Here is a 144,179-nt window from a genome sequence, read left to right as displayed (position 1 = left end):
GTGCTTTCTCATTGGTTTGGTAATCTTCCTGAAGTTTTATATCTACAATTGGACAACACTTGTTGTGAAAACAAAAATCAAGTTGTTTTTGGATATCTAAACATGCTTGTTGAATTGAGAATTTTCCAGAAGGTAAAGGTTGGTTCCTTTCTTGTTGGGCACACTCATGACCATATTGATCAGATGTTCAGTCGTTTTTCAGTCACATTGAGGAGGAAGGAAGTTGGGAGCTTGCCATCATTAATTGAATGTATTAAGAAATCATACATGCCAGAGCCTACTTTTAATGTGTTGGAAGAAATTGTTGACATGCGAAGGTTTATTATAGGATCATATGGTGAGGGGAAATGCATTGAACAACTTAATGACATTAGCTTCCAACATCAATTTTGTATCAAAAAAATCGATGGGAAAACACTAATATGGGGCCAGAAGTATTCAACTACTGCAAAATGGGCACTGTCATCAGGTTTGAAATTTTTGAAGTTCATTCCAGATCATCCAATATTTGCATCAAAAATATTGTTATTACAATCAGTTGGTGAAGTTCATAATGCATGCAAAAAAATAGAGATATAAATTATTCTGATTGCCTAGAAGAAATTAAAAAATGTAGTAGATATACATATGAGTACTTTGACATTGCGGATTCAGTTTGGTGGGAGTCATTTTTCAATAATCAAAGTGATATCATTTCAACAACAACAAATGAAGATATACCTTTGAAAAATCCATTTATTTGGCCACAAAATGTGTCAAATGCACATGAGGAAATAAACATTGTTGAACAACAACAATCTCAAGGTATTATTAATTCTTCACAAGCAGAGGAAAGAGAGATGTATATTGGTTCTAGAAGATCTCGTGCACAACGTGAAGCCATGGAAGACCTTTATAGGGGTTCAGTACAGGATATTAAGGAGGTATGCATGATCGCAGTGCTAGCAGATGGAGATCCCAATGGCTATCCATTATGGGTTGCTAAAGTTATAAAGGTCTTTACAGAAAATGAGGATGTTACAAGTGGTGAAGTACATTGGTATGCCACAAATACACACCCATTCAATGGTGTGCATAAGCCAGAGATGGTAGTTGACAAAAAAAATGGCAGAAAGAGAAAAAGAAAGGGTACGAATATAAATCGTCACCACACAGACATATTGAAATTGGAGGATGTTGACATACTTGTTTATGACTTCAATTTAACAAAGAGAGGAACTCTTCACTTCAAGACGATAGAGATTCTGAAAAGGTTGTTACCAAAAGGAACAGTGTTGAGATGGGAGTCTGCTGAAGCCAGTCATAGATCTAGAAGAATTTTGAAACCTGAAATGATGGGCATGCATGTGGACTCAGATGGGAACTACTTAATGAAAGAGAAGAATATGGAACATCTTCGTCAGCATCCAGTCACTCATCTGAAGATGTGAATTCTGATGGTGTGCAAGAAAATATGAGTGATTTTGAATAATTGTTTAAGACAATTTATCTAACTGATGTATGCATCGTATCTTGAAATAAATTTTTTGATTTCCATATGGTGTTAAATGAGAAGTTATGGGTCATTTTTATGTTGTTGGATCATTTTACTAGCATTTTTTTAAAATTTTGAAGATTGACCCTAAAAAAAGTCATCATTCCAGTATAATCACTTTTTCGTTTTTAAGCTGTATTTTGCACGAAAATTTTGTTTTCACTGCCATTTTTAAAACATGTTCAAAATTGTCCCTAAAAAAAAAACCATCGTTCCAGTATACACACTTTTCGTTTTTAGCACTGTTTTTTTATGTTTTTTGGGAGTTTTTTTGCCAGAGTTACCGTTTTGAGTTTATAGTTCCCGTTTCAAAGTTTACATTGTTTTGGGCTAAAGTAACTGATACATCATAGAGCAATTTGAAAAATTTAACATTGTTGAGGGGAGTTTGGATTGGAACTTTGTATAAGTTATTTGGAACCATTGTTAGTGATGGGTACAAGAATTCCATTATTCTTGAGAGTGGAGCAAAATAAGGAAAAAATCTTGCATATTTAGGAGAAAATACTATGTTGTGGCATCAAATAAAAGGACATATTAGAGACAAGGGCCTTAGAGTACTGCATGATAATGGTATGGTAGAAGGTATTTTTAATTTCTCTCTATATTTTGAGTTTTGTGAACATTATATATATTGGAAGTAAAATTGGGTGAGTTTGTCCAATACTATAACTATTGTACAATGGTGTTTTTAGAATTGTGTTGGTTCCATCATTGGGTGAATCAATGTAATACATCTCATTTATAGATTACTTCTTGAGGAATATATGGATATATTTCATCAAAAAGAAATTTGAAGTCTTTGACAGAGTTAAATAATTCTTTGGTGGAGAATCAAATAGAGATAAAAAGGGTGTCAAGAATGGATAACGGTGGAGATTTTTACAAGAAGGAATTTGAAGAGATCTGTAAGAAGCTTGGTATAGCACTGAAAATTACAACCCCATACACACTTCAATAGGATGGAGTTGCAAAAAAAATGAATAGGATGTTGATGGAAGAAGTAAGAAATATTCTTAGTTGCATTGGGTTAGGACAAGAATTGTAGGAAGAGAAAGTGCATATTACATGTTACTTGGTAAACATAACACCCTCATCATTGTTGGATGATGTGAATCTACATGAGGTATGGGTTTGTGAGAAACCATATCTTGCACATTTCAAGGTATTTGGTTGTGATGCACATGTACATGTTCAAAAGGAAAAAAAAACTAATTTGGATAATAAATATGAAAGGTGCATCTTTATTGGTTATAAATATGGTTTAAAAGGTTATAAACTTAGAAACCCAAAAACAAAGAAAGGTTTTTTATAGTCAAGATGTGGTATTTAGAGAAATGAAAGATGTTATCAAACATGAAGTCCTACCAAGGGATAAAGAACCATAAAATAGAGAGTTTGAACTAAAGGATGATGACTCGGACTCTATAAAAGAAAATGGTTCAAAAGAAGAAGAACTACATACTCTAGTTTTGAGGAGATTGTTCTGGGAAAGAAGGAAACTAAAGAGGTATGCTCCACTTGATTTCTATTCAAATTTTGATTTGTTTATTACTAATGATGATCTTATAATTGTTAGGAGTATAGTGGATTCAAAGGATGGAAAACTTTGAAAAAATGCCATAGTTGGAGAAATGATCATCTTGGACAAAAATGAGTCTTGGGATCTAGTGGAGCTATTGGCTAGAAGAAAACCTATTAGCAACAAATGGGCTTTTAAGAAGAAGTTGAATGTAGAATGAAAAGTGTAGAAATATGAAGCTTGGTTAGTAGAAAAAGGTTATACCCAAGTGCATAAAATTGACATAAATGATATATTTTCTCCTATTCCAAAGTTAGATTCTATTAGATATATTTTATTTGTTGTTGCTGATTTTGATTTTGAAGTAGAATAGATGGATGTGAAGAAGACATTCTTACATGGGGATCTAGAAGAAGAGATTAGCATGAAGTAGCCTTAAGGCTAAGTAGTGTAGGGTAATAAATAATTGGTATACAACTTGAAAAGGCCCTTTAATGGGTTAAAGTAATCAACATGGAGGAAGTATGAACAATTCGATACACATATACAAGGACTTTTTTTCATAAGGAGAAAAGTGGATCAATATGTGTATTTTAAATTAGTTGGTCATAATGTTGTTTATTTTTTCTTCTATGTGGATGATATGATGATGATTGCAAATGATAGGAAACTCATCGAGGAAGTGGAAACCCAACATTCCTCTAAATTTGACATGAAGGATCTTGGTGCTACAAATTTTATCTTGGGCACAAAAATTAAAAGAGAGGGAGATAATAGGAAACTCTAGTTAAGTAAGAGGAAGTATGTTGAGAAAATATTGCAAATGATGAATGCACAATAAATTAAAATAGTGAAGGAACCTATTCATTTAGATGTTATAGAAAATCATGTAGATTCACAAGCTCATGCAATGTACTAAAGCACAGGTCAAGAATCTAATTCTACTTTCAACGAGAAAAAGGAAATAGATCAATGAAAACAATATGAACAAGAAAAAGATAAATCAATGGCACCTAACACAAGATGTATATGTGGAAAGCCATTGTTCAAAACCATTCTATATGTACTGCATATATCAAAAATATGAGTGAAGACCCAAAGCTTGTTATCACTAGGAAATTATGCACAAGTATGCTCAACTCTCTTAGCTCACAACCTAGCTCTTGGTCAACACTTAGCCAATTCTGTAGCTCTCCAAGCCCCTAATATATTGCGTAATTCCTAGGATGAATAAGGTGTATTTAAAGGGAATTCATGTTTCCAAAACTACGCAATCCGAACATAGGATCATTCTTTGATGCATGCATGATATTTACACTCCAGAAAATAATAAAATGTATAGTACACTATCCCTGCACTCTAGTCTCAACTACGTCCTTCTCAGAATCGACATGTATGAGTTTTTAATGACAGAATCTCTAGTTAACTAGAGTGACACTTGTGGATAAATTAGTGAACCAACTGACTGTTAACTCTCTATGAGTTCCACATACAGTTTGGAACTAATTTAACTAAACTTAACTCAGTAAACTGAGTGGTCTAATTTCCAACTCAATTTAAACTCATACTGGACCCCTAAAAATTAGGGACAACATATACATGATTACTGAAAGACTTCCAACTCGAAATTCCTAAGCTAATTAAGTTAATTAAACTTAATTAACTATTTACACATTGCTATGAGAATAGAATTTGATTTTAATTCTTAGTTTAATTCATGGAAAAATTAAACTGGAATTTCTTATTGCCATTTCTCAACACTCCCTCTCAATAAGAAAGGTATTATTATCTACTTCAATCCTGTCTCTGTGAAACTTGAATTTACATCTTGACAATTCTGTTATAGCTCCAAATCTCACTTAGCAGAACGACCAAAATCCTTTCAAGATCGACGGAGTGGCAAGTCAGTCACTCAGAATACAAAGTCCAAAAGTGACTAGACAAAAATACCTAAAGCCAACTATATACAAGGAGCAAAGAGAACTCAACTATAAAGTCCCTAAAGATACAACGAATCAAGTGACTTTCAAGTATTTCTGCTCCGGTGATGAGGATTAGACACCAAAATACAAGAAAGTGAAGTAGGGGCCTTCCGAAGATAGTCTGGGATAATGACAGCCCAGGCCTACCAGTGAAGGTATCAGAGGAAGTTACGCTGGCCTCCAAACAATAGCCCGTGCTGGTGCAAGCCCCAAGCTTTGCAAGGGTTCCCTCTAGAAGTACTGTTGAGAGTGATACAACGTTGACCTCAAGTGCTACGGGATTCCTCTCTATAGCCACCTGTGTAGATCCCTAGGATAAACAACTAAGGTTACCAACTCGTGTCAGAAGCTAGGCAGAACAGTCTTGAGGTAAGATCTGACAAGTAGGAGAGGGGGTATCTCTCTTCTTTATATTCAAAAACCCTCGTGCTTAACTCCCAGATCTGGAGCTTTCCTGGTCTCCTTAATGCTATTGGATTTGCACTCTTTATTAATTCTTCTATGTTTGACAGTTTAAAGTGGCCTTGGAGAGTTTTCTTTCCTCTCACCTAATCCAAGGCCCTAAATATCCTAAAACTTGTTGGTGTGTCTAAATCAACAATATAAACAAGTTCTAGTATATTTTAATTAACGCTTGATTTTAAAGGCTATTCTTTTAAGTCAAGGGTATGGGAGTGAAAGTGATAATGTGTGTATGATTCAGCCAAAATCAAATAAAAAGTAACTACATGAATGAAATCATTTTTCTTTCGATGAAAAGCAACTTCTGCTCGAGTTCTAAGAAACACCTAGAAAGCAAAAAACTTTTTCCTTTTCCTTTCTTGCAACAAGCTTCACACTCACAAAAATTAACAAAAACTATGGATGCCCTAAAAGATGCACAAACTAACCTAATGCAATGAGTATATGCTGATGCAAAAAACTTAAGACTACTCTAAAGCAAAGAATGAAAGTAACTTGTTTATCGCTCCTAATTATCCACTTGAGATGTTTAGATAGAATATAAGTTGCTAATGCTCATTTTCATCCAAACACTAAAAGCAAATCTCAAGACAAACAAAAATGCACTTTCACTCGCAAAAAGAAACTAAATCAAAACAAGGCCAAAGAAAGCAAAAACCAAGTTTTCAAGAAGTTTTCTTCAAAATCAAAGAAAAAAACAACTTTTCAAAAGTGCTCCAAATACTATTGAAAACTTTGAGACCAAAGAATAGGCAACAAAAACACTTTGCAAGTTATCAACTCAAAATGGGTGAAAACTCAACAAAATAGGTGTTTCAAGATGCTCTTAATGACCAAAAAGCAGCAAAAAGAGCATGGTGACAATGATAAAAAGATCAAGAAAGACAACTCTCAAAATTGTCACTCAACAACTTTCAAAAAGCAAGAAAAGCAAATGACCACAAGATGCAGTTCTGACACCAAGCAAGAAGATCACAAAGATAAAGTTTGTCACAAATATTGAAACCAATGTTTCTGCCCTAGAAGACCAGAACAACCAAGATTCTCAGAGAGAAATCTCGTGTGCTCAAAACAAATGATGACACTTGCAACAAAACAAAACAAGACCAAAACTTTATACAACCAGAGAGAATTCGAAACCGGAAACTTGCTGTAAAAACATAGACTGACAACCAAACTTGAGTGCTCAGGAAACACTCTGACCAGCAAACAAATTTTCTGAACAAGAAAGATTTGCAAAAATCTTGGAAAATTAGGGTATACGTTATTATGTCAATGCACAGTTGCATGTATATGCAATTCAACCCAAAAAAACCTGCGTATACACGGGTTTATATGGGGAAACTTGTGTACATACGCTTCTGTAACCTAATAAAACTGTGTATATGATAGTTCACAAAAAAAAGCAAAAAAGGGGTCTGAAGGAACTATTCAGACTTAAATTCTGAGTTCCTATAGGAACAAACAACTCAGTTACAACATGAAAATCAAAGGCTGAGCCCTGATTGGCTTAAATTAACCCAAACTAGGAACAACATTACTGTTGTCCCCAGCGGAGTCACCAATTCTGTTGAGGGACAAAGTCCCCTAGGGTTTTGGGTCAATACCCTAGTAGAGCGGGGTTTATCCACAACAAAAAACAAGAATTCCACATAGCCATGATACTAAAATAAACAAACTACGCGAAGAGAGGTACACCTGGGGGTCCTTCGTTTGGGTAGATCCAGCGAGGGTCCAAACCCTCTTGGAGTTCCTTTCGATCCTTAAACCTGCAAAACAATCAATTCAAAGAAGCATAGCAGTATATGGACTAAGCATCATATAGAAATCAACTTCATAACATATTGAAAGGTAGTTAGTTACACAATTGAAACAATGATTCGTAGGCAAACCATAACAATAACATCATAAGCATGAAGAAGATTGATTTCGAGAACAAGACAAGTGTTTCTTTATTGCAGATAACTAAAACCAAGTAAGGCATGATATCACCTGAATCTTCCTCTCATTGGCTCCAAGCAGAACCGTCCTCCAGATCCGTCCAATCCAAATCTTCAAAAGGATCCTTCCATGACTCACACAAGGATATCTCAACTAGTGAAAAGACATCATGACTCAAGGAAACAAGGGTTTCCTGTAATGGGGGAAGTGCTGGAAGCACAAGGATCTTCAGACCTGATCAGGAATAATCTCAGCAGAGTGATTTTTCTCTCTATTCTCTCCTCCCTTAGGCCTTCCCATTGAAGCCTTTTTATACTTCTCCCAAAGTAGTTTTTAGTTGGGAATTCGTTGGGAACAGTTGGGCAACAGACCCGTGTACACACGTGTTCAGCTTAGGGTAATGTCACATATAGGGAGTAAAACACTATTTTTTAAGTATTTGGACCAGGTCTGGAAGGAGGGGTTGCCCTAGGCCATGAGTGCAACATCACAAACATCAAGAGTGAGATTTGGAGCTATAACAAATTCCTTTGTCAAAATGTTAGCATCTTGATCCTCTATGGGAATGTACTCTAACAACATAATCTTCCTCAATACACAATCTCTAAGATGATGATATTGAATATCAATATGCTTGTACTGATCATGAAAAACTAGATTTTCAGAGAGTTTGATACAAATCTGATTATCATAGTAATTCACACTTGAATCCATATTTTTACCAAACAAACCAACTAGGATATTCCTCATCTAGATGGCCTCACATGATGCCTGAATCACGACCATGTACTCTGCCTTTGCCGAACTGAGTGCAACCAATCTCTGTTTCCTATTGTACAAATAAACTGTCATTGACCTAATACTGAAGACCCCTCCTTATGTTCCCTTCCTATCGGATGGACTCCCTACCCTATCTGCATCGGTGAAGACTTGAAGCTTCACTCCCTCTATCCGTCTATACCATAATCCATACTGAGAAGTGACCCTGAGGTATCTCAACACATACTTTGTCGCCTTCCAATACAACTTGGTAGGCTTAACCATCAGTTGATTAACTTGGTTAACTACATAGCACATATCCGGTCATGTGTTCACCAAGTACATGAGTGAACCCACAAGATGCCTATAATAGTAGTGTCCACTACTTCCCCTAAAGTAGCATCCTCCTTCCCCTAGTTACCTGTTAGAGGAGTCTCAATGGGTTTGTTTCTCTCCATGCGGAATCTCTTGAGTATCTCGTTGGCATAATTAACCTTGTGACACGAACAAATCCCCATCTCCTTGCCATACCTCCATGCCAAGAAATCAATGCATGAGCCCCATTTCCTTCATCTTAAAATATTTTGTAAGGCCTTCCTTGTAAGACTTGATCAACAGATCATCACATGTCAGTATGAGATCATCAACATAAAGTACAATGATCAACAATTTAACTTCCACCATTATGTGGTATAGGTTTGCATCTGCTCCACTTTTCACGAAGCCCTACCCGGTGAAGTAGCTATCTATCCTAGTGTACCAAGCATGGGGTGCTTGCTTCAGCCCATACAACACTCTCTTGAGCTGTCACACATGCGACTCACGGTCAAAGGTCTCAAAATCTTCAGGCTGCTCTATGTACACCTCTTCCTCAATCATGCCATTAAGGAAGGTTGTCTTCACATCCATCTGATGTATCTTCCAACCCATCTGCACTGCTAGTGCCAATATAGATATCATCGACGAGTACCTTACAACAGGAGCAAAGTTCTCATTATAGTCAATCCCCTCTACTTGTGGAAAGCCACGAGACACAAATCTAGCATTATGCTTCTCTACACTACAATATGTATCTTGCTTTACCTTGTAAAGCCAATGGGATCTCACCATGGACTTATCCTCTAGTCTTGAGAACAGATCCCAAATACTGTTACGAACTATGTACTCATAATCCTCCAACATGGCATCAACCCAAACTAGCTGTTGCACTTCTTCCTTAAATGAAGATGCCTCTGTCAGAATGCATTCCCGCATAAGATCCATGCATCCAGTGTACCTCTCAGGTGACCTCCTCTGCTTGTGTTGAGAAGTTGGCACTCCCACATTCTCCCGTGCATCATCCAACGATCTGTCAGCCTCTCTGGTGTGATTTATTCCCTTTGTGGAAGACTCTACTTGAGTGGATGTCTCCACTACCAGATCCTCTGCATGTGGTTGCTCCACATCAATTTGAAGGTCTTCAAACTTAGGAGCTAAAATCTCCTCATCCGTATGTAGCTCAAGCCCCCTCTCAAGAGAAAATTTCATGGCCTTCTCCTCATTAAATCTGATATCCTTGCGAACCACTGTCATTCTTATGGTCAAAAGGTACACCCAATAGTTGTGAGGTGTATCAATGTACCCCACAAATATCCCCAACTCTTCTTTAGGTTCAAGCTTCTTCTGTTCATATTTGGTCACATGGAAATATACTGATGAACCAAAAATCTTGAAGAAACCAACATCTGGCCTCTTATCAGAATAAGCCTCCTCTAGTGTCTTCATCTCAAGTATCTGATTCAAGCTATAGTTCTGAACATAAACTGCTATGTTGCATGCCTCAGCCCACAAGTTTAGTGGTAGGCCTTGATCATGCAATATCTCCCTTTCATCCCCTACTATGATTCTGTTCTTCCTCTCGGCCACTCCATTCTACTAAGGGTTATGGGGTACCGTCAAATCCCGTTTAATCCCTTCTTCTACACATAAGTTCTTAAAATTATTTGAGACATACTCACCACCATTATCACTCCTTAGAGAATTAACCTTCTTGCTCGACTCTTTCTCCACTAATGCTTTAAACTCACAAAACTTTGTGAAATTTTGAAAATTTTTCTTCATGAAAAATAACGACCATTTTTGAGAAACGTAATCAACAAATGTAACATAATACCTGTGTTTGGTCATTTGTTGAGAATGGTCCACACACATATGAATGGACTCAATCAAGAGTAGCCTCTGCTCAACTGTCTCTGTCGTGAAAGGAAGACTTGATGTATTTTCCCAAAGTACACCCCTTTCATGTATCAACTTTCTCAAGTGTACCTTTGGGAATACAGGTAGAGATCTGTTGCAATATCTTTAAAGCCCCATGATGCAAGTGGCCCATCTCCTGTGCCAAAACTCACTAACGTCTTGGCTCTGCACCCTTTCTTCTTTTGTTCTCAAAGAAACACACTCCTCTACCTCCAGCTTATATAGATTCTTCACCCAAATCCCTATCTTCTTTACTTGACTTGTGGTTATGTGTCGAAGGAACGCCCTTGCTTTCAAGAAGATCACATCATAGCCTCTATCCTCAAGCATGGCAATGGATACCAAGTTCTTCTTCAGCCCGGGCACATACATAACATTATTCAAGGGGAGTGGAGCCCCATTCTCCCTCTGAAAAGTAATCATGCCCAATCAAGTAAAACTATACTTCCCGTCATCACCCATATCAATATGAATCTGGAGATCTTTCTCCTCCAGGTCACTGAATAAATATTTTTCACCAGTCATGTGGAATGAAGCTCCACTATCTAAGTACTATACGCTTCCCATCATTAATGACACGATGCATGCAATCAGGGAAAAGTCCAATTCGAATTGAGAGGCCAAAGCCTCACCCGCCACTCCTCCTGAGGACTTCTTCTTGGACTTCTTGAGTAGACAATTTGTAGAAAAATGGCCCAGCTCATGACAATGAAATCACTTAACCTTTGTCATGTCTTTCTTCTTACCTCAATGATAATAATATGATTTAGAATCAGAAGCTTCCCCTTTCCCTTTTTTTGCCTTAATTGCTAAGGCACAATTCTCTTCATCATGAGTCTTTGATGAAGAGCCATCCCCAGTGTTCCTCCTTATCTCATCCTGCATCAAATCCGACCGAAATCATTCCCAATCCGACAGCTTCTCCCGACCATTGACATAGTCTTGATAACTATGCAAACTCTTTGGGAGTCCTAAAAGAGCAAGACTCACCATATCATCCTTGGAAACCATGATTCCAATGCTTCCAAGTTCATCACGACACTGAGTGAACTTGGTCAAGTATTTTGGAATCGTCTCGCCTTTCTCCATTTTGATTTTTTGAAGTTTGTCTTTCAGTGCCAATTTCTTTGGTCACTATTATTTTGATACAAGTTCGTTAATGTTTTACACATAGCATACAGAGTTTCCTTGCCATGGAGACTCAAGACAATGTGGTCTCGAAATCCCTCAAGGATTATTCACCTTGCCTTTGCCACACACTTCTTCCATTCAACCAAATTTTGTGCATTCAATGCTACTGGATTAGGAATTTATTGATCAACGAATTCCTTCAAACCATTATCCTCTACCATAGCCTCCATGCTATCCCTCAAGGCTACAAAATATGAGTTGCCTTCAAAGGCATACTTGAGCCACAAACCGTAGAATGCCATCTGTTGATCCTAAAATATGTATTGAAAATTCAAATTTCACCTATAACCCAAAACTCAAAACTTCGAAATATCCTCTAGTATATTTTTCTCAGCTCCGATACCATGTATAAAATCTCGTAGATTCATAAGCTCATGCAATGTACTAAAGCACACGACAAGAATCTACTTCTACTTTCAACTAGTGGAAGCCAATAGATTGATGAAAACAATATGAACAAGAAGAAGATAAATCAATGGCACATAACACAATATGTATATGAGGAAATCCACTGCTTAAAACCCCGCTATCTATATTGTATATATCATAAATATGCGTGAATATAAAAATCTTGTTCTCACTAGAACAATTTTGTACAAGTATGCTCAACTCTCTCATCTCACAAGTTAGCTCTTGGCCAACACTTAGCCAATTCTGCAGCTCTCCAAACCCCTAATATGTTGTGTAATTCCTAGGATAAATAGCTGTATTTAAAGGGAATTCATGCTTCCAAAACTGCGCAATCCAAACATAGGATCAATATTTGATGCATGCTTCATATTTACGCTCCAGTAAATAATACAATTGATAGTACACCGTCCCTGCACTTTAGTCTCAACTAGGTCTTTCTTAGAATCGACATGCATGAGTTTATGATGAGGAAGTATTTAGTTAACTAGAGTGACACTTGTGGATGCAATAGTACACCAACTGACTGTTAACTCTCTATTAGTTCCACAAACAGTTTGGAACTAATTTAACTGAATTTAACTCAGTAAAATGAGTGATCTAATTTCCAACTCAATTTAAACTCACACTGGACCCCTAAAATTTAGGGAGAACATATACATGACTAAAAAAATACTTCCAACTCGAAATTCCTAAGCTAATTAAGTTAATTAAACTTAATTAACTATTTACAAGTTGCTATGAAAATAGAATTTGATTCTAATTCTCAATTCAATTCAAGGAAAAATTAAACTGGAATTTCTTGTTTCTATTTCTCAACATATCTAACATTATCTATAGATCGGTGTCCCAAGACATAATAAGAGGAAGAGGACATGTCTTTTTTTCCATACAATAGTTCATTTGGAAGTATCATATATGTTTGTAACACACCAAACAATTCACATGTACTGGGAATGTTGAGCAGGTATATCTCAAAACTAGGGAGGGAGCATTGGACATTATTAAAGATGGTTTTCAAGTATTTCTATGGCACTACTAGATCCAGGCTATGCTACTGAGGAAGACTAGGATTGGATAGAGTATTAGACATTCATGTCTTTGTTGATCTAGACAAGGCTAGAGATCTGAATTGTAGAATATCTACCAGTGATTATGTGTTTAACCTATTTAGAGGAGCAATTAGTTTGATGACTAAAAGACAATTTATAGTGGCACGTTCCATTGCAAAATTGGAATACATGAAATCAACTTACAAAAGAAAGGAAGAAATTTGGTAATAGAGATTTTGATTGGGTATAGGGTTGTTACGAAATGCTATCAGGATATATTGTGACAACCAAAGTTCAATTTTCCTTGTGAAGAACCATGCTTATCATTCAAATGCAAACCATATTGATGTTCACTATCACTTTGTGATGGGTACAATTGAATGCAAGAATGTGTTACTAGTATAGGTGATCGAAATTGGACCATTATATTGTTTTTCATCCATCTCGATGCATTTGGAGTGGAAAAAGTGGAGGAATCAGCTCATGAGACCATTTTTACTTGCGGGACCCAATTTGTCAAATGGGGTTTGAATCCTTCCAAGAGAATTTTGAGGCATCAAACAATGTTTTTAGGGGGAAAAGATTTTTCGCTGATGTGTAACACCTTTTTGTGATATTATCCACACATAGAGTTTTCCAATGGCACAAGAATCACATCAATCAGAGTCTGTATGCAAAAGTTATGCGACTCAGAAGTTGACCTTCCTCTTTTCACACCTATAGTATGAGAGCATGCCGCGTCAACCCCATTATTCATTTAATAGGGGATAGCCATGTGTTTTTGATGTAAAATACTCTATAAGAGTCTATTTTATAACTCTAGGTAAGAGTTGATGTGGTCAAAATTAACCACTAGTAGGCTATCGAGCCGTGTTATAATCAGGCCACTAGGAGGTAGAGGCATTCCATTCTTTCGAGAGAATTTTGTTCCATAGTTAGGCAAAGATAGCTAGGAGAGATAGGAGATAGAGCACACAGAGAGGATATATGAACTATTGTAGTCCACAGGCCACATACATTTTGTATTTGCAGTCATATTTATAGACAGAGAAAGAGAGCGAAGCGACCTTACCTTCCCGCTAGGTTTTCACCCGAAAGGGTTTTCCAGAGATCATATCTTGTGTATTATGTGTGTGTGAGCTTATTTTTCCATTCTCTGCTTTTCTGCTTGATTTAGTTTTACATGGATGTACTAATTATAGTTAATTTTATAGATCTAGAAATTAAATAAAAATGTAATAGTGTAGAATGTTATATTTTTAATATAATATTATCAGATATATTGTGACAAACTATCCAATAGAATATCCATGGAAATTTATGGATCAATAGGTGGGAACATAAAGGAATTTTGTAGATGCATTAATAGAAAATTTGAGCACTAAGAAGTTCTCTTGGTGTAGATCATACAAGAGCATGAATGGTCAACTCAACACATGGATGAAACTTAGAGTGGAAGGCAAGTTACAGTTACAATTAAACAAGGAAAGGCTACAAGGTCCCAATAAGAAAATTGAGACCCTATGATATAGTCATTTAATTATAATTCAAAAGGTATGGAGATAATTCCTACATACTTGGTATATTCCCATAAATGCATATTTAGTTAATGGTGAATGTGGAAAATCTCAAACTTTATTAGTCTTTCATGTTGGAATGGGAAGAGGAGAAGGTCCTAATTTCGATATAGGAGCTAGCTCTAGATGCCAAGGTAGAGTTCATGTAGTTTACAATTTTGTAAGAAAGGTGTGAAAATATAAGATAGACACAACATGAACATTAGTAGGTTCTATTGAAGGAGCAACTTGTAGGAAAGACTAAATGGTACTCTAGGGAGAAGGTAAAAGAAAAATTTGTGCATGTTGTTTAGTAAAAAATTTACAGACCAAAATCATCCTAAAATGTGGAAGTATGATCTAGATTGGATCTTTATATAATTTCTCATTTATCTTGATACTTTCAGATTGAAAAATTTGGAGAAATTAGCTTGTAGGAGAAATTTTATTGATAGGATCCAATTTGGAGAATTAGGGAATAAAATATTTGGAGGCCATTTTGTGGAATAAAATGAACAACTTTTGGGGTAAAAAATATTTTATTCTACTCTCAAAAATATCTCCAATCATGAGAGGATCATGTAAATAAGATTTTGTATGGGAAGGTTATGCCTCCTAGAATATTGCCTACCTTGTTTCACTTAAATGACATGAGAAGATACCACACAAACCTCGATTACTCATGGGAAAAATGTATAGGCACACAATGTGATATGAATAACACTTTAGAAGGGTTACATTTAAACTCTAGTTGAGAGTTTAAGGAGTAAAATAGGACCCTCAATTGGCTATTGTTTTATTTTTTAATCGAGGCATTAAGAGGAAAATGGGTTCCATTTTTTTTATTTTATCTTGTTCCATAATAAAGGGATTTAGTGCTATGTAGTAGCCTATTAAGACATAAGTCTAAGGTTACTTCATAGAGAGTTCCTTCTCCTTTTAACTTACATTATTTCCATTATAAATAAAAGAGAGCATAACAACCTCACCTTCTAGTTGGGTTTTGTTTTGTAAGAGTTTCTAAGAGCATATCATTGTGTTGATCATCTCTGGTATGTTACTGTATGTTTTTCATTCATAGGCTTTAATCCATTGCAGTGATTTGCTACAAACATATTCATATTAAAACAAAAATATATAATGGAAAACATACACATTAATACAAATATTTTACCCTAAAAATCCAAAAAACTACATATATTTTTTAGTATATTCTTCATTAGAGTATTACAAAACAATATAACACACACACACAAATTCTTGTTCTTTTGTAGATTCGGATTCATCATCCCTAAATTCTAACTCTATATTTTCTAGTTCTTTTTCCATTGGTATGACTTCTTCTTTCACAACATATTTGATTTCTATAAATACCACATATCTACTATACACAACCTTCCTATTTTTTGGGTTCCAAAGTTATATTTTTTCATACCACCTTCATATAAAATAAGCATACAATGTTTAGCTCTTTTATCCAACTTACTCTTATTCTACTTTGGAGTGCCTAGATAAGAACTACAACCAAATACCATAATATTTTAAAGAAATGTCTTCTTTCCAATCGATATATCATAGGGAGTCTTACCATATAATGTTGATGAGGGTGATCTGTTTTACGAGGTAACACATACTATCCACTGCCCTTTCCGAAATTTATATCCTAACATGACACCAATAAGCATACTCCTTTCTTTCTCCATCAACATCTTGTTCAACATTTATACAAACCCATTATACTAAGATGTGTATGGACTAGAATTCATCTTTCCTATATTTCCTTTCTTACAAAATTCTTCAAATTCATTCCCACAAAATTTTTCACCATAATTTATCCTTAACATCTTAATTTTATTCTCTATCTATTTTTTTGTAGGAGCCTTAAACTCTTTGAATTTGATAAGGAATTTGAATTATTCTTTAGGAAAAAAACCATGTATTCTTAGAGAAGTCATCTATAATTTAGAAATAGTATATATATTTACCTAGTGATGGAACTTACACACATCACAATACACTGCTTGTAATATTCCCTTTAGCATCATAACACTAGAGGAGAATCTTGCCTAATTTTGCTTCCCATATAAAGAATATTCATATATTTCAAAATCCATAGAGAAATTGGGCATACTTTCTAGCATTTAACTCTTGCAAGCCCTTCTCTCTAGTGTGTCTTAGTCTTTGATTCCACAACATAGCCTTTTATATAGGAGTTTTTCCTTCTTCCGCTCCACTCTATAGAATAGTGGAACTATTGTAGCAACCACTAACAATGCTTCCCAATAGCTTGTACAAAGTTCTAATCTAAAATCCCCTGATCAATATCATTTCTTATTGAAACATCATATTAGTATCCTTTTAAAGAAATATTTTTACACCTGCTTTAATCATCTTGCTTAAAAAATAAAATTTCTAGCCGATCTTAGAATTTGAGAAATTCTAGTGTGTTTTTTCATCCTTTCATCCGCATGCTTCAAATTTTATTATCCTCATCTTATGGTTTATTGGAAAATGTAACTAGGTTCGGTCTTCATTATTGTACTTGAGTCAAATGTAATATATTTGTCAAAAGAAAAGAAAAATAATTTTTATTATTATTGAACTGAATTGTTAAAGCATGGGTTTCATGCTTGGGTCAATTGTTATACGTAAAGCCTCCATTGTAGGATTTATGATTATTTATTTGGGTCAAAGTAAACGTATGTATGGGTTAAATACTCCTCCATCAAAGTCTCCTTGATCCTCATCAGCCTCCTCAAAAGCATGCTTGTTGTCAACCTCAAACAAGTCTTCATCAAGTCGGCCTACCAATTGACCTACATGTCAGCCTAACTTTAAATGGAGACACATCCTTTCATAATGACATGCCAGCTCATTTTTATGGTCAAATACTATATATACCAACCTAAGGTATTTTCATTAACAACCATAGAACAATTCAGATTAGTATTTCAAAGATGTATTTTCGAGAGTTTTCAGAGGCTATATTTCGGTGATATGACAAGAATCTCGATGCAATTACAAGAGTTCAGACTAGAGAGAGGAGGTCTAGATGTATCTACAGGAGCTTAGAAATGGTGTTCCAATTTCAAACAAGCTCGACATTATAGTGAATACCTTTTGTGATCGGTGTTATTAGTGAATGAAGTATTTGGTGCTGCCACAGTGTGAAGCATTCACCACAATCAAGGTCTCGATGTTATCATTGTTTTCAAGGATGACTTGATCGAGGATGTCTTGAGTATAGATTGTAAGTGCCTTGGTCATCTCATCTTTTAAATCTACTGAAGGGAGAATTTGTGACTCGGTTTTCCCCTTGAGGGGGGTTTTTCCTTGGCAGCATGCCTACATCTTGTGTTCTCATCTATTTGTTGCTTGACATTAATCTTGATGATAAGAAAAGATAAATAAAATATCTAATACTAATAAAGAAAACATCATGAGTTAATGTCATTAAGAGGAAAATCATTTAACTACCATCTCTATATGTTTTCCAACATGGTATCAGAGCTATGGTCAAAAGGCAGTTTGAAAATCACTTGGGTGCATTTGTATTAAAGATCAAGTCTAAAGGAATTTTCGGATTGATGATATCTTCAATTCGATAACACCACATAAAGAAGAATTACGGTGATCTTAGTAAGATAACTTCAGAGAATTTAAGAGAATTATGTTTTTTTCGGATATGTGAAAGGGAGTATTGATTCTATTATAGTCAAGAAGTTCGGATCTCATTAAGGTAGTTTCGGTGCAATCTTAGAAAGGAAGTTGTGGTGTCATCATAGTGAGAAGTACGGTCTAAATAGGCATAGTATAAACTCTTTACTGAAGGAAAAGTATTTCAGTAATGGCATATATACAACTTCTCTCTATATAAGGGATGAGGACTTCACATAAGAATTCAGATAAGAATACAGAGATAAGTTTCACTTAAGGAGTTAAGATAAGAAGACTCAATTTAATGCTATGGTAGATATACTTCGATAGTACAGCTAATAAGTTTTAGATGAATTATTGTGATGAATTCAGAAACAAGCTCGGCATACCTCGTTGAAATGATATGGATTACAGTGAAGACTTGCAGTGATATATCACAATGAATGATTCAATACTACCACACAAGAAGGATTTGATGCTACCAAAGTGGCAAGAAAAGGAGTTCAATACTACCACACTGATTCAGTGTCACTACAATGTGAGGGGTTCACTACATCGAGAAGAGATGAAACTTGGTTAACTTGGTTAAATGGCTCATATAATCCTTGTTGATATCTAGTCTAGGCTAAAGAGTGTACTCTCTAGATAACATATTAGAACCTCAATCCTCTCGCTCTAGTATCTACAAGTAATCTAGGATTCCAAGAAAAAGTCCTTGGTTGAAAGAAGAAACAAATTTTCATAGGATTCCATCCTCCATGGTTACGTATGAGATCTAACTTGAGAAATGAAGTCATGTTCTTGGTATCACATGTTTTGCTTGAAAAAATGCATTAAAGGTATAGAATATCATGGCTTACACTTTAATAAATATCTACAAGGTTTTTCAAGAAACATCTCCAGGTATGTCTATATATCTTATAAAATTATCTTTATTTTTTTTTTGAATTTTGCATTACATTACTAACATCTCTATGTCTAGTTACATTGAATCATAGAGATTCTTGTTTAGGGTGATTCATCTCTTGATAACTCTACTCCCCACCTCATATTCTTAGTTGATTTTATAGAACCCTGGACATTTTCTGTAGAAAAACCTAACCTAAGGGTATGCTAATGTCAATGTTTGAAACCATAAAAATACTTAGGCTTATTGGAAAATGCTATTGTTGATGATGTTTTTAGTGTGATCATGAAATCCCTAACTTGTTAGGGTTGAAATGGTGTTGTCTGAAATCCCGAACCTTTGAAATTTTGGTATTATAGGATTTTCTTTGCTATATTATGAAACCCTAGATCTTTAGGGTTTGGTTGGGTCCATAAGCAAAACCCTTAGAGTCCTAGGAATGAAACCCTAGGTATGTGTTCATTTGGTTGAAACCCTAGCTTGTTCTAGGTTGGTGTATGTATATCATATGATGTGCTGATGAATTCCTAGATATATGTGTTGACTTAAGTGTTAATGGTCATGACTCCTAGGGTTTGGAAAGAAGCCCTAGTAAAATTTTGATGGTCTAGGATAATGTTTGGAAAATATAAGGTCTTGAAACTAAACCATAGTAGTAGTTAAACTCTTAAGTATGTGTGGTAAGACAATCTATGAATCTACATAGTGATTGTTGAGATTGTGTAAATGAGAAAATATAGGGTGGATATCAAACCCTAGTAGATGCTAGTCACGTTCTTTAAGCTGTGATTGGTTTTGATTGTTGAGGCTCATGTATGAAATATTAGTGAGAATTCTAACATTTGAATTCTAAAAGTTGTTAGATTCAATGATTTAATTGTTTTCTAGGGAATTTCTCATTCAAAGAATATTGAAACCCTAGATATAATGAGTTTGAATGATGAGCTATGAATATGAGTTAAGTTTTGTAACTGAACCTGAGAAATAAATTGAAATATAGTCTCTTACTGATTATGTTTATAAAGACTAATGCTTCTGCTATTATAAGTTTCTGATATGGCTAACTTCATTCTTCAATAATTCTGGTTGTACTTTCTATATAAGTTGTGAAGGTACATCATCTTCAAATTGGTGAAGATGATTGTAAGTAAATTTGATGTGATAAGTATGATATCTGGATGAATCTAGTAAGATTAATGGAAGCGTTAAAAGATTATATGATGTTGTATGGAAGAAGATGATATCCCTAGGATTATAGGGAGCATGGATGAAAGACATCTCCCTGAGATTAAGAGGAAGCATTGATAGAAGAAATATCCTTGGTTGAAAGGGAGGGAATAACATAACATTTGATTGGAGAATGCATTTTTGAAGGATATGTTGTTGCATGTGAAGTAGGAAAAGAAAATGTATGATTGACGAATCTTCTGTCAAATATTCGGTTGATAGTCCTACTATGAAAAGCTCAGAAGCAACATCAAGTTGTTTGGAAGACCCTGAAGGTTTGTATTTGATTATGTACATGTGAAAGTATTATTGATTGGGGTTGTGTTTGTACAAGTAAATTCTCGAAGGTTTTGGTAGCATGATGGTTACTGATAAATTTGATCAAGAGAGATTTGTTGTCCTTGTTCTAACAGATCAAGGGGTATTGAGGCTTTTTGAGTGAAGCATTACCTGCGAGGACATTTTACCAACACTTTTTTTTGATGTCTAGGTCCCAAAGTAGGAAAGGTGGCGTTGGTCATTGAGCTCTAGCATGCACTTGGATTTTTGGGTTGATGGTTAGCAAGTAAGCTTGATGGTGCCTAGAGAGATTGATAACTTGAGTCCATCTTAGTCCCACCCAGATAGATTACCCTAGTCAAGAATCTAGTCCGTGGTATTGTTGTGCCTAAAGTGCTGAGAGACCAATGGATAGATTTCCCCGGTCAGGAATCTAGTTTGTGGCATTTCTTTGCCTAAATTATTGAGAGACCAATGGATAGGTTTCCCTGGCTAGGAATCTAGTCCATGACATTGTGGTGCCTAAAATTCTTTATAGATGATGTGGTTTGAGATCTTCCATGTACCGCTTTGGTTATGCGTAAATATGAATACCTCCCTAGTTAAGAGGGAGTGTTGGAAAATGTAACTTGGTTCAGTCTTCATTATTGTACTTTAGTTAAATGTAATATATTTGTCAAAAGAAAAGAAAACGATTTTGAATTATTATTGAATTGACTTGTTAGAGCATGGGTTTCATGCTTGTGTCAATTGTTATAGGTCAAGCCTCCATTGTAGGTTTTAGGATTATTTATTTGGGTCAAAGTCAATTTATGTACTGGTTAAAGAATGCTCCATCAAAGTCTCCTTGATAATCATAAACCTCCTCAAAAGCATCCTTGATGTCTACTTCAAACAAGTCTTCATCAAGTCAGCCTACTTATCGGCCAACATGTCGGCCTAACTTTAAATGGAGACACATCCTTTCATAATGACATGTCAACTCATTTGTATGGTCGAGCTAATAAATATACCAAGCTAAGGTATTCATAGTAACAACCACAAAACAGTTCGGATTAGGATTTCAGAGACGTATTTTCCTGATTTTTCAGAGGCTATATTTCGGTGATATGACAAGAAGGTTCTCAGTGTAGTTATAGGAGTTTAGAATACAGAGAGGAGGTCTCAGTGTCTCTACAAGATCTCAGAAATGGTGTTTCAATGTCAGACAAGCTCGACATTATAGTGAAGACCCTTTGTGATCAGTGCTATCACATAATGAACTATTCGTTGCTACCACAGTGTGAAGGATTCACCACAGTCAATGTCTAGGTTCTATCACAGTTTTCATGGATGGCTTGATGGAGGATGTCTTGAGTCTAGATTGTAAGGGTCTTGGTCATCTCATATTTTGTATCTACTGAAGGAATAATTTGTGTCTGGGTTTTCCCCTCGAGGGGGGTTTTGGCCTCGTAATGTTCCTACATGTTGTGTTCTCATCTATTTGTCAATTAGAATTAATATTGATGATAAGAAATGATAAATAAAATATCTAATACTAATAAAGAAAAGATCACAAGTTAATGTCATTAAGAGAAAAATTATTTAACTGCCATCTCTATCGATTTTCCAACATGGTTCTTGCTATTGATCTATCTCCTAGGAAAGAATCACCACCATAATATCTTTAATACTAACAAAACCACTCTCAATGAGGATTCATATGAAAGGATGTTCTTGATTCAACCATGCATGCCTCATGATCTACATGTGTGCTTGAAGAAGCCAAACACACACCCCCTCCTTTAGTTGAGGAGGTTTTTTATTATGTAGAAGGAGAATCATTACATCCATTCTCTTTCCTAATAATTTTCGATTTATAGTCTTTATTCTAATGCCCTTATTTTTTGCATCTCTAACACACCTTAGAAAATTTTCTTATAGATTGAGATCTTCCTATAGAATTATATTTACCACTTAAGGACTTATTTTTATTTTTATTCTAGGAGAATACTCTTATAGAAAAGGCATCTATTTTCTAACTTTCCATATTTTTCCATTTCATTTTCTCTAATAATAGGGATGAGACTTATTCGTAAAAACAGATTATTGCATTACTAACTATTGTAACAAGCAACCTATCCCACGAGTTCGGTAAATAAAAAAATAAATTAAACACTTATCCTCATCGAGAATTTTGTAATATGAACATATATTTGCTGACTTACCAAAGTATTGAAGGTGTTTTGATGTTATATTATCGAGCCTCCCTCCTTCATCCTCAACTTATACAATTTTTTCCATAGGAATAATTTGTTCACCAGGGATCTTAGATTGATACAAAGTCGTTAACTTTCTCCACACATCCTTTGTTTTAGCTTCTCTTGAAATATTCAGTAATATTGAATTTGAGAGACACATTCATATTATGCTCTTTCCCTTTTAATCCAACTTGGTGCAATCTTCTGTTGACATGCATGTTGGTCCATTAACCTAATCCATAGCAATCTACTAATCATTGTTCACCAAAATATATTATATTATGAGCTTCTACAACTCAAAATTCTACCCATGGAATATCTTGATATATATCATTAAATTACTCTCCATTTCTATTCACCACGTGGATTGATTTCAAATATCTCTCATTATAACAAGGTTTACCATAGGACCGAGGAAAACCCACTAGCCACAAAGGCATCCACTTGAATCCAAAACTTCTCTAATAGAAAATGTAGGTTTTAACCCTATACAATTAGTTTGTGAAAATAGGTTCCTCATAAAATGCAAATATGCAATGGAAAACTAACACATTAACACAAAGGTTTTACCACGAAACCCAAAGTAAGGAAACTATATATATATATATATATATATATATATATATATATCTATATATATAGATATATATATGTATATGTATATATATATGTATATATGTATGTATATATATGTATATATATATATATGTATGTATATATATATATATATATATATATATATATATATATATATATATATATACATATATATATATATATATATATATATATATACATACATACATACATACACACACACAGATATATATACATATATACATATACATATACATATACATACACACAGACAGATATATATATATATATATATATATATATATATATATATATATATATATATATATATAAACCACCGATCAATTTACCCTATAGTAGGATAAAATCGTAGTTCTTTAAGAAAAACTAGGAAACCATGGGTTGAACTATCATGCACCACACAAGTTATAAATGAAAGAACGCTTTACCAAAAATAGAGGTAAAAAATTGACCCAAAACGTTTTTCCATATAGGGAGGATTTCCCCCCCTTGCAAACCCTCAAGGAATGGGGATACCAACACCCCTGTGACACTCACACTCTTCATAACATAATGTACAACGTGTATGGACAACCATGTAAAGAATACAACACACACCAACAGTTTTGGATATTTTTCATATTTTATCTATTTCATGCATAAAAAACAAATCAATATTTAACAAATCTACAACCTAAAGTAATTTAATCTTGATAATAAATAATTTGGTTTATTTTTGTTAGTTTTTTTAGATGAGTTACTCAATGGAATATTCAAACAATTTGCAGGTCATTTCATTAAAGCAAATTGGCTGATTATATTTGTGGTAGTATTTAATGATAGTTGATTTGGAAATACCATTGTGCCAAAATTCAACTATACATTCTTTGAGTAGGCCTTGAAGGATCTGTTAGCTTTACTAATGTATGATTTTCCATGTGATCAAGGAATCTCTTAAACTCTTTGGCCAAGATTTTGGGTTTGGAGCATGTGTTAAATTGGCAACTAGGGCCAAACTCCATATGGGTCAGCTTATTTATGGCAGCTGATATTTTTATTGGATCCCTCTCATCGAGAGGTGTAGGATTGATCCAAAGATCATCCGATTCCGATAAGTATTTATGGAGATATGAATTTATTTTGTTTATGTAATTATTATCAAGCCGACCAGCTCTTATGTAGGCTCTAGAAGCCCAACCGACGTGTCTATTCATCACCCTCATTTTAGTATAAATATAAGAGGATTTGATTTCATTTAGACACACTCTTCATGCGATCTCCTCTCCACGTATGGGTTTTTGGAGAAGGAGAAAGCAGGCCTAGTATGAAGCCCTAGCTGCAAATGATGCCCTAATTCATTTGCAAGGAGACACAATCAACGTGTAGAAGTTAACGTTGGGTTCAATATGCAGTCAACATGTGGATGTTAACGCTGGGTTCACGCTGTCAGTGGATGTTAACACTGGGTTCAATACACAGTCAACGTGTGGGTTATACGTTGTCATATTCACGCGCTGGCATATACACATATCAAACACTATCATAAACGCTCCTCATGGATACACGCACCAACGCAGTCATGATACACATCAACACAGTCAAGATACGTTGCTCGTGGAAGTAGATACGCATATACGCAGATTGGAATACGTTGAAATGGAGATAAGAAGCCGCAGTTACCTAGAAGGTTTCGGTGCAGTCACAACCTCGATGCCAGGAGCAATCAATAATGCCATCGCAATAAAGAAGGGCCCTAGCAGTTTTAAACAATATTTTTAGGAATGTAAAGATCTGGGTTTTGATATTATAGATTTAAATGCCGATTCACTCAAAGTTCCTGAAGAAACTCTCTTGCGACTTATTTGGATAATAAAGAACGAGAGGCTAAAAGCAAAACCTCTATTTGGTATAAATTTTGAGAAATATGCTATACCATCGAAGGACGATAGAGCATTTGGGGCTTATATTGCTCCCACTCCAAAGGGATCAGAAATGATTGAAGATGTGGAGTTATTAATTAGAAAGGCAGAGAGATGTTTGGAGGCTGGAGCAGATATGATCATGATTGATGCAGATGGTATAAGTGGCTGTGTTGACATGTTGCGCACTGATGCTATAGCAAAAATAATTGGGCGGTTGGGACTAGAGAAGACTATGTTTGAAGTGGCTAGTCCAGACACATTTGAGTGGTTTGTCAGAAGATATGGATCAAGGGAATATAATACACTGCTCATCAAAGACCGAGCCGCAGTTATAAACACAACCGCTGTTATCTCAGGACCTGTCTACGGTCTTTATAATACCCTTACACGTAGTTAAAAGGAACAGCCTTGAACGCAGTCAAGGGAGACCCTTATTATGCTGTCCAGATGTATTAAACGGAAGCCCTAATACGCAGACCTGTAGCCTAATACGCAGGTCATGAATAGCATAAATGTGAAGCTGCAGTAATACATAGCTGTAGGTGACAGCGTGGTAAATACAAAGAAACAGTTTTTCTAAGCATATTGGACAGTGTAATATAATAGTGATCTGAAGATGTGGACAAAAGGACCATGTTACACACAACAATCCTGAGATATAGAACTCAGTGTCTTATGACAAGGGTAGCATGATAATCATGCACATTAGCAGGGAGCTACATGATGAATGGGCAGCATGATAGATTAGATCATGGGCAGCATAGTGATCATGAGCTGCATGATGATGCATGATGCAGCATGATGGTGCTACATGGTAAGGTGCAGCAAATGGACGAAAGGCAGCACTACGATAGGTGAAGCCGTCACCTTAGAGAATCAGTTGAAGCAAAATGTCTTCAACTAATCTCATTGTTATAGAAGATGATCTATGCTTAGATCTAGACAAGTCAAAGTGTTGACTTCTGTTGTAATTGTACTCTCTCTCTCTCTCTCTTTCTTTGCTGAACTTTGAAGATAAAAGAAGATTTGATCAAAGGGTTTCCCCACACATTGTGGGGTTTGTCCCTGGCTCGCGCCATATCTTGTGTCCTCTTGCCTTGGCTTGTCTTCTGCGATTTTATATTTATGTTCTATCTGCAGTTTATTGTAATGGTGATGTGATTGCTAACTGTGAAAATTTAAATAAATTGCTCTAGCATAGAACATACCTAATCTTAACATGGTATCAGAGCTAAGGTGAAGACAATGCCCAAGCAAGAGTGAAAGAGCAATCACCAAATACAGTTGGGACAAGACAAAAGGATCAATGGGTTCTTCACAATTCACTTAGGGTGAAGTCGAAGCAGAGCATATTATCAGAATGGCACAACAGAACTTCTGATGGCATACCTAAAGATCACTTCATTGGGAAGTTCGGATCTAAGGCTGGAAGGAAAGGTAGATGTCTTGATGATAAGTTCGACCCTTATGCGAAGGAGTGTCAAAATGACAGAGATGCAGGTCATCAAAAACACGGTCGACTCCTCCTGGAAGCAAGGAACCACAGTAATGGAAGTCGAAGGTTCAAAGGTGGCACTTATCGATGGAAAGGTACGTGTTTGAAAATAGATTTTTTAAAGATATTTTTTGAGTTCAGGGTTGTATCAAGTTGCAGGAAGTCCACTGGGGACCATGTCCATTGACTCAGCTCTAGAGGTCTGTGAGTCAAATGGTGACTAGGAGGCCTGAATTCAAAAGGAAGCATGAAGGTACATGTCTGAAATGTACCAAAAGGAAAATATTATAAGGGTACCATTCCCCTCATGCAGCAGGTTCACAGGTTTGGAACAGCCCGAGGAGTTTGAGAATCATGATCAAGGAATCTCATGTATACAGGTGGAAGAAAGCCCTCTATGGCTTGAAGAAAAACACCTCAGGCATAATATGAGAGGATTGATAGCTGTCTAATGCAGCTGAGATTCACTAGGAGTGAAACCGATCCAAACCATTACTCGAAGGTTGTGGATGATAAACCTCTCGTACCGGCACCTATGTCTGACAGGTGCAGACCCTCTCATTTATAGGAGACAGAGGGAGTTGGATCCTGAATGTGGATAGATAAGATGCAAGCTTGTGATTGCCTCGAGGATCTTAACTTTCAAAAGTTATATGGTAATGATGTCAGACCAGATTTGGGAAATGCCTCTGAGTTTCTTAAACTCATTCGCGTTGATGTTCTTGGAGAACCTCCGTCTGGACATCTGTGTTGCAGTTAGCATGGTGAGCTCATATTTGGTTGAGCCTCACTAGATTGGTGCCAAGAATCTTCTAAGATATCCTCAGGGGCACAATCTCTCATGAATTAAGATACACTACCAGAAATATGAAACCACATGATTATTCAAATGATGAGTGGGCAGGAAGTATGGAGGATCACTAGAGCACTTCTCAGTGCTGTTTGGAATTTGCCTTGATATCCTGTATGAGCAAGAAGCAGAAGTCGGTGACTCTGAGCACCACCAAGGCAGAATACATTGCTGATAGTATGGCCTTCTCTGAGGCAGTCTGGTTGCTGAAGCTCTTCAGTGAGCTGTTTGTACACATGATGAATACCATTGTGAATCTCTGTGACAACCAGAGATGGGATTCGATTATTGAGGAATCCCGTATTTGACAATTGCTCCAACAGATAGTACTGCCTTATCTGGGATATGGTAAGTCAATGATCAAGGAGGCTCCATCACACTGAGATGATGTATAGGACAGAGCCCTGAGGAAAGATCAAATTTGTGATTTTCCCGAACGACTTGGAGTCGTCGAGAGACCTTTGTAAAAGGGTCCTGCATGCTACATACATTGAGCTCTAGGAGCTTTGGGGGGCTTGCAGTTCTATTGGAGCAACATACGACCACAGGGTGACTCACCCTCCCCTAGTGGTGCACACTGAAACAAGATGATTCGCTCTCTTGTGGGACAAGATGATTCACTCTCTTGTGTAGCAGGATGATTAGTTCTCCTGTGAGGCCTGGATTGATGTGTTCTCCATGGCAATTGTAGCAGGATTGATGTGTTCTCCTGTGAGGCCTGGATTGATGTGTTCTCCATGGCGATTGTAGCAGGATTGATGTGTTCTCCTGTGAGGCCTGGATTGATGTGTTCTCCATGGTAGCCTGGATTGATGTGTTCTCCATGGTGATTGTAGCAGGATTGATGTGTTCTCCTATGAGGACAGGATTGATTAAGTTCTCATGTCGAGGCATCCTACCCATGCAGTCTGGGACTCATGGGAAGTACCTCTCATCTGATCAATGAGCAGGGAAATGAAGTTAGGGACCATAGTAGTACTGATGGACACATCGTTGTATCTACCGTACTCCCTACGCTAGGATGTCCTCCATTGATCTGGGATCAATGATACTAGTCTTGGACCAGTGGTAGGAGTTGTACATGCTATGACGGTGACTTCGGGTCGGCTGAGACTGATCTGGGACCAATGGTACATACTCCGAGACTGACTTCGTGTCAGTGCAGTACTGGTCTGGGACCAGTGAGAGTGGTACATACTATGATGCTGACTTCGGGTCGGTTGAGACTGGTCTGGGACTAGTGGTACACTCTCTGAGACTGCGATACTAGTCTGGGACCAGTGGTAGGAGTGGTACTTACTATGAAGCTGACTTCGGGTCAGTTGAGACTGGTCTGGGACTAGTGGTATGCACTCTGAGACTGACTTTAGGTCAGTGGAGAATGATATGACTCATTCTCGATGAATTCTTCTTCTTCATAGTTCAACGGAGATGAGCAGAGCAGAGCAGAGCCAACAGAGCAAAGCTAGCAGAGCTGAGCTGAGTAGAGCAGAGCTAGTCGAACCAGCAGAGCTGAGCCGAGCAGAGCAGAGCCAGCAGAGCTGAGCCGAGCAGAGCAGAGCCAATAGAGCTGAGCAAAGCAGAGTAGAGCTAGCAGAGCCAACAGAGCTGAGCAGAGCAAAGCTAGCAGAGCCAGCAAGAGTTGAGTAGAGCAAAGCAAAGCCAGCAGAGCTAAGCAGAGTAGAGCAGAGCCAGCAGAGTTGAGCAAAGATGGGCAGAGCAGTGCAGGGCACTGATGGCAGAGATAGTACAGTCAGACATATGGATCAACAGATGGAGTTCCCCCTAGTTGAGAGGGAGTGTTAAATTGGCAACTAGGGCCAAACTCCATATGGGTCAGCTTATTTATGGCAGCTGATATTTTTATTGGATCCCTCTCGTCGAGAGGTGTAGGATTGATCCAAAGATCATCCGATTCCGATAAGTATTTATGGAGATATGAAATTATTTTGTTTATGTAATTATTATCAAGCCGACCAGCTCTTATGTAGGCTCTAGAAGCCCAATCGACGTGTCTATTCATCACCCTAATTTTAGTATAAATATAAGAGGATTTGATGTCATTTAGACACACTCTTCATGCGATCTCCTCTCCACGTCTGGGTTTTTGGAGAAGGAGAAAGCAGGCCTAGTATGAAGCCCTAGCTGCAAATGATGCCCTAATTCGTTGCCAAGGAGACACAGTCAACATGTAGGAGTTAACGTTGGGTTCAATACGCAGTCAACATGTGGATGTTAACGCTGGGTTCATGCTGTCAGTGGATGTTAACACTGGGTTCAATACACAGTCAACGTGTGGGTTATACGTTGTCATATTCACGCGCTGGCATATACACATATCAAACATTGTCATAAACGCTGCTCATGGATACACGCACTAACGCAGTCATGATACAAATCAACACAGTCAAGATACGCTGCTCGTGGAAGTAGATACGCATATACGTAGATTGGAATACGTTGAAATGGAGATAAGAAGCCGCAGTTACCTAGAAGGTTTTGGTGCAGTCACAACCTCGATGCCAGGAGCAATCAATAATGCCATCGCAATAAAGAAGGGCCCTAGCGGTTTTAAACAGTATGTTCAGGAATGTAAAGATCTGGGTTTTGATATTATAGATTTAAATGCTGATTCACTCAAAGTTCCTGAAGAAACTCTCTTGCGACTTATTCGGATAATAAAGAACGAGAGGCTAAAAGCAAAACCTCTATTTGGTATAAATTTTGAGAAATCTGCTATACCATCGAAGGACGATAGAGCATTTGGGGCTTATATTTCTCCCACTCCAAAGGGATCAGAAATGATTGAAGATGTGGAGTTATTAATTATAAAGGCGAAGAGATGTTTGGAGGCTGAAGCAGATATGATCATGATTGATGCAGATGGTATAAGTGGCCGTGCTGACATGTTGCGCACTGATGCTATAGCAAAAATAATTGAGCATGTGGGACTAGAGAAGACTATGTTTGAAGCGGCTAGTCCAGACACATTTGAGTGGTTTGTCAGAATATATGGATCAAGGGAATATAATACACTGCTCATCAAAGACCTAGCCGCAGTTATAAACACAACCGCTATTATCTCAGGACCTGTCTACGGTCTTTATAATACCCTTACACGTAGTTAAAAGGAACAACCTTGAACGTAGTCAAGGGAGACCCTTATTACATTGTCCAGATGTATTAAACAGAAGCCCTAATACGCAGACCTGTAGCCTAATACGCAGGTCATGAACAACATGAAAGTGAAGCTGCAGTAATACATAGCTGTAGGTGACAGCGTGGTAAATCTAAAGAAACTATTTTTCTAAGCATATTGGACAGTGTAATACAATAGTGATCTGAAGATGTGGACAAAAGGACCATGTTACACACAACAATCCTGAGATATAGAACTCAGTGTCTTATGACAAGGGCAGCATGATAATCATGCACATTAGCAGGGAGCTACATGATGAATGGGCAGCATGATAGATCAGATCATGGGCAGCATAGTGATCATGAGCTGCATGATGATGCATGATGCAGCATGATGGTGCTACATGGTAAGGTGCAGCAAATGGACGAAAGGCAACACTACGATAGGTGAAGCCATCACCTTGGAGAATCAGTTGAAGCAAAATGTCTTCAACTGATCTCATTGTTATAGAAGATGATCTATGCTTAGATCTAGAGAAGTCAAAGTGTTGACTTCTGTTGTAATTGTACTCTCTCTCTCTCTCTCTCTTTCTCTGCTAAACTTTGAAGATAAAAGAAGATTTGATCAAAGGGTTTCCCCACACATTGTGGGGTTTGTCCCTGGCTCACGCCATATCTTGTGTCCTCTTGCCTTGGCTTGTCTTCTGCGATTTTATTTTTATGTTCTATCTGCAGTTTATTATAATGGTGATGTGATTGCTAACTGTGAAAATTTAAATAAATTGCTCTAGCATAGAACATACCTAATCTTAACAGCCTGATTATATTCCTGATTCAGAGGTCTTGTTTCAACTTTGTTTGGATCCTAGGCCATGGAGGGGGTTCGTGGGAAATGCCCTTAAAACAAAATTAGAGAAAAGTTTCCTTGTAAAATATTGTAATTTCATAGTGAATTGGTCCCATTCATTTGGAAGAAGATCTAGCAATAGAAGCTATGGAAATTTAGGGTTTTTTTTCCATATAAGGAAACCCTCAATTTATAAGAGGGAATTTTATTACGGTTGTGTATTATTCTGTGAGAAAAAGAGAGGACACTTTATGAGAGAAAAGAGGAAGTTACAACAGATTTGTTGTAGGTTGTATCTCTTCAGTTTGCTAGATAATATGAAAGGAATGATTGGTTATTTCTCTGTAAATGTAGCCCAAATTAGGTGAACCATGTATATTTGTGTCTCTCTTGTTTTATGGTTTTATGTGTTTGTGTTTCCACAATATTTTATGTTTTTCATTACTCTGTTATGTAATTTCTTACAACAAGTTTTAGAAACAAAGGTCTATTTGGCTAATAAACTCCCAAGAATGAAGGGTTCCTAGTTTGAATGGGAGAAATGGTGGAAGATGGTAGGTTTAGGGTTGATAAATTCAACTATAAAAAATATTAGCTATGGAAGATGCAGATGGAGGATTATTTGTATCGTGAAGATATTTACGTACCATTAAGTGGAAAAAAAGGAATCCAATGATCCTTATGCAGGAATGAAAAAAAATACAAATATACAAATAAGCATAGAGATGCATCAGAAATAAAACTTCATTTCATTAATATCAAAGAACTGAAAGAGGCTTACATACAGAAATGGAAATAAACTAGCTGAGGCGATGATAGCTTATCTATAAGAAGAGATGTGGCGGCTACATGCCTTTGAATTGTGTTACAATGAAGCTCAAAGGCCTATTTATTATTGAAAAACCATGGAAAATCATAAACATCCAAAAACCTAACCCTAGGAGATGAAGCACCAAAATTGTGGGCCACGTTTGGATAAATTGGTACTTCAACTTCCCAAAGTCGTAACTTTGGCATACGATCTCCATTTGGCTATCATAATACCTCGTTTCGAAGATCTTGAAGAGGAGGCTACATAAAAATAGTAAACTAATTTAATACTTTTCCATTCTCTCCATTTTCCGTAAAAAAAAAAACATCTTTTAGTCCCTCAAAATGACTCTGGAAGTTTAGGACTTGAAAAACTACCAAAAATAGTAAGTTGTGCTACAATTAAGGAAACTGAAAAGAAACAATAGTGGGGTCCAAGTGGAATACGCGGGTGGTCACCAATATCTACCTAGATCAGTCCTCCTCCCTTAGGAAGAAATGGTCCCCATTGCATTGAGTGTTTCCATTAAATGGCGAAAATTCTCTTGAACTTGGTCCCTAGTGAGCCATTTGACTTGGTGCAGGAGTTGGCTAACTTTGACAGGCCGATATAGTTGGATCTTCTGCTAGCGAGTGTTCTTGATTTCTGTGTCCATGGTCTGATTAGTTGTGGCCTATTCCATGTAGTATGGGTTTAACTCAATTGGTGTGAGTTTTTCTACAATGTTTGATGTGTCCAGTAATGGTGGAAAGTATGGTCAAAGGCAGTCCACATTAAACATTGGGTGCAAGCCAAGGAATGGTGGAATGTTGAGCTTGAAAGCATTATCCCCTACAACCTTAGTGATGGTGTAAGGCCAATAACATAGTGGGTGAAGATTGCAGTGGGGCCCAACGAGGTGCTTGTTCTATAGACGTAACCAAACTTTGTTGCCCACCTTGAACTTTTATGGAACCTAACGCTAATCATGAAACTACTTGTACTTAGCATTGACTCTATCCAGTATGTCATGGACCTACTAGAGTCTGTGCTAAATGCACTCAATGAAGCTGTTAGCCCTGCAATATTTGGACGTGACATGAGCCGAATATGCCTGAGTAGCGGAAAAGGGTATGACCACATCAATGGGACATAGTGGCTGGAATCCCAAACCCACCTGAGAGGGGCTATGGCCAGTTGAGCTATGGAGAGATTTGTTGTAGTTGTGCTAGACATAGGGGAAGTTATCATCACATGTGCATGGATGCTTCAAGTTGGACATATGCAGAAGGTTTATGATCATCCTATTGATGACCTCTGTTTGGCCATCAGTTTGGGGTTGGAAGCCCAAGGACTTAGTGAGTTTGGTATTGAACATCAACCAGAGACTTGACCAAAATGTACTTAGGAACATGTTTTCTTGATCTGAGATAATGGACTGTGAGATCCCAAAGTGTACCCACACTCATTCAAACAAGAGCTTAGTATTAGCTACTACTATGATACTCTTCTAGAAGGCCGTCATAATGGCCATCTTAGAGAATATGTCAACAACCACGAAAACGCAGTTGTTGCCATGCTTAGTAGAAGGAAGTTCTGACATGTAATGCATAGAGATATATTCTCAAGGTTGACTAAGAGTAGGAAGAGGAATGTATAGGCCTTGCTTCTTTATGGTTGGTTTGGAAATGGCACAGGAAGTGCATGATTTGATGTACTTCCCAACATCCTGTCAAAGTTTCAACCAATAAAAATACTTTGGAAACACTTCCACTATTTTCTCTACCCTAAAATGTCCAGTGACCCAACTATAGTGCGCCTCCCAAATCATCTTGGACTCTCACAGGAAGGAACAAAAAGGTGTTCCAAGTGGCATAACATTGCATCCTAGAGGTGAAAATTTGGAACTTGCTTGCCTTCTAGGAGCATCTGGTATGTGTTGCTTCCACCTATGCCTTCTTTAAGTTAGCAGGTTAACAATGAGAAAAAGGATCACCATAAGGTTGTCAGCAGGTGTCTCAACCTAACTTTCTCCCTCTGGGACCATGACTTGAGGAAGAGACCCTTCAGTAGCCCCAAAAACACAGATTTCTAGTTCTTGCATGAGCTTTGGAGTTTGTTGTCTTGATTTAGCATTTGGTTCATTTCATTGTCATATTTTTCCATTACTCCAATTCTGAAATAAGATCTCACTCATGCTTTCATTCCCTTCAGCACTTTCTTCATGCATAATATAGGTGATTGATTCATGCTTTTCTAGTTTATGAAAATGTATCTTGTTGCATAGTTATTTGAAAACACACATGTTTCAAGAAAAGAAGGTACTTCAAGAGGAGACCTAGAATTCATCACCAGGAACCACCTTCCACTTCATCCGCCCTAGCCATCTCTTGTTCCACCATCACCCTCACTAGTTTTTTTGTCATTTTTCATTAAAATTCCCCAAGATCAAATTTAGCCATCCATGATCTTGGATATTGACTCCTGAGTGTTCCTAGACCTTCTAAACACCCCATCCCACTCATCACACACCTTTTAAAAGCTTCCCAACACCTCCAACACCTCCAACACCTCACAATTAGCTCTCGGTCGTATCTTGTAGGTTTCCTGTAATTCCTACAGGATCATCTTGTAGCTTTCTAGTACATCCTATAGGTTTTCTTGAAACGGCCTGTTTTGAGGCCGAATTGATGGGGAACCTATAGGAAGTCACAAAAAGACTCTTAGGACCCTTCCACACCATCCAACCACTCCATAAGCCTTTTAGCCATCCTCAATCACCTTCCATCCACTAGTCGCATCCACAAGAACAATTGATTTACATACTTGATTTTGCCTAAAAAACCAAAAAAGTGAAAACATATTTAGTTTTGTTTTCTTGCACACACATTAGTATGCTTTGATTCTCTTTACTTCTGTAGCTTAGATAGCAGCATTAGGTTAGTGATGATTTAGAAATTCTACTTAGCATAGTTGTTTAAATGGTTAATCAGGATATGGTGTGATTTAGCATTTCATGTTGTTTTCTTCATTGCCGCAGTAGTGTAGCTCTCTTAGAATAGATTTTCTCTTCTTCCATCAAAGAATCAAGCTTCTTCTGAATCTATAGAAGTCTAGCTTGGAACCCCTGGGGTCTCTCGTCAGATGAACAGTGAAAACATGCAAGACCTTCACTTTTACTTGTGCATATAGCACTGTCACCTCCAAGTTTGTACGAACCCTGGGTTGATAGTAATGTTGGTAGCCTAGGAGTTGCAGCATCCTTGCTACAATACTGGCACTGATCACTTTTTGGCGTTATTGTCGGGGAGGTGTCTGAGTAGAATGTGATTACTACATTCTTTTCTTCTACTTCTTGTCTTCAATTTTCTACCATTAGTTTATTTCTGCAAAAGTAATCTGGTAGCTTCCTTTCTTTCATTTTTCATTATTTGCTTTCCTTTCCGTTCTATAAGTAGAATTTCAATTCATCAAGTAGTTTTTTCATTCTATATGTGATTTTCATTCAATCAGAAATTTCATTTCTGCAAAGTACTTTCCAGTTTAAAAAAATTACAAAACCAACCCAAAAAAATTTCCTTTCATGCCTCGTACGAATAGGGACACATTAGGGAAATTTTTTCCAAATACCCCCACTACATCCAACAACCAACCTTCTCTCTTCTTCGGTGGTTGTGAACTAGAGGAACCTTTAGGTGAGAAACCTGACATATTTTAAGAACCTACAGGGGAAGAAGAAGAAGAGAAACCCATTCCTATTGAACCAATGGCTGAAAACCAAAATGACAGAGGGAATAGAGAGAGAGTTGAGGGTACGTTCCTCATTAGGGAAACCAACGGGGATACTAAGATGAAGAATATAAGCACCTCTTCCCTACGTCATTCCCATGGCCTGAGCACAAAAGACTCCAACACTTTCCTATTTGAGTTTTCTGTTATATGCCGAACCTATGACTATATGGATGATGAGAAAAAGTTAAAACTATTTCCATCTACCCTCAAGGATGCAGCATTATGCTGGTTCATGGGATTACCTGGAGATAGCATCACAACTTGGGCTTAGATGCAGCAGGCTTTTAACAACAAATATTGGGACTACTGTAGGTCAAAGGATACTAAAGAAGAAATTTTTAGGATGACCATAGGCCAGGATGAATCCTTAGAAGACTACGAAGAAAGATTCTAGCTCAGTTACAAAAGGGCCAGGTGCACACTTGACCCTGAGTCACTAAAGCTGGTCCTGCTTAGGGGAGTAAGAGAAGACCTTCTGGATACCTTACACTTGTTAGCAGGAGGAGATATCTACCAATTACCCTATGAGGATATCAAGATTGTCTTTAGAAACCATTCTAGGGTAGCCAGGAAAAAGGGTAGGGGTAGTCAACCTATGGTCAGTACTTCATCTTCCAACTCATCCATCAAGGGTTAAATTGGAAATATGTTGGAAGATTTCAAAAGTGAGATGTTGCAAACACTTTCCTTGCAAATGGACACCATGAACATCAAAAGGAAGCAAGAGGAACCAGAGAGAGCCTTGGCCATATTTTGTCTTAGATGCACCAGGAGGCATCCTAGGAATGAATGTCCATTGAACTGTATTGAAATTTGCTCGGTCTGTGAAGAGAACCACTGCACGGACAAGTGGCCTTCATTACCCAAACTAAAAGTAGTATATCAAGGAGCTGAAGGGGTTACTGAGCAGCTTTGCTACATTAACCAAAGGAGGCCTCCTAGGCCTAGATCATACCAACAGTGCATGCAAGGTTCATCACATGCATATTACAACCCCAACCAAAACACAACTATACCTTCTTGGGGATCCCTTACTCATCCTTCCTGGTCTACACCCCCTCCTTGGTCCCATGCATCTCAGTATCATTCCCATCCAGCTAGCCAGTCATTTCAACCTTACGCTCCACCACAACCTCAGTGGAATACACCACTCCAGGGGTGGAGGCCCCAATACAACAATGCTCCAGCTCTATTGCCTCCACCACCTGCCCAACCACAAATCCTACACTCTGCTCCACCCAAGCAACCCCAGATGCCTGCCCAGCCAAATCCGAACCTGAAAAATAGGCAGGCTCAACAAGTATACAGTGGAGAGACATCATATCCAGCTTATGCTGTGGAAATCCAGGAGATTAACCTAAGATCTGGGAGAGTCCTCTCGGATAACCAACCTCCCCCTCCACATAGGGAGGCTGAGGAAGAAAGAGATGAAAGAAACCATAAAGTAAATCCACCCTTTCTTGAGAGATTAGCCCAACCACTCCAACCTACCCCAGAAGAAACTGAACTTGTGGGAGAATTGAAAAATCTATGTGTAAAGATCCCCCTTCTCTAGGCAACAAAATATGTTCCCATTTACAATAAGTTGATTAAGGAGAAATTATTCAAGCATCTAGGAAGAAGAAAAAGGGATGCCCCTACCATTAATGTCATTGGGCAGTTGTCCGACATAATGCTAGAGTAGGTAATATGTTCGAAATATTTGGACCCTAGAAGCCCTGTTGTAGATGTGCACATCAATGACACCATTGCCCCGCACACTTTGATCGATCTTGGGGCTGCCATTAATGTGATGAACAAGGACACCATGCTCAAACTCAACCTCCAAGGGTCATTGAGGAAGACCACAACAGTTCTACAACTTGCAGAACGTTGCACAATCACCCCTGAGGGAATTGTGGACGATGTGATGGTCTCCATTGACTCCTGGGAGTACCCTGCAGATTTTGTAGTTCTCTAGCCTAAGGCTAAGCTCACTGGTTATCCTCTCATCCTTGGGAGGCCATGGTTGGCCACAGCCAATGCTTACATTAGTTGCAGAGCTGGGAATATGACCATCAAGAACAGGCATATGTCTAAGCAGTTAGGCCTATATCCTCCTACTCAACCTTCTCTAGAGCATGATTTACCTTTATGGTTGGAGGAGGAAGAAGATGAGGTTTATTTGGCCCAACTTTATGCTTTAGAAGCAACCATGGGAGGACAGAAAGATGAGGATGACTTGATTGAACACCTGCTCCAAAGTCCAACTCCTGGTTCATTACCATTAGAAGAAGAAGCGAGGGAAACCTAGAACAATCATCCAATTGACTTGTTCTTGGCCGATTCCAACCCACTCCATGTAAAAAACATAGAATTCGGCCCAGAGAAAACCTTGAAAATTAATCCATCCCTTTCTTCTCTCGAAGAGGAAAAGCTATGCAACATGTTAAAAGAAAACTTAGAAGCCTCTGCTTGGAGTTACAAGGAAATGAAGGGAGTACACCCCTCAGTGTGTACTCACTGCATATACATCAAAGAAGGTTGCAAGCCGGTCCAAAAACCACAAAGGAGGATGAATCCAACTCTTAAATATATAGTCAAAGAAGATCTGCAAAAATTGCTAGATGCAGGATACATTTACCCTATCTTCGATAGTGAGTGGGTCTCCCCTTTAGTGTTAGTTCCCAAGAAAAATGGTAAGTGCAAGATTTGTGTCAATTATAGGGAGTTGAACAAAGCCACAAACAAGGATCATTTTCCCCTACCCTTCATTGACCAAGTGCTAGACGAACTGGCAGGGAAAAAGTTTTTTTCTTTCCTAGTTGGATTAAGTGGGTACAACCAAATCCAAATCTACCCAGAAGACCAGGAAAAGACCACATTCACCTGTCCTTGGGATACTTTTTCCTATAGGTTCCTTCCTTTTACCCTATGCAATGCTCCTGCCACTTTCCAGAGAGTAGTCTTGAGTACTTTCGCCAAATTAGTACATGATGCGATGGAAATTTATATGGATGATTTTACACCTTATGGCATTGATTTTTAAGAATCCCTGACTAACCTAGGCAAAGTACTACACAAATGCATTGAAATGAACCTATCTCTCAATCCTAAAAAATGTGAATTCTTAATGACTGAAGGGACTGTGCTAGGTAATTCAATATCTCAGCAAGGATTGCAGGTGGACCTGAACAAAATACCAATCATCCAAAGGGTCCCACCTTTGCAAAAGTAGAGAGATGTTAGGAGTTTCCTAGGGTTAGTTGGATAGTACCGAAGGTTCATAAAGGACTTCAGCAAGTTGGTCTCTCCATTATTTGGGTTGTTGGCCAAAGATTCTGAGTTTATATGGTCAAAAAGTTGTCAAGAGGCCTTAGACATTCTAAAGGCTAAGTTAACCACTGCACCAATTCTTCAAGGCCCAAACTAGGCCCTCCCATTTCATATTCATGCTAATGCCTCACACAAAGCCATAGGAGCAGCCTTAGGTTAGGTAGAGGAAAAACTACCTTATGCCATCTATTTTATCAGTAAGAACTTGTCAAAGGCTGAGCTAAATTATACAGTGATCGAAAAGGAACTCCTGGCTATTGTGCATTCATTAAAAAAATTTAGGCATTACATTACAGGCTATCAAACATTTGTGCATACTGACCATGATGAAATCAAATATTTAATGAACAAACCAGATGTGAATGCTCGAATTATAAGATGGTTGCTTTTATTACAACAATTTGATCTAACCATTATTGATAAGTCTAGTAAGGAAAATGTTGTTGTAGACTTTTATCTAGGGTGAATCAGCCTGCAGGTGAACAGGGAATGGTGGATGACCAGTTACCAGATGAGAACGTATTTGCTATTTCAGTTCTCTCTCCATGGTTTGCTAATATAGCAAACTATTTGGTATCAACACAGTTCCCACCAAACTTTCCATCCAAAGAAAAGAGCAATATAGTCAGGAAAAGTGCCCCCTTCACTTGGATTGGGGGGAATCTTTTCAAACTTGGCCTAGATCAAATCCTGAGAAGGTGTGTAAGGGAAGAGGAAGTTTTTGACATCCTTCTGACCTGTCATGATGGGCCTTGTGGAGGTCACTTTGCAGCAAAATGGACAATATTAAAAGTGTTACAAGCAGGCTATTATTGGCCCACTCTTCATCAAGATGTGAAAAAGTACACTAGTTAGTGTGATCGGTGCCAGAGGATGGGAAAGCCTACTCTAAGAGATGAAATGCCCCTATAGCCTCAAGTGACTTTCAAGCCATTTAACAAGTGGGGCATGGACTTCATTGGGCCTATCAACTCTCCTTCAAAGCAAAAACAATACATTATTGTGTGCACTTATTATTTGACTAAATGGGCTAAAACCAAGGCAATTAAGGCATCAACAAAAGAGAAGGTGGTTGATTTCCTAAGGGAGAATGTATCCTACAAATTTAGGTACCCTAGAGAGCTAGTAACAGACCAAGGCAACGAGTTTACCTCCAACATGATTGAAGAACTGCTCAGCCATCACAAAATCAAGGATAGGTCCTCCACTCCCTATCATCCACAAGCTAATGGGCAAGTGGAGGTGACCAACAGGGCATCTTAACAAAGGTAGTGAGCAGCAGCAGGAAGGATTGGGAAGAGAGATTAGTTGAGGCCACCTGGGCCTATAATACCTGATCCGAAATGGGGCTTAAAGGCTTCTTGTCATGCTTACAAGAACCTCTCCCACTCCAAAGCTTATATATTCCCAAGATCTAGCTTATGATTGATAATTTGTGGAATAAATAACTTGAAATAGGTGTATGATTTTGTTTTTACTTTAACTATTAAGTGCTTTAAGTTTATTTGCATGAACTGATATAAAACATATAACAGCAATTATAATGCAAACAATAACCAACACACATAACAACAATATAATTAGGAGTTCACCCTAATATCTTAGGCTACGTCTCCATGAGCTCTAATCAACTCAACTAGGCTCTTTGGGATTATGGTAATTCTTATTTTACAAGTTCCACACACAATTCCATTAGTTTACAACTGAACCTATGGGTTTAGAATACCATCTTATCCCGCTGGCTGTCCATACCTCTGGTGGCTCTTTTGCTGTCCTCCCAACCTCTGGGGCACTCTACGAATCCACAGCTCTACGACTCTTTGGCCTTCTGCACTCTGCAACTCTGTTGCACTCAAGCTTCTGAGGAACTACAGCTCTGGCCTCCCAACCTCAAGTGGCTTTGGGCTCTACCAAGCCTCCAACCTCTAGTGGTTTGTTGGATTTACAACTCTATGTCTCTCGGCTCTTTTCTCAGCTGTAAGCTCTCTAGAGAGAGGACTTCCCTGAAGGGAGACTTACTTCTCTGCTGCTACATGTTTGTGAGCCCCCCTTGTGAGATTCATACTCTCTGGCTTTTGAGGAATCCTCTGACTCTGCGGCTCCCCCAACCATTCCTCTGTCTCTCATCATGAGGAATCATTCCTTTGTGGCTCTATGTCTCTTTGGCTAGCCCTCTGGCTCACTGGCTCTATGGCTCCACGCCTTCTATAATGCATTCCTGTTACAAAACACCCGTTTATAGCGTGGCATAGGTGCGAGAGACTGTTTCCAATGGAAATGAACTCGCGGGCACAGGAAACCCTGTCGTTTAGCCTTCCTCCTGCAATCATCCCGTATTCCAACACGTCATGGCAATACAAAGAGAAACACACGAAAAATACATTATTATCCGTTTAGCCGGACTTCAAATAATATAGAATTGAATCTATATCCCTCTCGGGTCTGTGTTCTTCATCGCTCATTGTAAATCGCGCCTATGGCCAAACACCAAATACACAAAAATACACTGAAAATATGAAAATTCGGATTTCAAATTTATGCAATTGCATTCATAAACCTCAGCGGGTCTGTGCCTCGATTGCATATCACAATGGCAACAGGCATATGTCAACGACCCTTTATATGGTTGCGATCCCGATCGCCAATTGCCAATATCAGCGCATCACATATCGAAATCACAACGGCCCGGGGATCTATACAACTTTCCAATGGACTATGCTGACCCGATATATATCGCCGATGCTGATCCGCCGATCCGATCATCACAATCGCAAGTCACCCATCGCAATCACTGATCATCTCATTGCTTTAATCGCAATCGCATTCGCCTCTACCCGAGGTTCCAATATCACATGAAGGCCTTCCTTCGATGCGATATATTGGAGATCGCTAATCGGGGGTCCTTAAGGCCTTTGGTCTAATTCCTCCCTTTCGAACCTTTCTGATGCGATATTTATATAAAACTCTGCCTTTGACCCTTTTATTCATCTAACTCGATTTACAAAGTATTTGTGCCCTTTAGCACCTTTTGTAGAATTTTCTCTACAAATTAGCTAGCTCACTGATATCATGTAGAAATCTCACTTGCAGATCAAACTGATATATGCAATGTACGAAAGCATAATACTAGATCTACATCTACCATAAACTTTGCGGAAGCTTAATTGAACATGAGCAACATCAAGCATGAACATATATAACTGAGAATGAGAAGTAACCAACCATAACACAGAAGATATAACCTAGGGAAAGCACCAACCTAAAACCCCATCTCTGTATTATCAATCAAGTGGAAATCCTCAACAACATACAAAAAGAATAAGCTCAAAAGCTATCTTGATCTCTCTGTACTCTGATGATGTAGCTCATGGACTATCTAGGCCTGAATATATAGGCTACAAAAGTCCTCCAAGCTCCTATTTCCTTGCGCAGTTTTGATTGGGGTCCAATGTCATAACATGTGTGAATTGGCCACATCATACCTACTGTAACCTCATGTCCAACTATGCAATCCATAAGTGATAATATTCCTTCTGCATGCAAGGAATATTCACAAGGAATATCCTAGCAACTGATAGTACACTGTAGCAACTGATAGTACATTGTCCCTCCATTTGATCTCAACTGGGTCTTTGTTTGAACTAACATGCATGAGTTATCCATGAGTGAATCTTCATTTATCTGAAAATACCAGTTGTTACATGCATGCAAGCATTAACAAACTGAATCTCATTAATTTAATAACTTGTTAAATTAATCCAAGTAGACTTGACTAAGTTAATTGAGCTAACTAATTACAACTCATAATTACAATTCATCCTCATCTCATTAACTAATGGATAAACTCATCAATTAATAGATAATTTGTTGCATGTCCTCACATAGAATTCAAGTTCATAATTCCTTAACTAATTAACTCAAACTAAATTAATTAATTAATTTACAAACTGTTGTTAATATCAAATTTGAATTTTACTTCCTATTTCTAGTCCGGGGACTGACTAAAATAGGAATCCACACTGAACTGCTAAAAATATAACTTCTATTTTTAGCACTTCCATTTTTCATTCCCTGTTGCCCAATCCAGCACTAGTACCCAAATTGCTATTTATAGCAGTGCTATTTTTAGCACTTCCATTTTTAGCCTTTCTTGTTGCCATTTTCAACACTCCCTCTCAAAAAGAAAGGCATTCAACTCGAGCCCGATCCTGTACGTCTGGAATGTTTTGCATGCAACACTTCTACTAAGTGTGGTTGCTCCAGCAACTCTCGAGAAAAAAAAAACTCCCAATTGACCTCTCTTTTGGGCTAGAAACATACTCTGATGCTGAAGCTCTACCTGCTGCTGACAGGTGCTTCCTCTCTGACCTCTACACTACTACAACATCTCCATGCATCTCGCACTGTTGCACACCTCTCTGTGCTACCCTGCACTGGTGCAACACACTTGTGCCTCTCACATTGCTATAGCCTTCTAGCTCTGCGCTGTCTTGGGATTCCCTGCACTGTAGCTCTCTCTGCTACTCCATATGCATCTATCTCTACCCAATCAGTCAGATCTACTACTCCTCATCGGGGCTTCTGTAGCAAAGTTGAATCAAAGAGGTTGGGTACCTCAAGGATCTTGCCCCTCCTCCTTGGGACGATCACTCCACATCGCCCCACCTCCTACCTCGAAGTATGGTTGCATGTGATCCCTTTGCCCACTGGCTCGAAGTTTCCCCCTACTGGAGGTCTCTTCATGTGTAGATGTCTCTACTCGATCTCCTCTCAGCTTCCCCTGTTGTGGTTGCTCCACAACCTCTTGAAGATGCTGCACCAATCATGGCTCCTCCACAATTGTTTGAGACTTCTTCTGGCACTGCATGTTGAGAGTTAATATATTCTCCCTCTCAACCACCAAGTATCCATCAATTTCCTTGCTACTCAAGGCTTTGCATGCATCTTGAACCTTAAGAGCATACAGTTTCTTGACCCGTGAACCAATCTGATTCACCTGTCTAGTGATGATGTGTCTAAGGAAAACCTTTCCCTTACTGAAGACTACATCATAGCCTCTGTCTTCCAGCATCGGGATCGACACCAAGTTTCTCTTTAGTCCTGGTACATACTTGACATCGGTTAAGGTAGGGCGATATCCATGATCCCTCTAAAAAATAACTGTGCCCACACCTGAGACACTATACTTTTCATCATTACCCATTGCTATGAGTATCTGGAGATCTTTCTCCTCCAAAGTACTGAACAAACTCTTGTCGCCGGTCATGTGGAAAGAAGCTCCACTGTTAAGAAACCAACCATTTCCCACCATGGATGAAACCATGCATGTGAAGAGTGTGAAATCCAACTCAAACTGTGAAGCAAGTGCCTCACCTTCAGATCCTTCCCCGGATCCCTTCTTGGATTTTCTCTATGGACAATTTGTAGAAAAATGGCCCACCTCATGACAATGAAAGCATCGCACTTTCAATTTTTCAAAATTCTTCACACCATGGGAAGAACTGGATTCGGAAAGAGAAACCTTCTCCTTGCCCTTCCTCGCCTTACTCGCTAAGGTAGAGTTTTCTTCATCCTCCATGGATGAAAAACCATCTCTGGTGCTTCTTCTTATCTCCTCCTGCATCAAATCTGACCAAAGTCGTTCCCAATCTGGCAGTTTCTCTCTTCCATTAATTGAGTCCTAGTAGCTATGCTAGCTCTTAGGAAGACTGAGGAGTGCAAGACTCACCATGTCATGATCAGTTGTCACGATCCCTACACTTCCAAGCTCATCCCTGCATGAAGTGAGCTTGTTTAGATACATAGAGATCGCGTCACCCTTTTCACACTTGATCTTTCAAAGTTTGTCCTTCAGTGCCAGCTTCCTCTGATCACTGTTATTCTGATAAATATCTTTCAATGTTTTCCACATCGAAAATGGAGTCTCCTTCCCATGGAGGCTCGAGACAATGTGATCTCGAACTCCCTCTAGGAGGATTCTCCTTGCCCTAGCCACACACTTTTTCCATTTCGCCAGTTGAGTAGCATCAGTCGGTTTCTGGACTTCTTGAACAATGAAGTCCTTTAGACAATTATCTTCTAATATTGCCTCCATGCAATCCTTCCAGGCTATATAATTTGAACTGGCATCAAGGGCATATTCGAGTCTCAAACCACTGAACGCCATCGGTGAAATAGATGTGATAAGAACTCAATTCAATATTCAGAAATCAAAAACTTCAACTTCTCCCTTCTTATATATTGTTCTTCCTTGATCACCTGTGCTATGATATCATGTAGAATTTTCTCTACAAATCAGCTAGCTCACTGATATCATGTAGAAATTTCACTTGCAGATCAAACTGATATATGCAATGTACTAAAGTATAATACTAAATCTACATCTACCATAAACTATGCGCAAGCTTAATTGAACATGATCAACATCAAGCATGAACATATATAATTGAGAATGAGAAGTAATCAACCATAACACAAAAGATATAACCTGGGGAAAGCACCAGCCTAAAACCCCATCTCCGTATTATCAATCAAGTGGAAATCCTCAACAACATACAAAAAGAATCAACTCAAAAACTATCATGCTTTCTCTGTACTTTGATGATGTAGCTCATGGACTATCTAGGCTTGAATATATAGGCTACACAAGTCCTCCAAGCTCCTATTTCCTTGCACAATTTTGATTGGGGTCCAATGTCATAACATGTGTGAATTGGCCACATCATATCTGTTGTAACCTCAGGTTCAACTACGCAATCCATAAGGAATAATATTCTTTTTGCATGCAAGGAATATTCACAAGGAATATCCTAGCAATTGATAGTACACTGTCCCTCCATTTGATCTCAATTGGGTCTCTGTCTGAACTAACATGCATGAGTTATCCATGAGTGAATCTTCAGTTATCTGAAAATACCAGTTGTTACATGCATGCAAACATTAACAAACTGAATCTCATTAATTTAACAACTTTCTAAATTAATCTAATTGGACTTGACTCAATTAATTGAGCCAACTAATTACAACTCATAATTACAACTCATCCTCATCTCATTAACTGATGGATAAATTCATCAATTAATAAATAAACTGTTGCATGTCCTCACATAGACTTCAAGTTCATAATTCCTTAACTAATTGACTCAAACTGAATTAATTAATCAATTTACAAACTACTGTTAATATCAAATTCGAATTTTACTTCCTATTTCTACTCCAGGGACTGACTAAAATAGGAATCCACACTGAACTGCTAAAAATAGAACTTCTATTTTTAGCACTTCCATTTTTCATTCCCTGTTGCCCAATCTAGCACTGGTACCCAAACTGCTATTTATAGCAGTGCTATTTTTATCATTTCTTGTTTCCATTTTCAACACCTTTTACCTCTCATATGAAGTCTTTTAGACTTAGAGGTTTATCCAAGATCCATTTTGGATCATTCCTTCACACTAAAAAGCTTTTGGACTCCAAAAGACTGATATACTAATTTGAACAGTAAATGAGAGTACCTCACCCTCTTCTTTCAGCCTCCATACACTTGCCTTGCATAGTGCCTCTGAACCCAAGCCTTTAAACACTTCCTTCCTGGATGTTCTTGTCCTCCTGGAAAGAACTATTTTCCTCCTTGACTTCATGTAGAACTCTCGTTGAGAAGGTTACAGAAGGTAATTTAAACTTCTCTTCCTTGATCATTGATCCAAGATGGCTCAAACCAATGTGAAGTTACATCTACTTCACAAAATTTTCAGTTGTACCTGTTTGACATACTGTCAACAACAACTGTTAATAACAACTGTTAACAACAACAAGATTACAGACAACAACTGGATGGCTTAAACTTCTGCTTCAACAAAAGAAACAGATTTCACATCTTGTGAACACCTCCATGTCTTTACATCTACATACAAATGATTGAGTAGATAACAAGCCAACAAAACATGCTTTTAAAACAATTGACCCTTCAAGTCAAGCATGTAGAAAAAGAACTTTAGGATTCTTTTTCAAAAATGGAACACTTCATCATCATCTCCATCTTGGAGACCAAATCAACTTTTTCCAAGTCAATATTACATGCATGTTTTAAAACAAAGTAATCAACCCTTCAAGTTAATTACACACACATGTTCAAATACAAGGAAATCATCAACATCCCCGTGTTCATGCACACCATTCTCATGCATGCATTTCATCCTTCAAATTTCACTTAAGTACACTGTACTTTCGAAGCTGAAATGAACATAATGTTGCAACAATAAAGTGAGTTTCCTACTCAACTTTTTCCATTCACCTTCTTGGTAGAATCGTGCAACTTGCATCTCATTAACAAAGAAATGCAAATATATGTGATACATTTCTATTCGCATCAAAAGATATGCAACTTTAATTGGATAAGAACTCTAACCATTTCTTACCAATCCATTTCAAAGGTCCTTCCTTTGTCTACACATCAACAACAACATGTGAATCATCTTGAAACACATCATTTATGGAATCTTTCTTTCCGTTCTTGCCATTCTTTCTTTCCACCTTCTTCAAGTTTCGTGGGAGCATTGTTGGATTCAAAGTCCAACGTTTTGCAACAATATGTCCTTGCTTATGGCAGTAAGTGCAACACATGTGCATCTTCTTGACAACATGATTTGCCTTGTCCAATGGAACTTTGGCTCTTTGCTTCCTTTGCTTCAAAAGTTTCCTGTATGTGGCCATTCTCTTCCAACATCTAGAAATGTTATGGTTATCCAACCCAAAAAAGGAACATGCAATTATTTTCCCATGCTTATATGGCAATTTATCATGCTTAACATAATCAAAAGGAATATGATTAGAACCAGATTTATACCTTTCTCTTTCACCTTTATTACCTTCATGAGGAGGTGAATTGAATGAAGAAGTAACTCCCTTTGGAACACCATCAACCTCTTCAATGGTTTTAGAGTTTCCACAACTCTCTAGTTCAAGTGTATGCTTATGAACATCTTCTTCTTGAAAATGATGTTTCAAGCTATTGCATTCCCTAAGAATACAATCTTTACACTTTTGAGGTAGAAGACCTGAAATGAAACTCCTTCTTGGAACTGTTTCAATTGTCTTCATGGCAGCTTTGGAACTTTCTCCATAAGATTGTCCATAGCCAAGACCCAAATACTTAGGCCTTTCCTCAACTATTATTGGTTCAACAATACCCTATGCATATTTTCCCAATCCTTTTCCTTCATAGCCCATTTTGGACATTAACTTGAACCTATGCCTCTGGTATGTTTTTCAAAAGAACTAACATAATCATTTTTATAAGAAGTTGAAGAAAAACTGGAATTATTTACCTCTTCTTCAAGCCGATACTTGACCAAGGCTTCCTTGGCAACAAAGAGTTATGTCTCCAACTCACGCATCCTTTCTAGGTTCATATTTGCAATATGAAGTTGTCTCCATTTCCTGCAATTTGTTAGAAAGCAACTGCTTCTCTTCCTTCATGGAATTCAACTTCTCTCTAAGTATGATGCTCTTCCTTCCATCCTCATACATTTCTCTCACCATATACATCATGGTGAACAAGTCTTGCTTCTTGTCTTCATCAAAGACTCTTGTGAAGAAAGAAGAATTTGAGGACTCACTTGTAGAAGTTGTCATTATCAGAATGAACAAAAGAACTTCAAACAAGATTAACAAAGAGCTTATTAAAGCAACCTTTTGCAACAAACCTCTTGTGCTTCAAGAATTGCTTTGAGATCCTTTGGGATAAGAAGAAATCCTTCAGCCCTTCTTCCTTCTTATCCTCTCCTGGACTTAGCTAACAATAGCTTTCACTGAACCTTTGCAACTCATACAACAACCAATTTACAAAAAATCAAATAGAAGAATTTGACTATTTGAAAACTTTTCAAGTCAAACAAGCGTATAGATTGCTCTGTCAATCAAGCATTCTGATCTGATACCGCTTGCATCATGATACAGCCTGCTTCATGATACAACCTGATCTGGTATAACTTATTCTGATATAACCAGCTATGATATAACCAGTTTTGATATAACCTTCTTTGAAGGTGGGGTTAATCAACCTGATGCTCTGATACCACCTGATCTAAAATGGGGCCTAAAGGCTTCTTGTCATGCTTACAAGAACCTCTCCCACTCCAAAGTTTATATATTCCCAAGATCTAGCTTATGATTGATAATTTGCGGAATAAATAACTTGAAATAGGTGTATGCTTTTGTTTGTACTTTAACTGTTAAGTGCTTTGAGTTTATTTTCTTGAACTTATATAAAACATATAACAACAAATACAATGCAAATAATAACCAACACACATAACAACAATATAATTAGTAGTTCACCCTGATATCTTGGGCTATGTCTCCATGAGCTCTAGTCAACTCAACTAGGCTCATTGGGATTATGGTAATGCTTTTTTTACAAGTTCCACACTCAACTCCATTGGTTTACAACTGAACCTATGGGTATAGAATACCATCTTATCCCGCTGGATTTCCATAACTCTAGTGGCTCTTTTGTTGTCCTCTCAACCTTTGGGGCACTTTGCGAATCCTCAGCTCTACGGCTCTCTGGCATTCTGCGCTCTACAGCTCTGTTGCGCTCAAGCTTCTGAGGAACTATGGCTCCGACATCCCAACCTCTAGTGGCTTTGACCTCTACCAAGCCTCCAACCTCTGGTGGCTCGCTGGCTTTACGGCTCTATGTCTCTCGACTCTTTGCTCAGCCGTGAACTCTCTGGAGAGAGAACTTCCTTGAAGGGAGACTTACTTCTCTGCTGCTACATGTTTGTGAGCCCCCCTTATGAGAGTCATACTCTCTGGCTTTTGAGGAATCCTCTGACTCTGTGGCTCCCCTAGTTGTTCCCCTATCTCTCATCATGAGGAATAATTCCTTTGCGGCTCTGCTTCTCTTCGACTGGCCCTCCGGCTCACTGGCTCTGTGGCTCTGCATCTTCTATAACACATTCCTATTACAATGACATAGGTGTGAGAGACTGTTTCCAAAGGAAATGAACCAACGGGTATAGGAAACCTAGTTGTTTGACCTTCCTCGTGCAATCATCCTGTATTCCAACACGTCATGGAAATACACAGAGAAACGCATGAAAAACACATTATTAGCCATTCAGCTGGACTTAAAATAATATAGAATCACTTCTATATCCCTCTAAGGTCCGTGTTCTTCATCGCTCATCATAAATCACATTGCCTATGGTCAAACACCAAATACATGGAAATACACTAAAAATATGAAAATCTGGATTTCAAAATTTATGAAATTGCATTCATAAACCTCATCGGGTCCGTGCCGTGATTGCATATCGAAATCGTAATAGGAATATGTCAATGACCCTTTATATGGTTGCGATCTTGATCACCGATTGCCAATATCGATGCATCACATATTGCAATCGCAACAGCCTGGGGGTCTATACAACTTTCCAATGGACTATGTCAACCCAATATATATCGTTGATGCTGATCTGCTGATCCGATCGTCACAATTGTTGATCGGCTCATCGCTTTAATCGCAATCGCAATCGGCTTTGCCCGGGGTTTCGATATCGCATGCATGCCTTCCTCCGATGTGATATATCAGAGATCGCTAATCGGGGGTCCTTAAGGCCTTTGGTCTAAGTCCTCCCTTTGGAACCTTTCTAAAGCGATATTTATATAAAACTCTGCCTTTGACCCTTTTCTTTATCTGACTCGGATTTACAAAGGATTTGTGCCCTTTATCACCTTTTACCTCTTATATGAAGTCTTTTAGACTTAGAGCTTTATCCAAGATCCATTTTGGATCAATACCACATGGAAGACCACCACTGGATTTACACCCTATGAGCTGGTCTGTGGGGAAAAGGCCTTGCTATCCATTGAGTTTGAATATAACACATTGAGGATGGCAGCCCAACTAAATTTGGATCTCGGTCATGCACAGAAAGAGATATTGTTCCAATTGAATGGCTCGGATGAATTTAGAATGCAGGACCTCCTACATAAAGATATAGTTCAGCTTCAGAGGAAGATCTGACATGATAAACATATTAAGGAGAAGCAATTTCAGGAGGGCAATTGGGCATTGTTATATGGTTCTAGGTATAAAGACTTCAAGGGCAAGCTAATGACAAGAGGGCTCAGACCTTATGTAGTGGATAGATGCCATGATAATGGTTCAGTGCAAATTAGAACTATATATGAAGAAGCCATTCCGTTGCTTTTTAATGGGCATCGATTGAAAATGTACAAGAGACCTTTATCAAAACATGAGTTCATTGAAAATTTCAATAAAACAATGATGATGGTGGATCAAATTCCAGCTCCTCCCTCATCAAGTCACTGAAAAATAAAAAAGAATAAGGACTTAGGTGAAAACCTCCATGAGGCGCCTGAGTCCCATCTTTGGGTTGATAACCTCGTGAGGCGGCCCAATGAAGAAAAACAAATAAAAATAAATAAATAAATAGAAAAAAATAAGAAGATCCATGGGTGAAAACCTCCCTTGAGGCACCTAGGGCAAACAACTAGGGTGAAAACCTCTCTGAGGTAGCCTAGTTGTTTTTCAAAAAAAAAAAAAAAGAGAGAGAAAAAGATATAATTGTTATTTACAGGTGGGCGAGAAAGATAGTCAAGGAGCAAAAAGAGGATCGAAAGGGAACCCTGCCTCATAGATATTCATCTCCTCCACTCCTTACCATGCATCCCTCCATCATTTCTATCATTTTTCCACTCCATTGCTTCGATTTATGTGAAGACTGTGTTTTCTACAGGATCCCCTATATTCCTACAGGATCCCTTGAAAACCTACAGGATGATCCTGTAGGAATTACAGTGGCCCAGAAATCCTACAGGAAGTAATCTGAAGGCACATGGTAGGTTTCTTATGTCCCTAAAATTCATCCTAGGCTTGATCTAACACCTCACCTTGTCCACCATCAACATCCCTGCACTCACCATTCAAAAAAAAAAGATCAGTTTCAATAGTTTCTGCCATTCATAGAAAAAAGAAAAAAAAACAGAGAGGAGTAAGAGCATTACCTGGGTGTCCTTTTCTCTACACACACTCCTACTTCCTTTGTCCATTCATTTCACCATCCTCACAGCCCCAGCCAACAACATGATTAAAGAATTCTGAGGGAGAAGTAGCTACAGGACATCCTGTAGCAGCCTATCCCATAGAATGCCAATCACCAGCTACAGGTATTCACTAGGATGATCCAGGAGCTCCACAGTAGCAGCAACATCAAATCTTCAGTTACAAATACCTGCAAAAGCCAAGAAAACATTAGAAAACAACAAGAGGAGGAAGAAGAATGGGATGCAGCAAATAAACAACACAACACCTTTGATCTTCAACAACTGCAGCATAGCATCGAAACCACGGGTAAGTATCCCACTCGCTCACTCATATGCCTCATATTAATAAAAATTTGTAAGGGTTATGAGATAGTTGGTTTATAAGTGAAAAGGTGGCCATTTAGTCAACACATGCAAAACCGATTATCCTCTCACACGTGGCTGCAGTCAACTCAAAGACAGAGGAGGAGTAGGACAAGAAGTGGTTAAACTACAGATATACGAGGTGGGAGATGATTACGAGGAGTGGGAAATGATGAGGTGGTAGTGGGACCAACGGTCCAAAAATGGAAACGTACCTCTGCTTCCATCACACCAGCTCACCCCGAAACACCATAAAGGTAAATAAAACATCATTCTCATGCATTCATGCATTCCACCTCCTCAAAACTCCCTCACTCAAGTTGCTCTCATAACTCTAGCCACCCATTGGAAGCAAGGATCCATCGTTTTGCATAGGAATTCCTACAGGAGCATGCATAGGAATTCCTATAGGATACAGTCTATAGGATACAATCTACAGGATCAGTTTACAAGATACATAGATGCAGTCTCCAGGATAGGTAGAGAAGAGTTCAAGAGGGGATATCATGGTAATTATCCATTGCCACCATTCTAAAGAGGTAGGCTCTAAAATTCCATCCCCATTTACAAAAAAATGAACCATAAATACTATAAAATATAGTGAATTTAGCAACTGTGAGAGGTGAATTACATACACAGCCAACTCTGTTTTGCTCCTCCATTAATTTTTTTTTGTCAACCCTCTCATTTTCTCCTCAAGCTTCATCAGCAAGATGACAGGAGGGTTTAATAGGAGAGATCCCACAAACACTGTGAGGATACAACAACACCCCCAGGTGCTTGAAATATTTACAAGACACAACTGGATGGGGTTTTTAGAAAAATTCACAGGGTATGATGATGAGGTGGCTCAAGAATTTTCTCATTCGCTCACTCCACACAGCAGAATCCATGCCATTGTTTTAGTTAGAGTCCTCACAATAGATCTCACCCCAAATCTCATCATTAGGGTCACCACACTTCCCCTAGGAATTCCATGGAGAAAATAATACAAAGGAGACAATGATGTGGCAAAAAGGGAATTCTTTTTAGAAGGTGAAGAACCCACTGAGGACAAAAATGGAGTAAGGAGGGACAATCCACCATACCCATGGAGTGAAGTAGGCTACCAACTCATCAAATATATCTCATGTGAGGGTAGATATAGTGTTGTTTATGGCTACCATTTTAGGATCCTTGAAGAATTAAGATTTGGGGTAGAAACACCAGTTCACCAAAGACTCAACATACCCTATTTTTTGATGCAATCACTCATAGACTCCAGCAACAAAGTGAAGGAAGGGAATTCCCAAAAATTGGCTCACCATGGGTTGATTAGGATCCTCATTGAGGATGCCCTCCAAAACCTCAAAATCCCTATAACATGGTTAGTCTTCAGAGACTTGCTAGCAGAGGATGACATCAAAATCCTCACGTGTGATGTTAGTCCTTCTGTTAGTGAGGAGGAGGCAAGAAAGGAAGAGGAAGATATAGAGCTAGATAAGGATGAGATGGATGAAGAAGAAGCTGACACAGAGGAACATGATGAAGCAGAGGAAGAAGAGGGAGAATATAAGGAGGATGATGATGAAACATAGGAGGAAACTAAGGAAGAAACTGATGGAGATGAGGAAGAACCACAAGAGGAATAAGACAGGAAAAATAGAGAGGAAGAAGGAATTCAAACAAAAGGGAAAGAACACAAGGAGGAGTCACCTAGGGTATCTCCAAAGGGCATTGAGAGGGAGGAAACAACTACCCTATCTGCTCTCAGCACCCCAGTCAAGAAAAAAGGAAAAAGGAGGAAAACCCCACTATATTTCAAATTAAGAAAGAGCAGAATAATAAAACAAGGGAAGCCACAAATATCAACAAAAATTCCTATTGAGATTGAAGATTCCCCTACTCAAAGAGACAAAATTCCTTCCCCTAAGTCACCAATCACATATGTAAGGAGGCCTAATACTAAATCAACTTCCTCAAAGGGTAAGGAAATCCTATAGGATCCACAACAAAACCTATAGGAAGCAAAAACAATCCTACAGGATACTCTACTGAAACTACATGAGGCACAGAAATTGGAGAGAAAGGTAGGAGAGTAGCAAGAAACAAAAGAAGAAGACCCAAAGACAAAGGAACCAAGCCCCCAACCTAACCTGGACTCCTATTACCGGTTTATTGAAGGAGGTAGGGTAATACCTCAAAAATTTTCCATCCCATTGTTTTTCGAACTTGAGAAGGAGAGGGCCAGAACCCACCGATGGATGCAGATCGCCAAATAAAAGGGGGTGGAAGACATTGGGAACATGGAAGAGAAACTAAAAGAAATGGGCAAAGAGCTAAGTGGCTTAAGGGACAGAGAAGCAATCATGAGAATTCAACTTGAGAGAGAAAATGCATGGCTGAGGGGACAAATGCAGGAAAGAGAGAACCAAATAGCATGTATGGCCAGCCTCTCCATGGAGGCAATCTAGTGTAGGATGACAACTAAATATTATGCTATTTTCCTCAAAGATAAATGGCTACAATTTTAGATTAAGACACTAGCGCAGAGGGGAACCATGCCATTTCAGGACTACGGGCAGTTTATTGATATTTGTGATCAAAGTACACTAGAGGATAGGGCCAAAATGGCTGAGTTCTATTTGCACAACATGGTCCTCACAGACATGAATGTTTGGGATCCTAATGACAAGCTAGGAGATCTACAATTAATGGATTTAGCATCATGGATGAACCATGAGGAGTCAATAGCTGTAGAGATGAAAAGAATATTGGCCAGAGAGCAAAATGAACCTCTTTTCATCAGGGTTGAATAATCAAATCCCATGGCCCCAATCAACACCCACAATTTGATAGCAAATGATCCTCAGCTAGCACCTAGATATCTTGCTACCAAAGAGCAAGAAATTTCACATTTTGAGGATATGTTTAGGCTGCTAGGAGATGATAGTATACATGCCTACTTAAGGAGATGAAACACACTACCACACAACTTGAAGATAAGAGAATATCACTCCCCTCAAAGGTTGAGAGAGGCACTCAACAGGACACCTATGTATAAGCAATCAATGCAAAGGTTGAAGGTCAATTGGATCGGCCTAAAACTCAGTCCACCAATACTCCTAGGGATGCTAGAAGGGACAAAAGAAGAAGAGGAAAAGAGGCAGTGGGAAGAAGTAGAAAAGAAAGAAGGCTTCTATGAACAAGAAGAGGAGACTACAACAGAGGCATGGGATGTTAGAAAGGCTACCAGAGCCATGAAGGACATGGATATTGGCTAAGTTTCTTAGAGGATTAGCAACACTTTCAGTAGGCAGGTGATGATGAGCCTCATCATTGGGTAATTATATGGGCCTTAATTCACCTACTAGCTTAGTCAAACCAACTATTCTCATAACTTATTGCATACTTTTGATTATATTTTGTTTATGAGATGAGTTAGAGTTGGATATATTTGCTTTGTGGTCTAATGTGCATTTAATGAAAGATTAAATGATAAAAGAAAGGAATTTTGGCAAAGACCTTGGTCAAAACTCGAATGGGACAAGGGAGAGGAATTATAGGAGGGAAATCATCCTCATATACTACCCCTCCATTTGAATATTCCTCCATCAGCTTGTAGTGCAAACAACCAAATCATGAGGACTAGAAGGTAGCTGAGCAAGTGAAAAACAAAGCACCAGTTTATCTCGAGTTTGGGAGCCAAGCGTTGTTGGGAAAAGTATCCAATTCGGAATGCCCCTATCCCACTCTAAGGTGTGATAGTGCCTTAGCAACAAACAAGGTAAACTAATTGCGTATTCTTCTTTATGAGATGTAAATGAGGAAGAAGGATGTAACTAACCGGTGTCTTCTGCTAGTTTGTCGATCCAAATCACTCCTCTCTTCAGTAGCTCCCAGCTTCTTGCTCCTTCACTGGCCCAGCTTCATCGAATTTGTGCAAGATCACAAGAGAGAGAAACTACACAAAGATACAGATATACATTCATAAAAAGCTCAAGATCAGATTAAGCTAAACATGTAAGCATAACAAAAACATCATTGATATACAGCATGTAGGAGAAACTCAAATAGTTTATTGATAAGATAAGAAAGTCCAAGAGGAGATACAACCAAGTGAGTTCGATCCAGCATCTACCTCCCAGCAAAGGAATCCCTTCCTCTCCTCCAACAAAGAATAAATCACCCAATGTACTAATCTCAATCTCAAACCAACAGCAATTCTCTGCAAAGTACAAAATTCCAGCCCCCTGAACCTCTGGGTGAGAGATCCATATATAGATGTAAGCAGAGAGGATGAGTCAGCTTATGTTTTGACTTGTGGCTTCTCTCTGTCAGTTCTTGCTTCCACTTGGAGGTTGAGAACCTCTTACTCATCACTAGTCGAATTCATTGAGGCAAGTGTCATTGGAGAAGATTCTGGAAGCTTCCAGGGTCTTTCCACCTCGTTGAATGAGCTTTCCATTTGTCATTTCCCTCTCAGCGCACCCTGGTAGTGTTTCCACCTGCGTTGCAGTGCACCTAGCCAGTGTAGTCTCTGCATTTCAATGCAGGCAGCTAGTGGAGCCTCTGAATTGATCCTGAATTGACTATTTCTGAGTGGTTTTTGGTGGAGAACTTCTGGGAGAAGCTGTCATTGGTTGACCTTGTTCCTTTAGGAGATGTAACAACATCTTTAGGGACTTAGGATCCCTTGAATTATGGACATTTCATGCTTATAGCTGTAAGGCACAAAAATGTCTATAACAGTTGCCCCCTAAAGTATGAGGCCGCTTATCGGGTGAAATGCTTTATTAGGAGGATCCGAAGTTCATTCAATGCTGGGAGGAGACCTGTAATAAGATACAATACAATACATTATTTTTCATAATGTTTTCATGATCTAGCTGAGGCGGGCATTCGCATGCTCAGCTTTATAAATTCATTTTTATGTACATAGGACAGACAATTGTCTGATGATAGACTGATGATCCTGCTGAAATCATCATCCTTTGGTAGGATGATTGTCTGTGCTGCAATGCTGTACATGCCAATGTCTTTATTTTTCCTGAATATATATCGCAGCCCGGATGGATGAAACTAGATCCGGGGTCTTCAAACTCGTTCGATCTTCACTCTAAGTACAAGTCGATCCATGTGAGAAATGTTCTGAAGTCGAATATGGAAAGACATCGCTTGATTACTAGTCAATGAGGTAAACAGTTAACAAGCGCGAGAGGAATCACCGATAATGATAATGACCCTCAAGGTACTGCAGTACAATTCACATGGTGTGAATAAAGGACTTGGCCTCGAACACCACGCAAAATCTTTCGGTCGAAGGTCATTGATGTATACCTGTCGCCGGAAGTGAGAAACTTGCCATTGAGGCATGCAAGCTTCAAAGTACTGAAGGGGGTGTCCCTAGATCAACTTCTTGGATAATGAGCTGATGTCGACAAGAAGCGATCCGTCAAAGGAGGGCCTTAATGTATCCCACATCAGTGACACGGAACAGAGCAAATGATTTTGATGGAGGTGAAAACGATCTGATGATATATGGTTCAGGGTGGCGGTCATGAAAGAATGAAGGATAATGTATGGTAGTAGATGGGACACGGTTGACTTCTCTGGATGACTTCTCTTGAACATATCGGCGACACTTGTGTGATGGATTGGTAGCACTTACCCCAAAAGTGGATGGTATGGCGAGACCATGGTGATGTGACCGGTGAATGAAACAACCCAACCCAACTCTGGCACGGAGTGGAAGTGTCATGTTCAAGAGCGACTTGCTACCAATAAAGTTCTTTGAGTTTCTTCCCAATTTTTCCCCAGTCATTGCTGACTAGTACCTCTTTATTTTTGTCAAGCTTGAGGAGGATAACATATGCTTGTTCTATAATTTGCCCTTCGGGCAAACCCATCGCTATGTTTTAACGAGCCTAGCGATAGTGAAACTCGTTCTCGTCTAAAGACAAGTTTGTCGCTATTTAATGTTTTTAACGAGTCTAACGACAAAGATAACTTGGTCCTTTTCATTTTTAGAGAGTCTAAAAAGGTACGTAAAGTCAACTCCGAAATTCCTTTTTCGTCATCTAATCCCTTAAGTCCGAAAAAGTATAAAACAATACAGAAGGGATGAATTTTCGATAGTTTTAACGAGCCGAACAAAACAAGCGCTCGATTTTTTTGTGCAATAATCCCTCGGGTCCAAAAAGATTAAAATCTAGAGGAGGGATAGCACTTCCGGTCGCTTTAACGAGCTGGAAGGCCAAAACTCGGCAATCTTTTCATATTTTACGAGTCAAGTGAAAAGAGCTTAAAGAAGACTCGTCTTTCGAGGAACGAGTGATAAAATGGGTTAGCCGCTGATTCCAGGTAAGGGTTGGAATTTTCCAATCACAGCAGTGTCACAAGGATGGCTAGTGAAATCACTCTTCGCAGCTGTTCCTCAAAATGGGTAAACAATCAAATGGAGGTGAATGATCGGCCAATGGAAAAGTGGAGGTGACGGTGCAAACACGACCAAGGCTTTAATGGCTGATAATGTTACATTCATGGCGGTTATTTATCGGAGGGTAGTTCATTTTTTAACGAGCTTAAACGCGGAAAAACACTACCTGGTCTTATGTTTATTTTTTAACGAGCATGAACTATGTGCTAAAACTGCTCGATTATCCAGTCATATGATAAGAATGTCTCATGTAAGATGCCATTTTTTATGGAGCTTGCGCCTTACAAAGCTATGCCCCGCATCCTTTCTTTATGCAAGTTAGGAAACGACTAACCCAAAAAACAGATAAATAACCGCTCTTTGCTTGCACTCCAAAAGGTTTGCACGCCCCCAGGTATAAAGTATGATTTCAAGGTTACCTCTCAATTTGCAGATAAAACAATTGTTCTACCAGGAAAGGCCTACCTCTTTCAGGTTACCAAAGATTGTCTCATTTGCGCAGCAAACAAAACATTTCTTCGGCGATGTCTACCTAGATAGACAAAGGTGAGTGACAACGAGCGCCAAACACATAAATTTGACAAAAGAATCTTATTCTAGAATAACCCCTCTTCCAAGACGGACAGGGTACAGACTAGTCATATTCTCCCGCGGAAACCCACCCTATACCCAAAGTTTTCCTGCCGAAGCAGACCAGGACACATGCCCCCTAGGTTCCAGTAATATCCTTCCGAATCACTCGCGCTCATCGGGAGGACGGACCGTGGGTTGAGACATTTCTTGCGTGAAGAGACCATTTAGGGACGGTATATGACTATTTGCGATGCGTGATCCAGGAAATGAAAGCTGGTCCACGAGCTTGACCACTCTTCCTTCGTGCGGAAAACACATTACTCTAAAGAGTGAGGAGACGATGGCTCCCATGCAATATATATAGTCTCGTCCAAGGAGTAGGTTATAATCCAAGGGTCCTTGAACAACCATCACGTTCATTTGAACGGTCTTCCCTTTCAATGTTATGGGCACATTGGGGAGGATCCCTAAAGGTCGACTGGTTCCTTTATCAAAGCCCATCAGATTTCTCATTTCAGGCAAAAGCGCTAGCGAACCAAGCGCTTTCCAAGCAATAGAGGAAAGGATAGTCACAGATGCCCCCTCATCAATGATGGTGCCAGCCATGACCATTCTGTATATTTGGACGATAATTCTGAATGGTATGCTTGCTGGCAAACGGGGTCTGCCTAGTTGGTTCCAGTCGAAGGAGACAACTAGGTTGCTTGGTGGTGGGACCGAGTAGACGGCCGAGCATCACTCTGACGAACTTCCTTCCCGCGATAAAGGAATGGGGGGATTGCCCCCGTGCTCGTCGGAGTCTGTGTTGATGAAGAGAATTTGGATGGTGTCATCTTTATCCTCTTCAGTGACTGTATCATTCGAAGATAAATCCTCTGAAGGCAAGACCGGGTCAACTGCCGCCTCGACCTTTTGACTTTCGTCGGGTATGGATTCAGCTGGTTCATCTTCAATGACCGGCGCTTCAGCTGACCACTTGAGCGGGCCAGCTGGATTTTCAACTAACGAAGGACTTGGCAAGAGTTTTTTATATCCAGGAGGGAGTCGTAACGGTGAAACCGGACGATCATCCAAAAATCTTTTCGCTTCATCTAAGAAGGGACAACGGTGCATGGCATGGTTGCCTTCGCACAGTCTACAGGGAGATCTAGCTCTCCCTTTTTGTCCAAGGACTTCACTTTCGCTAGTTGACGGTATGCATTCAACATGGCTATCAGAGGTTGATGCCACCGAATTGTGCAAACGGGGAGACCAATCCCTTAGTATCCGAGGATTGCAGGGACAATCTCTGTGGAAATGGTCTCCCTTGCATATGACACATGGCGATTTAGGCCTAGTCATTGCTGTGTGTGGATTTTTGTCAGACGACACCTGTTGGCACCCAGTCGCTTTTGGCTCCTTCTTCTTCTTCTCTTTCTTCTTCTTTTCCTTCTTCTCCTTAGGAACTTGGTTTTTTGCTTTACCAGTTCCGTCAAGCGAAGAGGAAGGAGGAGAGGAAGAATTAGAGGAAGTAGAAGGCTGGTGGGTAACTATGGACTGGTCTAACTGTTGATTCGACTGTTCAGGAATAGTGGTGTTCTGAACGAAATTTGTTGAGAAGAGCCAGACCGACAGGCCAATTGTCAGTCCTGGAAGCGACAATGTGGCCATATGGGGCGCACCAACGTCTCCCCAAGAGGAGAAAGGACTAGGATTTCCACCAAGGGGAATTCCTTGGTTGGTGGGCTCCATTTTCTCAACCTAAAGATCAACGCAGGAAAAAGGGGTGATTGTTCCGTTTAAAATAAATTTTAACGACGCTTTAGACACAACTTGCTTTTTCAGTTTTAAAGAGTCGAGAAAAAGCTAAAGATGACTCTAGTCTCCTTCGATGTTTTAACGAGCCCCAAGTGACAAATGCTCGGATGGACTTTTTCCGTTATAGAGTCTGAAAAAGGCCAAAAGGAACTGCTCTAGAGTTCTAGGTAGAGGTTGTGCCAAACTTTTCGCAAAACTGCAGAATACTTTTTAAGGTACGGACGGTCAATCTTCCCGAATGCTGTGTTCAGTGCATTGCGATTAGTAGGGCGGCCGACACGGCTTCCTAAGGATAAAGGTTTTATGCCTATAGGGGTCTCCCAATATATACTCGACGGTACATGGGAGCACAATTCGTACTAGCGCTATCGTCTCTTAGGAGGAATCACCCAACCATCAGCGAGATCGATAGTCACCAGGTTTTATGATGCCGGAACACGTCTCTAGCCTAGACCTCTATGTTGTGCGTTAAGTTACAAAGCGTTGTTAAGTTCATTCAATTTATTTTAGGTTGATCTTTCTTAGAAGTTTTCCTTTTTGGATCACCACGAGATGTATGATACAATTCCTAAATGCAGTCTAAAGATGATAAGCAAGCTCTTATATCTTTTCAACAATGAAAATCCTAGCTACAAGGGGAAAAGAAAGACACAATCTTTTCTCAAAGAGCATAGAGCACACTGTAAATGCACTTTTCCTAAATCAAAGCATGCAAACTATCAAAATGCAAATGCACATATGCATGTATTTGTTTTCGCTTTCTTAATATTGATGCCTAAAAAGAAAGCTGTTGTACAAATTTGAATTCGATTTTAAGTGAAAACATAAACAAGTTCCTTTTTCGAAATCAAAAAGACGATTACGAAACTTTATGATTTACTTGTTTAGACACTAGAAATGCATAAATTCAAACCAAACGACAAAAGTAAAAGCTTAATCAACTGTGAACAGCAAACAAACTCACTCCTAAGATCAAAACGACACTTACGACAGGTCTAGATCTAAGGGCGACAGTATGACTAGTTTACTTTTGTAATGGGAAACTGCAAATGATGTAACAAATACACAAAGAACAAATACAGTTTCTTTATACAACTGAGGCGGAATTGAGGCAAAGAAAAGGGGTTTCAGATAGGTATGCTGACTGATAACAGGCTGCAAAAACAGAGATAAAACTGAGCAAAAGGAAGCAGGGAACCACAGCTGCACAAGGCAAGGGTGATCAGCGCACCCTCAGCACAAAGAAACTGAACTTCAGCGCAGGTATCCTTCACGGGACCTGTGTTGAAATGCAGAACCTCTTCACAGAGTCTGCGCTGAAGCAGAAACGAGAGTTGTCTCTGGGTTCTGGGTCACGGTTTGCAGTTTAATCTACAGTTTTTGGCCGAATAAAAGCTATCAATTAGGTACAATTAGGAGGATGATTTAAAGGAGGACTAAGATCTATCACAAAGGGCTGTTGGAGCACTTGTGGATCAGTTTGTTCAGATCATAAAAACAGGCCCAGTGAACGGACTAGAGTAACAGATCTCTACTTTGCATTTGAAAATAGCAAATGTATTTCGATTCGGCACTCCTGAGTTTATGAGAAGAACAATAATAGAAACACAAATAAACTAACAAGACGCTTCCCTAGTGGAGTCGCCAATTTGTTGTTGGGAAAAGTATCCAATTCGGAATGCCCCTATCCCACTCTAAGGTGTGATAGTGCCTTAGCAACAAACAAGGTAAACTAATTGAGTATTCTTCTTTATGAGATGTAAATGAGGAAGAAGGATGTAACTAACCGGTGTCTTTTGCTAGTTTGTCGATCCAAATCACTCCTCTCTTCAGTAGCTCCCAGCTTCTTGCTCCTTCACTGGCCCAGCTTCACTGAATTCCTGCAAGATCACAAGAGAGAGAAACTGCACAAAGATACAGATATACATTCATAAAAAGCTCAAGATCAGATTAAGCTAAACATGTAAGCATAACAAAAACATAATTGATATACAGCATGTAGGAGAAACTCAAATAGTTTATTGATAAGATAAGAAAGTCCAAGAGGAGATACAACCAAGTGAGTTCCGATCCAGCATCCACCTCCCAGCAAAGGAATCCCTTCCTCTCCTCTAACAAAGCATAAATCACCCAATGTACTAATCTCAATCTCAAACCAACAACAATTCTCTGCAAAGTACAAAATTCCAGCCCCCTGAACCTCTGGGTGAGAGATCCATATATAGATGTAAGCAGAGAGGATGAGTCAGCTTATGTTTTGACTTGTGGCTTCTCTCTGTCAATTCTTGCTTCCACTTGGAGGTTGAGAACCTCTTACTCATCACTAGTCGAATTCATTGAGGCAAGTGTCATTGGAGAAGATTCTGGAAGCTTCCAGGGTCTTTCCACCTCGTTGAATGAGCTTGCCATTTGTCATTTCCCGCTCAGCGCACCCTGGTAGTGCTTCCACCTGCGTTGCAGTGCACCTAGCCAGTGTAGTCTCTGCATTTCAACGCAGGCAGCTAGTGGAGCCTCTGAATTGATCCTGAATTGACTATTTCTGAGTGGTTTTTGGTGGAGAACTTCTGGGAGAAGCTGTCATTGGTTGACCTTGTTCCTTTAGGAGCTGTAACAACATCTTTAGGAACTTTGGATCCCTTGAATTATGGACATTTCATGCTTATAGCTGTAAGTCACAAAAATGTCTATAACACCAAGCCTCCCTAATTTTAAGGAAGTCATTGGATACTTTAGATGTATAGATAGAGAGGCATAGGACCTCAGTAGGATTTGTATTTTTTATTGTAAAACTCAAATCTATTTTCAAGCTGCAAGACTTGTGACAGTTTTTGATGTAATCCATTGTTTTGATAATAAGAATGAGTTTTGTTTTGAGCCAAAGCTGAGTTAACTCAGAGGGCTGAAGCTCTTGGGTTAGGGCCCAACCCTAGTAGCAAAGGATTCTCTTTATTGTACATGTATGCTAGCATAGATTCATAGTTTAATTGTTCATTTGCTTAGTAGCTGCATTTCCATTACAACAGTGTAGATTAGATTAGTTGTATGTTAGTTTGCTTCCATTTGTGCCTTCTTTCAATTAGCAGGTTAGTAAGGAGAAAAAGGATCACCATAAGGTTGTCAGTAGGTGTCTCGGCCTCACTTCCTCCCTCTGGGACCATGACTTGAGGAAGAGACCCTTCAACAGCCCCAAAAACACAGATTTCTAGTTCTTGCATGAGCTTTGGAGTTTGTTGTCTTGATTTAGCATTTGGTTCATTTCATTGTCATATTTTTCCATTACTCCATTTCTACAATAAGATCTCACTCATGCTTTCATTCCCTTCAACACTTTCTTCATGCATAATATAGGCAATTGATTCATGCTTTTCTAGTTTATGAAAATGTATCTTGTTGCATAGTTCCTGGAAAACACACATGTTTTAAGAAAAGCAGGTACTTTAGGAGGAGACCAAGACTTCATCACTAGCAGCCACCTTCCACTTCATCCACCCTAGCCATCTCTTGTTCCACCATCACCCTCACTAGTTTTTTTGTCATTTTTCATTAAAACTCCCCTAGATACATTGAGTGAATCTAGCCATCTCTGATCTTGGATATTGACTCTTGATTGTTCCTAGACCTTCTAACACCCCATCCCACTCATCACACACCTTTTCCAAGCATCCCAACACCTCACAATTAGCTCTCGGTTGTATCTTGTAGGTTTCATGTAATTCCTACAGGATCATTCTGTAGGTTTCTAGTACATCCTGTAGGTTTTCCTGAAACGCCTGTTTTGAGGCTGAATTGATGGGGAACCTCTAGGAAGTCAGAAAAATTCTCCTAGGACCCTTCCACATCATCCAACCACTCCATAATCCTTTCAACCATCCACAATCACATTCCATACACCTGTCACATCCACAAGAACAATTAATTTGCATACTTGATTTTTCCTAAAAAACCAAAAAGGTGAAAATATATTTAGCTTAGTTTTCTTGCTCACACATTAGTATGGTTTAATGCTCTTTTCTTCTGTAGCTTAGATATCAGCATTAGGTTAGTGACAATTTAGCAATTTTGCTTAGCATAGTTGTTTAAATGGCTAGTCAGGATATGGTGTGATTTAGCATTTCATGTTGTTTTCTTCATTACTGTAGTCATGTAGCTCTCTTAGAATAAATTTTCTCTTCTTCTGTCAAAGAATCAAGCTTCTTCTGAATCTATAGAAGTTTGGCTTGGAACCCCTGGGGTCTCTCGTCGGATGAAAAGTGACAACAGGAAGGACCTTCACTTTTACTTGTGCATATAGCACTGTCACCTCCAAGTTTGTACGAACCCCGGGTTGATAAGTAAAGATGGTAGCTTAGGAGTTGCAACATCCTTACTGCAATACTGGCGCTCATCACCTGATATTCAATACAGAGTCTCCAAGTCCCATCCCTCTTTTGTACCAACATGATCAGGCTCCCACAAGGTGATGAACTTGGCCTGATGTTCCCTTTCTGTAAAAACTCATAAATCTTCCTCTTGATTTCATTGTTCTCTAGAACTGAGTGTCGATGGATGGGTCCATTAGGTAGCAGCACGCTCAAGGTCAAATCGATGGAGTGCTTGACATGATAGTGTAGAGGTACCCATGTGGGTGAGGTGAAGATGTCCCTATGCTCCTCCACAAACTTGTCCATCTATTGTTGTTGTGTGGAGGAGCCTTGTCTTAAGGCCGTGGACACAATATTCTTCTTTCCCTCAAGTTGAATCATAAGGAAAAAAAATTTACCTATCTCGGAAATAATCTTACAACATTTCTTCGTAGTGATAAAAGATATGGTGGTAGGCAGTGCTACCTCCGGTATCCTGTACAACGTATTGCCCAAAGTAACAATAACTGTGTGGGACCTAGACATATACACACATTTTGCTTCCAAAAGTATGGTTGTCCTAATAATATATCACAAACTTCAAGAGGAGAAACATCACATAGTACCTCATCTGTGAAGAGCTTGATGTTGTAGGGAAGGCGACACTGTTGGTTAATACAAAGATCTGGTCCTTGGTGAAGCCACCTGATGGTGTACAATTGTGGGTGTGGTGTGGTCAATACGCCCAACCACTTCACGACCTCTACTAAAATGAGGTTCTTTTGGATCTCTTTGTCGACAATGAATTGTACCAGAGAACCCTTCACCCACATTTATGAGTGGAAGAGTCACTCCCCCTCCTCTATATTTTTGGGCTCATCCTTCTAGATTTTGGTGGTGGAAATGGTGGCACTAGTGTCTGCATCAATAATATTCTTCCCTTTGTCATTCCCCTTGTCAGTTTCTGTCTTAGAGTTGAAACATGCATCTGAGTCAGAAGCCTTCAACTTGTCCATGAGTGACTACTTGGCTCGACACTCACTTGTGTTGTGATTGGGGCTCTTATGGAACTCACATCATTTCCCTCTGTCCTTCTTTATCTTCGTGGTGCTATTCTTTGCTTGCAGCTTCAGTGCGTTGTCCTGGGTCACCCCACCTTGGCTTTTTACTTTGTTCTGTAGTTTGGGGGTGCCTTTCCCATACTTCAGATTCATAGATCCAAAGTCTCACTTATTTTGTTTAAATTTCTTCTCCATCTTCACAGTGTATCAATAGGTGACACTAAGCAAGGAGATATCCAGGAACTCCATCTCTTCCTAGATGTACTTGTGTAAGTAGCCACGGTACTTGAGTACCAAATTTTTCTCAGAATCCTTGATACCCAGCTTCGTGTGAAGTGTATGGAAAACATTTGTGAACTCCTACACATCTTGGTCTCTTCCCTACCACAGCGTGGTCCACATTATTATTTATCTTCATAGCTCCCGAAACAGTAATATTGTTCCTTGATGGTATCTCAGAAAGACTTCCAAGTGGGTGCAACTGAAAATAGTGAGGATTCCCTCTCATCCTTTTGTTAAGTGCAGGTTTCCAACCAATGCTTGACATGTGGGGCAACTTTGAGGATTGCACAAGTAATATTTTCCTGATTGGAAAAGTCGTGAACTAAAAAAAATCCTTACAAAAGATTTAACCATCTGTCTACGATGTCTACATCTATCTGAACTTCAAATATGGGAATGTCAAAGTTAACTTGTACCTTAAAAACAGTGGCACCTCCAGAGTGGTTGTTGGATGAAGATGTGACGCATGTGGGTAGTCACCGAAGGTTTTGGGAAAAATTATCCATCATCACATTCCTTTGTTGCACAAGGGCTTCCTTGAGAAATATTTTGAAAGGATCTCTTGCCCCCTCGTATTTCATTTCTTTTGCCATAGGAGGTTGTGAGGGTTTACAAGGCTGGTCTTGCAAAGGTTCAACCAGTTTGATGCCTAACTCCTTATACCTTGACCTCGTTGGGGACATGCAAAGAAAAATAGAGAAAGAGAAGACCCCTCTAATACCGTTGATCCATACTTATGTAGTAATGAAACAAAATATATGTATACACATAAACATAGAGATGCAGCAAAAATAAAACTTCATTTCATTAATATCAAAGAACTAAAATATGCTTACATACGGAAATAGAAATAAACTAGCTCGGGTGACAGTATCTTATCTCTGAGAAGTGATGTGGCAGCTACATGCCTTTGGACAATGTTACAATAAGGCTCAAAGGCCTATTTATTATTGAGAAACAATGGAAAAACCTAAACATCCAAAAACCTAACCCTAGGAGATGAAGCGCCAAAACGGTGGGCCTCGTTTGGATAAATTGGTACATCAACTTACCAGGGTCATAAATTTGGCATACGATCTTCATTTGACTATCATAATCTCTATTTTTGAAGATCTCGAAGAGGAGATCAAGAATAAATAAGTAGACCAGTTTGGGATTTTTCTGCTCTCCCCATTTCCCCTAAAAACATATTTTAGTCCCTCAAAACAATTCCAGAAGTTTAGGACTCGAAAAATTTACAAAAATAGTAAGTTGCGCTACAATAAAGGAAATTGAAAAGAAACAACAATGGGGGTCCAAGTGGAATAGGTGAGTGGCCACGAATATCCACCTGGATCAGCCAACGATTATGACAAATGAAGAATGGAAGATTCTCATCAGACAGGTACTAGGAATAATACGACAGTGCTTTGCGGGGTTGATGGCCTTCAACATTTCAAAGGAAATGACAATGAAAGATCCAATGAAGCCATTGGATAAAATATATGAAAAAACTCAGCCTCAAACAATTTATTTCTTATGAAGTTCTTGTTTAATATGAATATGTCAAAAGGTGGATTTGTTGTTGATGATTTAAATGAATTTAATACGGTTATTGATAAATTAAGTTATATAGGGGTAAATTTTTATGATGAAGTAAGGGCTATGTTGTTTCTATGCTTAATGCCAGAAAGTTGGAATGGCTTAGTCTTGGCTATCAAAATTTTTGTCTTTGTTTATAGTACTTTGAATTCGATGATGTTTTTGGTTCTATCCTTAGTGAGAAAATGCAACTAAAAAGCTTAGGTGAGACATCAGGTAATCCTTCGATTGTAGATACTAGGGGAAGAAAAATAGAGAGATGAAAGAGCCCACAATATTGCTGTAATTCAAGGCAAGGAAAATGCAAATCCATATCAGAGATAATATTCTAGAAATATGGAAAGAAAGGATACTTGACGAAATACGATAAATCTCTAAAGGGAAAATAGGAAGATGGAGAACAAGAGAAAAATCAGGAAGCAAATGTAATAGGTGATGTGTTGCAAGATGTTAGGTCCCTATAATACTAGTGATTCCCCCATTACTATTGTCATTGTATCCCTTATTGTTATTGTTGTGCCCCTATTGTCCCCATATTATTATTATTGTGCCCCATAGAATCTCACTATTATTATTTTTGTGCCTTTATATTATTATTGTTAGGTTGGCTTTGGTATATTGTGACCCCTTAGACTCCAATATATAGAAAGGCTGTTTTGTCATTTGAATCATCTAAGAATTGTTCATTTGTGTAATGTAAAGGAGGTTTTTCCCTCGAAGAGGCTTATTTATAAGGTGTTGATCTATCTTTTCTATCTTTTTGTGAGCTGGTTTCATAACATTTGGTATCAGAGCTTTGGATTCTAGGGTTTCGTTGCTCCAAACAGGTCATCGTGGAATTTTTGCTATAAAGTTTTTTACGTGATGTTTCAGAAGCTAAAAAAAAAAACATTTGAGACGAAATTGTGTTGAACCTTGGGCTCGAATTTCAGATCTTTTCTCAATATATTTTCGGAGATATAATCTGAGGAAGTTAGGGTTTTTTCTGACCCCCAAATTACATTCCAAACAGGTGACCTTGGGAAAATTGTCATAACTTTCGCTCTGAGCATTAGATTGAATTTTCGTAAGAAGTTACAGAAAGAGGATGGAATGTAGTTGTTTTGGGTATCATTTTCACAACCTAAGGTTGAAACAGTGACCCGCGGCATGTCATACAAGTTTTCTCTATTGAACCAATCTATACTTAGGTCATCATGGGAGATTTGGCATAAGTCTTCATTGGAGAATCCAATCTTGATTAGACTTGCGGGGTTAGAAATATTACTTAGACAGTTACTGCAAGAAGAAATTTCAGACCTTGGAGATCCAAAATTACAGAGATACATCAGATTCAATATCGAGCTCCTACAAAGTGAAAAAAGGTGTGTAGTTTTTTTTAAATTTTTGCATAAGCTTGCTTTGAAAAATTAGTTTGGAGGAATTCAAAGGGCATAGTGAAGCATTATTATCGGTAATTGATGCCTTGAAGAAAGAAAATGGAAACACCTAGTAAGCAACCTGAAGGCTCTAGCATGAATCATGAAGAAGAGGAAGAAATGCAACATGATATATCAAAATTATGAGACCAAGTGCAACAAATTTCACTCGCACAAAAAGTAACAGAAGCTAAGATGGATGGTTTAAAGAAAGATGTAGAAGCTAAGATGTATGATGTGGAAGCTAATATGGATGGTTTAAAGAAAGGCATAGAAGCTAAGATGAATGAAATGGAACCTAAGATGGATAGCGTGGAAGCTAAGATGGATGGCATGGAAGCTAAGATGGATGATTTAAAGAAAGGCATGGAATATTTGAAGACAAATTTGACAAAATTTCTACAAGAAATTCTTACTAATGGTGAAGGGGTAGTAAAGGAAACTCATGATGAGAACAAAATAAATGTTAATCATGATTTCATAGACTCTAACGTTGGATACAAGAACCAACATGTTCCAAAGATCGATATGAGGACGTTTGTTGGAAAAGATCCCGGAACATGGGTACTGCAGATGGAGAAATTTTTCGATCTCCGTAATGTGCAAAACACAAAAAAGGTACGCATTGCAACTTTATATTTGGAACCAAATCAGTTTGTATGTATTGATGGCTTTTCTCTTGTAAACAAATTGTCACTTGGGCTATTTTTATGGATGAAATGATAGCACATTATGAGGATACAAAAATAAACACTTTTTTTAGCCAATTGATAAATCTCAAACAAAAGGATTCAATGATGGAGCACATTGAGGACTTCCAAAAATTGAATATAAGGGTAAAAGATATTCCAGAGGGGCATAGGATTGGTTGTGTTCATAGGGACTTTAAAAGATAACATCCAACATGAGGTTCACTTTTGGGAACCAGATTCATTAGAGAATGCATTCAGGTTGGCAAGAAAAATTGAAAGAAAAATTATGGAAAAAAGGAAGCCTACCACTCACAATCATAAAGATGGAAGTATTGCTACCCCTGGCCATCCACAACCTACAAGGTTGACACCACAAAAATTGGAAGAAAAAAGAGCAAAAAGGCTTTGTTACATTTGTGATAGAAAATAAACTAAAGGTCATAAGTGTGCCGAGAAGAAATTATTTTACATAGATTGTGAAGAGGAGGAAGAAAAGAAATAAGAAATGTTAAAATAAGAGGATATACACCAGGAACAAACCCTAGAAAAAGAAGAAATGAATTTGACCATATCTTGTAATGCATTGGCTAGAATTACGACTCCTCAAACTATCAAGATAGAAGAGCATATCAAGAAGAAAAAGGTAATAATGTTGATTGATTCGGGAAGTACCCATAATTTTATTCATTGTAAGATAGCCAAGGAATTGAATTACTTCCTATATCTAGCACGAGAGTGTCAAGTTATGGTTACAAGTGGAGGAACCATAAATTGCTTAGGAAAGTGCCATAATATCAAGTTATCCATAGGAGAATATGTATTGAATAGCCCAATTCTTTCAATTCCAATGGGTGGTGCTGATGTTGTAATAGGAGTCCAATGAATACAATCCTTGGGTAAAATAGCTTTTAATTTCCAAGAACTTTTCATGAAATTCTCTTCAGAAGGAAAGGAAGTTGAATTAAGGGGTATGGCATAGAAGCTAGGGAATATAATCAGGTCTAACAGAATGACAAAGATTCTAAAGAAAGAACAATGACGCATAATTGCACAATTATGTTCACTAGAGGTTCCCACGTTGTAATTATCCATTTCTCCAGATCTCCAAAAATTCTTGGACAATCATTCCCAGGTATTTGAGACTCCCAAAGGCCTCCCACCTATTTAGGACCATGATCATGCTATTAATTTGATTCCAGGAAGTGTTCCTCCAAACATCAGGCCTTACAGATATCCCTATGACCAAAAGAGTGAAATTGAATGTATGGTTGCAAAATGCTAGAGGTTGGTATAATTTAACCTACTCAAAGTTCTTTCTCTGCTCTAGAAGTATTGGTTCACAAGAAGGATGGATCATGGCGCATGTGTCCAAATTATAGGGAGCTCAACAAGATCACTATTAAAGATAAATTTCCCATTCCAGTCATTGATGAATTATTGGATGAATTGCATGCATCAATTTACTTCACCAAGTTGGATCTTCATTCAGGACATCATCAAATCAGAATGAAGACTGAAGACATTCCAAAAACAACATTTAGAACTCATGAGGGTCATTATGAATTTTTGGTCATGCCTTTTGGCCTTACTAATGCACCTTCTACATTTCAAGGTTTGATGAATTCCATTTTCAAACCCTTCCTTAGAAAATGTTTGTTAGTATTTTTTGATGATATACTAATCTACAACAAGTTTTGGAAGGATCATGTCCAACATGTTGACATGGTGCTCAAACTATTGGACGAGAAACAATTATATGCAAAAATCTCCAAATGTTTCTTTGGAGTACAAGAGGTGGAATATTTTGGTCATATTGTATCTCATGAAGGTGTTAGGGTAGACCCTAGCAAAATTAAAACCATTAAGGAATGGAAAATACCCACATCCATAAACCATCTACGAGGATTTCTTGGGTTAACAGGGTATTATCGCAAGTTTGTTAAGAATCATGGGAGAATAGCAGCACCTCTAACAACATTATTGAAGAAAGATGCATTTTCATGAACTCCAGAAGCAATGAAGGCCTTTAATATCTCGAAGAGGCAATGTTCCAAGCACCAGTCTTAGCTACACCGGACTTCACAAAAACCTTTATTGTGGAATGTGATGCCTCAGGAAATGGAATTGGTGTTGTTTTAATGCAAGAAGAAAGACCCATTTCTTTCAAAAGTCATCAAATAAAAGGAAAGTATTTACACAATGCTATTTATGAGAAGGAAATGTTGGCAATACTACATGCACTTAAGAAATGGCGACCCTACCTAATGGGAAGACACTTCAAGGTAAAAACAGATCATGATAGTCTTAAATACTTTTTAGAACAAAGATTATCTTCAGAAGAGTAGCAGAAATGGGTCACAAAGATGTTGGGTTATGACTTTGAAATCATCTACAAAAAAGGGAAGCAAAATGTTGTGGCAGATGGACTCTCAAGAAAGGATGAGGATGTGGAAGCATTTCTTTGTGCCATTTCTATTATCCAATCAAATTGGATAAACGAAGCAAGGGATGAATGGAAGAATGACGAGGAAGTGTGGGCACTCATTCAAAATATACAACAATATCCCTATACATTTGATACATTTAGCTGGAAAAATGATTCATTATGGTATAATGATCGGTTATACCTATGTAAGAATTCACAACTCAAACAAAAGATTCTTAGGGAATTGAATAGCTCTCCCTTAGGAGGGCACCCTGGATTTTTAAAAACCCACCATAGGGTTAAGAAGGATTTTTTGGGGATGGCTTTAAATCGGATATTCAAAATTTTGTGGTGGAATGTTTGGTTTGCCAAAAAAATAAAGTTGAAACAATTAAGACCCTAGGACTATTACAACCTTTATCCATTCCAAGCCAAAATTGGGAGGAGGTTTCAATGGATTTTATCACAGGTTTACCCAAGTTCGAAGGAAAGAGTGTTATCATGGTGGTAGTTGACAGACTTACCAAGCATGCACACTTTTGTGCATTATCTCATCCATTTAAAGCGAGTACAGTTTCTACTGCATTTATGGAAACGATTCAAAAGCTACATGGAAACACAAAGAATATTGTATGTGACAGAGATCCCATTTTCACTGGAAATTTTTGGACAAAATTATTTTCTTGTCTTGGTACTCAGTTAGCTCATAGCTCATCTTATCATCCTCAATATGATGGGCAAACTAAGATAGTAAACAAATGTTTGGAAGAATATCTTCGTTGCTTTGTATCTGATAAAAAGACACAATGGGTCAAATGGTTGCCTCTGGCTGAATGATGGTATAACACTTCCTTCCATACTGCAACAAACATGACCCCATTTATGGCACTTTATGGATATCATCCACCATCCATCACATCATATTTAAGAGAAAATTCTAAGGTTAAAGTAGTGGAAGATCGCATCGAGAATTAGCAACAAGTCATCCAACTCTTAAAGGATAACCTCACCTTGGCGCATAATAGAATGAAAGAACAGGCAGATCAACATCGTAGTGAAAGAAGTTTTGATGTAGGTGATTGGGTATTCCTACCATTACAACCATATAAACAAATGTCCCTCAAGCAAGCTAAGAAGGATAATAAATTATCACCAAAGTATTATTGCCCGTACAAGGTGTTGTGAAAGATAGGTACTATGGCATACAAATTGGAGCTTCCTGCAGCTTCCTGAGTGCACCCAGTTTTCCATGTTTCATGCTTAAAGAAGGTTATAGGTGACAAGCTTCCAGTTCAAACAATATTTCCAGAACTTGATGAGGAAGGAAAAATCATATTGGAAGCTAAAGCAGTCAAAGAAACAAGAACTCAACAGCGACGAAATCGAATCAATTTCAGAGTATCTCATCAAGTGGAAGAACTTACCTATTGAAGATTCCACATGGGAGGATGAGAATTTTATATAGAAGCATCCAAAACTACGCAAGCATTGAGGACAACACTTTTTTGAAGGAGAGGGGCATGTTAAGTCCCTATAATACTGGTGATTCCCCCATTACTATTGGCGTTGTATCCCTTATTGTTATTTTTGTGACCCTATTGTCCCCATATTGTTATTATTGTGCCCCATAGAATCCCACTATTATTATTTTTGTGCCTTTATATTATTATTGTTAGGTCACCTTTGGTTATATTGTGACCTCTTAGACTCCTATATATAGAAAGGAGGTTTTGTCATTTGAATCATCTAAGAATTGTTCATTTGTGTAATGTAAAGGAGGTTGCCCCCTCGAAGAGGCTTATTTCTAAGGCGTTGATCTATATTTTCTATATTTTTGTGAGCTAGATTCATAACACAAGATGCTTTGATTCCTGGGTGGTAGATTCAAGGGATTCGTTCTATGCCACACCTCAGAGGAAACACTTTCATGACTATGTTCAAGGAAATTTTGGACAGTTTTGTCTGGGTGATGATAAAACCTATAGAATTATTAGAATGGGTAAGGTACTCATAAAACAATAGAATGGAAACTAATGGATTCTAAAGGAGGTAAGGCATGTTATATGTCTAAAGAAAAATCTAATTTCAATAGGGAATTTTGGAAGTGAAGGTTGTGTAACGAAATTTACAAACAAAACCTGGAAGGTCGCTAAAGGAGCCTTGGTAATAGAAAAAGCAGAGAAGGTTGGTACATTGTATTTATGCAATGGTATTTCTAATTCCACTAATTGTTTAAACTCACAAGAGAAGATATGACACCATGGCATCATAGGCTTGGGCACATGAGTGAGAAGGGGATTTTGATTCTTCACTTAAGGAATTTGTTTCCAAGTTTGAAGCATGTCCATTTGGATTTCTTTGAAAATTGTGTTTATGGAAAACATAAGACAACCAAATTTCTTAGAGTTGGGAAAGATACAAAGAGTGAAAAAATATAGATTTTGCATGCATATGTATGGGGACCGGCTCATCTATCATCTCTTAGTGGCTCTTGTTATTATGTTAATTTTACTAATGATGCAACTAGGAAAACTTGGGTTTATTTTATTTGAAATAAATATGATGCCTTTGATACCTTTAAGAAATGGAAAAATTTGTTTGATAATGAAATAGGAAAGAAGTTAAAATGTCTCAATTCAAATAATGAAGGTGAATACTGTAGCAAGGATTTTGATAATTACTATTTATACCTTGGAATTTGTAGTGAGAAGATAGTTATAGGAACACCGTACGAAAATGGTGTGTCAGAAAGGATGAACATGACTATCATGGAGTGCGAAAAGTGTATGAGATTGCATGTATGATTACCATTAAATTTTTTGGCAGATGTTGTAGATACTATTGTTTATCTAATAAATAGAGGGCTTTCAAGTTCCTTGGATGGTGGTTTTGTAAGGGAGGCATGGACAAGGAATAAGGTAAAGTACTCATTTCTAAAGACCTTTGGCTGTGAAGTGCTTATCTACATTAATAAAGAAAACAAAACAAAGATTGAGGCAAAATCAAAGAAGTGTACCTTTATTGGATATGGTGTTAATTGGTTATCACTTATATTATTATAAAAAACATAAAATCATTAGGAGTAGAGATGTGGTATTCAATTAAAGGATCTTGTTGTTACATGTCATTTTGTCGCACTAGACAAATGACCATCGATTTATACCTCTCACTATCCATAAATGTGTCCCAACGCATTCCACTGCAAAGTTAGAATCTAAACTATCCCAAAAAAGGTGAAATTACTGGATCCCATGGTTCAAATCCTTGTTTTTGGCTTCCTGCACAGCTCCCTAGTCAATCTCTATGTAGACACAGATAATTCCATTAGACACTGTGCATAAGTGTGCTCTGTCTTACACTGTGGCTTGCGCACATGACTTAAAAAATGTGAAAATAACAAGTATAGAAGCATTGTTAGTCATATCTATTCCAACTAACAAGCTTCAAATGGATGCCTATTCAGCCCTAATCCCTCCCATCATGGAGAAACTCCCTTTCTTTGTGGAACCCCTCTTCCACCATTAATGAATCTCATCCCTTGAAGAATGGATCCCAAAATTCCCATTCTTGGCCTATAAAGCTATCACAGGTCTGAGGATTCGATGAGGACTATTGGAAGTAGGCTTATGATGTTGGAATAAGTTTGGAAGGCTATTCATTCAAGGAGAGGGTTGGAGATTGTGGGAGGGGACTTGCAACATCAAGGCTTCCAAGTTGTAAGTCTATTCTCCATTTTCATTAATATAAAGGTAACTATTATTTCTCAATTATGCTTCTATTGTTATAATTGTTAGGATTTCTTGATCACTTACATAGACTTTTAATGCATATTGATCCATTCTCGTTCATGATTGAGTTAATTAGTCCATTTATTTCTTATGCTATATGTTGGATGTTTGATATCATGTATGTTTTTTTCTATGCAAATATCTTTCAGGATATCTTGGAGAAGTTGTGGGGAGCGACGGGAGATATCTAAAGCATCGAGGAGAAGCAAATAGTGGAGAGCTCTAAACATGACTTCATCATGCATTTTGATTTAAACGGTAAGTGTTTTCTATCATACTATTTGTTTCATTCAATCATAGTCTAGAGAAAGATAACAGTTCTTGGTTGTTTGCTACTAGGTTTGTCTAAGATCAAGGGAGATCGCTCTTGTTTGCAAGAGGGATAAGTCGACATAAAAAATTGGCGACTCCACTAGGGAATCATCTCACTCTCCATTGTTTTCCTTGTTTGAACTTTTGAACCTCATGTAGAAGCCTTCTTTGAGTGTCTGGAAATCATAAAAAATTGGATTTCAGGTTTGATTTGACTTGTTTTTTATTTTTTCAAAATTTTCCCACTGTGGACAATTAGGCTTCAGGCATAGAGCACACTTATGCACACTTGTATTTCTGTAACATAGCATATGCACACTGGTTTTCTCTAGGACCTGCGCACAAACCTGGAATTTTTAAAAATTTTAGTTTTATCCCCATGAAGTCCAAAGTTTTGGGTTTTTCCTGTTTAGTTACACTTTTTTATAGCTTCTTTGAGTGTCTGTCGGTCTTGATGAGTGTTTTGAAGAGATTCTCTTATGGTTATCTTGGTTTTGGAAATTAGGGTAAAGTCTCATCTTGTGAATGGTCGATCTATCAAAAGAGATATCAATTGGTCTTGCCCTGTTGTCTTTCTATCTTTCGTCTTTCAGTTAGATCGGACCTTGAGTTTAGTTTTCTCTTTTGCAAAACATTGTTTTTTGTGTGAAAATCAATGATTGACAATATTGGACATTGTTTGTGAAAAATACTTCTTATGTCAGTTTCGAAATGAAAAGTAATTTTTCTTTCCATTGCTGAAGTGTTTATGAACTGTACTCTTTGCTACAAGTGAATTCATATCATTCAATTAGAGAAAAATTCATTTTAGTGATCATTGGTTTCTTCTTTCATTTTGTGAATTTCCGAGTGACTCTATGTTTAAAGAGATATTTTTTGATTTTTTGTGTTATTGGGAAAAGTGAAAATCTTGAAGTATTTTCAATATTTGTGTAATTTGAGATTGGATAACTACATTCTAGGAAAAGGGTTATAGTGGGATTTAGAGTTTTTTACATTTCCATTGAAAAAAATTGAAAGACTCTCTCCTTACCTTAGATAGAAATTCATTGAAACAAAAATATATCATTTCATTTTCGATTGCATTAGGATTTGCATCAAATCACAATTCCATTAAGTTTCATGTCCATTACCTTTGGGTAAAAAACAGCCCTTAAAATGAATGCTAATAAAATCAATCTAGTATTTTTTTATTCGTAGGCTCTTTTCCACCTAGAGTAGATCAGATTATATGGCTTTGGAATAGGAAAGTGAGTTAACTTTCCAAAGCTGCAAACAAACATTAGCATCTTTTGATAGGGAGAAAAATCCATTTACTACAATTTTTCTTTGGCAAGCTCCCCTTACAAAGAAGTCAAGCACGAGATCATATCAGACCTGGTGAAGTGATCAACCCCACTTCATTGGCTATGGTAGATCTATTTACACGTACTAAAAATATTGTCGAAAGGTACTTGGGAGTCACTTGGAAGTAAACCTCAGTTTAACCATGTTGAGGAAATTTCAAGGGGATTGAGATTTGTTACTTTGCCCTTGTGTGTATGTCCGATCTGCAACTTCCCCCCAGGTTAAATTGTTTTACATGGTAACCTTAGCAACTATAATCTTAGGAATTTTACTTGAGGTGATGATGAAGGGGAAGTCTATGTTGTACCTAGAACAGATGTTGACTAGACTCACATGTAAATTTTTGGAGGGTATTCTTCATTCGGGATGTCATAAATGAAGTTTACTTGCACCAGATCATGTATATTAAGTAGGCTTTCAGCGTAATTGGTTCCACTTGCTCTATCTGTAGCCACTTTTCACTTTGATCTATGTGACATTGGATTTAATCACCAACTAGTGAGTTTGTTGTGAAAAGCTTGTTTACATAGTTTGAATCCTTAGATATTTTAGCATGTGTTAATTGTTTGTTTTTAGTTTTAGAGACTTTAGGATTGGATTGTTGAATATTTTTTGATTTTGTGATAAAAATTTCATCCTAGTTGATTCACCAAGGTAGTCACTTAGAATGCAAGGTAAACCCCCTGAATATACACCTAGTCAATCGGAAAAGATAAAAAATGAAAGCTCAAAATCAATAGTATCTAGAACCTCAGAACAACCTGAAACATCTAAAGTATTATATTATGAGATAGTAGAAACCAAAGTGATTCCAACGCAAGAATTAGAATCATTCTTAGTCCAATCTGGCCCAGAAATTACCGAAATAGTTCACACTGAATCTAATACTAGTGAAGTTTCAGATACTAAACTAACTCAACTAAATGTAAAAGAACCTTAATATGATATTTCTCAAATTGAATCACCTTCGATTTTTTTAGCTCCTACTCCTACTCCACCTTCACCTGGAAGGAAGCTGATAATTATGACTGGTGTACCTCCTGGATTGATTAGCATTGAAGATATTACTGGGAATGAGGAGAAAGATTCACCTTGTACTGCAATTACCACTGGTGAACCTTTTGATCCAAGATTTCCTTTTGATCCTTTCCAACCCAATCCTTGATATTCTACCCCTTTGAAATTTTTAGTTCCTAGATTTCCACCTCATCACATTCCTTTTTATTCACTGAGAAGAACCATGTCAGAAATTCCTCTTGTGAGCGAACCTATTGATTCATCCATGTTTACCAGTTCCCCAAAATCATTGTTGTATGGTGTTCTGTCAATTCCTCCTGGATACTAGTCACTTACTGGGACTTTTTCAAGAGCTACTCCTTCTCCTCAACCTTTTACTTGGTCATCTAGTTTATCTACATCTATTGTTCAGAGCATGACATCCATGCTTGAATCATCTATTTATCATACCAATATATTCGCATGGTGTTTGGTAAATTAGGTAACCCTCAAGTAACCCCGACTAATGTTTATTACCCGCCTGGGGGGAAACCACCTTATCCTCCACCTGGAGGACAACCTGTTGTCGAATCTTCTCTTATGGTTGGAGGTCAACCATTTACTGGAAATTATGGTTAGATACCTTAGATCGGTCCCGATCAATATGTTGTAGCCTAACCTTCGGTTGGTACTCCTTATCTTGGGACGAACACTATTTGGAACCCTACTTTTGCTTAATAATTTGGTCCAGTTTCTCCACAAGTTCTAGTTTATCAACTTGTTTAGTCTACTGGACAACGTATTCCTCAAATGTCTATTCCAAATATTGTTCTACCTATTATAGCAGCATGTTTAGGTAATTCCCCAAACACTTGTTCAACAACTAATCCCACAACATGTTCAACAACCTATACAACAACCTATTCAAAGTGCACCCCAAACACCTGTTTTGCAGCTAGTCCCAAGTTCACCTCAGACACCTATCCCATCAGTATTTCAAATAATCGCTCTGGTTACCCCTCAAATTCCTTTTCCTAAAACTACACAAGAAATCCCTCAAGTTTATGCTTAACAAACTAGTCCTACCATATAATATATACCACAAATTCCTATTGGACAATTTGCTATAGGAACAATGCAAGTACCTTTTCAAGGTCTAGCTTATCAGGTTACACCTTTTCAAGGACAAGTTTTTCAAACTCCACCTTTCCAAGTTTAAGCTTTCCAAAACCAACCTTTTCAAGGTTAATTTATCCAAATTCAACATGTTCAAAGTAAGTTTTTTCAAGGTCAACCTTTACAAGCTCGACCTGTACAAGGGACATATTACTTAGGTCAAATGGGTCAAGCTCAACCTTTCTAGATTCAACCATACCCTGGTCATACTTATCAAGTCCATGTTCAACCTCAACATGATATGGTTCACCCTGGTTACCCTAGTGAAATCCCAATTCTAATTGCATAGGCTATTCCAGGATATCTTGGGTATGCTCCTATAAGGTTTAGACTTAACCCACAAGGTTATCAAACTCTACAAAAAGACCTTAACTGACAGTTAATGTTCATTGCAACACTAGATTTACCTAATTTATCCTGACTAAGAAACAATCCTATTTATTATTATCCTTTTTGGTTAGTGATTCCCACCAAGTTACCAAGTGAAATACCCAAATTTGAAGGAAAATCGGGAGAAGACCCATCCAATCATGTGATGACATGTCATATTTTGTGTGCATCAAATTCTTTAATCAATGATTCTACTGACTCTGCCTTTTCCAACGAACGTTAACTAGTTCGGTATCCAAATGTTACATAGAGATACCTCACGTTTATTTTCATAACTTTAACTCTCCAACAACATCATTTTTAACCCATTTCCAACTACCCATTCATTATGATATTGGTACTAAACTATTGACTTCCTTAAAAGAATCAAAATTGACTCACATTTTTGATCATATCCATGAATGGAGACATAGATGTTGGTTAGTCAAATTTTTTATTCCAAATCAGATTTTAGCCGAATGGTTTCCAAAGTCATTACTTCCAATTATTAATGAGGATGTTGCTAAGGGAGTTGTTGTGACCAAAGAATAGGTAATTTATCATGCCCAGTATTTAGGCTTAGTATATACTCAATCTAGCACCTTTTATGAAACAATCTTGAATTTATCATGCCCAACAAATGATAAAACGTGATCTAATGCCACTAATGGTATAATAGGTTTTGTTATCCAACATTCTAAGGGGAAAATGAAAAATTCTAAAATTACTCAAACTTTGGCCATACAATATTCACCCGAAAAACTTTCTCCCAAAGCTATTTCTGAAATTAATGTCATAGAATCATCTATTGGAAAGAGTCAATCATCCAGGAGTAAGATGAAGGGGAAAAAAAAATTAGAAAAAAAAAATGCTTCTCTGAAAGAGAAACTCACTAAAACTAAACTTGCTGATGAGAAATGGAAACCTCGCTATCCTTACCTTATTTTCAATGAGGATAATTACATGAGGGAATATCCACATCGAGCAAAGGTTTCCAAATTCATTAAAGGTTCTCCAAGTCCCGTTGTTTTGAAGGATCCATTTCCTTCTGAAGGCAAAAAAATGGTTTCTCATAACACATCTTCCTATTCTACATCGCAAGATATCATGATGATGTCTTTGAAACAAGTTATGTTAGCTAGGAGATCAAAATATTATGGATCCAAGGGCCTTATGGTCAATGGGAAAGAGACTAGTTCATATGGTCAACCTTCTAATATAATTATATTTTATCTTGAGAGTCATATACCTAGACTCCCACATCAATTGGCATTCAAAATTCTAGTGTTTGTCAAAACCAGATGAGTGTTTCACACTGTTGTTGACGAAGGAGCTTCTACGTGTATTATGTCAATTTCTTTTTGGAAATATTTAGGTTCTCCAACCATCAATCAGTCACCTTGATGGGAGGCATACATTCTAGATTTACACCCATATTTAAATTGTCAATCCGGGGTCGTAAGACTTAGAGACGTAGCACAATATATGCTAGAACATGACCTCAAGGATTTGTAAAATCAAAAACCCTAAAAATAATTCAGAAAAAAAATCATTCAAGAAAAAAAAACATTTCAAAGTAAACACACTGCAGCAAATAAAGAATGCAAAGCTTATTAAAAGGCTATAGCTACGCTGCAAATATGAAATCATGAAACAAATTCAATTTCAACTTTTTTAAAATCTGTACTTAAAATGCTTCATTCAAATGGTGCTAGAAATGAATCATATGTGTATGGAAGTATTCAATCTAGAATTTAAATCATTTAGCGAGGATATCTTCAAGTTCTTGAATTGAGGCTTCTGTGATCCATCATAGTTATAAGAAGAGCTTCGGCGTAAATCACATATAGAAAGACCTTTGTCGACGCGTTTCGAACCAACCAGTGTGGCTCATCGTCAGGACAAGTTGAAGAAACAGATCCAACAATTGCATGTTATATAGTCTGAGTAGAGCCTCCAACGGCTATCCTTGACCAACGGCTAATTTTTGACTTAGGGACCAGGGTCAAAAAGTCAATTTGATAATTTAAGGAAATTAGTTATATTAGGTGACCATACCTTATATATATATATATATATATATATATATATATATATATATATATATATATATATATATATATATATATATATATATATAGATATAAATTAATTTCAATGGTATTAATAATTGAAAAAGAATCTTTTGATAATTAAAAATTAAAAGTTATTTTAATTTAAATGGGATTTAGTTATATGGAAGACCTTACTTCTAATATATATTAGAAGTAAGGTCTTCCATATAACTAAATCCCATTTAAATTAAAATAACTTTTAATTTTTAATTATCAAAAGATTCTTTTTCAATTATTAATACCATTAAAATTAATTTATATATATATATATTTAAGGTATGGTCACCTAATATAACTAATTTCCTTAAATTATCAAATTGACTTTTTGACCCTGGTCCCTAAGTCAAAAATTAGCCGTTGGTCAAGGATAGCCGTTGGAGGCTCTGCTCAGACTATATAACATGCAATTGCTGGATCTGTTTCTTCAACTTGTCCTGACGATGAGCCACACTGGTTGGTTCGAAACGCGTCGACAAAGGTCTTTCTATATGTGATTTACGCCGAAGCTCTTCTTATAAATATCTTCAAGTTGTTGGACACTTTACTTATGTTAAAAATGTATTCAAACTAATATTGGTATTGAAATAAATGTTGTTTTCTTAAAACACCAAGATAAATTACATGTAATGATTTAAGTTGCTTATAAGTGCCGAACAACATGAATAGAAAATCAAATGAAAACCTTAATATTTCTCTTATACCATTTTTATTCCCGTCTTGTATCCCTGCAGACTAGAAATATGTTTTGTTATAAAATAAACTGAATAGGGCAAAATGAGAAATGCAAAGAAGCGCTTGCTAATCGGTATTCTATTTTGAATCTAACTACTTTGAACAGAAATAAATTCTAAATTAATGATATCATTAAATTTATTAATCAAACCTATGCACTTAAATATAAAACATAAAGGAAATCTTTGAAATCAGAATTTAAATCACTCACACATGAAATCTAATGCAATAAAATAAATCAAATCAACAAGAAATAAAATGCAGTGAAATGAATAAATCCTAAGCAATGTAAATGATGAGCTGACTGATGGGCCCAATCACCCAACTCGATCTTCCTGAAAAAATACTACATTAACACAACATCTCAGAAGTTAAAAGAGCTGCAAACATAATTTAAATGCATATTCATATTATTGTAGAAATCGAATTACAAAGGTAATCAATTGAATCAAATGGTACAAATGCTACAATGTTGGCTCCAGTGCATAATTGAGCATTCTATTGCAATTTCTATCTTACTCCTAACCTCTGCAATCCCATCCTCAACCTACTTCCATGCAATCCCATCCTCTGTTCTATCAGTTTATGGATGCTGCCCATACACAGAGATCATTGGGCCTTATACAGTCTAGCCAATGCATAACAAATTAACCCATAAAAAGAAAACAAATCTCTTGGAATAATCTTCTTGGTTAAGTGCATCCTGGTCATGGCACGGAGGGGGGAACCATTTCCTTGTTTTGAGCATAAGAGGCTTATCAAAACTGTGGTCGAAACAGTGAAATCCAGATTTTGAACCGATTCTGTACTTAACTTGTGTTGTAATATTCCCATGACTATAGCTTCCTCATAATGTCGAATTTTGCCAAGCCGTTTCAAGGTTATTTGAATGAGGGTGCTCCGAACAAAACCCGCATGTCGGAATTTCAAGATTCTTCACCATTTGATCACAAAATTCATATTTTCACCTACAATAATCTCGTTCCTTACTCAAATGCGATCTAAGAAGCATTTCTGCACTGCTGGTGCTACACTTATTCATTTGCCACCAAGAAGACATATTATTAATGAAATTTACACACAAAACGTCCTCCAAGAATAATTTATTAATTTAATAGATATTGTCTCTAAATGCATCTAACTATCATCTTAATATGATAATAATGATTAAAAACAGTAGTCACAAGCATAGAATTATTTAATAAAAATTGTAAAAATATGGGAAAAAAGGCAGCTCAACATCCCCCCACGCTCATCTTCTTGCACGTCCTTGTGCAAACCAAACCTTTAGACTATAAAACTATGAAAGAATGCAGGGGAATCAAACTATGCTTCCGATAAATGTCAGCAAAAATTTCAACAAGGACGAAGATGCGTGGTATTTTAAAGCATTCATTAGCCTGCAACATAACTATTACAATATCGGCTAAAACCATGTTACAGTTCTAATGAAATTATTGATTGTAGGAATGTAACGAGATCGGCTACAAAAAGTAGACATTATGGAGAAAAAGTATTGCACATACTTGTTATCTTGTCCCAAATGAACTCTTGGTTTTATTTTTGTCAAGAGCCTTATGATAAAAATCAAATTTTGCTAAAAAAGGTGCAATTTTCAAGAACACTATCACAAGATTTCTGTGCCTATTATAACAATCTTGTACCTAAGTCATGTATCATGTATTTAGAGGTAACTACAATCAATACACATTGCTGCCAATCAACACTTTGTGAGTAAACATGATTGAGTATTTCATCACCTAAAATACCATAATAATTAAAGTTATGATACTAGGAAAGGGGAAGCAATATGACACTTTCCTGGACCAATCAGAAACCGCTTTATTGAACACTTAAATTTCATTGTCATTCAGATTCAAAACGAAGTTTCTTCTTAATCTAGTACAAAGAACTACCTTCACTAAGGGTACCACTTCATTAAAGATTCTTGATTTTTGAAAGATAGAAGTCAAAGCATCATATCCAAATTGTCTTAAAACCATTGTCCAAGAATTAAAATGACGATTTAAAGGGAAAGAGAAGGATAACCAAGAAAATCATAGTATATGATCAACCTTAATACCACATACATGGCCCTGCTGCATGTAGGGGTCCATAACCTGGGCAAGGGTGTATTTTAACCCATTGAAATGTTTGTGTCCCACTTACTTGATATAGATTCAGAGTTAGAGTATTTGACTTTTCGATGAAGCGCACTATCTTGTCTTGGTAACCAGCTGATGGTAGTGCCACTCAAAACAATTAACATGGATGAATAGGTTGGCTTGTGATGAGACCTCTTGTCTTCCAGCTTTTCGGTTGAAAGCCATTACTCTGGCTTGGTGTTATAGACATTTTTGGGCACTGCAACCCCAGTCATAAATGTCCATAAACCAATGGCTATTAAGTCCCTAAAAGTGTTTTTCCAACCCCTAAAAGAACAAGGTCAGCTGATTACATCATCTCCCAGAAGTTCTCTGTGAAAAACTACTCAGAACTGGTCAAAACTGGACCATCTCACCTACTCCATGCTCAAAGTACGATGCATCCCACCTAATTCACACAGAAGTGCGATGCATGTTGAAAATCCCTTCTATGGGGTGCGATGGACGAGAAAAGACAAGTGGCGGAGACATTTTGCGAGGTGGATCATCATGGAATCTTCCAGAAACTTCTCCTGTGACACTTGCCTCTCAGAATCACCCAAGGATGAGTAAGAGATCAATGAGATCTCCAAGTGGAATTAAGAACTATCAGAGAGAAGACAATAATCAAAAACCCAGAGCTGACTCACACCTTTGCAAATATCTATATATAGATCTCTCATCCCAGAGATCCAGAGGTGGGAGGCTGGAATTTTGTATCTTGTAAGCAAGTGCTGTTGGTTTCTTGGTGCAATATCATAGTGTTGGGTGATCTAAGCTTTTCATGAGGTGAAGAAGGGCTTTCTTGCTGAGAGGATGATGCTGGGTCAGAACAATTGGTTGTAATCCTCTTTGCTCTTTCTTGATTATCAATAAAGCTATTCAAGTTTTCCTCCACATTCTTGTATGATTGATGATTTATGCATTTTTGTGGTCAATGTACATCTAATCCTATATTGTTTATGATAATAGATATATGTTCTTGGATAGTGTTATGCTGCTTTGATTCTACAGGTACTCCTTGAATCTGGGTAGACAAGGAAGCGAGTGGCAAGGACCTGCCAGAAGAGAGAGGAATCGAGCAAGGAACCAAGCGCAAGACATAGGTTGGTCTCCTTATTCTTCTCTTATCTTTTTCTCATAAAGGAAAACGAAAGTAGTTTTTAGTGTGTTTGTTTCTAAGGTAGCTACCAGCCTTAGTGGGACTAGAAACTCTGTATAGACACTAGTTTTCTCGATAACAAAATGGCGACTCCGCTGGGGAGCGAGTAGATTGTTTGTTCATCTACATTTGTTTACTTTATAAACTTACAGACGGAGCCTGAAGTCAAGCCAGCTAGCCTTCGAACTGCATTTTCTATGCAAGTGCAAAGTATATCAACACTGCTTCAGTCTATCTCCGGGTTTTGTTTATGAATTAAACGATTGATTTACAAGCTCTCTAATTGCCCTTGTGGTGGCTCTAGTAACCTCCTTAGATCTACCCCTGTGATTGATTTACTGATTACAACTTTCTCGGCCTAAATACCTGAACTAAACTGCAAACTGTGACCCGGAATCCAATCAAAGTCTTGTCCCTGGTCCAGCACACTGTCTTTTCTGTGAACTTCAAATGCATCGCACTTCCCGAGTGTAGTAGGTGTGTTGCATTTCAGTTTCACTGTGTTACAGGTGCGCTGATCAGACAAGGCCTTGTTCCTAAATTTTGGTTTCTGTGTTCACTCTTTTCAGCTCTATTCAGGAGTTTTTCTGCCTGTAATCAGTACACCTCTGTTGAAACCCCTTTCCTTGCTGTTATTCTACCTCCATTGTGCAAAGAACTGTAAATGTTTTTATGTATTTTTGAGTCATTTTCAGTTCTCCTTACAAAGAAGTAGCGTAATTGTACTGTCGTTTCTTTATTTGAAAGTGTCGCAAGTGTCGTTTTCAGTCATAGAAGAGAATCTGATTGTTCTTGATAGTCGATTACACTGTTACTCTTGTATTTGATTTGAGTTAGTAGTTTTCCAAGTGTCGAAAGCAAGTTTTCAATTCCAAATAACAAAGTGTCGTCATTGTCCTCATTTTGTTTTGAAAAGAAACTTGTTAGTAATTGTCGCTTTGGAAAATAATTTAGATTTGCGCTTAGCTTTCTTTTTATCATTCACACATTAAGAAGGCTGAAAACAAATACATGCATGTGCATTTGCATTTAGACTGTTTGTTGGCTTGATTTAGGACAATGCATATAGTGTGTGCTCTCTGCTCTTTGTTGAAAGAACGCCATCTCTCTTTCCTTAGTAGCTAGGCTTTTCATTGAAAAAAGAAGATTAAATGACTGTTTATCATCTTAGATTGCATTTTAGGAATTGTACATCTACATCACGCGGTGAACCTGAAAGGTAAATTTATTAAGCAAGATCAACCATAAAATAAATTTAATGAATCCAAAAACGCTTTGGAACCTAACGCACAACATCTAGAAGTCTAGGCTAGAGACATATTCCGTTGTCGTAAAGCCTGGTAACTGTTGTTTTCACTGTTGGTTGGGTGATTCCTCCACTTTGAGACGATAAGTGCCAGTACGGACTTGTGATCCCACGTACCATCGAGTATATTTTGGGAGACCACAATAGGATTTATCCTTTATCCATAGGAAGCCGTGTCTGCCGCCATATCGATCGCAATGCACTGAACACAGCATTCGGGAAGATTGACTGCCATACCGTAAAAAGTATTATGCAGTTTTGCGATTGGTTTGGTAATCCCTCTGTCTAGATTTCCAGAGCAGTCCCTTTCGTTCCTTTTCAGACTCCTTAAGGGAAAGGTCCATCTGAGCACTTGTCACTTCAGGCTCATTAAAGATCGAAGGTGACTAGAGTCATCTTTTGTTTTTTCTTGACTCTTAAAAATTGAAAAAACAAGTTGTGTCAAAGCGTCTAAAATTCATCTAATTTGGAAACATACTTCCCATTGATTTTTAGTTGATCGAGTAATCCGAAATCATGGAGGAAAGTCAATTGAAACCCCATCGTTCATGGAGGCTTACGAGTCAACCGTCTTTGTCTCTAGAGTCGAAACTGTTACAGACAAAGCGAACTCGTTTAACCGGTTCCAAATCCCCTGGTAAAGTTAGAACAAGTGTTCCGACACCATCGGAGACTCCGGTTACTCCAAACATTTCTGGTATCCCTGCCTTTACAGAAGAAGTTCAGAAGCCACCAAAGGACAGTAGAACTGATCCTAGTGTGAAGGTAAACACTTGTGTTACTGAGCTAGCTCCATCTACAGTTGATTCAGAGGGTGTTATTCCCCAAACATCTGTCGCTGCATATTCTATACCTTCTTCGGCACCAGAAATATTTTACGGACCTGACGGTCTACCTCTTCCACCTGGCCTGATTGCTATAGAAGAGATTGTGGAGGATCCTCCATCTAGTACTCCATCACGATTTGGAGTCGGGATCACTCTATATCCTTCTTCATCAAAAATTAGTCTACCGCCATCAGAAGCTCCTATAGAATCGCTAGGCAATATTTTGGATAGACTAGAAATTTCTGAACAACCATCGACATCTAGGACTATGTCATCCGACACAGCGACGGCAGAACTTTCTGCTGTCACTCCAACAATGTTCGCCGGCATACCATCTGTCCAAACTAGCTCTCAATTGCTAGAAGGAGCCCACTCAGGGGCTATTTCGACAGTATGGTCCGTTCCTGTTTGTTCATCCGGAATAATATCCGGGAACTCTTATGTTGAGTCTCAGTAAATTGATCCTTCATGGTGTCAATTTGGGCAGTCCGGACCTCAAGGGCAAATGATTCCTTTAAGTACCAGATTACCGTCGTATGGGGGGCAGTATACCCTTTCATTGTCTCCTCCGGGAGGACAACCATACGAGAGTTCACAACAAAATTCAGGTTATGCTGGAATTACATCTAGCAGTTGGGTACCAATACTGCCTTAACAACCAAGAGTTGTATATTCAATGCAACAATGTTTACCTATGTCAAATATACCAACTACGCCGGCTATTATGACGGTGTCGTAAGTACAAGACTTTCCTATTGTATGCCAACCTCAGGTTTCTCATGTTGTAATGCAACAACCTCTTGTCCCTACGACTCAACCACAATCGCCAACTAGTGGAATGACACAGGCCCAAATGGGTATGATTACCCCTCATCTTGGTCAAACGGTCAGTATCGGACAACAGCACATGGCTTCGCAAACATGGCTGGTGCAATACCAACAGCCGAAATTCCAACAAGTATACCAAGGATCTGAGCAACAAATATTTGCAAATAGTGGGCAGCCATATATTCAAAACGGTCAAAATCAACCATTCTACAATGGTTATGCCCATCAACCTTACCAAAGTTACCAGCATCAAATGCATTATGCTGGTATGGAAAGACCAACTGCTTAGGCAATTCCGTCATATCCTAGGCATGCTTCGCCAAACCTGAATCAACAGTTACCCTTCGTAGAAACTCTAGAGTTACCAGATCTAAATCGGTTAACGAACGATCCAATTGCTTACACCCCTTGGTGGCCAGCGATTCTGCATAAACTTCCGTTAGATATTCCAAAATTTAATGGAAATCCAGGTGAAGACCCATCGAATCATGTGATGACATTTCATCTATGGTGTTCATCAAACACCCTAAACGATGATTCGATTAGGCTTCGCCTTCTCCAGAGGACGTTACTTGTCCCGCAGCAAAATGGTATATCGAGTTACCCAGAGCTTTGTTTGACAACTTCAGTACCCTAGCCACAACCTTTTTAACCCATTTTCAGTTATCGATAAGGTACGAAACGGGGACAGAACTTCTTGTTACACTAAAAAATGTCACCATGACTATTTACAGTTAGTATGGCTCTATCAACAGTCATACTATCCTCTTAGGCAAGTCTTATACCTCTGCTCTCCATGTCAAACTCCAAAAAAGAGAGAAAGTCTTTATAAATGTATTTATCTCTGGGTACGCAGGTTCTCTCAACCTTACCTGCGGGTACGCACCCAATGTTCACAAAAGTTGCATCTTTGGACGCTCTGTATGTAAAGGGGCAGGTGCGTCCCCCTGTAAAGGTCAAAATGCGCAAGTTTCATCTTTAAAAAGTTACTTGTGGTCATTTCTGGAGCATTCTAGAAGGTTGTTCGATGTGTATTGAGCGCCTCCAGATGGTTAATGCACCCCTACCAAAGAGGAACTTATCCCATCAATAAGGGAGCTATCCCATCCAAAGAGGGGATTATCCCATTGATGGTGGACATGATTAACTTACTCTTGAGCACTATAAATACAGGCATTGGGCCAGAAGGAGAGGAGGTTGGAAGCTATACATTTCTAAGGGTAAATGCTGCAGGAATTAGGACTCCCATTTAGAAGCTTGTGAGGAGAGATTGCCATCTTTGCTTGTTCTATTTGGAAGTGGGTGAGCTTTGTCAAAGTAAAGGAGAACTCTTGATGGACCCTGGGAGGGACTTGCACAACACCAAGGCTCAGGTTGTATTTGTTCCTTTTGTTACCTATTAATGCAAATGAGTCCATTCTTCTCAATGACTTGTTATTTATGAGTTGTTTCATGTACTCCTTGGTCTATGTGTTAAATATGTTTTATTCTATGAGATTTTCAAGTGCTATTTAATCGTTTGATTGTTAGTGGATGCAGGTTTCAAAGTGAAGGAGGAGCTCATCCGGATCAGCGAAGCTGGACTGCTACAACAGCGCTAGACTATAGGTAGGATCTAAACACTTGATTTCCCATTTAGTAAATGCATGTTTAGAGAAGGATTGCTCTTGTTTGTCTTGTTTGTCACTAGAGAGTCTTAGGCTCCTAGGGAGGTTGGTTGTGTCCGCACAATCGACTCTTTCCGCCTGACAAATTGGCGACTCCGCTGGGGACTCCATTGATGTGAAAGTCTTTTCCTTTGTATGAACTTTGCTCTGAGAAAATTGGTTTATTTTTCTGGTTTTTGGCTCTGTGACTTTGTTTTTGGGTGGGCTAGCTTAGGGTTAGATTCATTTTAGTTTTTCTTAAATTTTCCAGTAGGACGCACCCTCTGAGTATTGCACAGTGCGTCCCTGGACGCACTGTCGCTGTGTGCACAGAGCGGGCCCGCACCTGGTTTAACTGGTTGCCTGCGTCCCCTACTAAAAGTTGAGAAAATTCCATTTTTTGCATTTTTTCTCTTAGATTTTGCTTTTTCTTAGTTTTTGCTGCCCAGATCCATTAGTCTCTTGTCAAAGATCTTCACCTGAACTTGTTTCGATAACATTGAGTGTTTTAGTGGATTTCATAGAAGTTTAAGTCCTAGGGTTTGATTTTTGAGTAGTTCTTGTAGTGACTTTGACGGTAGAAGTTGTCAAGCCTTAGATCTCTCTGGTTTTGTCAGCGTTCTTAGAAGTCAGACCTGTCATAAAGTCTACCTGTGAGAGCAACTTACCTTTGATTGGTCTCTTGGGCAAATTTCGAAGTGCTTGTTGATTAAGTCTTGAATTCCATTTTACAAAAAGAACAAAAAGATTTGAGTTTTGTTTTGACTAGTCTTTTGATTCTGCATTAGCTGGTCCTTGATTTGATTTTGGTCAAGTAAAACAACCTAGAATCATCCTTGTAGGCTTTTGCCTCGTTAGGTTTGCTTAGAGTAAATTTCTTTTGATTTGCTTGTGAGTGAAGTTTTCATAGATTTTATAGCTTTTGAGATTGATTTTTGTTAAAATAGATTTATATGCTTTATTAAAAAGAGAAAATACAAAAACATCTCTTTGAAAAGTTTTGTTTCAAGTAGCTTTGAAGAATTTTGAAAGGAAAAGAGGTTTTCGTGCACGTAAGGAGTGGTCATGTTTGTATGCTTGAAAAGAAAAAGAGAATTGTTTCTTTGATTGTCTTTACTAAGAAAGTTGTTTTCTATAAAATTTGCATCTCTCAACTCTCTTAGTTAAGAATTTCATTTAAAAGAGAAAAGTAGCGTAAATCATCTTAGGTGCATCTTTGTAGTGGTTTGAGTCGAGTCTACACACCATTGGTTTCACTTCCGCTACCTTTTGTCTTTAAGAAAAACCATAAAATTAACGCTTAGAGTAAAATCAACGTAGTAACTTTTATTTACTAGGGCTCTGAAACACCAATTTAGATCAGGCTAGTGTCTTGGAGTAGGTGAGTAATTAACTCTCCAAGACAACAAAACCAAACAAGTAGCTTATCTTGTGATAGAATAAATCCAATTGTCTCATTTGTACTCTGGGAAAGCTCCTCTTAAAGGAGAAGCACGAGCTCGTGTCCGAACCAGTGAGGGGATCAATCCCCCCTCGTTGGGAACGACGCTAGACACGCACGTATTACAAACGGTAAACCTCGGATTAACCATTGTCGAGGAGCCAGGGGTCACTTGTCGGTAAACCTTGGATTATTGTCAAGGAGCCGGCAAGGGGATTGAGCTTGATACTCTGCCCTTGTGTGCTGTCGGAGTTTAGACTGTTCCCCCAGGTGCATTTGTTGCGGTTGGTAACCTTAGTGACCTTTATCTTTAGGATTCTACCGAGGTGACGGTGGAGGGAAGATCCCACTGTACCTGGAGCAGACGTCGGCTAGACTCACTTGGATTTCCCGGGGGGTTCACTTCACTCGAGACGGTTAAAGTGGAGGAACTTGTGCCGGTCTATTCATTAAGCAGGTTGCCGGGGTAACTGTTCCACCCGCCACTTCTATACTGAATCCGGCGATGTTGGGATTCATCACCAACTAGCGTTTTCGGTCTGGAAGGCTACTGTTTGTGCTTGGTTTGACGCTCTAGATTCTTTAGGCGTGTGATTCAAATTTGTTTGGTTCTTTAGAGACTTTAGGTGGTTTGATTTGAAATTTTACTTTGTTTTCGTGTGTAGTAGTTAAAAGTTTTTAGCTGTGGCGGAATTACCGAGACAGTCCCGTAGACTTCGGGGCCAGTCTCCTGAAGTTGTTTCTGTGGCCGAATTGTTGAGGAGATCTCGTAGACTTAGGGGATCACCTCCTCGAGACGACCCCGGTAATCTAGAAGGTTTAAAGGTCCTTGTAACTCCTCCTAGTGGCAGTAGAGTAGGTTCACCTGAAGAAGGAGAATCTTCCTTGGTAGTCCATTCAGATTACCAAGGCTTAGAGACAGGTTATAATCCCGAAGCTGTTACAGTTTCTGAGCTTGTTGGTAGTTTTTCGTCTGCTAGTGATACAGGTGAAGAACCTGAAATATCTGAACCTGTTACTCCGACTTCTAGTGTTCCAGATTCACCTAGAGTAGAACGAGTTATCACTGAAAATCTTCCTACTGGTTTGATTGCCATTGAAGAACTTGCTCCAGAGGAAGAAATAGGCGTCTCTAACCTTGAAGATCAACTTACCATTGATCTAAGGGAGCGTGAATCTATCTTTTACAGTCCTCCTAGGAGTACCACTTGGTACCTTTCGTTAACCAATTTGTTAGACAACTCAGGGGTAGGTTTTTCTACACCTCATACTCCTTTTCCACCTGGAGGTATTTATACTCCTGTAAATATGTCTGGTCAGTCGTCCGTGTTTACTTAAGCTCCTGAATCTTTTTTACACGGCGGTCCTTCTGTTCCCACCGGGTATCAATAAGTTTCTGGTACTTTTGCGGGGGCATCTCCTCAACCCATTGATCATGGGTTATTAGCTGGAAACAGTGGTAATATACCATTGGGTGTAGGTGACATTTACATGATGTCAGGTTCAGTTCCCGTTTCCCAACCTCAAGGTGGTCAATTACCGCCTGGGGGGCAGCCTCAGTTAACGCCTGGGGGGCAACCTCAAGGTACACCATTCGTGTCTGGGGGACAACCTCAAGGTCAGTATGTACCCATGGTGCAATACATGCCTCAAGGTCAACCCCAGCCTCAATATGTACCCCAGGGTCAACCTCAGTATCAATATCAACCTCAAGGATGGCAACCTCAAGGATGGCAACCCCAAGGGTATCAACCTCAAGGGTATCAACCTCAAGGTCAAGGTCAACCCCAATATCCGTATTTACCTCAAGGTTATCAACCTCAAGGTCAATACTCGGGTCAAAGTTATCAACCACCTCAAGGTCAGTCATATGTTCCGGGTATGGGAACTGCACCTTACAATTATCAATCCTATCCTCAATCCGATTATGGATCTCAGTATCCTCAACCTGTTACGGGTCAATACCCCGGAATGTTAGTGTGGGATCCATCACAAGGTCAACAGGTGTTGCAGCCAAGTTTACAGTTGGTTCCTCAAGCTAGACAACCGTAGTTTCTGGTCCACCCCAGCAACCGCAACCTGTCCAGTCAAATGTTCAAACTTCTGTAACTTCGGTAGTTACTCAGCCACCAATTGCACCTAGTACTCCATCTCAAATGGCTGCTGCAACTACCGCCACATCTACCATACTTACTTCTGGAATATCGACAGCTCCGGTTTCTACTGTCTCTGCAACCACTCCTCAGACATCTTTACCGTTGTCCGGATCTACGATTCAAACCACGGTCCAGATGCCTACAGGTCAGCCTGGTATGAGTACGGTTGTCACTACTCAACCTCAATTTGTTCAACAACCGTACCAGGGACAGTACCAACCTGGGCAAGCTGTCCAACAACCGGTTTACCAGTATCAACCGTATCCTGGGTACACTTATCAACAACCTCAACAACCCAGTACGGTCTGGTTAATCCTGGTTTTCCAGGAGGATATAATATCCCAAATGCGACTCCTGTTCCTAGTTATCCTGGATATCCTCCTCCTGGGACTGGTCTTGTGACCCAGAGTTTTAGAGATCCTAACCGGCAGTTACCGTTTATCGCAACTTTGGATTTACCAGACTTGACGCGCCTAACGAACGATCCAATTCAATATCTTCCGTTCTTGCCGCCAATGCCAAATAAGTTGCCCAGTGATATACCCAAGTTCGAAGGTAAGTCTGGAGAGGATCCGTCCAATCATGTGATGACTTACCACCTCTGGTGTGCTTCAAATTCTATCTCGGATGATTCAATCCGCTTACGTCTTTTCCAGCATACACTCATTGGTCTCGCAGCCAAGTGGTACATTGAGTTACCACGGGCCTCTTTTTACAATTTTAGCCAGTTAGCTACCTCGTTCTTAACTCACTTTCAGTTGCCGGTCAGATACGATAACGGCACGGAGTTATTAACTTCACTAAAACAATCAACGTCCACGTATATTTCTGATCACATTCATGAGTGGAGACGTCGAAGAAGGCTAGTGAAAGTTTTTATCCCGGACCAAATCTTAGCTGAATGGTTTGTTAAATCATTATTACCGAAGATTACTGAGGATGTAGCTAAGGCCGGAGTAGTTACTGAGGAGCAAGTCATTGCTCAGGCGCAATACCTTGACTTAGTTTACACTCAGTCGGGTACGTTACACGAGAAGATTCCGGATCTTCCAAAATCGAATCAAATCGCTGCTGCTCCTTCGGGATCTCATGCCGCTGATGGTATGATTGGTATCGTGAATACAAAGAGCAAGAAGAAGTCTTCCAAGGCTTCAACTACTCCTATTATCACTTTGCCTGATTCCCCGACAGGAGAGTCTTCTCCTGAACTTACCGCCGATATTCACGCTGTAGAGTCATCTACGGCCAAATCAAAAAACGGTGGAAAGAAGAAAGGAAAGAAGAAGGCTAAAGCAGACAAAGCTCCGAAGGAGAAAACGGAAAAGTCGGAAACCAATGACGAAAAGCGCAAACCTCGATATCCTTGTCTTATTTGTGAAGAGGATCATTTTACGAGAGATTGCCCTCATCGGGCCGAGGTTGTGAAAATAGTCAAAGGTTCTCCAACTCCTGCTGTGTTAAAAAATCCATTTCCGGAGCAGGAGAATAAGATGATAGGTTCTTCCTCGAATGCCAGTGAAGAACACATTTTGATGATGTCTCATGTGAGGATTGCGACTCGATCGCAAGATTATGGTAGTAAGAATCCTGTTGATGGTAAGGAAGCAGAATCTTCTCATTCTATTCCATCAACCTCAGCTCCTGGTTCCGATCCACTACAGATCGAGAAACCTAACCCGAATCTAGTAATCAAACCGCCCGCCAAGGGTGCACTTCGAAGGTCTGCTTTCAATCCACATGCGAGAGCGGCCCAGAATTACAACATTGTTGAGGACTTAGCTGTTTCACCCTCAGCAATGTCGGCTTTAGAAGTGCTGCAATCATGCCCAGCACAACGAAAATTACTTTTGTCGGCTATCGGAGCTGTTGATGTTCAGGACCCGAATCTAATAATCTTCGATCTAGAAAATAGTACACCGCGTCTACCCCATCAAATGGCTTTCCAAATTCCAGTGATAGTCAAAAACAGGCCTATTCATCGGACTGTGATTGATGAGGGAGCTTCTACGTGTATTATGTCGATTCAATGTTGGAGATCGCTTGGTTCTCCTTCGTTGAACCAATCCCCGACCATCCTTAAGGCCTTTGATGGCCGTGGGTTCCGTCCGTTTGGTATTCTACAGGAATTGCCTATAGGGGTAGAAGGAAAAACCGTTAGTCTGGATGTGGAGGTGGTTGACGCCCCTCTGGACTACAACCTTCTTTTGGGTCGAAGTTGGTCATATGCTATGACAGCAGTCGTTTCATCGGTCTTTAGAGTAATAAAGTTTCCATATAACGGTAAGATCGTGACCATTGATCAGCTGTCATACTTTTCATCCGACCCAGCCTCTTCAGAGAGTATCCAGCATGTCGGTAAGATGACAATCCCTTATAGGGACGTTGGCGTAGGTTTAGTTAAAGATTCCGGTTTACTGGGAACTTTTCCTTTCCCTCCAATCAACGCAGACCCTTCATTTGCATCAATTCATATGCTTACATCAGAAAACATTATTTACGATGATCCTTGGATTATCCCATCTGAATCTGAGATAGGCTCATTCGGTGATGCTATGCCTTTGAGTCCATATGAAATTGCTTATGAAGCTGTCATGTCTTTTACCGACTCGCGTTCAACCGAAATCGACCAAATGAATGTGGTCAGTGAAGAATCACTTTTCACCTCAACCTTAGAACGGATAACGTTTCCCGAAGTCGTGTCATCTGACGAACAACTTCGCGAAATCCTCAGTGTAGACGATCTACCATGGGAAGATCTCCATCACAGATCTTCGTTTTTACCGAAGGAGGACGCTTTTGAAAATGATTTTTCATCTATCTTTACCGCTGAATATGTCAAAGACGCTCAGAATCCAACGAAACATTCTGATTCAGAATTGAATTTAGGGAATATTTCTCGTACTATTCTCATTGATATTTCAGTGAAGCCCGGAATTGAGGAGAACATTCATATAGGTGCCGCGTGTACAGAAGATGAAATCCAAACTTACAAGGCCCTATTCCAAGAATTCCGCGACGTGTTTGCCTGGTCTTACGAGGAAATGCCGGGAATCGACCCTGCCATTGTTGTTCATGAAATCAAGACCTACCCGGATGCTAAACCCGTCCGGCAACGGTTGCGTCAGATTCACCCTCGGAAAGCGGCTGCGATTAAAGCAGAAGTCGAGAAGCTGTTGAAAGCAGGTTTCATTTATCCGATCTCGTTAACGGATTGGGTATCGAATATTGTTCCGGTCAACAAGAAACAAGGAACAATAAGAATCTGTATCGACTATAGGGATATAAATCGAGCTTGTCCAAAAGACAACTATCCTACGCCTTATATCGATCAAATTATTGATGATTGTGCCGGAAGTGAAATGTTTTCCTTTATGGATGGTTTTCGGGCTATAATCAAATCAATATTCTACCTGCCGACCAACCAAAAACAGCATTCATTTGTCCATGGGGAACGTTTGCTTATTGTAAACTACCTTTTGGGCTTAAGAATGCCGGGGCCACTTTTCAACGGGCGATGTCTTATGCATTTCATGACATCAAGCACATTGTGCAACCGTACCTCGATGATTTGCCTGCTCATTCTTTACATCGAGCTGATCACCTTGTCCACTTACGAGCAATCTTTATGAGGTGTAGGCATTATCGAATTCGGTTGAATCCCCACAAGTGTGTGTTCTGTATAGAAACGGGTCGATTGCTGGGATTTGTTGTTTCAAAAGCCGGCATTCGCGTCGATCCCTCGAAGGTCGGAGCTATCATCAAATTGCCTCCTCGTTCGAGTTTGCGCCAACTCCAAAGTTTGCAAGGGAAAGCGAACTTTTTACGCCGATTCATTCCAAACTACGCCGAGGTCACTACAGGTTTTACACGGTTGTTGAAACAGAATGCTCAATTCTTTTGGGACGAGATTGCCCAACAATATTTTGATGCACTTAAGCACGCGTTGACCCATGCACCGTTGTTGCATCCTCCCAACTACAACCAGGACTACTTCTTATACCTCGCAGCTTCGCATTCCACCATTGGAATGGTGTTAGTTCAAGAAGATGAATTCGGAGCGGAACATGTGATATATTATCTTAGTAGGACCTTAAATCCCACTGAGCTAAAATATTCGCATGTGGAGAAATTGGCCCTGGCAGCCGTTCAAGCTGTCCAACGTTTTCGTCACTACATTCTTCTCCGTAAAACTACAGTTATTTCGGATTGCAACCCTATGATTTATATTTTGACAAAACAACTGCTAGGGGGCAAGTACTCTAAATGGATCGTTATCCTGCAAGAGTTCGACTTGGAGTTCGAGAAGTCCAAGTCTAAGAAATCCTTAGTTTTTGCGGAATTGATGTGTGATTTCCCACGTGCTGACACAGAAACTGTGGCAGAGGAGTCCATTGCGGACGAATCTTTGTTTCTTATCAGTACTGTAGATCCATGGTACGGGGATATAATCATCTATCTCCAAACCCAAACCTTTCGGCCTGAAGCTTCAAAGGCAGAACGTCGAAAAATTCGGTTTCAATCCCAGCAATACAAAATTATTGGAGATACACTTTATCGCCGGGGGGCAGACTTAGTTTTTCGGCGTTGTTTAACTCACGAAGAGGCTGAGAGGGTTTTGAATGATTGTCACTCTGGAGCATGTGGCGGTCATATGTCTGGGTATGCCACAGCTCAGAAGGTGTTGCGCGCTGGCTACTTCTGGCCAACTATGTTTAAAGATTGTATTCTTGCAGTCCGGAAGTGCCACAACTGTCAAGTGTTTGATCGCAAGATGCGCGCACCACCTGCTCCTCTCCACCCTATAATTGCCGTTGGTCCATTCGCCAAATGGGGTATCGATTTTATTACTTGTAACCCTCACTCGGCCGGGGGGCATGCGTATATCATCCTCGCGGTTGATTATTTTACTAAATGGGCCGAGGCGATGCCTACATTCGACGCAAGCGGCAAAACAGCTGCAGTTTTCGTATTCAATCATATTATAACTAGGTTTTGTGTCCCACAAGCAATCATTACTGACCATGGGAGCCATTTTCGAAACATCATGATGACTGAGCTTACAAGCCAGCTTGGTTTGCGCCACGATAGCTCTACTCCTTATTATCCGCAAGCCAACGGTTTGGTTGAATCTATCAACAAAGTTCTGGTTATCATGATCCAACGAACCATTGGTATTCATCAGTCGAATTGGCACAACATGTTATTTTCAGCGCTATGGGCATACCGAACCTCAGTGAAAACTTCCACAGGGTTCACTCCTTTCCAGCTAGTTTATGGCTTGGAAGCTGTGTTACCCATTGAATGCGAAATCCCATCACTTCAAATGGCTGTCGAATTACTTCCAGCTACTTCCGAAGAGGAAAAGCGTTTATTATACTTAGCTAAATTAGATGAGACTCGACGTGACGCTGCATTGGCAATCGAGACTCACGCGAAGCGAATGAAAGCTCAGTATGATAGAAATGTGACCCCTCGAAGTTTTTCGGAGGGAGACCTAGTGCTATTATATGATCAAGCTAACGATAAGCTAGGTGCTGGAAAATTCGTTCCTATGTGGCATGGACCCTACATTGTAAAGCGAAAGCTAGCAAAAGGGGCTTATGAGCTGGTAGATTTTGATGGGGACTCTTTGGGTAAACCCAGAAATGGACTTTACCTAAAGAGGTATTATGCTTAAATGGTGGGTATGGAGAATTTTTAGTTAGGTTAGGTTTTCTTTCTAGCTAGTGTGTTTGTTAGCTTAGTTAGTGTGCTTAGCTTAGAGAGTGTGTTTTTCGTCGTTATTCTGGCTTATCTTGGTTTTACTCTTGATATTGCAGATGTCGACGCCTCTCCAAACATACATTGGATTTGCTGATGGTGCTTGTCGTAGTACACAGAATATCTCTTCCGCAGCTTGGGTTATCTATTCGCCCTCTGACGAGTTAGTTTCTATGCATGGGGTAAGCCTCGGTCAAACAACGAACAATATTGCAGAATACAGTGCAGTGGTTGAATTATTATCCGAATCTATTTCATTTGGAATTCGACGTTTGACAGTGAGGTTAGATTCTGAACTTGTTGTATTACAGCTTAATAGAGTATATGCCATTAGAAATCCTGTGTTATTAAGGTTGTTTTTGAGAGTGCGTCTCTTGGAACGTGAATTTGATTACATTGAATATCAGCATATTCCGAGGTCTTTAAATACATTAGCAGATGCAATTGCTTCTCGAATGTTGGACAGACATTTACGATAATCATGCAAGTAAATTTAAAAACATTTCATCACATATGTTAAACAAGATAAGCCGATAATAGTGATATATATATAGATAGGAGTGTGTAAAAAAATATACATCGTCTTCGATCATAGGTTGAAAAACACCTTATGATCGGCAAAAATGATAAGTACAAAAAGTCAAAAATGTCACATGTGTCTACAAAAGTGACTAGCCAATCACTGGTGGTGCTCTCTATAAGACACCACTGCACGGGCTACCTTACACAAAAATCTCCTAAACGGCCCAGGGACTGCGACTACATAGCGCTGAAGTCTGATAGGAATATCATCTATGGTAGTCTCAGGTATATCCACTGTCAGATGCTCTAGATCCTGCTCCAACTCAGCTAGTGACTCTGCGGCCGCGTCCTGTGGAGCCGGTACCGGTGCAACTGGATGTCTCCTCTCAAAAGGCCGGAGGTTGGCTGGGCACCGTGGACCAACATCTGCATTTTGAAAATTTTTACTGTTAATTTTGAGACGATATATATAGAAAACAAAAAAAAAAATACATAATTTGAAAACGTGTGAAAAATAAAGTACCTCTGTCATCCCATTGTTCTCCCTGTGGAAGAACCATGTCCGGATCACCTCGAAAATCTACTCCGGCATACGGAAAGTCCTGGATCGAAAAAACCTGGTCCTCTAACCAGTGAAAATAACTATCAGGGAATCGAACAACCGCCGTGCCCTCGTCAGGATGCCGGGCCATCACCGTAACCCATCGTATCAGCTTTGGCTCCCGAGGACCCAAGACTTCAACAGTGAGTTGCTGAGGGATCAGCATCAGAACTCTCTCTAAGGCAAATCTCACAATTAGAGGCCCATATCCAAAGGTCTTCAGTTGTCCGTTCTTTGCCCTAGTCAGTTGGCCCTTCATATTGGCCGACACAGCTTCACACCAGTTGAAAATGGTGCCTTGGAAACAGTCAATCGCCATCCGCATTTGGGACCCGGTGGCAATATGTAAAGCGGCTGCGCCGCAAATTCTGGTAACCGTGAAAGCTATAACCTTGAGTTCACGCAGAGAGATGTGTTTGATTTCTACGCCTTTCGCATGGTGAGCATTGGGTGTGCACCAATCTGCCCAGAGACTAGCAAGGGATTGGCCACCCGGCCTAGTCCCGGCTAGATTGAGTTGCTCGCCTCTATTTGGCAAGCCAGTGAGAAAGTATATGTCAGAGGGCTCTATCTCGAGCTGGTGCCCTCCGATGTAAAAGCATTGCTCATGAATGTTCCATCTCTGAACCAGCCACTCCAAGAATCTCACCTGAGCCCTCATGCCAGGTATGGCCCAGTATTTATATAGTCCGCATGCTTTTAGGGCATCAATGGAAGGTTGATGATTAATTGCGGCTAAATCAACGTCCTCGTGCTCTCTTTCTCTCCAATCCAATATGGTGAGTGCCCTACACACCAAGAAACAATGATTAGAATTGATTTGGGAAAATTTTAATGGTTATTGGTGGAGTTTGGGGTTTCAAATTCCGCCTTTCGTGGGGGACGCACCCCGCGTTTAGGACACAGAGCGTCGGGACGCAGCTGGCCTGAAGGTGGGCTGCGTCCCCTGACCTTTTTCCTGTACAAGAAAAAGTCGGGGGACGCAGGTCACCCTAAGGGCACCTTCGTACTCCGCATAGCGAACTTTGAAACCCAAAACCCCCCAAAAATAAAAACTAAAACCTAAAACACAAATTTAATCGGATGAAATTGAAGAGGAGGATGTTGTGAAATACCTGGAAGAGACGACGTTCGATTCTGACGGTCGGATTCTCCGCAGCCACCACGGGAAGTTTCTTGCCAAAAGCCCCTTTTTCAACCTCAACAGTAAAATGGTAAAAATGACATGGTAAAAAGTCTTTTTATAAGTTTTTTGGATGAATGAATGCTAGGTTTGTTCATTTTTCACCATGGAAGGATATGTTTCAATGTATTTTTGCCTATCTTAAACAGGTATGAGTAATGTGTCGTTTTTGTGTAGGACAAAGGGATTTAGAGGGAAAATTGTCATTTTTCACGAACCAAAATATCAGAGTCATCTTTTAAGCCCTTTTCTGACTCCTAAAATATGAAAAGATTGCCGAGCGTTTCTTTTACACTCGTTAAAACAGAATTAAAAGACGGTCCCCTTATAGCTCTTTTCTGACCGTAAAATCAGGAAAAGATTGCCGGGTTTTTGTCATTTCAAACTCGATACGGAAATAAAACGACGTGTCTTTGATCGCTTTTTACTTTTCAGGTCAGTGACACTAATTATGAAAGTACTCCTTGGTCGCAAGATCAAGCGGTTCCCCCAGGTATTATTTTATACTTTTTTCGGGCTTGAGGGACACAAATCTACGAAAAAGTTCAACTTGGAGTCTTCTTAAGTTTTTCAGACTCTCTAAAATTGAAAAACGCCGAGTTTCTCCTATACTGGGCTCATTAAACATTTCACAGTAAAGGACCTGTTCAATTACAAACAGGAACGAACCACTCCTTCCTAGGCTTCGAATCAAAACTAGGTTGGACTCGTCCGAAGGATGAGCTTATAATCAAGCATATGTTATCCTCCTCAAGCTTGTTAAAAATAAAGAGGTACTTGCCAGAAATGGTGGGGGAAAAGAGAGAAGAATGAGCCTATTTGTTATCCTTTGTCTTAGAAGAAACTTTATTACCACTCTTGGACACGACACTTTTCATTCACCTGGGTTGGGAAATCCTTTACCTCACAGTTGATCAAACCACTTTGAAAGTCTTCAGCCGGGTTCCGAGGATTAACTTTGATTCGTTTATCACCAAACCATCTGTCGTGTCGTTATGTGTTCAAGAGGTATGCAAACAAAACTTTCATCTGCAAAATACCTGTCATCCATTTGACCATCCCTGAGTCAGTCCTTACAGCAACATTTCTTCAACTTGAACAATGATTTCGTGTTGTAGGCTTGCCTGCAACGGGTCGCTTTCTATCGACATCAGCACATTATCTAGAGAGATGACTTAGAAATCGTCAGTACCTTGAAGTCTGCATGCATCAATGGCAGGTTTCTCGCCTTTGACGTCAGTTTACATCATTGACTTTCGATCAAAGGATTCCGTGAAATGTTCGACATCAACTCATTCATTCACATCTCATGGATTGTACTGGGTACTTTGAGAACCATTGACATTACTGGTGGTCTCTCTCACACTTGTTAACAGTTTACATCATCAACTGGTAATCAAGTGGTTTCTACCATGTTCGACATCAACTCATTTATTCGCATGGCTAGAATCGTACCAATTCGGGAAGTAGAGATGAAGACCCTGGATCTAGTTTCCACCATCCAGTCTGCGAGGAGTTTTGTATTCATTATCTAAGTAGACTAATCATAAACAGATGGCTACGCCCATACTGTGTCTACAAAAGTCTATAATTATGATGTACTGCAAGATCATTCCTGTATCAGAGTAGTTAGTCTGTTAGTTAAAGTTTTGATCTGAGTATGGGAATGCCTACCTCAGTGATGATATAATCTTATACATGTATTTTGTGTTGAAAATTGCAGGTTCTGACCAGGCTCTCCACGAGATAATCCTTGAAATGATAAAGCGCTTCACCCTTCCTAGATGATACAAAACCCTAATCTATTATAGGTTTCGCACTTTAGGGGGCAATCTGTTACACTAAAAAATGTCACCATGACTATTTACAGTTAGTATGGCTCTATCAACAGTCATACTATCCTCTTAGGCAAGTCTTATACCTCTGCTCTCCATGTCAAACTCCAAAAAAGAGAGAAAGTCTTTATAAATGTATTTATCTCTGGGTACGCAGGTTCTCTCAACCTTACCTGCGGGCACGCACCCAATGTTCACAAAAGCTGCGTCTTTGGACGCTCTGTATCTAAAGGGGCAGGTGCGTCCCCCTGTAAAGGTCAAAATGCACAAGTTTCATCTTTAAAAAGTTACTTGTGGTCATTTCTAGAGCATTCTAGAAGGTTGTTCGACGTGTATTGAGCGCCTCCAGATGGTTCATGCACCCCTACCAAAGAGGAACTTATCCCATCAATAAGGGAGCTATCCCATCCAAAGAGGGGATTATCCCATTGATGGTGGACCTGATTAACTTACTCTTGAGCACTATAAATACAGGCATTGGGCCAGAAGGAGAGGAGGTTGGAAGCTATACATTTCTAAGGGTAAATGCTGCAGGAATTAGGACTCCCATTTAGAAGCTTGTGAGGAGAGATTGCCATCTTTGCTTGTTCTATTTGGAAGTGGGTGAGCTTTGTCAAAGTAAAGGAGAACTCTTGATGGACCCTGGGAGGGACTTGCACAACACCAAGGCTCAGGTTGTATTTGTTCCTTTTGTTACCTATTAATGCAAATGAGTCCATTCTTCTCAATGACTTGTTATTTATGAGTTGTTTCATGTACTCCTTGGTCTATGTGTTAAATATGTTTTATTCTATGAGATTTTCAAGTGCTATTTAATCGTTTGATTTTTAGTGGATGCAGGTTTCAAAGTGAAGGAGGAGCTCATCTGGATCAGCGAAGCTGGACTGCTACAACAGCGCTGGACTACAGGTAGGATCTAAACACTTGATTTCCCATTTAGTAAATGCATGTTTAGAGAAGGATTGCTCTTGTTTGTCTTGTTTGTCACTAGAGAGTCTTAGGCTCCTAGGGAGGTTGGTTGTGTCCGCACAATCGACTCTTTCCGCCTGACACTTCTTACCAACTTCAAGCAAACAACGGGCACTCACATATCCGATCATATTCATGAGTGGCAACGTCGTCGTAGAAAGGTAAAAACGTATGTTCCTAATCAGCGTTTAGCTGAATGGTTTATTAAGTCATTATTACCTTCCATTATAGAAGATGTGACAAAAGGAGGAGTCGTCACTGAAGAGCAAGTTATTGCTCGTGCGAAATATTTAGACTTGATTTATACTCAGTCTGGCATGCTCTACGATAAAATCCCTCACGCTCCCAGACCGAAATTTTTTGTCCCTCCTCCTCCTAAATCGAACAATGACTCTCATGCCAGCGATGGTGTAATTGGTACGACAGACACGAAATCGATAAAGGATACATCTAAAAAGGCCCATAAGATTTCTGATTAAAATGCAAATGAAGAACTTCTTGCCTCGGAGGTAAATGCCGTGTCGACCGACAAGGGAAAACAACTGAAGCAACGAGGGGGCAAGAAGAAAAAGAAATGGAAGAAGAAGAAACAGGAGGAGTCGTCTCCTGAAAAATCTTTTGTAAACCCTTCTAGAAATAGGAAACCAAATCATCCATGCTTTATATGCGATGAGGATCATTGGACATCAGATTTTCCATATAAAGCTGAGCTTAGAAAATTCATCAAGAATACAAAAACCTCGGTAGTATTAACTGATCTGTTTCCAAATCCAGGAACAAATATGTTTGCTAGTGACAATGCTTCCCCGTCCCAAGTGCTAATGTTGTCTGTTTCAAAGCAGCAAAATGATGCTTTGATATCGACAAGGAACAAAGATTACGAGAATCCAGAGATGTCGAACAACAAGGATAATGATCAACCTAGTAGTTTGACAACAACTTCGACTGAAGTTGTGCCACCCATCACTCCAGAGCTAACAATAAAGCCGCCAAAGGGAGTAGTACACAAATCGACGTTTAATCCTCGTGCCAGAGTAGAAAAACATTATAATATAGTGGAGGATCTGGCCCAATCGCAGTCCGCTATGTTGACAATTGAGGTACTGCAAAATTGCAACTCCCAAAATCAGGCTTTACTATCAGCAATAGGTGGGATTGACCCAAAGGATTCTAATCTTGTGTCCTTTAATCACAAAGGATATGTCCTCAATTACTAGCTCAACTAGGTTTCCTCATTCAAGTGAAAGCCCTCAACAAAACTGTTCATCAAACAATTATTGATGAGGGGGCATCTACATGTATTATGTCGATGAGTTGCTGGGAAAATTTAGGCTCACCACCCTTGTCGCGATCGTCAACGATGTTAAAAGAATTTGATGGACGATCTTACACTCCATATGGGATTTTAAGTAACCTGCAAGTTGAACTGGGGGGCAAAAAAGTAGAAATTGATGTTGAAGTAATCGACGGAAACCTCGATTACAACATCCTACTGGGAAGGCCCTGGATATATGCCATGGCCGCAGTTGTGTCAACCTACTTTAGGAAGATTGCATTTACCTTTCAAGGAGGAATTACAATCGTCAACCAACAAAAATTTCTCCCCAACAGTTCACAAGTTACAGGAAGCATTCCAATGATCCATGGAAGCAATCATTCGGTTCAAAATATCGGAGTAGGTCTCCTAAAAGACCCTGCCTTAATGGGTACTTTTACCCTACCGCCTCCGAGTAATCTGGCGGAAGTGGCCACAGTGGAAACCTGCAATATGAAATCTTCTATATCTAATGGATTCAGAAGATTCCTAAACATTTTGTCAGCATGGATCATTGCCATTTTAGAAATATTGTAGCAATCAATTTTCTTGGCCTGGGGGCCAAACCCAAATCAATGCTCATCGAGTGTTTGGATAGATAGTTCTAAGGAATATGGTACCTCTTTAGATCCTTGGTTGCATGTACATTCTACAGACAAAGGAATCATTCAGTCAATGATGTTAGGAGAGGCACCATGGGAAGATTACCACTATCGTTCCCATCTCCCGGATTACAACAAAGATTATTCCAATGACCTTAATCATCCTTAAGTTTTTGATTTTCTATCAAATACTGTAAATACGGTGGATTCTGAGGACAGTTCTTATCTCGTTTCGACCTCGTTAAAAAAAGGAAACAAGGAGTCATGAGGATAGTTCTTTTACTGTGTCAACATCATTAAAAAATGAAACAACTCCCTTTCCAAATCGAGTCTTTGATTACGATCTCGTAAAATCAAGGTCGAGTCTTTCGAAGATCTCGAAGGTAAACCTGCATTCCAACCACCGAGATGAATGCAATGAAGCTTGGGGGGCATGCACCTCGATTTGCGTTATTATGCTGGGGGCATCCAAACTTATAACGAGCAGTGTTATCGTAGGGTTCAAGCTCGTTAAAAAATAAACCCACCTCGAGCAGTTTTAACGTAGAATTCAAGCTCATTAAAAAATAAACATAAGTAATGAGCAAGTGTTTCCCCCAGTGTTTAAGCTCATTAAAAAATGAACCAATTTCCGGTAAATAACCATCGTGAATGTATTACTTTAGCCTTTGAAGCCTTGGTCGTGTTCTCATCATCACCTCCACTCTGTATTGTCCGATCATTCACCTCGACTTGATTGTTTACTCTTTTTGAGGAACAGCTGCGAAGAGTGATCCTGTTAGCCATCCTTGTGACACTGCTGTGATTGGAAAATTCCAAACCTTACCTGGAATCAGCTGCTACCCGAATCTATCACTCGTTCCTCAAAAAATGAGTCTCCTTTAAGCTCTTTTCAACTGACTCGTAAAATATGAAAAGATTTTTGAGCCATTGGCCTCTCCAGCTCATTAAAGTGACCGGAAGTGCTATCCCTCCTTTAGATTTTAATCTTTTTGGACCTGAGGGATTATTACACAAAAAGATCGAGTGCTTGTTTTGTTCGGCTCATTAAAATTACCGAAAATTCATCCCTTTGGTATTATTTTATACTTTTTCGGACTTAAGGGATTAGATGATGAAAAAGGATTTTTGGAGTTTCCTTTACGTCCCTTTTCAGACTCTATAAAATTGAAAAGGACCGAGTTATCTTTGTCGTTAAACTCGTTAAAACTGAATAGCGACAAACTTGTCCATAACAGACAAGAACGAGTTTCACTATCGCTAGGTTCGTTAAAACATAGCGATGGGTTTGCTCGAAGGGAAAATTATAGAACAAGCATATGTTATCCTCCTCAAGCTTGGAAAAAATAAAGAGGTACTGGTCAGCAATGACTGGGGAAAAATTGGGAAGAAAACTTGAAGAAAATTTGTTGGTAGCAAGTCGCTCCTGAACATGACACTTTCACTCCGCATCCGAGTCGGGTTGGGTTGTTCCATTCACTGGTCACATCACCATGGTTCTGTCACACCATCCATATTTGGGGTTAGTGCTACCAATCCATCATGTCAGTGTCGCCGATATGTTCAAGAGAAGTCGCTTAGAGAATTCACCTGTGTCTCACCCACTGCAATACATTCACGCTCCATTCTTTCATGACTGCCACCCTGAACCTTATATCACCAGATCGTTTTCACCTCCATTAAAATCATTTTCTCCGTTCCGTGTCATTGATGTGGGATTCCCTAAGGCCCTCCTATGACGGATCACTTCTTGTCGACATCAGCTCATTATCCAAGAAGTCGATCTAGGAACAACCCTTTCAGTACTTTGAAGCTTGCATGCCTCAATGGCAAGTTTCTCACTTCCGGCGACAGGTTTACGTCAATGGCCTTCGACCGAACGATTTTGCATGGTGTTCGACGCCAAGTCCCTTATTTACACCACGTGAATTGTACTATAATACCTTGAGGGTCATCATCATTATCGGTGATTCCTCTTGTGCCTGTTAATAGCTTACATCATTGGCTGGTAATCAGGCGATGTCTTTCCATGTTCGACTCCAGAACATCTCTCACATGGATCAGCTTGTACTTTGAGTGAAGATCGAACGAGATTGAAGACCCCGGATCTAGTTTCATCCATCCGGGCTGTGATATATATTCAGGAAAATAAAGACATCAAATGTACATCGTTGCTGCACAGATAATCATCTAATCTAAGGGATGATGGCTCTACCAGAATCATCAGTCTACACTCAGACGATTGTCTGTCCTATGTACATGAAAATGAATATATAAAGCTGAGCATGGCAATGCCCGCCTCAGCTAGATCATGAAAATATTATGAAGATAATATATTGTATTGTATCTTATTACAGGTCGCCTTCCAGCTTGAAAAAAATTCGGATCCTCATGATAAAGCATTTCAGCCGACATCAAAAGATTAACGACCTCATGCTTTAGGGGGAAACTGTTATAGACATTTTTGGGCACTGCAACCCCAATCATAAATTTCCATAAACCAAGGGCTCTTAAGTCCCTAAAAGTGTTGTTCCAACCCCTAAAAGAACAAGGTCAGCTGATTACATCATCTCCCAGAAGTTCTCCGTGAAAAACTACTCAGAATTGATCAAAACTGGACCATCTCACCTGCTCCACGGTCGAAGTGCGATGCATCCCACCTAATGCACACAAGAAGTGCGATTCATGTTGAAAATCCCTTCTATGGTGTGCGATGGACGAGAAAAGACAAGTGGCGGAGACAGTTTGCGAGGTGGATCATCATGGAATCTTCCAGAAACTTCTCCTGTGACACTTGCCTCTCAGAATCACCCAAGGATGAGTAAGAGATCAATGAGATCTCCAAGTGGAATCAAGAACTATCAAAGAGAAGACACTAATCAAAAACCCAGAGCTGACTCACACCTCTGCAAATATCTATATATAGATCTCTCATTCCAGAGATCCAGATGTGGGAGGCTGGAATTTTGTATCTTGTAAGGAAGTGTTGTTGGTTTCTTGGCGCAATATCATAGTTTTGGGTGATCTAATATTTTCATGAGGTGAAGAAGGGCTTTCTTGCTGAGAGGATGATGCTGGGTCAAAACAGTTGGTTGTAATCCTCTTTGCTCTTTCTTGATTATCAATAAAGCTATTCAAGTTTTCCTCCACATTCTTGTATGATTGATGATTTATGCATTTGTGTGGTCAATGTACATCTGATCCTATATTGTTTATGATAATAGATCTATGTTCTTGGATAGTGTTATGCTGCTTTGATTCTACAGGTACTCCTTGAAGTTGGGTAGACAAGGAAGCGAGTGGCAAGGACCTACCAGAAGAGAGAGGAATTGAGCAAGGAACCAACCGCAAGACAGAGGTTGGTCTCCTTATTCTTCTCTTATCTTTTTCTCATAAAGGAAAAAAAAAAGTAGTTTTTAGTGTGTTTGTTTCTAAGGTAGCTACCAACCTTAGTGGGACTAGCAGCTATGTATAGACACTAGTTTTCCCGATAACACTTGGTGACTAGTAGCAGTAATCTCATGCATGTTAGGTCTTATGACCATGGTAGGTCAGCTCATCACAAGACCTCCTATCCTTCCCTAAATCATTTATAAAATCTAATTATGATTAACCATTAAAGGTTACTAAATAAGTGAGGAGACAGATCTACTCCTTAAGAGTACAGGATGGTGTGAAAAGTTTTAATGATTAATCATTACTGGCTAGTCCCTCTACTCGAAAGACTTATTAAAAATCCTAGATAATGACTGAAAGATTCTTTGAGTTAATAATGCTAGTGTTTTCATGAACAACTTATTATGATCTTTTACAAGAGTGGTCCACCATAGGGGGCTCTCCAATAGTACCTTCTAAGGGGAACGGAAAATATATATCTTAGACGACAACTCATTAGATTGATTAATCATGGTTACTTTTGCAAAATCATGAGGTATTAGAGTGGATCGTACTCAACAAGATTTGTCACAGATGTGTGTGTTAACAACTAATATGGATTAAAAGTAGTTTCAACAACAATGCTTTAAAAAAACCATAATAGTATTATTATAACATCTTTTCTTCATGGCATTAATGTATTCTCCTACCCTATTCTACCCTAAAAAGCAGAAGACTCATTTTTAAGTATAGGAGTACTTCTAATGCATCCACATGAGTAACATAAGGATAATTATACTCATGTTCAAATTCGAAAAGTATATACGAGAAAATACCAGAACATGAGGTACCAACTGCACTAACTAATGTGATGCTACAAATTGTCAAATGATAAAAGAGGAGTGGATACTGATAGACATTTGGAACCAGGATTCTATAGGATCCATATACTCTTGGTTACTTGATTCATGGGCAACATCCAACGCATTGTGCAAATCCTCCACATTTCCTTGTCTATCTTCTAAAGTGCACGCCGTATCAAATATATGTTCTGTTTCTAATGGCTTCTCCTCATCATGCATGATCCACAACTTCTCGGTCTCCTTAGGAAGATCTTCCAGATCTTCATGAATCTTCTCTTCTAGAGGAATAGACCTTTCTCTGATTGATGCGAAAATGTGGACTTTTTGTGAAGCAGAGACCCCATCTTCTGCTAGAATTTGAGATAATTCTTGGAATAACATCACACTTCCTGACATTTTCTTTCTAGACGGAAAGTATTTTTAGCACCAAAATTGAAATATTCATTTACTCAGACACCCAAACTTTGCAGTGAACCAAACAAAAGTGGATGCGTGGCTCTTCACTCACGTCTCATTGTAATCTTCGCCCTCTATCTGACCTGCGATGGTAAAAGTGGAAAAAAATAAATCAATTAATCTCAATTGTAGTAAAGCAAACAACTACACTTTGCAGTAAAGAAAATCACTCATTTTCACTAAAGAAAACCTGCCCTGTGAGCTTTCTGGCAATACCGTCCAGTATGCTTCAACAAGCAAGGGGAATCTCATTAATCTAAAAAATCAATTGCGAAGAAAAAGCATGACAAATCATGAGGGCTTATCCTACAATGCCTCCCCAGCAATGAAGCCAAAATATTTGGAGGTATACATGGTAGATTTACATCCACATTTAAATTGTGTTCATAAAACTCTATAACATGTCATTCCTCCTCTATTTAAAACACATTTAAATTGTCAATCTGGGGTTGTAAGACTTAGAGACGTAGCACAATATATGCTAGAATATGACCTCAGGGATTTTTAAAATCAAAAACCCTAAAAGTAATTCGAAAATGAAATCATTCAAGAAAAAAAATTCAAATTAAACACACTGCAGTAAATAAAAAATGCAAGCTTATTAAAAGACTACACCTATGTTGCAAATATGAAAGCATGAAACAAATTTAATTTCAACTTTTTCAAAATATGTACTTAAAATGCTTTTTTCGAATGGTGTTAGAAATGAATCATATGTGTATGGTAGTATTTAATCTAGAATTTAAATCATTTAGCGAGGATATCTTCAAGTTGGTGGACATTTTACTTATTTTAAAAATTTATTCAAACTAACCTTGGTATTGAAATAAATGTTGTTTTCTTAAAACACCAAGATAAATTCCATGTAATGATTTAAGTTGCTTATAAGTGCTGAACAATATGAATAGAAAATCAAATGAAGAAATTATTTCTCTTATACCATTTTTATTCTCGTCTTGTATCCCTGCAGACTAGAAATATGTTTTGTTATGAAATAAACTAAACAACGCGAAATGAGAAACGCAAAGAAGCGCTTGCTAATCGGTACTTTATTTTTAATATAACTAATTTGAACATAAATAAATTTTGAATTAACAATATCATTAAATTTATTAATCAAACCAGTGCACTTAAATATAAAACATAAAGGAAATCTATGAAATCAGAATTCAAATCACTCACACATGAAATCAAATGCAATAAAATAAATCACATCAACAAGAAATAAAATGTAGTGAAATGAATAAATCCTAAGAAATCTAAATGATGAGCTGACTGATGGGCCCAATCACCCAGCTTGATCTTCCTAAAAAAATACTACATTAACAAAAAAGCTCAGAATTTAAAAGAGTTGCAAACATAATTTAAATGCAGATTAATATTGTTGTGGAAATCGAATTACAAAGGTAATCAATTGAATCAAATGGTACAAATGCTACAATGCTAGCTCCAGTCCATAATTGAGCGTTCTACCACAATTTCTATCTTACTCCTAACCTCTGCAGTCCCATCCTCAGCCTACTTCTATGCAATCCCATCCTCTGTTCTATCAGTTTATGGATGCTGCCCATACACAGAGATCATCGGGCCTTATACAGTCTAGCCAATGCATAACAAATTAACCCATAAAAAGAAAAGAAATCTCTTGGAATAATCTTCTTGGTTAAGTGCATCTTGGTCATGGCACGGAGGGAGGAACCGTCTCCTTCTTTTGAGCATAAGAGGCTTATCAAAACAGTGGCTGAAACAGTCAAATCCAGTTTTGACCTGATTATGTACTTAACTTGTGTTGTAATATTCCCATGACCACAACTTCCCCATAATGTCAAATTTTGCCAAGCTGTTTCATGGTTATTTGAATGAGGGTGCTCTGAACAAAACCCACATGTCGGAACTTCAAGATTCTTCACCATTTGATCACAAAATTCATATTTTCACCTACAATAATCTCATTTCGTACTCAAATGCATTTTAAGAAGCATTTCTGCACTGCTGGTGCTACACTTATTCATCTACCACCAAGAAGACATATTATTAATGACATTTACACACAAAACATCCTTCAAGAAGAATTTATTAATTTAATAGATATTGTCTCTAAATGTGTCTAACTATCATCTTAATATGATAATAATGATTAAAAACACTAGTCACAAGCAGAGAATTATTTGATAAAAATTGTAAAAATCTGGGCAAAAAGTCAGCTTAGCATCCCCCCACGCTCATATTCTTACACGTTGTCATGCAAGCCAAACCTTTAGACTATAAAACTATGAAAGAATGCAGGGGAATCAAACTATGCTTCTGATAAATGTCAGCAAAAATTTCATCAAGGACGAAGATGCGTGGTATTTTAAAGCATTCATTAGCTTGCAAATACCGGCTAAAACCATGTTATAGTTCTAATTAAATTATCGATTGTAGGAATGTAACAAGATCAGGTACAAAAAGTAGACATTATGGAGAAAAATTATTGCACATACCTGCTATCTTGTCCCAAATGAACTCTTGGTTTTGTTTCTGTCAAGAGTCTTATGATAAAAAACAAATTTTGCTAAAAAGGGTGCAATTTTCAAGAAGACTATCACAAGATTTTTGCCCCTATTATAACAATCTTGTACCTAAGTCATGTATCACGTATTTAGAGGTAACTACAATCAATACAAATTGCTGCCAATCAACACTTTGTGAGTAAACATGATTGAGTATTTCATCACCTCAAATACCATAATAATTAAAGTTGTGATACTAGAAAAGGGGAAGCAATATGACACTTTCCCGGACCAATTAGAAACCTCTTTATTGAACACTTAAATTTCGTTGTCATCCGAATTCAAATTTTTTTTTCTTCTTAATCTAGTACAAAGAATTACCTTCACTAAGGGTACCACTTCATTAAAGATTCTTGATTTTTGAAAGATAGAACTCAAAGCATCATATCCAAATCGTCTTAAAACCATTGTCCAAGAATTAAAATGACGAGTTAAAGGGAAAGAGAAGGATATCCAAGAAAATCATAGTATATGATCAACCTTAATATCAAATACATGGCCCTACTGCATGCAGGTGTCCATAACCTCGGCAGGGATGTATTTTAACCCATTGAAATGTCCGTGTCCCACTTACTAGATATAGATTCAGAGTTAGATATTTGACTTTTAGATGAAGGCCACTATCTTGTCTTGGTAACTAGCTGATGGCAGTGCCACACATAAACAATAACATGGATGAATAGGCCAGCTTGTGATGAGACCTCCTGTCTTCTAGCTTTTCGGTTGAAAGCCATTACTCTGGCTTGGTGACCAGTAGCAGTAATCTCATGCATGTTAGGTCTTATGATCATGGTAGGTCAGCTCATCACAAGACCTCCTATCCTTCCCTAAATAATTTATAAACTCTTATAATGATTAACCTTTAAAGGTTACTAAATAAGTGAGGAGACAAATCTACTCCTCAATAGTACGGGATGATGTGAAAAGTTTTTAATGACTAATCATTACTGGCTAGTTCCTCTACCCGAAAGACTTATTAAAAATATCCCAAATAATGACTGAAAGATTCTTTGAGTTAATAATGCTAGTTTTCTCATGAAAATCTTGTTATGATCTTTTACAAGAGTGGTCCACCCTAGGGGGCTCTCCAATAGTACCTTCTAAGGGAAACTGAAAATATATATCTCAGATGACAACTCATTAGAGTGATTAATCTTGGTTACTTTTGCAAAATCATAAGGTATTAGAGTGGATCGTACTCAACAAGATTTGTCACAGATGTGTGGGTTAACAACTAATATGGATTAAAAGCAGTTTCAATGACAATGCTTTAAAAATCAAAACCATAATATTATTATTATAACATCTTTTATTCATAACATTAATGTATTCTTCTACCCTATTCTACCCTAAAAAGCAGAAGACTCGTTTTTAAGTATAGGATTACTTCCAATGCATCCACATGCATAGCATAAGGATAATTATACTCATGTTCAAATTCGAAAAGTATATACGAGAAAATACAAGAACATGAGGTACCAGTTTCACTAACTGACATGATGCTACAAATTGTCAAATGATAAAGGATGAGTGGATACTGATAGACATTTGGAACCAGGATTCTATGGGATCCATATACTCTTGGTTACTTGATTCATGTGCAACATCCAGCGCATCGTGCAAATCCTCCACATTTATTTGTTTATCCTCTAAGTTGCAGGCCATATCAGATATATGTTCTGCTTCTAATGGCTTCTCCTCATCATGCATGATCTACAACTTCTCGGTCTCCTTAGGAAGATCTTCCAGATCTTCATGAATCTTATCTTCTAGAGGAATAGACCTTTCTATGATTGATGCGAAAATGTGATCTTTTTGTGAAGTAGAGACCCCAGCTTCTGCTAGAATTTGAGATAATTCTTGGAATAACATCACACTTCCTGAAATTTTCTTTCTAGCTGGAAAGTCTTGTTAGCACCAAACTTTAAATATTCATTTACTCGGACAACCAACTTTGTAGTGACCCAAATAAAAGTGGATGCGTGGCTCTTCACTCACATCTTACTATCATCTTCGCCCTCTATCTGCCTTGTGATGGTAAAAGTGGAAAAAAATAAATCAATTAATCTCAATTGCAGTAATGCAAGCAACTAGACTTTGCAGTAAAGAAAATCACTCATTTGCACTAAAGAAAACCTGCCCTGTGAGCTTTCTGGAAATACCATCCAATATACTTCAGCAAGCAAGGGGAATCTCATTGATCTAAAAATTCAATTGCGGTGAAAAAACATAACAAATCATGAGAGCTTATCCTACAATGCCTCCCCAACAACAACGCAAAAATATTGGGAGGTATATATGCTAGATTTATATCCACATTTAAATTGTCAATCCGAGGTCGTAAGACTTAGAGACGTAGCACAATATATGCTAGAATATGACCTCAGGGATTTGTAAAATCAAAAACCCTAAAAATAATTCGAAAAGGAAATCATTCAAGAAAAAATAAATAAACACACTGCAGTAAATAAAGAATGCAAGCATATTAAAAGACTACACCTACGCTGCAAATATGAAAGCATGAAACAAATTCAATTTCAACTTTTTAAAAATATGTACTTAAAATGCTTTCCTCTAATGGTGTTAGAAATGAATCATATGTGTATCGCAGTATTCAATCTAGAATTTAAATCATTTAGTGAGGATATCTTCAAGTTGGTGGACATTTTACTTATTTTAAAAACGTATTCAAATTAATCGTGGTATTGAAATAAATGTTGTTTTCTTAAAACACCAAGATAAATTCCATGTAATGATTTAATTTGCTTATAAGTGTTGAACAATATGTATAGAAAATCAAATGAAAAAATTATTTCTCTTATACCATTTTTATTCCCGTCTTGTATCCCTGTAGACTAGAAATATGTTTTGTCATCAAATAAACTAAACAGGGCAAAATGAGAAACACAAAGAAGCGCTTGCTAATCGGTACTCTATTTTGAATCTAACTAATTTGAACATAAATAAATTCTAAATTAACGATATCATTAAATATATTAATCAAACATGTGCACTTAAATATAAAACATAAAGGAAATTTGTGAAATCAGAATTTAAATCACTCACACATGAAATCAAATGCAATAAAATAAATCACATCAGCAGGAAATAAAATGTAGTGAAATAAATAAATCCCAAGTAATATAAATGATGAGCTGACTGATGGGCCCGATCAGTCAGCTCGATCTTCCTAAAAAAACTACATTTAACACAACATCTCAGAAGTTAAAAGAGCTGAAAACATAATTTAAATGCAGATTCATATTGCTATAGAAATTGAATTACAAAGGTAATCAATTGAATCAAATGGTACAAATGATACAATGATGGTTCCAGTCCATAATTGAGCATTCTACTGCACTTGCTATCTTGCTCCTAACCACTGCAATCCCATCCTCATCCTACTTCTATTCAATCACGACCTCTGCTCTATCAGTTTATGGTTGTTGCCCATACACAGAGATCATCGGGCCTTATACAGTTTAGCCAATGCATAACTAATTAATCCCTAAAAAGAAAACAAATCTCTTGGAATAATCTTCTTGGTTAAGTGGATCATGATCGCGGTGTGGAGGGAGGTACCATTTCCTTATTTCGAGCATAAGAGGCTTATCAAAACCGTGCCCGAAACAGTCAAATCCGGATTTTGATCTGATTCCATACTTATCTTGTGTTGTAATATTCCCATGACCATAGCTTCCTCATAATGTCGAATTTTTCCAAACCGTTTCTAGGTTATTTGAATGACGGTGCTCTCAACAATACCCGTGTGTCATAATTTCAAGATTCTTCACCATTTGATCACAAAATTCATATTTTCACCTACAATAATCTCATTCCGTACTCAAATGATTTTTAAGAAGCATTTCTGCACTACTGGTGCTAGACTTATTCATCTGCCACCAAGAAGACAAATTATTAATGAAATTTATGCACAAAACATCCTTCAATAAGAATTTATTAATTGAATATATATTGTCTCTAAATGCCTCTAACTATCAGCTTAATAAGATAATAATGATTAAAAACACTAGTCACAAGCATAGAATTATTTGATTAAAATTGTAAAAATCTAGGCAAAAAGGAAACTCAACACATCCACCACTTTGAAAGCATTTGATGGAAGAATTTTTCATCCTTATGGAATCCTAAATGATCTTCCCATAGAACTAGAGGGTAAAATGGTCGCAATCGAAGTTGAAGTTGTTGATACTCAACTCGATTACTACCTGTTGCTTGGTCAAAGTTGGACCTATGCTGTGTTAATTGTGGTATCATTAGTTCATCAGTTTTTCAAATGATATAATTTCCTCAAAAAGGGAAAATTGTCAAAGTATACCAATTGTCCTAGTACACTTCAGACCCTAACTCTTTGGGTAGCATACCTTTTCTCAGAAAAACAAATATCCTTTATGAGGATGTTGGTGTTGGTTTTCTCAAAGAGTCATCACTGATGGGAACCTTTGCACTCCCTCAAGCTAACTTTCCTTCTAATTTTTCTGAGTTTAACATGATTACATCAAGCACTATGGAATCATCTGATCCATGGATAGTGCCTTCAGATTCTGAACTGACCTCTTATGGAAATGAGATGCCTTTAAGCATGCTTGAATTGTGTTATCAAGAAGTTCAATCATTTTCTGACCCATCATCTTCTGATATTGATTGAGTGGATACGGTCAATGATGATTATTCTCCTTTACCTTGGCTAGAACCAATTTCACTTCCTAATCCTTTCGATTATACATTTCCAAGTGATGAAAGTATTATGGAGTTCATGACTTCAGATGAAATGCCATGTTACGATTATCATCATTGTTCATCTTTTCTACTTGACCTTGATAAAATTGAGAATGATTTTTCAACTATGTTTTCTCCTGAGATTGTAGATATTCCAGAATGACCCATTTCAATTCTTCACGTTGAATACGAAAGGAAATTGGGAAATATATCTACAATGATTTCCATTGACATCTTAGGAAAAACATGAATTATTGAAAATATTCACATAGGCGTTTCATGTTCATTTGAAGAGATTCAAATGTATAAATCCTTATTTCAAGAATTCCACGAAATTTTTGCCTGGTCCTATGAGGAAATTCTAGGAATTGACCTGGGAATTATTGTGCATGAGATTGAGACTTACCCGAATAAAAAACCTATCAAACAACAATTATGTCTTGTACATCTGTGAAGGGCTGCTGCAATTAAAGCTGAGGTCGAGAAGATGCTCAAAGCAAGCTTTATCTACTCGGTTCCCTTGACTAGTAAGAAGCATGGAACTATTAGAGTATGTGTTTATTATAGGGATGTAAATAATTCTTGTCTGAAGGACAACTATCCTACCCCCTTTATCGATCAGATAATTGATGATTGTGCCAGAAATGAATTTTTTTTCATTAATGGACAGCTTTTTTGGTGACAACCAAATCAACATACTCCCAGCTGATCAACATAAAACTGTGTTCATCTGTCCATGGGGGAATTTTTCCTATCAAAAGATCCCATTTGGTTTGAATAATGCCAGTGCAACTTTCCAATGGGCTATGTCTTATGCATTTCATGATATCGAGCATATTGTGCAACCTTATTTGGATAAATTACCAACTAATTCACTAAGACGGGAAGACCATCAAAAGCATTTGAAATCTATCTTTATCAGATGTCGTCACTACAATATACACTTGAATCCACACAAGTGTGTTTTTTGTGTGCAATCCGGTCGATTACTAGGATTTTTCGTTTCAAAGGAAGTCATTCATTTCGATTGGCTCAAGGTTGAGGCTATTCTAAAATTTCCACTACCTTCCAATATTTTCCAACTCCAAGGTTTTCAAGGGAAAGAAAACTTTCTTTATCGATTCATCGAGAAATATGTCGAGTTAACCAAAGGTTTTAATTGACTATTAAAAAATGGCATCTCATTTACTTAGGATGAAGTGGCTCAAAAGGCCTTTGATTCCTTAAATATGCATTGACCCATACATCGCTATTTCATCCTCCCAACTATCATCGAGACTAATTTTTATACTTAGTTGCAATCGATGCCACTATTGGCATGATTTTAGTTCAGGAAGACGAATTGAATGCAGCGTGTGTGATATATTACCTAAGCAAAAATATGACCAAAACTGAAGCGAAATATGCACATGTGGAGAAATTGGCATTGGCAGCCACTCAAGCTGTCCAACAATTTTGTCACTAAATTCTATTGCATAAAACTACTGTGATTTCTGATTGCAACCACATGGTTTATATTCTTACAAGAAAATTTCTCTCGGGCAAGTATTCCAAATGGACAGCTATCTTGTAGGAATTCGATTTGGAATTTATAAAATCTAAATCTAAGAAATCACTAGTATTTGTTGAATTATTGTGTGACTTTCCCCGTACTGAAATGGAAACCATGGAAAAGGATTATGTTCCAGACAAATATCTCTTAATTATCAGTGCTTTAGATACCTGGTATGGAGATATCATCATTTATCTTCAGACCCAAACATTTCAGGCAAAACTCAGTTGAACTGATCATCGTCATATCTGTTACCAATCCCAACAATACAATATTGTTGGAGATACGCTTTATCGTCGTGGTGTCGATTCCATATTTAGGTAATGTTTAACTCACGAGGAAGACGAAAAGGAATTAAATCACTATCATTCTAGAGCTTTTGGCAGTCATTTGTTAGTGTTTGCCACTACTCAAAAGATCCTGTGCACAGGGTATTTCTAGTTGTCTATGTTTAAAGACTATATAATTGTTGTCTAGAAATTCCATAATTGTCAGATCTATGATCAAAAAATGAATGAAAACCTAGCTCCTCTTCACCCAATCATTGTTGTCAGTCCTTTAGCTAAATGGGGCATTAGTTTCCTTACATGTAACCCTCACTTTTCTAGGGGCATAAGTACATTATACTTAAGGTAGATTGTTTCACAAAATGGGCCGAGGTGATGCCCAAACATAAGGATGATGGTGAAACAACATCCATTTTCATGTTCAGTCATGTGGTTTCTAGGTTTGGAGTTCGGCAAGCCATCGTCATAGTGTTATCGGGAAATCTAGTGTCTATGCAGAGCTGCTAGTCCCACTAAGACGGGTAGCTATCTTAGAAACAAACAGATTAAAGTTACTTTCGTTTTCATTTATGAGAAGTAGATAGGAGAGGATCAAAGAATACCAAACTCGATCTTTCGCTTGGTTCCTTGTTTGTTCCTTCTCCTCACCGATAGGTCTTTGCCGCTTTTCCCTTGATCACTTCGCTTCAAAGAGTACTTGTAAAGTCAAAGCAGCATAATACCTTCAAAGTGCAGAGATCTACAATCATAAACAATATAGGACCAGATATATATATTGACCACACAAATGCATATACTATCAGACATACAAGAATGTGGAGGAAAACTTGAATAACTTTATTGATATAAAGATTAGAAGAGAGGATTACAACCCATTGATCTGACCTAGCATCATCCTCCTAGCATGAAAGCCCTTCTTCACCTCATGAAAAGCTTAGATCACCCAACACTATGATATTCCACCAAGAAACCAACAAAACTTCCTCGCAAGATACAAAATTCCAGCCTCTGGATCTCTGGGATGAGGGATCTATATATAGATGATTGCAGGGAGGTGAGTCAGCTTCTGGGATTTTGATTAGTGTCTTCTCTCTGATATTTCTTGATTCCACTTAGAGATTTTTGATCTCTTACTCATCCTTGGGCGAATTCAGAGAGACAAGTGTCACAAGAGAAGTTTCTGGAAGATTCCATGATCATCCACCTTGCAAACTGTCTCTGCCATTTGTCCATTCTCACCCATCGCACCCTACAGAAGGGCTTTCCAGTATGCATCGCACCTTTTACATTAGGCAGGTGAGATGCATCGCACCCGTAGCACTGAGCAACCTGTATGGTCCAGTTTTGACCAGTTCTGAGTTTTCTGTGGAGAACTTCTGGGAGATGATGGAGTTCGTCGCAGCTATTCCTCAAAAAGGGTAAACAATCAGATGGAGGCGAATGATGGGTTAAAATGGAGTGGAGGTGATGATGAGAACACGACCAAAGCTCAAGAGCTGATAATAATGCATTCACAATGGTTATTTACTGGAAATTGGTTCATTTTTTAATGAGCTTAAACTCTGGGGAACGTTTTCTCATTGCTTAGGTTTAATTTTTAACGAGCTTGAACTTCACATAAAAATTGCTCGTGCCAGTCATATAATAAGGATGTCCCATTGATAGATTCCATTTTTTATGGAGCTTGCACCTTTCAAAGCTTTGCTCCGTATCCTTTTCTTATGCAAGCTAGGAACGACCAATCCTAAGAGTTTAAAGGGTTTGAGAACCTACAAACTAAGAAAATAAATGGTCGCTCTTCACTTGCTTGTAAAAATGTTTTTCATGCCCCCAGGTATAGTGAAGTAGAGTTTCAAGGTTACCCCTCAATTTGCAAACAAAACATTTGCTTTGTCAGGAAAGGCCTACCTTTTATAGGTTACCCCTCAATTTGCAAACAAAACATATGTTCTATCAGGAAAGGCATACCTTCTAACGGAGGTATATTATTTGGTTTAATCCCATTTTCCCATACGAATGGGTGTCAGACTAGTCATATATCCTTTGCCGAAACCTACTCTATACCCGAAGTTTTCTTGTCGGAGCAGACTAGGGTGCATGCCCCCTGGGTTTCAGTCACGACCCCCCGAATTACTCACATTCTTCAGATGGATGGACTAGAGATTGATGAGACATTGCTTGCATGAAAAGACCATTTAGGGATGTCATTTGACTATTAGCTATGTGTGAGCCGGGGAATGAAAGCTGATCTATGAGCTGGACCACTGGGCCTTCATGTGGAAAACACATTACTCGAAAGAGTGAGGAGACAATGGCTCCCATGCAATAAATATAGTCACACTCAAGGAGTAGATTATAGTCTAGAGGTCCTTGGACTACCATTACGTTCATATAAACGGTTTTCCTTCTCAATGTTATAGGCACATTGGGGAGGATCCCTAACGGTCGACTGGTTCCTTTGTTGAAGCCTGTCAGATTTTTCATCTCAGGCAGAAGCGATGGTGAAACAAGCACTTTCCAAGCAGTTGAGGAAAGGATACTCATAGAATCCCCTTCATCTATGATGGTACCAACCATGACCATTCTGTAAGCTTGTACAATGATTCAGAATGGTACATTAGCTGGTAAACGGGGTCTGCCTAGTAGATTCCAATCGAAGGAAACGACTAGGTTGCTTGGAGGTGGGACAAAATCAATGGCTGGATACGACTCTGATGAACTTCCTTCCTGCGGTAAAGGAACAGGTAGATTGTCCCCATGTTCATCGGAGTCCGTGTTTACGAAAATAATTTGAACGATGTCATTCTCATTCTCTTCAGTGACTGTATCATCTTCAGATGGACCTTCTGAAGGCAAGACCAGGTCGAATGCCGCCTCGACCTTTTGACTTACATCCGGTGTGGATTCATAGGGTTTATCTTCAATGATATATGCTTCGACCGACCACAATGGTGTGTCAGTTGGATTTTCAACTAGTGATGGACTCAGTAAGAGTTTCTTGTATCTAGGAGGAAGCCGTAGCAGTGAAGTAGGACGGTTATCCAAGACTCTTTTAGCTTCATTTAGGAAGGGACAACGGTGGAAGACGTGATCGCCTTCACACAGTTTACAAGGAAATTTACATTTCCTTTTCTGTCCAAATACTTCACTTTCACTAGTTGATGGTGTACTTTCAACATGATCTTCAGAGGTTGATGACACCAGATTGTGCAAACGAGGAGCCAATCCCTTAAAATCTGAGGGATACAAGGACAATATCGATGACAGTGGTCTCCTTTGCAAATGACACATGGAGATTTAGGCTTGGATGGTGTAGTGTGTGGATTTTCGCTATACGATGCTCGATCACCCCTTTTTGCCTTTGGTTCCTTCTTCTCTTTCCCCTTCTTCTCCTTCTTAGTTATTTGATTCTTTGCTTTACCAGCTTCATCAAATGAAGAGGAAGGAGGAGAGGGAGAAACGAATGAAGTAGAAGGTTGGGGGGTAGCTCTAGTATCTTCTAGTTGCTGACTTGATTGTTCAGGAATCACGGTATTCTGAATGACAGAGGTCGAGAAGAGCCATATTGGCCAGCCAATTATCAATCTTGGAAGTGACAATGTGGCCATATGAGGTGCACCAACATCTCCCCAAGAGGAGAAAGGACCAGGATTTCCTCCAAGGGGAAATCCTTGGTTGGTGGACTCCATTTTCTCAACCTAAGATCAACGAGGGAACAGTGATGTTATTCCGACTAAAATAAATTTTAGACGCTTTGACACAACTTGCTTTTTCAATTTTTAAGAGTCGAGAAAAAACAAAAGATGACTCTAGTCACCTTCGATTTTTAATGAGCCTGAAGTGACAAGTGCTCAGATGGACCTTTTCCTTTAAGGAGTCTGAAAAGGAATGAAAGAAACTACTCTAGAAATCTGTACAAAGGCATTACCAAACCAATCGCAAAACTGCAGAATAATTTTTACGGTACGATAGTCAATCTTCCTGAATGTTGTGTTTAGTGCATTACGATCGATAGGGCGTCAGACACAACTTCCTAAGGATAAAGGATATAGCCTATTGCGGTCTCCAAATATATACTCGACGGTACGTGGGAGCACAAGTCCGTATTGGCACTTGTCGTCTCAAAGAGGAGGAATCACGCAACCAACAATGAAATCGATAGTTACCAGGCTTTACGACGATAGAATATGTCTCTAGCCTAGACTTCTAAATGTTGTGCGTGAGGTTCCAAAGTGTTTTTATGTTAATTGAATTTATTTTATAGTTGATCTTTCTTAAGAAATTTGCCTTTCAGGTTCACCGCATGATGTAGATATACAATTCCTAAAATGCAATCTAAGATGATAAACAATTGTTTAATCTTCTTTTTGCAATGAAAATCCTAGCTACTACAGAAAGAGAGATGATATTCTTTCAACATAGAGCAGAGAGCACACACTAGATGCACTGTCCTAAATCAAACCAACAAGTAGTCTAAATGCAAATGCACACGCATGTATTTGTTTTTAGCCTTCTTAATGTGTGAATGACATGAAGAATGCTAAGTACAAATCTAAATTATCTTTTCAAAGCGACAGTACTAACAAATTTCTCTTCAAAAATGAAAGGAAGATAATGACGACACTTTGCGACTTTGAATTGAACTGCTTTCGAAACTTGAAAAACGACTAATTCAAATCAAATACAAGAGTAACTGTATAATCGACCATCAAGAATGACAAGATTCTTTTCTTTGACTGAAAACAACACTTGCGACACTTCCAAATCAAAAGACGACAGTTCGATTATGCTACTTTTTGTAAAAGAGAACTGTAAATGGTGCACAATACATAGAAACATTCACAATTCTTTGTACTATGGAGGCAGCATCATGCAAAGGAAGGGAGTTTCCACAGTGGTATACTGGTCACAGATAGCAAAACTCCTGAATAAAGATGAAGAGAGTGAACAAAGAAACCAAAATCTGGAAGCAGAAGAGGTCTTATCTGATCAACGCACCTACAACACAGGGAAAGTGCGATATAGCGCACCTACTGCACATGGGAGGTGCGATGCATCTAGATTCCCAAGAGGAGAAAGTGCGATGGTCCAGAGACGAGACTTCAACTTGGATCTTGGTCACAGTTTGCAGCTTAGTTCAGGGATTTAGGCTAAGCTAATGATAGTCAGTAAATAGAAATCACAGGGGCTGATCTAATGAGGTTACTAGAGCCACCACCAGGGCAATTAGGATGTTTGCAAATCGATTGTTCAGTTTATAAACAAAACCCGGAGATAGACTTAATCAGCATTGATCTACTTTGCACTTGCATAGCAAATGCAATTCGAAGGCTAGCTGGCTTAACTTCAGGCTCCGTCTGTAAGTTTATAAAGCAAACAAGTATAAACAAGAAAACAAGCTATTAGCTCCCCAGTGGAGTCGCCATTTTGTTATCGGGAAATCTAGTGTCTATGCAGAGCTGCTAGTCCCACTAAGACGGGTAGCTATCTTAGAAACAAATAGATTAAAGTTACTTTCGTTTTCCTTTATGAGAAGTAGATAAGAGAGGATCAAAGAATACGAACCTCGATCTTTTGCTTGGTTCCTTGTTTGTTCCTTCTCCTCACTGACAGGTCTTTGCCACTTCTCCCTTGACCACTCTACTTCAAAGAGTACCTGTAAAGTCAAAGTAGCATAATACCTTCAAAGTGCAGAGATCTACAATCATAAACAATATAGGACTAGATATATATATATATTGACCACACAAATGCATATACTATCAGACATACAAGAATGTGGAGGAAAACTTGAATAGCTTTATTGATATAAAGATTAGAAGAGAGGATTACAACCCATTGATCTGACCCACCATCATCCTCCCAGCATGAAAGCCCTTGTCCACCTCATCAAAAGCTTAGATCACCCAACACTATGATATTCCACGAGGAAACCAACAACACTTCCTTGCAAGATACAAAATTTTAGCCTCTGGATCTCTGGGATGAGGGATCCATTTATAGATGATTGCAGGGAGGTGAGTCAGCTTCTGGGATTTTGATTAGTGTCTTCTCTCTGATAGTTCTTGATTCCACTTAGAGATTGTTGATCTCTTACTCATCCTTGGGCAAATTTAGAGAGGCAAGTGTCACAAGAGAAGTTTCTGGAAGATTCCATGATCATCCACCTCACAAACTGTCTCTACCATTTGTCCATTCTCGCCCATTGCACCCTACAGAAGGGATTTCTAGTATGCATTTCACCTTTTACATTGGGCAGGTGAGATGCATCGCACCCTTAGCACTGGTTAACCTGTATGGTCCAGTTTTGACCAGTTCTGAGCAGTTTTCTGTGGAGAACTTCTGGGAGATGATGTAATCAGTTGACCTTGTTCCTTTAGGGCATGAAACAACACTTTTAAGGACTCAGAAGCCCTTGGTTTATGGACATATATTATTGGCGTTGTAGTGCCCAAAAATTTCTATAACACATAGACCATGGTAGTCATTTTCAAAAATTTATGATGACTGATATTATTACGAAGCTAGGCCTGCATCATGACAGTTATACTAGGTATTACACACAGGAAAATGGCCAAGTATAAGCCGTTAAAAAAGTTTTAACCACTGATTAAATGGATTATCGGGATTCATAAAGTATATTGGAATCTATTTCTCTTTCCAACCTTGTGGGTTTACCATACCATAAAAAAAACTTTGACGATTTTTACTCCTTTCCAGCTCGTTTGTGGCGTGGAAGCAATTTTACCTATTGAATGTGAAATACCATTATGGAAGAGAATTTCCTGTACTTAGCATGACTCAATGAGACTCATCATGATGCTGCATTAGCTAGTGAGGCCCAAACAAAATGAGTTAAGGCACAACATGATAAAAATGTAAAACCTCGTTCATATGCAGAAGGGGATTTAGTCTTGGTATATGATCAAGAGCATGATATATTATGGAAGGGCATTTCCTGTACTTAGCATGACTCAATGAGACTCATCATGATGTTGCATTAGCTAGTGAGGCCCAAACAAAATGAGTTAAGGCACAACATGATCAAAATGTAAAACCTCGTTCATATGCAGAAGGGGATTTAGTCTTGGTATATGATCAAGAGCATGATAAGTTAGGCACTGGTAAATTTGATCCCCTATGGCATGGCCCTTATGTTGTAAAATGTGCATTGGAAAAAGGGGCTTATGAACTAGTTGATTACGATGGAATTATTTTGGGAAAGTCCAGAAATGGAATTTACCTAAAGAAATATTATGCTTAGATTTTTAGGTGAAGAATTTGTATATTGTTGTACCATATTTTATGTGTGGAAATTTTTAGTAGCTTTTTACAATTTTTCTACTACTCCTCCTGCTTATCTTGTGTTACACTTGATTTGTAGATGTCGACATTTCCTCAAAATTACATTGGATTTGCTAATGGCACTAGTCGTAGTACTTAGAATTTATCTTCTGCAGCCTGTGTCATTTATTCACCCACAAATGAGTTAGTTTATATTCATGGGATATTCCTTAGTCAAACAATGAATAATATTGTAGAGTATAGTGCAGGAATTGAGCTATTATCTGATGCCAATTCATTTGGCATTCATCGATTGATTGTTAGGTTAGATTCACAACTCATAGTATTACATTTAAATGGTGTATATTCAGTTAGAAGTGCTTGTTGCAGTTTCAAAATGTCACTCATTACCATACATTTTTCACCTATGCTTCCATTATATCACCCATTATTCACCACCATGTCACTTCATTTTCCCTATTATTCACCATTAATGGGTCTCATTTATATTTTCCAAATATTATTTATTTTTAAGCATTTTTAAGAGAAATTCTTGATTAAATATTAGAAAATAATATATTTTACTTTATATATGGAAAATGGGTTGTTTTTGTGACATGTGTAGGTGCCAAGGAAGCTTCCAAGACACCTTTATGTGGCCTTGAATGATCAAATTCGAATTTGAAGAGATAAACCTCATGGAGAAGATCAAGGACAAAAGGGGGTTATGTGTCTAGATGGTTGAGAGATTTATGGAACTAAAGAGAGATTAGTGGATGATCATTATGAGTTTGTTACTCATCTCATTGTATAAATAGGGGTACAATCTCCTCCATTTGTAATCTTAGAATCTTGAAGTTTTTGTAATCTTAGAATTTTGAGTATGTAATCTTAGAAGCTTAGAGTTGCAATATTAGAGTTGGTTTGTAATGGAGATTTTGGAATAAGGGATCATACTTCAATTTTGCTTCAACATTTGAGTCTCCATTGAAGTGCTGTGCTTGTGGAGTTATGGAGGGCCCCCATGGCCTCACTTGCATGCTTATTTGTTTATTTTAGGTATAATTTAGTTTATGTTTTTGTTTAATTTCGGTTTTCAAGTTTTTGTTATTATTATTATTAAAAAAATTCCATTTTTTTAGAAATAGGATTCAAATTCATTTTTTAGATTTTAGTTTAAAAAAAAAAACCAAACCCAAAAAAAAAAAAAACAAAACATAGAAATGAAAACCAAACAAAACCCTTTTTGCATTGTGAATAACAAATAAAATAAAATACAAACGAATGAATTAAATTAATATCAAACATTAAAAAAAAATAATAAAACGAAATCCAACCCATGGCATGTTTTTTTAAAACCCACGACCCATAAACCTATAGATTTAATAAAGGTAGGGTAGAAGATAGAAATGAAAGTTTGAAGTCACAATTTGATGGCACTGGTGAAAAATCTGTGGCTTCTACATGGCTTATCGCAACTTCAAATTCGTTGTTGGGCTTCAGAACTTCAATAACCTGCAAATGAAAAAACTGTAATGTGAATTTTCCATAATGGTTAAAACTTGATTTAAATCAAAGATGAAATTTGTTCAATGATTGCGTGTTTATGTTGAAATAAAATCACCGCATGGCTTGTAATGGTTGTTTGGATTAATCCCGAGAGATCATGGATTTTAATTTTGGTAATAGCCATTTTGCTTTTAACAAAAACAAAATCTAAATAATACAAAAGAAAACCTTACTGTGCATGTCGCAGACACAGGTTGCAAGCCGTTGCTATTTTCAGGCAATTGAAGAGTTTTAATAAAAATAAAAATCTTCAGTGGCATTTAATTCAAGTCGGTTGATGGTTGCATATTTCAAGAGGGAATTTTTTTATAAAATCTATATGTGGGTGCTAACAACCAGACGGGTATGGCATAACTATTGGGACGTTCAGTTTATTTGGCAGAGATCTTGGCTTCAATCCCAACAATGGTTATTCATTTACAAAAACCAAAAATGAATTAAATACACTTTGCAGATCCCTGCATTGCATAACACTTTGACGTGTAGAGGAGAGATAAAAATCGCAACGTGTATATTAGTTGGTCGACGGATGAGCTATGGTGGTGGAGCAATTCAACTTTAACAAGAATGTATCAGTGGACATTTTCCAAATGTCCATGTATATTGCAGAGGCATTTGCCACGCTCCTTCTGATCTAAAAGTGCCAGTGGAAGTTGGAAAGATCCCATCTTTTAGGGAAATCGTGGCTCAATCACGAAGAAAATCTCGGGCATCAGGCGGAAATCTGGCATGAGTAATATCCAGCTTCAGAATTGGCGATGTAGATTAAGTCGATCTGACCAATGAGGAAATTTAGTTAAGTGGGCCACGAATCAAGGGATCACGACACTTCAACAACAGTCCAGTAAATCAATTCCGATATTCCATGAATCTTGGTTTTCATTCTCATTGCGTTCATGCTCATTATCAATCATGTTGCTTCAACGTCCAGAGGACTAGTCCGGCCTTCCAGCGCATCAAATAGGAGAAACAAAACAAAAACAAAAAAATCCTGAGGATGGATATACAACAAAGCCGTCCATTAAATCTGATCCTATTTTACCAGAGAAGGCTGTTTGTTTAAATAATTTCATTCCTTTCTCCTTCCACATGATTGCATTTTTTTCAACACTTTATGGCATAGTTTTATGGGTTTCAATGTCTATTTTTCAAATGCATTTTTGCAGTTTTGTCGGGCCCAACAATGCCAATGGCACCCAGAAATTCGTCATTTCTTGGGTCTACCTTTTTACAATTGGCATGCCTTTATATGGTATTCTTTTGCTTTCACTTTTTGTTTGGAATGTGGATTCAACTCTTTTGTCACAGGGATTAGACGGTGACTATCTCGCAGGAAGAAGGATTTTATGATGGGCCATTTTTGAACTAATTGCTTCTGCAACGCAGGCAATTTGTAAGTATGATCTCCAGCGATCCTCATCAGCTTGTGTAATCTATCAGTTTCAGGTCAGATCTCTCAAAATTTATTCATATGGATTGGCCTTCTTTCATCTCTGTTCTTTTACAATTAACCTTCTATTGAAGAATTCCAAAAGACGAGATTATATTGTTATGTACAAATTGAACTCGCTCATTTTTGGGGCAATCACAAAAAAAAAAAATCTGTTGATGTTCGTTGTTATCATAGAATTGATAATCACTTAATTGTAAAAATAAATACTAATGCTGCTAAAAGGGTGTTGTAAAATTAAATGATAATGATGTAATAAAAGTATTTCAATAGGAATGGGAAATTAAGAGACTCAATTATAATGATGTTGCATCTTGAAAGCTTTTGTGCTTTAAGAGATTCCACTGTTGATTAAGCTTTGTTATTACAAAACGAGAAATCAGTTTGGAGCTTTGTTATGCCATTTTGTTGAGCTGCCTTTGTGAAACAAGTTGGAGAATGCCCTTCCATATTTTCCTAGCCTTGTTGTGACAAGTTACAAGCTGCAAATTCAACATTGAGTTATTGGATCTTAGATTCAATGATGAAAGACTTTTATTTTTGTGCATTAATGATGTTTTTGAATAAAGGATTGTTGCTGGTATAGTGTATATAGTGTACAAAATAAATTTTAGTTTTAAAGTTTAGTTTTTTTCATTTAAAAAAAAAAATTAAAAAATTGCAAATGGACATTTTATGCTAATTTCTTTTGTTTGAGTTATGAACTAGCTCGCAAAGGCAACAGGTAAAAAACTCTCGACACTGAATTTTGGCCAATACAAGATCGAGGACGACATGTGAAATTCGATATCCTTGACGCAAATCCTGAAATAATTTCGACTATGTTCGGGATTTGCCTAATTGTAACAAACTTGAATTTTATTTACAAAAGTTACATAAGAAGGGAGTCAACTATACTCATTTCATATTTGAAAATGGATTTGTAAAAAAATCATAGAATTGGGCTAACTTATACATTTGATTTTATTTAAATCTGTTTCATTGGTGTTTAGTTTTTGCATTAAAAACCAAGTAGAAATTGATCACTTTTGCTTGGATATATTTATGTTTTGTGAATGCCAAGTTTTTGCAGGTTTGCGTTAATCAGATGATCATTCAAGGAGTCTAATTTTTCAATAGTTGGACTTCCAACAGATCAATTTTATGATGAATCATGTGAATACGTCCATATTCATTACAACCAGTTTTTTATTCCCTTTGTAAAATTGTAAATCCCAATGAGTCCTCAATGCAAGCCAAAATCCCTTTTTCCCAGTAAGATTCAATCATGCAGTCAAATCTACTTGTTTTCATTCACCCCTAACCCACAAAATAAAACAAGAAGCTCACTTACAAAAAGCTCACTTATTTTCATTTTCCATGTCATTTCCATTTCCTTCCTTTTCCACCCTTTTCATCTTTCGCCAATAAAATCATGCTTCTACATATCACTAAGTCAAAGTCGTAGAGTCTAATTATCTTTGTAAAAACACATAGAGGCTTGCATGCCTTAATGGCAAGTACTCTTGCCAATGAACAATGGGAGTACATTAATATCCCTTGTTCGTTGGATCTTGTAGGTGACTCGACCACAACAAACTCATTCGTACCTACAACGATGTGTTAGGCATCTTGACTCCCATTGGAATCAATGGTGGGAGCTCTCGTGTTGGCTAGTGGCATTCATTAATGGCCACTAAGTCAACAAATTCTTACTATGTTCAACACCAGCACATTTAATCACATACTAAGATTTGTGCCATCGACCGTTGAAGACTTGAAGACCCATATTTTGTAGCAGATGAAGTAGATTTCCTTTCATTGTTTTTCACTTTGTCATGACTTGAGGACAAGTCAATAAATAAGGTTGGGGGGGGGGGGGGGAATGTAACTTATATATTTTGTATACCTTCCAAGCCTTATATATTTTCAGCCATATTCAGCAGACTCATCAGATTCATCAGACTATCTAGTAGCAGATACGACAATACAGATCCATCTTTCATCCACAACTTGCAGAAGAAGCTTCAGATCAGAATTGTAGCAGCTGAACATGCATGATTCATCCACTTCTTTAGGTAAGTAAGGTATGATGTTTTCTAACCTTTAATCTTGAAATTCTTTTTAGATGCTAAAATGATGATATTTGGAAAATATTCCACTATTTCACTATTCCCTTTCGCATTAAAAATTGCCAAAAACCATCAGTTGGGGAGGGGGAAATTTCACACTTCATTTTTTTACCTCATTCATATTACATATTAACCCACATAGTCTTCCCACAATAAAAACTACTACAAAATGATGAGCATATTAAATGACTTCTTAAAATGATTGATCTCAACAAAGTAAATAATGATTGTAAACACAAGAACCAATCATTAAAAAGAGATCTCAACAAAGTAAATAATGATAGTAACACAAGAACCAATCACTAAAATATGTAAATGCTTTGCAAAAATAAAAAGTTATCTAAAGATGTGCAAAGTTAAAAGGAAGTCCATGATTGAAAGATGTTTGTTACACAAGAACCAAACATCTTGTAAAAGGAATCTCTTCTAAGAAATAAATCAAATAAGTCATTGTAGTAGCTTGCATGAAGACATGCAAGAGCTTCAGTTGGGGAGTATGTTGGGTTTTCAAAACGTCACTCATTACCATACATTTCTCACCTATGCTTCCATTATATCACCCATTATTCACCACCATGTCACTTCATTTTCCCTAATATTCACCATTAATGGGTCTCATTTATATTTTCCAAATATTATTTATTTTTAAGCATTTTTAAGAGAAATTCTTGATTAAATATTGGAAAATAATATATTTTACTTTATATATGGAAAGTGGGTTGTTTTTGTGACATGTGTAGGTGCCAAGGAAGCTTCCAAGACACCTTTATGTGGCCTTGAATGATCAAATTCGAATTTGAAGAGATAAACCTCATGGAGAAGATCAAAGAAAAAGGGGGTTATGTGTCTAGATGGTTGAGAGATTTATGGAACTAAAGAGAGATTAGTGGATGATCATTATGAGTTTGTTACTCATCTCATTGTATAAATAGGAGTACAATCTCCTCCATTTGTAATCTTAGAATCTTGAAGTTTTTGTAATATTAGAATTTTGAGTATGTAATCTTAGAAGCTTAGAGTTGTAATCTTAGAGTTGGTTTGTAATGGAGATTTTGGAATAAAGGATCATACTTCAATTTTGCTTCTACATTTGAGTCTCCATTGAAGTGGTGTGCTTGTGGAGTAATGGAGGGCCCCCATGGCCTCACTTGCATGCTTATTTGTTTATTTTAGGCATAATTTATTTTATGTTTTCGTTTAATTTCAGTTTTCAAGTTTTTGTTAAATGTTCTAATATTGGAAGAGTCTTATTTGAAAGTGTTCTTGTAAGAGAACCGTAAGATTTCAAACAATTATTAGATCTAAGCTTTTAAGTTCTTATTAGATGTTCTAATGTTGAAAGAGGTCTTAATGAATATGTTCTTGTAAGGGGACTTTAAGATCTTGGACAAATTAGGAATATTTCTAGATCTATATATTTTAGATAGGCACTTCTAAGTTTACCTTCCTGGGTTGACATTAAATTAAGCTCTAATTGACATCATCAATTGGAACCAAACAGTGCTTCGATGTTAAGAATGTTTTTGCAGGTTCATCTCTTGTAAAGGGAGTTTTATTATATCAAATATCAACATATTCTGGGAAATTTAAACACATTAACTGATGCATTAGATAATTATGTTTTAAATTGGCATTTGTAAAACATTTTTAAAAGAAATCAATGCAATCTTAATCCATTTATTGTACAAGATACACTAAAATAGAAGTAGTATCTTTTATTAGATAAATATCTATAAAAGTATGGTTTTTACAAAAACAATCCATCCAAAGACATGAGGTCCCATGGCCTTTATTTGCTGAACATGTAGATACATCATCAAAAATAAAAAAATCTAGCCCTAAGACTAGTGACTACGCATAATGATGATCATGGTAGCATACAAAAGTGCCAGTTACTTGTCATAGCAGGTGACTAATAGGTACAGGAACCCCCATAGTGTGCCTCTTATAGTGGAGAGGCAAGTCATCTATCCCAAAATTCGAGATGTCTAGGGTAAACCTCTCGAGATTGTGCTCTAACTCAGTCAATGCCTCTGTTGCATCTGGGTTTGACAATGCGGGAGCTATTGGTTTCTCACTATGTCTATCATATATCCGCAACCTTTTTGGTCTCACTGGGCCACATCTGCATCATCATTTCAGATAATTAGTTTCGGATGCCAAAAAAATAGAAAAAATAAAAGAAATTAAAAATCAAAAAACAACCAACGTGTGAAGTTTTTACCTAGATTTCTCCACTGCATCCCAGCTGGAAATGGCATATTGGGATCACCTATGTAATCCATGCCTATGTATGGAAAATATTCAATCAAGATGATTTGATTTTCCATCCACCCGAATAAATTAGGAGTATATCGGATCGTTGGTCCATCGCCACCTCAATAGCATGCCATCAGTCTAACCCATTTCAAAATGCAAGGGTTATGAGGTCCTCCTCTATCTATAGCTACCTATGGAGTGAGAAGATGAATCTGCTCTAGAGAAAATGAAATGAAAAAGTAACCATAACCAAATTTTTTGAGTTTTCCTATTTTGACTTTGGTTAGTTTCCCCTTCAGATTGTCAACTACAACCTCACTCTAGTTCAATATAGTAGGTTGCAAACACTCTATGATGGTTTGCATTTGAGACTTTGTGATCAAATAAAGAGCTGCACTACCACATAGTCATGCAAAAGTGAACCCATTGGCTTTAAAAGGAAGCCTTGCTATGGTTTTGATGTCAATTCTCCCATATTTGAGAGAAACTCCTTCAGTAAATGTTGTATCAAATAGGTGGCATTTGTTTCGTGACCTCACCTATTCCCATTTCTACCCTGTGGAATTGAAGCCCATATAATAAGTAAATATCATCAACATTAATTGGGAGCTTTGATCTCCAATTATGAATCATTATTATTGAACAATCCACTTCCCCACCATCCATTCTAGCAAGTCTAGTTGGGCCTTTCAAGCCCGGGATAGTGAAAAACTTGTACATGCTATAGTTTGTCAATGCTTGTATAGTCTCTGGATGGTTTAGAGCATCTATGTATTGTTGTTCATGCTCACACTCTCTCCATTGCATATTTTTAGCTTAAAACCCTAAAAACAAACATAAAAGATCACTAGAAACAATCATGGTGTAAATTTGCAAGAAATTTGGGCTTTTTCTATTTAAATGTTTGTGCCCTCAGTGCTGTGTGCAGCCAACCATGCAGAATGATAGGAAAGTGCATGGTTATCTTCTTAGAAACTGCGCACATCAGGTTTTTCAATGTGAAAAACACAGTCGATGTGCTTAGCCCTAATATGGGTTAACTACACACATCGAGGGATATTTTTAATTTGAAAACCCTCCCCAGAAAAACCAAATCCAAAGTGAATTGTTAAATGAAAAACATCAAAACAAAGATATCAGAGAGGTGATTTACCTAGAAAAGGTGGCTCGCAATTTTATCCAATGGTTTTCCCATAATCTGCCTCTGAAGTTCTTGGTGAAAAATGAACTTGATCACTCTCAAAGGGTAAAAAACACAAATGGTAACAAGTTTTTAAATTTTTGGTTTTTATAAGTTTTTAGTCCTATTAAAATATTATTTTTTTCCCATTAACATTTAAAATCCAAATATATAATCTTTTTCACTATATTGTTGAGTGGTGATATGATTTTTGAGTTTGATTGTGTAGATCAGAGTTTATTTATGAAAACAAAACATTTTAGCATAAATTATATTTTTATCTTCGAACTTGTTAAAACTTATGAAAAAGAAAAACCAAGGAGTTCTATTTATGCCCTTTTCAAACTCCTTAAACATGAAAATATCGTCGAGTACTTAATTGTTCTAACTCGTAAAAGTAAATGAACAATCATCTATTCAGTATAAGTTTACCCTTTTTACGGTCTGAATTAGACTATTTATGAAAAAGGTATACATTGACTAATAATGGTCAATATAGTTCTCTCTTGCATTGTTTTACCCTTTTTTAGGCTTGAAGGACTCAATTTACGAAAAAGGACACTATGGAGTTTACTTATGTTTTTCTCTTGACTCCCTAAAACTGAAAAACACCTAGATTTACTCTCTCCTGACGTGTTAAAATTTTATGTTGAAAGAGTTTAACAAGTTTACTTTTTGTTTCTTTTCAAACTCTTTAAACATGAAAACAACATCGAGTTACCCCTTCACTAAACTCGTAAAACTTAAACAGTGCAATACACGTTAAGCATGAGGAGACCAAACCACTCCTTCTTAGGGTTCGTTAAAAATGCTTCGAATGACTCATCCAAAGTATGAGCTTACAGGACAGGCATATGTTATCCTCCTCAAGCTTGTAAAAAATAAAGAGGTAGTTGTGAGTAATGGTGGGGTAAAAGTGAGAAAAAACCTTTTCTTTTGGTTGGTGAAAGGCAATATGTTTCTTTTGAAAAAGACACTCTGTCCTTTTGTGTCTATGAGTTGGAAAATCCATTTTCCTCGCAGTTGACCATACATCATTGAAAGTCTTCAGTTGGTTTGGGTTTGTTTTGAGTCAAATGCTACAAAGTAATCATGTTGTGTCTCTGATATGTTCAAGAGAAGTTCAACCTTAGTCAAATTACTTTTCCAGTCATAGCCTTCAGTTGCATCGACCATCCCTGAGTCAATCCTGAATTAATCTAAACTAGTGTTCTTCAAACGTGACATGAGGTTCATGTCGTAGCCCCTCCTATGACGGATCGCTTCCTATCAACATCATCTCATTATCTAGGAAGTTCATCTAGAAAAATTCAGTACCTTGGAACCTGCATGACTTAATGGCATGTTTCTCGTCTTAGATTAAAGGTTCTCATCAATGAACTTTGATCGAATGATTCTATGAGTATTAAAGATCAACACATCGATTCACACTTCATAGATTATACTGGAGATACCTTGAGAGCCATTATCATTATTGGTGGTTTCTCTCTCACTTGTTAATGGTTCACATCAGATGCGATAGAATGCATGGGATGCCGGACAACTCAAAGGAATCAAATGACAGTTCTCAGAATGACAAGTTAGCTTTTCCATCAAGTCCAAAGGGGGAGATTGTTGGCATTATGAGACAAGTGTTGTCCTTGATGGAAAATCACACAGATGATAAATTATAGTGTAGAAAAGTTATTTTCAAGTTCACGCACTTTCATGTAGAGAAAAGTTTCTTTCATGTAGAGAAAAGTTCACACACTTTCATGCAGAGAAAAGTTTCTTTCATGTAGAGAAAATTTCACGCACTTTCATGCAGAGAAAAGTTTCTTTCATGTAGAGAAAAGTTCACGCACTTTCATGCAGAGAAAAGTTCCTTTCATGAAGATAAAAGTTCACACACTTTCATGCAGAGAAAATTTCACGCACTTTCATGGTTGGTTCATGGTATTAGTCCGACGGTTTTTGATCCTATGGTTTTGGTATGTGGTATTGCATCCAAAAGTGTTGATCCCAAGTATTGGGTCCATGGTATTGAACTGTTATGGTTTTTGGTCTGTGGTATTGTGAAAGGCCTAAGGCTATAAAAGAGGAAGGAGATCATTCGGCAAGGCATCTTATGATTAATTGAATATCTCATAAAGTACTAGATCTGGAGTACGGTGATTGGGTTATGGTGTAGATCTCGATCTGAATAAAGAAGGAACCTGAGCTTTATAAGGCGGATCTACTGATGGGTCGAGATCTCCTTGGTGCATGATCAGATCTGTAGATCTGATAGTCTTGGGTATGAGTAAAGTCTAAAAAATTGATCTATACTTGCAGGACCGCAGGTGCAACACGTCTGCAGGTGTGGAGGACCGCAGTCCAGGCACAGATCAGGTGCGAAGGTCCGCAAGCGGTTTGCAGCAACAGGTGCAAAGGTTTGCAGGCCCAGAAGCACCACAGGTGTGGAGGTTCACAGGCCCAAAAGCGCTGCAGGTGCGGAGGTGCGCAGGCAAGACATAGACCCAAGTGCGGTGGTGCGCAGGCAAGCAGCAGGAGAAGGTGTGGATGTACGCAGATTTTCTATTGTTGAAGTTGTGGATTTTTCATGAAATCTATTTAGCTGCTCCTATTTATTGTTGTAGTATTCTGGGATCTGAAGTGATGTCTGGGTATTTGTAGTGTGTTCTGATAACAGCATTCTGAGAAGTGATTGATTGATTGATTATGTTCATAATGACTTATCCTTATATGATTTGATGGACTAGATCTGATTGCTAACACACATATTATCCTTGTATATGTATTGATCTGGTGATTGGGTGATTCAGAAGATTGATTGATTATGTGCTTCAATGATATTTATGGGTCCAGTATGAAAATTGGATGAAACGTGGCCTTTCAGATTATGTGTTGTGCTTCAGGTGTATCCAGTCTGAAAATGTATGAAACATGGTACCCGGAGGAGAGAAGATTGTAGGTCGGCACCTACGTACTAGTATCTTAGCTAGTACAAGAGCTAAGGGGGTGGCAGCTCCCTTTCAATAGCAGTTGAAAACATTGGAGCATTATAGCAGGTAGCAGCCTGCGTACTAGTAAATGGATCGACTAGTACAAGAACTATGGGGGTTGTAGCTCCCTTCCAGGAGAGACTCGAAAATGAGAGAGGGTCGTAGCTCTCTACAGGTAGAAGCCTGCGTACTGGTACAAGACTGCACCAGTATAGAAATATTGTAAAAGGATTTTCTTATTAAGAGGAAGATTGAGATGACTTGTAGCAGGTGGTTTTCTCCCACATTGGGTTTCCACATTATATCATGGTGTTCATGTGTGTGGCTTATGTGTGATGATCTGTTCTATTTTACCACACCTGTTTACTGTTAATATGGTTGATAATGTTCTAATGCACTCATTGAAGGTCAATTAACTGAATCATAAGTTTACTGAATATACGTGGGTATTCTTAATTGAAGCAACATATATGACTCATACTATGGAAATGAAAAAGTTATATTTATTTGATAATACTGATTCACCCCCCCCCCTCTCAGTATTATTTCCAACAATTGGTATCAGAGCAGGTCCTTTGGTAGAAGCTTGATCGCTTGAAGGAGATCCGTGGAACAATGGGAAATAAACTTTTCTCTGCATGAAAGTGCATGAACTTGAAAATAACTTTGCTACACTATAATTTATCATTTGTGTGATTTGCCATCAAGGAAAACACTTGTCTCATAATGCCAACAATCTCCCCCTTTGGACTTGATGGCAAAGCTAACTTGTCATACTGAGAACTGTCATCTGATTCCTTTGAGTTGTCCGGCATCCCATGCATTCTGTCACATCTGATATCTCTTCCGTAGATTCATCTAGATATATATAAGTGAGTTAATCTTCTACGAGTTGGTTGCCATCAAGTACAACACATGCATCATAATGCCAACATTGACTGGTAATCAAGTGGTTTCTACCCTATTCAACTTCAAGATATTTACTCACCTGGTTAGATTCGTACTATGGATTGAGAGATGGAGATCAAGACCTTGGATCTAGTTTCATCCATCAAGGCTGCGTGGAGTTATTAAAAATTCATGATTGTAAACATAGATCCGTTAATGGTTGTGTCCATACTATGTCTTCTGTTGACATGGATCTTCAAATGTATTTCTGTACTTTTCTTTGAGACATTTATACTCTGAGTATGGGAATTCCTAACTCAATGATCATTATATATATATATATATATATATATATATATATATATATATATATATATATATATCATTGTAGCATTTTGTTGATTGTTTCAGGTCTTTTACTGCAATCTCTAACCCAAACATTGGTATGCTAAAGCGCTTCAGTCATCAAACATCTATTCTAACTTTGCACTTTAGGGGGTAATCTGTTACGCATCATTTTCTTGCATTAGGAAAATGACCATCTTCTTAGATCTTCCGCTATCCATAAATGTGTCGCAAGGAATTCCCCTGCAAAGTTAGAATCTAAATTATCCCAAAGAAGGTAACATTCTTAGATCCCATGGTTGAAAAACCGATTTTTGGCTTCCTGTGCAGCTCCCTAGTCAATCTTTGGACATATGCAAAGAAGGCCATTAGAAACTACTCATAAGTGAGATTTGTCCAACACTTTGGCCTACGCACATGACCTAACGAATGTAAAAATAAAAAGTAAATTATATAAACATTGTTAGTCGTATCTATTCCAACTAACAAGCTTTGAATGGGTAGATATTCAGCCCTGATCCCTTCCATCATGGAGAAAATCCCTTTCTTTGTGGAACCCCTATCACATCATTAATGGATCTCATCCCTTGAAGAATGGATCCCAAACTTCCCATTCTTGGCCTATAAAGCCATCACAGGTCTGAGGATTGTAGTAGGACTGTTGGAAGTAGGTTTATGATGTTGGAATAAAGTTGGAAGGCTATTCATTCAAGGAGAGGGTTGGTGATTGTGGGAGGGGACTTGCAATGTCAAGGCTTCAAGGTTGTAAGTATATTCTCCATTTTAATTAATAGAAAAGCAACTGTTCTTTCTCAATTATTCTTTTATTCTTATAATCCTTGATCACCTACATAATCTTTGATTGCATATTGATCCATTTTGGTATATGATTGAGTTAATTAGTCCATTTATCTCTTATGCTATATGTTGGATGCTTTGATCTCATGTATGTTTCTGTCTATGTAAATCTCTTTCAGGACATCTCGGAGAATCTATGGGGAGAAACGGGAAGATCTCTAAAGCATCGAGGAGAATCGGATGGTCGAAATCTATGAATATGACTTCATAAGGCATTTCGATTTAAATGGTAAGTGGTTTCTATGATACTATTTTTTTCAGTCAATCATAGTTTAGAGAAAGGTAGTAGTTCTTGGTTATTTGTTAATAGGTAGCTTTGAGATCTAGGAAAATCACTCTTCTCTATAATAAGGATAAGTCCACGTAACACTTGTACAAAGATACATTGTAGAGAAATAAACAAGAAAATGAAAACATACAATATCTAGTGCTTGATGACATCACAAAAATATAAAATTCAAAGGTACTAGAAAATAATAATGATCAGAAGCAAGAAAAAGAACAACAACAAAAACAAAAACAAAAATGTAGGTTTTAACCTCGTACTGAAATCACCTACATATGAATTCTAAAACT

General features: G+C 38.2%; 2 pseudogenes; both read left to right on the top strand.

Annotated features, from left to right (window-relative positions):
• Positions 1-25,205: 25,205 nt before the first annotated feature.
• On the top strand, positions 25,206-25,868 carry LOC149152717 (protein HEAT-STRESS-ASSOCIATED 32 pseudogene; annotated as a pseudogene).
• A 4,413-nt stretch (positions 25,869-30,281) lies between these two features.
• Positions 30,282-141,113, top strand: LOC149152716 (protein HEAT-STRESS-ASSOCIATED 32 pseudogene; annotated as a pseudogene).
• The last annotated feature ends 3,066 nt before the right edge of the window (positions 141,114-144,179 follow it).

This window comes from Pinus tabuliformis, chromosome 9 (assembly GCF_031772625.1).
Source record: "Pinus tabuliformis cultivar Carrire ecotype Pingquan chromosome 9, CPIR1, whole genome shotgun sequence".
Classification (NCBI taxonomy): domain Eukaryota; kingdom Viridiplantae; phylum Streptophyta; class Pinopsida; order Pinales; family Pinaceae; genus Pinus; species Pinus tabuliformis.
The sequence above is the reverse complement of the archived record's forward strand: the minus strand, read 5'-3'. Positions and strand labels throughout refer to the sequence as shown.